Source organism: Pongo pygmaeus, chromosome 4 (genome assembly GCF_028885625.2).
Source record: "Pongo pygmaeus isolate AG05252 chromosome 4, NHGRI_mPonPyg2-v2.0_pri, whole genome shotgun sequence".
Classification (NCBI taxonomy): Eukaryota; Metazoa; Chordata; class Mammalia; order Primates; family Hominidae; genus Pongo; species Pongo pygmaeus.
In genome coordinates this window covers 100,845,777-100,989,955 of record NC_072377.2, presented here as the reverse complement: position 1 = coordinate 100,989,955, position 144,179 = coordinate 100,845,777, and the positions used below count along the sequence as shown (strand labels likewise).

The following is a 144,179-nucleotide window of genomic DNA, read 5'->3' as shown; positions in this document are numbered from 1 at the left end:
GGGAAAGGAAATGGCTTCCTTCTGGCTGCGTGGCCTGGCCAGAGGCCTCAGGAGCTCAGATTACCTGGATCACTCGAGAGGCTGGCACCGGAGAGCAGCCCGGATCAACATCATTAAGGCACGGGTTTCAGCAACACAAGCATCACTCAGAGGAACCAAGGCAGAGCAAATTTTTTCCTCTGCAAATCTCTGTAGCTCTTGGGGACCTTTACACTCCAACATATTATGAGGTGAAAATCCTGTGGACATTTGGGCTGTACAGAGAAATGATCAGTATTTGGTATTCACAGTACAGATGTGTGTGTGGAGTGGGGCAGAGGAGGGAAGGCAAGAATCTAATCCAGTGTGCACATTATGTCTAGTTTATCACCAGGATTGCCTTGTTGTGATAACAGGGAGCCTGGCTCTCCCTGCTGTGGGAGCATCAATTGAACCCACAGACTTTCCTCCCTCTGTACTTAGCTGACATTTTAACCCTAGATCTCTAGAGAAATGGCAGCATTTATTAGAAACCAGATAGTCAGATATTTTTATGCCCTACACAAAAAATCTTTGCCCCAATTTACTAAATTACTTTAAGTTTCTATATGAATAACATGTTTGTTATTATATAACATATATTATATTATATCATAGACATATAACACATTCATATGTTATATAATATATATAACATAGCCATATAATAACATGTATCTTAAGCCGTCTAGTCTAGGGGTCTCAAACTGTTAGCCCACAGGCCATGTTCTGCCTGCAGGAAGTTAGATTTGGCCTGCACAGTGCTTTCAAAAAGAAAAAACTGAGCCAACATCTAGAAATCAAGAGACGATACATTTTTGAAAATGGGGATATCAGAAATGTTTGTTTTAAACCAGAACATTGCACAAGACTTCCCAGGAAGAAACTGAACTCCAGAATTGCTATTGCCTGTATGTTTGGAGGAATGGCAGGGAGAAGGGGAGGAAAGTTCTCCAGGAACCAAGGCCCCAGCATGCCCTGTGACTCTCCTCCTGAGGCTGAGCAGCCTTGGGCATTTATCACGGCACTGGAGCTCTAGATTTTTATGATGTGGAAATGTTTCCCCATGTCTCTGCCATAGATAGAAAGAAAAGTGGAAAAGATCATATTCCCTTTTTTATATCAAGCCTGCTTCACTCATTTAAGATATCTGCCTGGTCTTGTTTGGAGTTTGTCACCCAGAAAAACTGAGAACAGTTATTTTAATGGAAAATCTGCAAGGACCTGCTCATACCCAGGGCCAGGCGTGAGCACCACTGTAAGGAGGTGACTGTGTGTCACTGTAAGGCCTGCCACCTGTCCCCACCTGTGCTTCTGCCGGTGCCCCCACCTGGAGGATCTTGGCCACGTGTAGAGAGGTGGTGGTTGAGGTTCTAGACCAGCATTTTTCATGGACCACAAAGAGTCGTGAAATAGTTGAATGGATCGTGATCAGCTTTTTTTTTTTTTGAACAGAAAAATATCAGAATTCATCAGACTTAGTAAGGGTGTTAAGGTATTGTGAATTTCTTGTTTTACATACACACATGTGTACTGGGTAGCTGTATAATGCTCCTATAAGTCATGGGAAAAGCTTGAATAATCTTGCTATAGATCAATGGTTCCAGATCTTCCACGAGCCCATGACACCTTGGTGTCTGTGAAAGTCATGAATCTGAGAATCTCTTTCAGGCTTTCTAAATATCTTATTGGGTTTTATGGACTAGATATGCCATCAAAACACCCACAAAAAGTCATAAAACGAAGTGGATACTTTAAAAAAAATTTTTAAATTCATTATGAGCTGCAAGAAAGTAAGGAATATCTCCAGATGCTAAACAGCAGGTGAAAACAGGAATCCAGAGAGGTGAAGGGATGATAAGGACAAGCTGCCTCTGTGTCTGCAATCCCAGGTCTCCTGACTCTTCTGTTAGCTACTCAGGCCTCAAGCCACCTATACCAGGGGTCTGACAGGAGATGCTCACCTAAAGCCAAGACTTCAATGACTAAAATCTCAGTGAAAGGATAAATGAAAGAGGCCATAGACAGAAGACAGCAAAGAAACTTCCAAAACCTTTGCACTGAGTGAATGGAAAAAAATATCCCTGAGACTCTGAAACCACAAAGTGGCCTTCCTTCGGGTTTACAGAACAAATTCATATTTTCATTGAGAATTAATTTTAGAATGAACTCAGGCTAATGGAGGGCCCAAGCACCTTGCAGAAGAAATCACTAATCCTCTTTGGGAGTGAACTTTCACCTGGACCTTCCTTCTCAAACACGCATGGAATATTTACAAAAATTAATGTATTCTCAGCTATAGATAAAAGTCAACAAGTGTCAGAGAGCTGGCATTACACAGATTATATTCTCTGACTACCAAGCAATTAAATGAGAAATTAATAACAGAATTAAAATAACCTGGATCAGGAGAAAGATGGTAAATAGGAGACAGGGCTAACATGTAGGGAGATGTAAGATTGCCCTGAGTTGGCCAGGGTAAGTATTCTGGTTTCTCAGGTGATGGGTGGGGCCATAAAGTTCCCAAAAGTTTCTATCTTTTGTGTTCAGCTACCAGGGTCGGTAGAGAACAAATATCAGGTTGGGACAGGGTTACATGGGTCTGGGATTAGACCGTCCTTGGGTGGGGATTGCCATGGCAGCTGTGTGGGATGGGGGGTGGTTCTCAGGCCAATGGTGTTGTGTTGCAGAGGGGATTATGGAAGCTGGAAGGTGCTAGGCCCTGTGTAGTAGTGCATAGAATTCTAGCTTTTTTCCTCTTTTCTCTGTATATTGGGCTCAAGAGAGTACGCTGTGTCTCTATGTGAATATGGACAGTTGGCATTTACCAACATGTATCTGTCTACTTTCTTTTGTTTAAAAAAAAATAAAAAACTTTAAAAAATGGGGTTATAGAAGGTCAGCAAAGGGTGGGTTTGAGATGTTTGGGTGGCTAAGTGGGCATTTTGACAACATGGCTGCCTCTTCTGTGTCATATAGTTTGCCAGGGAAGTAGGGGATAGCCAGTAGTGAAAGGCCTCATCCAGCTGTCATGCTGTTGGTGAGTCTGGTCTTCTCCTTTAGCATGTTTAATTGTGATACTTGACAGACATCCTTGCAGTTTAAGATGATACTTTTAAAATAAATTCTCTCCTAATGATGACTTGAGCCCTGCCACTCAATGGGAGAATCAGCAGAACCTGTAGGATCTCATTTGGAATTGACATTCTCTATTGTAATTTTGTTCCTGTTCATTTTTAAATTTTCTTTTTATTTCACTGGAAAGGATAGATGATGCTCAGTTTTAAACATTAAAAGTGTACAAATTGCTTTGTTACAATACTAAATGTGTACACAAAGGATTTGATGCTTTCCTCTCAGCATAGGTATGCTTACTATGACCTTCCAAGTTTGACTTGTATAACATCACTGTCAAACTTTGTCACCCTAACTTCGTATTTTTTGATAAGCACTTTGCAGGATGACCTCAGGGCTATGTGGATTGAGTAATGGGATTTGAATCAATATATTAATATCTCCATAGCTGGAAAATGTGGGTACAATTTGCCATTGGTTTCTGAAAGTATTCATATCATTTGGAATACCAGATTGCTCAATACTTTCTGAGTATGTTGCGCCCTTGATTTTTATCTCCAAGTGGCAGTTTTTAAAATTGGCCTCTTACCAGGATATAAAATAATAGTGCCTGCCACCACTATCCAACAGACCTGGTGCTCTAATGCCAAGTTATACATGAGACAGTTGCTGGCATGTCTTCATTGGCTATATAAAATGTGGCCAAGAATATAGGTTCTCAGAGTAAGAAGTCTGTGATGGTTAGCAGTAACTGTCCCTGCTCTCTGGTATAAAGCTCTCAAGTGTCATTATGTGAATCTGGGTGGAATAATGGACCCAGCTCTGTCTGCTCAATGCCATTGTGCAAAGAGGCACCCTAATGCATAAGCTTTTTAATGCTGTAAAATATAGTAGCTGAAATTAAGTGCCACTTTTTCAGAGATAAATTAATGGACAGTCTGGTGAAATGCAAAAGCTTTTTGATGTATAAAACTTGATAAATGGAACTATTCCATCAACAGGCAAAAGTGTAACAACCTATCTAGATGGATAGCATGTAATTTCTGCACAGGCCAATGTTTAGTAAATACATCACTGTATACCAATCAGGAATCTTGCTCCAATGAAAGAACATAAAGATTAAAAAAATGTACTTAACAGATATTTACAGAACATTTTATCCAATAACTGAAGAATACACATTCTTCTCATCAGCACATGGAACATTCTCCAAGATAGACCATATGATAGATCACAAGACAAGTCTCAATAAATTTAAGAAAGTCAAAATTATATCAAGTATTTTCCCAAACCACAGTGGAATAAAACTGGAAATTAACTCCAAAAGGAACCCAGAAAACTATATAAATACATGGAAATGAAATAATCTGCTCTTGAATGATCTTTGGGCCAACAATGAAATCAAGATGGAAATTTAAAAATTATTTGAACTGAACAATGTAACACAACTTATTGAAACCTATGGGATACAGCAAAAGTGGTGCTAAGAGGAAATTTCATAGCATTAAATGCCTACATGAAAATGCCTGAAAGAGCAAAAACAGACAATCTATCTCAAGGAACTAGAGAAGCAAGAACAAACCAAGCCCAAACCTAGCAGAAGAAAAGAAATAACGAAGATTAGAGTAGAACTAAATGAAATTGAAACAAAAAATACAAAAGATAAATGAAACAACAGGCTGGTTCTTTGAAAAGATAAACAAAATTGATAGACCATTAGCAAGATTAACCAAGAAGAGAGAAGATCCAAATAAGCTCAATTAGAAATGAAATGGGAGATATTACAACCAATACCACAGAAACATAAAAGATCATTCAAAGCTACTATTAAAACCTTTATGTGCACAAACTAGAAAATCTAGAGGAGATGGACAAATTCCTGGAAATATACAACCCTCTTAGATTAAACCAGGAAGAAATAGAAACATTGAACAAACCAGTAACAAGCAGTGAGATTGAAACAGTAATTTAAAAATTGCCAAGAAAAAAAAGTCCAGGGCCAGATGGATTCACAGCTGAATTCTATCAGACATTCAAAGAGGAATTTGTACCAATCCTACTTAAACTATTCCAAAAGACAAGGAGGGAACCCTCCCTAAATCATTCCATGAAATCAGTATCACCCTAATACCAAAACTAGGAAAGAACATAACAAAAAACAGAAAACTACAGACCAATATCCCTGATGAACACAGATGCAAAAATCCTCAACAAAATACTAGCTAACTGAATCTAACAGCATTTCCAAAAGATAATACTTCATGATCAAGATAATACATCATGATTAATTGATCATACATCAATTCATGCCAGGGATGCAGGGATGGTTTAACATATGCAAGTCAATAAATGTGATACATCACATAAACATAATTAAAAACAATGATCATATGATCATCTCAATAGATGCAGAAAAGTTATTTGACAAAACCCAGCATCCCTTTATTGTTAAAACCCTCAGCAAAATTGGCATAGAAGGGAAATACCTCAAGGTAATAAAAGCCATCTACGACAAACCCACAGCCAACATTATACTGAAAAGGGAAAAGTTAAAAGCATTCCCTCTGAGAACTGGAACAAGACAAGGATGCCCACTTTCACCACTTCTATTCAACATAGTGCTGGAAGTCCTAGCCAAAGCAATCATATAAGAGAAAGAAATAAAGGGCATCCAAATCGGTAAAGAGGAAATCAAACTCTTGCTGTTCATCAATGATATGATTGTATACCTAGAAAACCCTAAAGACTCATCCACAAAGCTCCTAGATTTGATAAATGAATTCAGTAAAGTTTCATGATACAAGTAATCAATATATTACACACAAATCAGTGGCACTGCTATACACCAACAATGACCCAGCTGATAATCGAATCAAGAACTAAATCCCTTTTACAACAGCTGCAAAAAAAATGAAATACTTAGAATATACATAACCAAGGAGGTAAAAGATCTCTACAAGGAAAACTACAAAACACTGCTGAAAGAAATCATAAATGACACAAACAAATGGAAACACATCCCATACTCATGGATGGGTAGAATCAATATTGGGAAAACGACGATGCTGCTGAACGCAATCTACAGATTCAATGCAATTCTCATCAAAATACCATCACCATTCTTCACAGAACTAGAAAAAAATTCTAAAATTTATATGGAACAAAAAATAGCCTGTATAGCCAAAGCAAGACTAAGCCAAAAGAACAAATCTGAAGGCATCACATTACTCAACTTCAAACTATACTACAAGCTTATAGTTACCAAAACAGCATGGTACTGGCATGAAAATAAGCATGTAGACCAATGGAACAGAATAGAGAACCTAGAAATAAAGCCAGATACTTCCAGCTAACTGATCTTTGACAAAACAAACAAAAACATAAAGTGGGGAAAAGACACCTTATTCAACAAATGGTGCTGTGGTAATTGGCAAGCCACATGTAGAAGAATGAAACTGGATCCTCATCTCTCATCTTACAAAAATAAACTCAAGATGGACCAAAGACTTAAATCTAAGACCTGAAACCATAAAAATTCTGGAAGATAAGATCAGAAAAACACTTCTAGATGTTGGCTTAAGCAAAGAGTTCATGACCAAGAACTCAAAAGCAAATGCAACAAAAACAAAAATAAGTAGATAGGACCTAATTAAACTAAAAAGCTTACACACAGCAGAAGAAAAAAATCAGCGTAGTGAACAGACAACCAACAGAGTGGGAGAAAAATATTCTTAAACTACATATCTAACAAAGGACTAATATCCAGAATCTAGAAGGAACTCAAACAATCAGCAAGAAAAAAAAATAATTCCATCAAAAAGTGGGCTAAGGACATGAATAGACAATTCTCGAAGAAGATATACAAATCACCAACAAACATAAAAACAAGCTCAGCATCACTAATTATCAGGGAAATGAAAATTAAAACCACAATAAGGTACCACTTTACTCCTGCAAGAATGGCCATAATTTAAAATTAAAGAAATATAGATGTTGGCATGGATGTGGAGAAAAGGGAGCACCCTTACACTTCTGGTGGAAATGTAAACTAGTACAATCACTATGGAAAACAGTGTGGAGATTCCTTAAAGAACCAAAAGTAGAACTACCATTTGATCCAGCAATCCCACTACTGGTTATGTACCCAGAGGAAAAGAAGTCATTATATGAAAAAGACCCTTGCACATGCATGTTTATAGCAGCACAGTTCACAATTGCAAAAATATGGAACCAGCTTAAATGCCCCTCAACCAATGAGTGGATAAAGAAAATGTGGTATATTTCCACCATGGAATACTATTCAGTCATAAAAAGGAATGAAAGAATAGCATTCACAGCAACCTGGATGGAATTGGAATTCTAAGTGACAACTCAGGAATAGAAAACGAAACATCACATGTTCTCATTTATAAATGGGAGCTAAGCTATGAAGACACAAAGGCATCAGAATGATATAACGGACTTTGGGGACTTGGGGAGAAGTGTGGGAGGGGTGTGAGGGATAAAAGACTACATGCAGTGTATACTGCTCGAATGATGGGTGTATCAAAATCTCAGAAATCACCACTAAAGAACTTATCCATGTAACCAAAAACCACCTGTTCCCCCAAAACTATTGCAATAAAATAATGACAGTGGGGGCATATAAACAGGACTCTCAGTGAACAAGGAGAGAGAAATAGAGAAGGAAAGATAAACAAGGATGAAGAGTGAACTCTGAGACAGAAGGTCAGAAAGACAAAATGTGCCCATGAGAGCCATAGAGGATGGATTGCCAGAGACCAGGACAGGCTGACTAAATACCTTATGTCTGGTGTCCCTGCGTCATTGCCTGGGGGTAGATAAGTACTGCATTAAAGCCCACACATCACCAGGACATCTTGGAAAACTTTCCTGTCTTAGCTCAGGGAAGTCCCTGTGATAGGAGACAAAACACCCCAGACAGCAACTACAAACTTAGTTTCTTGCCCTTAGGTCAGCAACTTAGCTGCTCTTGCCTCAGTTTTCCCAGCAGGAAAGTGGGTACTATTCTTACTTTAGTGGCATATTAAGATCATACTGAGTTAAGGTGGGTACATGAAAAAAAATGTAAATATCTCATACTTGTAGAAATTTTTCTTTTAAATAACTCAGAGACCATAGAGGAAATAATAATGGAAATCAGAACATACTTAGACAGAACAGTAACAAGAAACTATACCAAAACTCAAGGAATACATAGTCCCTTGTTTAAGTTTCATCAATTATGCCAAATTAACAGATTGGTTTATTTGTTTGTTTGTTCAGTTTGATTCTTTTTCTTGAAACATAATAGCTAATAGATACACTACTCTTTTTAGCTCTTTTTAGGGAAGGTTTATCAAAAGTGAATTAATCACATTTCAGTGATGTCCTTTGTAAAGGAATCAATTATGTTTCCTTGAAAAATTTTTAATTTGTCAACAGACTTTCACATAGTAGCAACCATCAGTTAGTTTAGAGGAGAGACTAAATATGAGAGCAGAAGACAGACAATAAATATATGAGCAAAAGGGGTAATATCAGTTTTCTGGTTATTTTTGACACGGGCAGCCCTTTAAAAATCTCACTTACTTCTTCTCTATCTTCCGTAGACCTATACTCTATTGTACTATACATTTATTGCTCCTGGCTCAGATTACCTATTTTACCCAGATCAAATTAATATAAACAAGCCAGGACAAAGAAGTCTGGCACACAGAAGTTAGGGATGTGTGGATGGGATTAAGACTAGAATTCTTACTAAATGAGTAAATTGCATTCCAACATTTTATAACCAAATCTTTTAATATAGATGTTTGCAAGGGATGGAATGTATAAAACAATAAAGGGGTCTCTGGCACGGAAATCTTGGAGTCACTGTTCTAGACTCTTCTTTCTTGTTGGTAATTAAAAAAATATTTTTTTCCCTTAGAGAATCTGCTTTTAAATAGTAATGAACTAATTTGATAAGATAATGTGTACTAAGTCACAGAAGTATTCTTCCTGGTTAAATGTACTTATATGTGTTTGTAAATATTACTTTCGGGAGTCAATGCTTTCATCTAAAGACATGTCTGTAAGGGCAGGAAACTCAGGCACTTGGCAAAAATATTTGGGGACAGTTATAAGCCAATGGTTACCTGCAGAGTACCCCCACCACAGAAACTCCAGCGTCATCCCTTTGTCAGCCTATCCAGTTGACTCTTTACTGAAGCCACTTATGTCATCATTTTGAAGAATGGCTTAATTATTTATATATATGCACATTATCCGCCAAATCCCCAATCAACCTGAGAAATAGTTAAGTTTTTTACTACTTACTTAGTCCAAATCCACTGCTTCACAATCCTTTTCCCAGATTTCAGTCCCAGACCCCAGAGTCAGGTTTAATCTTACTTATTTACTTTCCCTATCTCCGCCTTCTCCGAAATTCTCAGACATGGACCCAAACTCCTGCTCTTCCTACAAGCCCTACCGGCTACCTTGGCCCACTCCAAGTCCTAAGGCAATTCACCTCAAACCTCTGGTGACAGTTAGAATTTTCTTCCAAATTCAGGTGCTTTTTGCATGATTTGAGAGGTTTGTGAAAATCCAAACCTAGAGTCTCCTTCTTTGCCCAATGCATTAAGGCCTGAAGCTCCCCACAGCCATCCCTGAATAGATGCTCTCCCTACCTCATCTGCCCAACTTGGCCAGGTCACAGTTTGGTTTCTGCCATAGCAAGTTAGTTTGTGTCATGGGATCTGCCCCTAAGTTTCATCCAATCCCTTCCCCACGCATGACCAAACGTGCCTCTTATTTTGTCTTGCTCAGTCCATTTCCTTGGCCCTGGAGTTCTGCCTGCTACCTCCTCCAACACCTGAGGTCATGATATGAATGACTGGGTCTCCTGAATATGAGTAGCCTACACACCTGACACCCACCTGGACCCTTGACATAGTCCCACTTCTGACTGGAGGCCTCCAGAATTGTGCTTCTGATTAGGTTGTCTTTGAACTTTGCCTTGGTTTCCCAGCTTCCTCCTTAAATGCAGCTCTGCAGGATTATCCTCCACCTCTTCCACCTGAAGTCTTAAGCCACATCCTGGTTCCATTCTCTTTCTTCTCTTTCTCCTGTTCTTGGAAACAACCCACAATGCCCTGCATTGAAGGAAAACCAAAATATGGTTTAAATGCTGTATGCACTTCCACAGAAGGAAAATGCCAGACATCTGTTTTGCCTCTTTTACTGGCTGTGAAATGATGCTCTGTATTTCATGGTTCTCCTAACTAAGAACTGTTCCAAAGTGTCTAGGAGACAACCTACAAGTTTTTGACTTTTTTTTAGCCGTATGCTTTATATTCCTTTCTCCTGGATTTTCCCAGGTTGGGCTGTGTGTCTCCATGGTTGACCTGTCATGCACACAGACTGAGAAAAGGGAGATATTTAACAATGAATTATAAGAACTATTTGAAAGATCTGCTTGTCTTCATTTGGTTTCTCACTAAATGCTCCCATTCATGGGTGCAGTAAATGTTCATTCTGAAATTCTCAAAAAGAGCAAAACAAAGTCAATTAGCTCTTCTAATATAGATGGAAAACTACTGTAGATAATAAAAGAACGAACCATAAGAAGCACAGTGCTGAAAGCCAAGCACAGTAGTGCACGTCTGTAGTCTGTTACTCGGGAGGCTGAGGCAGGAGGATCACTTGAACCCAGGAGTTCAAGGCTGTAGTGCACTATGATTGCACCTGTGAATAGCCACTGCACTCCAGCCTGGGTGACACAGTGAGACTCTATCTCTTAAAAAAAACAGAGAGAGAAAAAAAATTTCTAGGATTATGAGAATCATGTCACTGCACAAAGCACATTGGAATAACAATGAAAATAATAGCAGAAGGTCCAGGACATTCTGCTACATGTCCTTTGCTGTGGCCCTATGAGATGGGTACTTTATAGCTGAGGAACTTTAACCACTACACCCCACCATCTGTCCTATGGCCCTAAGTTTTTGTTTTAATTTTTAATTTTCTGTTAATAGAGCTCAGTGAAAAGAATCAAAAGCCAAAACCAGCCAACAAAAGGCATGAGTGTTGTAGAAAAAGTGGAGAAAACTCAAAGGTTTCACCCATTTGTACCTTACTGTGATCTTGGATCTTCTCCCTTAAGACTTCTTGGTTACATTTTTCACAGTGAACTTTTCCAAATGCTTCAGTTGAAAGTGATACTTCAGAGCCACGCAGCTGACAAAATCAATCTCACAGCGTTCCCAGTTACAGGATTGAAGAGCCCACGTTCTTGCTCAATGAAGTATTGGATTTAGATCCTGTTGATGACAAAAACGGAAAACATGAGTCCTTTGAGGAAGCTCTAGTTCCTCATAGTTAACTAAAATAAAGATATTATTTCTAGTGTGCTCATTTGTGCTCCCTCACATTAGTGTTTTCTAAGAAACATATCCCTCACTAAAATCATGTACAACATCGTGAAAGTATCCATGTAGATCAGCTGCTTGTAACTTGGGTCTATAAACATTAGAGAGGCTGGAAAACCCCTAAAAACAAATGCAAAATTGTGTAAGTATATATATGCATTTTTCCAAAAAGAGTTTCAAATAGATCTATGATCTAAGACATGCTAAAAACTACTGATTTTGGTATTTCCTGTATTCATGAGACTCTCTGAAAGCCATGGATTCCTCCAGTTTTTACCATCCAGTGAATTCTCATATTTGAGAAAATTATCATGAATGACGATTTCTGTATTTTGAATCATTCTCTGGATTTTTCAAAATGTAAAAGAGAAAGAAAGTAAGAACCAGAAGTTTATACCAAGAGACATGGTCTAGAAGAGGTTGTTGGTTCTTCTCATCTCCAGCTGACTGCTTCTGAAACTGTGTATTTATTTTTTGTTGTTGTCATGCAGCTCTGCTTGCATTTGTAATAACTTATCTGAAGCCTAGAGCTCCTTCCTCAGAGTTAAGGATTAAGGGATTTGTAGTTAGCAGTTTTGTAGCAACTGATTAGATCCAACTTTTCTAACTGCACCAAAAAGTGTGCATTAATTTTGCATTTGCTGCTGTAACAAATTACCATAAATTTAGTGGCCTAAACACACAAAATCATTATCTTATAGTTCTGTAGGTCAGAAGTCTGCCATGGATCTTACTGGGCTAAAATCAAGGACTTGTGCTGTGTATCTTTCTGTAGGTGCTGGATAGGACCCCTTCCCCGATTTTTCTCTCTTCTAGAGGCTGCTGCATTCCTTGGCTAGTGGTCCCCTTCCTCCATCTTCCAAGCCAGCAAAAGCTCTTGAAGTCCTGCTCAGGTTGCATCACTCTGATCTTTTCTACCTCCATCTTCCACTTTCAAGGACCCTTGTGACTCACTGGGCCCAACTGAATAATCTATGATAATCTCCCTGTTTTATCTGCAAACTTAATTCTCTTTTGCCATGTCAGGTAGCAAATTAATAGGTTCCAGGGATTAGGACATGGACATCTTTGAGGGAGGAGGGATTATTTTGCCTACCACATTGTAATTCTAAACAATCAGAAATAGAAATGAATCCAAGATGTGTCTGACTAAAATAGAAGAAAGGCAAACTGTTTCTACTCTCTGAGAATGCTTCTGTGTGTAATTGGTTTTGGAGTCTTTGTCAAACAAATTTAGAGCTGCTAGATAATCTCACTAAGGACATGCACTCTTCACTGAGGTGTAGTAAGTTTTCCAACTACAGGCCCTGTCACATCAGAAAGACGTGAAATCAAGCTAGTGGGTTGTGACCATGCCTAAAAGTGTCTGCTTAATCCTCCTGTTCCCAGCCATTAAGATCATGTATATCACTGTTCCCGAACTGGATCCCACAGGAGGACACAGGTTGACACATGCCATAAACAAGAGTTCTTTATGCACTGATTCAAAGAGTCATGGGATTTTTAAGCTGAAATATCCTCCTCTGGCCTTCTTTCCTATCTCCTTCATCATTTTAACAGATAAGTATTTAGGCACAAGCATTTTTGTTTGTAAGGAATAGGAGCCCATTGAATGGAAAAATGGGTTTTATGGGAAGAGTTCCAGGAATCCTGAAAAATTCAAGAATAGGAAGTATACCTAGGCCTCAAGGCCATTCCTGTTCCTACCAAATTGCCTGGCACAAGTGAATACTCAATAAGCTTTGGTCCAATAAATGGAGGAATGGGTGGGCAAATGAAGGAAGAGAAAATAATCGGGAATCAAGGTAGATGCTCTCACTAACTCTAGATTTGGCTCATAATCTTACATCTCTGCTTATATGTGCCTGCTTCGCTTGTCTATTTCTGCATGGTTGTATGTAGCTACTCACAATGGTGCCTTTGTAGGATGACCAACCATTCAGTTTGCCTGGGACTGAGAGGAGTTCCTGGAATGCAGGACTTTCAGTGGTAAAACTAGGAAAGTCTCAGACAATCCAGCATTGCCTCACCCTAGCACAGCCTCAGAGGGCACCTAACAAGTCAGCTTCATAAATCCAGCCCCTGTAGCACCTTTGAATTAATGCATCAAGTCCCTCCATAAGCCAATGTCATGACATTTGCAAAATTTATTGGCTCAGCCCAAACTGTGATATGTTTCCCCTGCACCAGGTTTTCATCCCTGGTTCAGTCACATAACCCATCCACAATTCTATGTACCAAGTTCTCTATGTACCAAAGGGGTGTTGAGGCAATGTTTGGCATGTAGACCTAGTACATCATTCAGAGGTTTCCAGCAAAAGCATGCTGTCCATGATCAGGATGGCAGGGCAAAGGAATGAGGAGAATGTTGAGATTGTTAGATTTTCTCAGTGAGATCTCTCTCCTTCCTTTCCTTCTTCCTCCTTTGTTTGTCTCCCTTCATTACTGATTCACTTTTCTATGTATTTGATGACAACATGCAACAGGTATTTCTATTCTAGTGCAGCAGTGGTTCATGGACCTCTGGAGGTAGCCAAGACTCTTTCAGAGAGAAGCTGGGCTCAAAACTATTTTCCTAGCAATATTAAGACACTATTTGTCTTTTTAATGACTCTATTGACATTTGTACTGATCGTGAAAAAGTAATGATGTGTAAAACTGCTAGTGCCTTAGAATGAATGAAGACAGTGGCAAAAACTACACTAATAGTCATTTCATTCTCCATCAACATGTGGCAGTAACGCTCAACAAACACCCTTTCTTCTCCTCCCAGAGGCTTTAGAACTGAGTAAGCTCAAGTAAGGTCAAATAAGGACAGCACTATAGAATGGTGTCTTGCAAGGAACCACCAGATGGGTCCAATCATGACAATTCTGTTTTCTCCAGTACCAGGAATGCAGGCTATTATTTTTCAAGACTGCTACTGAGCTGGGTCGCAGGGAGTGGGTCTAGGGTAAGTTAAAATGCCACAAAGCTCATCATTCTGAGATTCTACTGTTTCTCTTAACACTCCCTGTGTTGCTGCAAGCCTTTGGTTAATTTCTAGATTTCTGGAAAAAATGGTTCTCACAATTTTTGCCAGATTTTTCCTTGCTTTTTTATGGAAGAGTGAACTTTCAGAGATTCTTACTCTGCCATTCTCACCGACATCACTCTGTAATTACATTTTGAATATTTTCTATAGTGAAATTTGAAAGATAATAAATGTTTGTTTATTGATCATGAACTTTCCTTTTTCTTTTTTTTTGAGATGGAGTTTCGCTTTTGTTGCCCAGGCTGGAGTGCAATGGTGTGATCTCGGTTCATTATTATCCCTGCCTCCTGGGTTCAACCTATTCTCCTGCCTCAGCCTTCCGAGTAGCTGGGATTACAGGCATCTGCCACCACGCTCAGCTAATTTTTTGTATTTTTAGTAGAGACGGGGTTTCACAATGTTGGCCAGGCTGTTCTTGAACTCCTGACCTCAGGTGATCCGCCCGCCTCAGCCTCCCAAAGTGCTGGGATTACAGGCGTCGGCCACCACGCTCGGCCCTCCTTTTTCTTAAATTATGAAAGCAGAACATACTAGCTATAAACAGTTCAAATAATACAAAATGTTTAAAGTGTTAAGTCCCTTGCTTTGTTTACCTTCTTTACCCTGTGCCTTAATGCTTCCTTCATCCTACTATATCTAACAAATTATGGAGCACCTACTACATGTAGATTGAGGTGGGCAAGTCATTGACTTAGTACCTTGTTTACGTAAAACTGAGTTCTGTTACTGTTTGCTGGACTGAAAAAGCTTCCCTGGTAGATGGTTGAACCATATTACAGCTTCTGCATTTATGAGAGGAATTCTATAAAGCCCAATGGCCAGAGAAGATGTTCAAATTCAGGGTCTTCGTAAGTGAGAGAAATACACCAGACAGGAGTTTCTTTTCAGTAAGAAGAGTTTTACTACTAAGTGCAGTGGCAGAAGCAGGGTCACAATTCCCAAAGCAGGGGTGAGTTTGTCATTCTTGTCTGCATTTTGTGTTGTACTTAGAATGTGCTCTGGCTGCCTGAGCAGTCCTGACTACTGAAGAGCAAAGTAGATCTTTCCTTATGGTCTGTGTTGATTGAAAAAGGGGTGCCACATATACTATTTGGCTAAATTTCTTAAACATGTCTTTTAAATATTCCTTTCCTCCTCTGTCTATCCAGCAGCTCCTGAAATATCTGTCCCTATTCTTTCCCTCTCTTCCCACATTCACATACACACACAAAACCATCTATCTATCTATCTATCTATCTATCTATCTATCTATCTATCTATCTATCCATCCATTCCATTCCCTTAATCAACCTGCTTTCCTCTACCCCATCCCAGCCACTGGCTGACCTGCATAAAGTATCTCCTCTTACCCCCAGGGATGCTTCCTCTCCCCCAAAATGGTCTGCACAGTTGGGCCATTAGTATGTATGCAGCATCACCAAGCTTGGAATTCTAAGACATGAAACGCCTGTTTTAAATGTCATCACCCTGAACAAACACTTGTGGAGACAAGAGCTGCAGAAAATCCCACAGGGAATATTTGCCAAACTGCCTTCTCCACAAAGTCCAGTGCCTAATACTCTCAAATACTCATCCCTCTTATTAGGTGAGTCTGGTCTGAAATGCACATTCTATGTTTTTCTGCCAGTTACTTGCAAAACTGGTCTAGAAAGGAGTGAAATAGGAAATGTTCCCAGAGCAGTTATAAGGCTGAGGCTGAGCTGCAGTTCTCTTTTGTACACTAGGGTAATGCCACTCAGAATTACTTTTCATGGCAAACCAACAGTCTACTCACCTTTGAGGACCAGCACTTCTCTGCCTTCCCTGCTAGTACCCTTGTCTCACAGACCCTAGGGAAGATTCCTTGCCTACAGGGACCTGGGATAGTGTTTTCACCCCTGATATAGGGTGGCTTCCAACCAAGCCTGCACTGCCTCCTCCTGGAAGGCATTCGGCTGCCCTGGGAAAGCACCACCTTCCACAGCTCCTGTTGGAGCCAGTCTTAAAACAGCTCAACTTCTTTCCTGGTCATCCTGGCCAGTGGAAATTTCTAGGCTATCTAAATCAGACAACAGATCAGCTCAGCCACTTTACAGGACCTTTACAGGAAGGTGCAGGATACCCTTTAGAGTTAACCATTTCTTTCAAACTACAAAGGGAAAAACTTTCATTTTAGGCTACTTCACTTGAAACTATACTTTTTTAAAGCACCCTTTCACAAGAAGCATATTTCCCAGGATTTCTTCAATTTCATCTGAATTTCTCCTCTTTTCTGTGTGAGTCTGGAAGTTTCCATGAGCGCTGTGTGGACTCTAAGCCGTCTGAGGAAAGACAAGGCTCCCCAGCTGTTCCTGGTCACTCCTGGTGAGCACTGGGCAAGGATAGAAGCCACCAGAGTTCCCCCCAACCAGCCCACACTAGTCCAGCTGAAACTGCAGCAGCCCATGCACATTCTAAAAGACTTGAGCAGACTGCTCTTAAGGCAAGGACCCTGGAGAGGTCAAAGATCAGAATTCCTGCTCTGATTACTGAGGCTAGAGGGCAGTCATTGAAATAATTGAGGAGGGTGCCTGTCATGTAGAAGCCAATCAGACAAACAGTGACATTTCCTGTGTGGCACATTTAATTGATTATGCTCTGGAACTTCACCTAGGGGCTTTCCACTCCAGGCAGCCAGACCCTCCTTTTATTGAAGTTTAGGTGTTAAGTCAAGACTCCCTGCATTACAAGTCTGTCTTGAAACACTCTCTTTATTCTTACTTAGCCACACAGAGGAACTCAGACAAGAAAGCACTCTTGCAACTCAGGTTGAGGAGAGCCAAGCTCATTTATTGCTAGTTAGAATTTAGGAGAAACCTGGAGTGAAACCGAAACAGGCAATTAATTTCCCACCTCCTGTCATTCACTTGGAACACCCGCAGGAATGTATACCTGTGTGGTTACTCAGTGCGGATCAAAAGCGCCTCTAGTTCCCAATCAGCGACACAGGGCATTCAACGTGGTACTTAAGCAGTGGTGAGAGGTCTCCACTTCTCACATTCCTCTGCACACTCCAACGAACAGAGGGAGATTCCTAACTGAGGAATGCATGTCCCCCAGACCTGCCCCACTCAAGATGGTGTGCTGCCATTGAAACAGGCTGCAACACCACCAGTTTCACAGCTTGAAACCTCCCCTGGCAACACCCTTCACTTCTGTTCCACATGAACCCCAATGCCCTTGACTGTCTACCACCCACCACGCAGGCCGTGTTTATAAAACCCAGGTGGCAATTTCCCGGCCTGAGCCAGCTATTCACACTAGAGTCAAGTCTCGGGTACCCACCAAGCTCAGGGCCTGATGCATAGTGGACAGATCACAATATTTGTTGAATAAATCATCCATAAAAAATATTTTAAAAGTATGCCTTGGCTTTCCTCTTCCACCAGTTCAATTTATGGCTGCTTTCTGTCACCCCAAGTCCGGATGGGGTCAGATATAAGCCAATTTTCTATTAGTCTGGAAAAACATAGTTAGGAAGAAAAATCTGTTGCCAATCTACAGAGGCAGATAAAGATTTCTAAGAACATTTGTTTGAAATAAATAGTTGATAAACTGCTTGCTTGTGGGAAGGGGTAAGACTCCAGGGAGCATGTCCAAATAGCAAAAGGCCTCCAAACCTTCGGGCCAGCTGCTCACTACAGGCCATTAGTTTTGTGGAGCTTTTGATGTGCTTGGCCAAACATGTCTGGATGTAGATGCTGAGACACTGGGATGTCTAGGGGCAAGAGTGACAGGTCACCAAGGCCTGGGTGTGTGTGTATGTGTAATTTGGGTGAGGAGCACATAAAAAGATCCCCCAGAAATGGCAACGTAAAGGAGAGGCTCTGGAGAACAGAAATACAAATGAGGATGACACTGTTATGGCATGTGAGAGTAACTTCCCTTGTAGACTGTCCTCTGGGTACTATCTTGGAGAAAACCTATATTGCTCGGCAATGTTTTGGCTTTAGTGCATTTTGTGGAAAGGAATCTTGAAGAGGTGCTAAGTTCCAAGTCTAGGTTTGCTCAAGGCAAAAAAGAGACTACAGACATGCATGCAGGGCTGAAGAGGGCCAACTGCATTCAGGTTATGCCTCCTCCATAAAGCAAGTGAAATCAACGGTTTTAAAATTGTTTAATATTGCCTCTTTTCCCATGCCTGTAGACTTCCTTAAGTTCCCGTCCTGGCAACAGAAGGGGGTCTGTTGAAAAATAGGAAAGACGCTGGGTGTGATGGCTCAGGCCTGTAATCCCAGCACTTTGGGAGGCTGAGGTGGGAGGATCACTTGAGTTCAGGAGTTCAAGACCAGCCTGGGCAGCATAGAGAGACCAGTCTTTATACAAAATTTTAAAAAGTTAGCCAGGCATGGTAGCACACACCTGTGGTCCCAGCTACTCGGAAGGCTGAGATGGGAGAATAGTTTGAGCCCAGGAGGTTGAGACTGCAGTGAGCCATTATCGTGCCATTGCACTCCAGCCTGGGTGACAGAGTGAGACCCTATTTTTTTTTTTTTTTTTAGAAAAAGGAAAAGAACAAGAAAAATAGGAAAAGATGTCAGTCTGCTCTCAAAGTCTAGGATTCTGTGGCTGAGGACAGAAGGCCCATCTCGGGCTGATTTCAAACTACAGTCATGCGTTGCTTGCTGATTTCATCATGGTGCAAGCAACACAAATCTTGATGGTTTAGCCTACTACACACCTAGGCTATATGGTATAGCTTATTGCTTCGCTCCTAGGCTAAAAACCTGTATAGCATGTGACTGTACTGAATACCATAGGCAACTATAACACAACGGTATTTGTGCATCTAAATACATCTAAACATAGAAAAGGTACAGTAAAAACAGTGTAAAAAAAGATTTTTAAAATGGCGCAGCTGTGCAGAACACTTACCATGCATGGAGCTTGCAGGACTCGAAGTTGCTCTGGGTGAGTCAGTGAGTGAATGTAAAGGCCTAGGACATTACTGTACCCTACTGTAGGCTTTATAAACACTGTACACTTAGGCTACACTAAGCCTATAAAAGAATTTTTCTTTCTTCAATAATAAATTAACCTTAGCTTGATGTAAACTTTGTAATCATTTAAAATGTTTTGATTCATTTGTAATAACACAGTTTAAACACAAACTACAGCTGTACAAAATAATTTTCTTTATATCGTATTCTATAAGTTTTATATTTAAAATTTAAAATTTATTTTTAAACTTTTTTTGTTAAAAACTAAGACAAAACCAAACACATTAGCCTAGGCCTATACGGGGTCAGGATCATCAAGACGTCACAAAGCAATGGGTATTTTTCAGCTCCATTATAGTCTTATGGGACCATCATTGTGGCACATGACTGTACTTTAGGAAAATGGTTCATTTTCACCTTCTACCTGTAGTCAGTGAAGCTTAATGTTTATGTTCTTTTTATCCAGCTCATCAACCATTATGGCAGTTGTTACTTTACCAATGCTAACAACCCTTCCTCCTTCCTGAGATTCCCTTTGGTGGTGAGAGAGTGTCTGAACCTTCTGACATTAGTATCTTCTACCTGAGCGAGATTACTTCAATGTAATTCACTTCATTTAAACATTAAAAAAAAGCTACTCTTTTGAGATCATGTTATTTGAACCATTCACAGCATCATTAAATGTAAAAGTGAAAACATTAGGATAGTTTAATTTAGCTCTGCACTCAACATTAATGAAACACCTCTTTCAACAGCAAATTTGAATACTCTCTTCTCCAAAGAAGCAGTATCCCGCAAGCAATTGCACATCATTTGTCTCAAAAATGATGCATATAAACTGTGTCTAATCTAAAAACATATACAAATTTAACATACAATGTTATATCATGTGGGATTTTAGCTCAAGCATAACTTCTAATGCCCTTAATCTGTAAAAGGAGGAAATTTAGACTAGGTCATGTGGAAGTTTTCCTTCTAGCACTAATAATCCCAGGTCCTAAAGTATTTGGCCAATTTCTCTACATCATGCCATCTAATGCATAAGTTGCAAACAATTTTTTTCTAGCTAGAATGGAGACGTAGGCATGCTTGATTCATTTGCATGCTTAGGCAAATAAACTGAGAGAAGGAAAGGAGTTTTGTGGAGCACCTATGAAGCACCAGGTGTATTTTCCTATATACCTGTTCTTCATGTTATTACTGCAAAGTAGATATGCTTTGCAGATTAGTCAAGAGTCAGGATTTTGTTTTGTATCACTTTTAACTAACCAAATTCAGTGCCAGCCAGAATTAACTTCAGTTGTAAAACCTATGTAACTGCACGTTTTTTCTAATATAATGCCTCTCAAAATCTCTGCATATTTAAGGCTTAAATAAAAAGCATATTAGACTAAAATTATTTTTGTAATTTCCTAACTGGCAAGTTATATACCTTATTCAATTTTAAAAACTCATATCCATCTGTAGCTGAAGATATTAATATCCATACACCTCATTAAGCAGCTGAGAGTTTTAACAATGACAGTTGATAATTACTCTGCCTGGGCCCGGCAATATACTAAACAATTTATAGGTTATTTTATTTAACGCTAACAACCCTGCAAGGTAGGTAGGTAGGCAGTATCTCGGTTTTATAAATGGAGGAAACTGAGGCAAACAGGAATTAGTAACAACTCTCTAAGTGGAAAATGATTGAACCAGAAATCAATTCTAGTTCTGATTGATACCAGCCTAATAGCCTTTCAAGTATTTAAATTTCTTGAAATTGTTACCTTTTGTTATGTGATAATAGCAATATTCCAACAATTTTGCTGAAGTTAAAAATTACAGAGATCTTTGAGAAAAAAAAAAATGAAGACATAAACAGCCACTAAACCCATAGGGCAGCCCATGTTCAATCCTACATGTAGGACCCAAAGATCTTTTCAGCTGCATTCACATAGAAGAGCAACAGCATCAGAAACTGCTGAACAAAAGAACTTCCAATTTCCCACATTTGGTTTGTACACAAATGACACTTTAATAAGCAACACACTGACAGCCCTAAATTGTCTTTCCTATGCTGAAGTGGTCTCTTGTATGTCCCCTGACTTCCTTTCAAACTATTACCTCCTGGTGCTGCCTGCTGGTCAACAGTTCAACTCTGATGACTGCTATTTTATTATCACATTAGGTTCTTCTTTTATAAACACAAATGGGAATAGGAAAGCAAGAATCAAACTTATTTTGTGTAAGCCAAGGTCCTGATTATTCAGCTCAGCCAACAACAGAAATTATAGGGGTACCCAAAGTGCATTTCAACTCAACTGGACTTTGGCCAGTTGACTGGAGGTCATCCATGAAGAGAAATAATAAAAGTAAACAAGCACAGAGCATTGGGAACATATCAATTATGGATCTAGAAGGTGGGTGAAATTAACGACTTAAAAGTATGTTTTTGCCCTCTAGCAGAAAACCACCTCTTTAAGCATGTAAGTCAACTGTTCAACTTGCACACAAGTTTTAGTAAACACCAGAGCCTTTGTGTGTGTGTTGGCGGTGGGAGGTCGGGGGGCTTTATGTAAGAACAGAAGAAGCAAAAAGAAGATATAACTGAATCATTCTTCTGTACCATGGGTTCTAAAAATAATTTAGAAAAATAGGTTATTGTTACTCTCCATCCAAAAAGTCTATCAGAATCTAAGTGTTCTTTACATTTATAATGGGTTTTAGTTCAATTGTTTACTGCTGGTATCTGTGAATTTAAAAGCATAAAAAATTTAACCAGAAGCTTTTGATCAAAATCTTCACAATTTTAAGAACATTTCCCCTATATATTAGTAATGATCACTATAAGAGATTTTAAAAGGGCATGCATCAAGGTTTTGTGTCCTCAGAATTAGGATTTTGGGTATGGGAGTTAAGACTTACTTTGCCTTCAAACGCCCACCTAACAATTACTGTAAAAGAATACTTATTCTAGTTCATATATCTGGAAGCCTAAGAAATTCTCAATTCTTCCTCAAGGCTACTCATGCAGACAGAACCAAGAAACTCCTTTTATAGACCTGACCAGGAATGTAACCGTGGCAGTGTGCCTCTAAAAAGGTGCACTCATACTCCTACTTATATGTGAATCAATGCAAGGGGTATTTCCCTGATAACATCCAATGTCTCACCTTCAAAGTAAGACAGTGTTCCTTGGTTTCACTGGCATACGACATATATGACATTTCTCACACTGATTTAGGTACTGTATGACTACTGCATCAGTTGGCTACTTAGGTGACCTGAGTGTTTACAAGAACTGCTTTAGTCCAAAAAGTAAATAATGGTCCTGATGGAGCTCCCGTGACTGTTACTTAGTTCTCCGCCCTATGCATCCACTCAAAGTTTTAACCAACCTCAGGGGACATTTGGCAATGTCTGGAGGAGAGGTTTTAGTTGTCACAACTGGAGACAAGAGTTGCTATTGGCAACTAGTTGCAATTGGCATGGGAGGGATGCTGCTAAATGTCCTATGATACACAGAACAGCCTCCACAACAAAGAATTAGCCACCTACGAATGTCAAATGTCAACTGAGGTATATGCAATAAAGATACTGGATACTGGTGAAATAAAAAACCAACCACAGAAGACAATGAGTACAGGAGCTGCCCTGGTAGAGGTCATAACCTAAGAAGAGATACCACTTTATATATACATTAATCCAAAGAGTCCACACAATATTTGTATTTAAATACTTTTATTTTCATTTCACAAAAAAAGCAACAGTGTTTGCAGTTACACATGCCTTTCAGTCAGTGCTGGTCATATGCAAAACAAGTTATCAGAAATATAAAGAAAAATAAGCCTTTTCCCTTTACAAGTGAAACAACACAATTTGCATATACAATATTATATATACATATTTTCAAAATCTTTCATGAAAGACAGATTATGATACAAATTTAGAATTCCACCCACAAGCTCAGACTCAAGGAATTGAAGATCTCTATAGGTGTTTAAATATAAAAATGTAATACCTTTACAAGTTTCCAAGTAACTACTTTCCAAAGTATTTGAAAGAGGCTATTCTTCACAGCAACATGGAACACTTGGCTTTAATCAAGACAGCTGTAAAACTAAGTTTTGTCTCAATGTGAGTTTGTTGATTAATGCAAATGCTCCAATTATGCCGTAATTCTCATTTTATATACACATACATACACAGTGTATTATTGTACTGATGGTTTACACAGTCCAATTTCTGGAGCATTTCCTTCAGCTAAGCCATGACCTTTACTTCCTTTGAAGTATTTTAAATTAAGAACTGTTCAGAAATATCACTAATGACTACCATGACTAACTCCGAAAAGGTGTCCTTTTTTTCTTTTATTTATGATCAAATGTAAATGTGTCATGAATAAACTTATTTTTTTCTATGGCAGCAGGTATAAGTAATAGCAAAGTATAGGCTACTTTTTCAACACTAGAACCTGAGAGTTTGATATACAGTATATAACATTTCTTTGCAAATTTTCTAGGAGTTCTATCACTCAATGTTTCCAAAATAGTAATATGGCAAATCTTCAGCATGGAGTAGTAGTATCAGAAATGGGAAAACAAACAATGCTAAGAGGCCTGAAGGAAGGGAGGAGAGCAGAGAGGGAGGGAGGGACTATGTGTGCCCATGCATTTTCTCTGATGCAGACAAATGTGGAGTTTTAACATTTACCATATGGTAGATGAGGAGACAGTGTGATATAAGAATGCTTAAAGTGAACATACAGGTCTGGATACATGATATGCACACAAAATACAAGGCTAATGAGGCAGCAATGCCTTAAATTTGTGAATGCCAGTGAAGAAAACACCTAACAGTATAGGCACTAAAGACAAAATGGAAAGCACACAATGGAGAACGGAGGAGAAAAATGCAGTCACACAAAAGACCTCTGGGTAGGAAAGGGCCAACTTGTCTTGCCACATGTTGGGGATGAAAGGTAGAAAATTCCTTTTGGATTTAGTTTTGGGACTCATGTTCTATTCATCAGAGCCATGTCAATAACTTGAAAGGGTCATTCCAAGACACAATTTCTACCAGGTACACAAGCTATGCAATTGATGGAATCGTAATAGACTTCTATAAATGAACCAGAAGTCCAGGCCTCAAAAAGAAGCTACTCTTAAGGGTTTGGAAATGCGTTCTAGACAGCACTCTTATTGGCTTATCAGCTTCGCCGGTTTACCAGTTACTAAAAGATATATGAGCAATGAAGTTTAAACACACCTTTATTCAATACTGTCCTCTTGCCTTTCTAGAATTTACAAAAGCACAGGTCCCTTTTCACTACCTCATTCAATTTGAATCAACATAAGAAATGCTGGATCTAATTCACTTTCACAACTCAACCATAGCCAAGTGTCTTCTCCTGTCTTATCTGCTGCACACCTGTTGCCATTAGTTACATTACTACACTGCTACACCTTCCAGCCAGATGGCAGGGATTTAGTAGGTCTTTATTTTTGTTAGGTACAGTCAGACCCCTTGCAAGGGACTAAGTGTTAAAGGAAAATAATGGCGGAAAAAAGAAGCAAATGATATATGTGCATCTATATACTTGCATCCTTAATGGAATAGATCCTAGAGAATGAAATAAAATAACCACAAAATAACTATACTAGCTACTGCTAAGTGAGGAAATATGTAGGAAAAGAAGAAGTGAGCTGTCATATTATGAAACTCAACTTTCATTAGGTCCCTACATAGCCATGCAAAAGACTACAAAATGAAATAAAGATATGAAAACATATTAAGAATATTCCCCTACCAAAAATAGAAATCTCTCCAAAACAGACAAGTAAGTAAACAACACACAACTATTCTACTTGCTATTGCCGACACAGGCAATAAGGAAAGGGGAGGATGGGAGATTTGTCATACACTGATCCTCGATTTTCATTAGGTACCTATATATCCACGCCAAGGACTAGGTACAAAACCAATAACATGAAACATTTATATACATCTTTAAAAAGTATAGGCACTGTCCTTTACCCCTGACTATTACCCACCCAAAGAACCCCTCCCCGTAAAAAAAAAAAAATCAAACCATAAAAAACCGAAGATATGAAACTATTGCCCCTGCAGGCAATGAGGGAAGGGAAACAGAGGAGAGTTATCATACGTCTGGACCTCCATGTTTCATTATGTACATCCATGTCCCAGAAGAGGACTGGGTACCACATTATATAACACACAGAATGTAGCAAATATTTATATACATTAAAATGTGTGTGTATAGTATAGAAATATGTGTGTTCTTGTGTGTGTATACACACACTTACACACCCAGACACCCCCAAAAGAAACCAAACACCTATTCTACCATTGCCCCCTAGGCAATGAGGGATGGGGAGTATGGGATATTTTTCATAGAGTCAATCTCAACTTTATTACTATTAAGTACCTAAGTGGTCATACAAAGGACCAGATTCAAAATGAAATTAACACCAAAAAGGAGCAAAACATTTATATACATTAAAAAAATTATATATCTTGCCTTTTCCTCTCAACAATCCCACTCCTCATTAAAACCCTCAAAAGCAAAAAACCAAAACCCAAGCCCTGTAGTGCTCACATACTACTTGCTTGTGTACACAGGCTCTGAGGAAGGGAAAGAATATTTACCACACTCTCGGGTCTGGGTCCCTCATTACATTTGATTCCTACAACTCCAAACAAAAAACTGTGTTGAGAGTGAAAGAACAATAACTAGCAAACTTTTATATACATTAAAAAAAAGACAAACCCAGAAATTCCCCACCTCCCCTACCAAAAAAAAAAAAAAAAAAAATCCCTTAAACAACTACTCTACTGGCCATTGCCGAGACAGGCAATAAGGGAAGGGGAGAAGGGGAGATTTTTTCATAGAATGAACCTCAATTTTCATTACGTACCTAAGTATCCATGGAAAGGCCTTGGCACACAATGAAGTATCAGGAAAAACGAGCAAGAACATTTATATACATTTCTAAAAGTGCACACCCCATCCTCCTGGAGATAGGCAGATGGAGTAAAAAAGAAAAACCATCTATACTACTCTATAATTATTGCCTACAGAGGCAATAAGGAAAGGGGAAAAGAGGAGATTTTCATACATCCGGACCTCCACGTTTCATTAGGTACCCGTAAGTCCAAGCAATGGACTGGGTACAGCATGAAATAATACAATATAGTAATGAAAAGTATATATACATTTTTAAAAAGTACATATTCTGCCTTAGACCCCTCCCACCCCTCAAAACTTCAAAAAATCCAAGCTACTTTAAAATCATTGCCCATATACAAGAAAAGGGTAAAGGGAGAAGAGATTGTTATACATCCATAACTCCATGGCTCATTAGGAACCTACACATCCAAGTGAAGGACCGGGTACCCAATGAAACACTATAATAAAGAAGTAAAAATATGTACATACATATACAAAAGTATATACCCCAATACCCACAGAAGAATCCCTGAAGCTAATCAACTACTCTCTTAGACACCTGCCCACACAGACAATAAGGGAAGGGGAGAAGAGGAGAGTTGCTACAGGCTGAAACTCAATTTTCTTCATATATCCATGTAAAGGACAAGGTAAGAAAGGTAGTGACAGAAAAGTAGCAAAAACATTTATATACATGTTTAAAGTATACACTCTTACCCTGAAACCATTTTCTCTCTCCTAGCAAAAAATCTTCAATAAACCCAAACTACCCTTAAGTATTGCCCACATGTGCAATAAGGGAAAGGGAAAAGAGGAGACTGTTATACATCCGGAACTCCATGGTTCATTAGGTACCTTTCAGTCTGGGCACCCAATTAATTAATACAATGTAGTAGTAAAAACATATATATACATTAAGTGCATTTTCCTACCTTCCCCGTCCCTCCCCATCACCTCGAATACTCCACTTGACAACTACTCTGTTAGCTACTGCCCAGCAGTCAATAAGGGATGAGGAGAATGGGAGACTGTTATACATCAAGATCTTCACATTTCATTGGTACTTTCACATCCATGAGAAGGACACAGTGTGAACTAAATTAGTAATACAATGTAGTAGCAAGTTTATTTATATACATTAAGTACATACTCCACTCTCTCCCACACCCCAAAACAAAACAAACTACTCTATTAGCTATTGCCTAAATAGGCAGTAAGGAAAAGGGAAAAGAGGAGATTTGTCATACTCTGAACCTCAATTTTCATTAAGTATATATGCATCCATACAAGGAAACAAGTATAAAATGAAGTATAAAAAGGTGGCACAATATTTATACACACTTGAAAGAATAATATACAACCCCAGCCCTCAAGACTAGATCAAAACAACAGCAACTAGGACTACTTTGTCAGTTATCGTCTATGTGAACAATAAGGAGAAACGCAAAGGGGACATCTGTCATGCTTTTGGACCACCATGTTTTATCTACACGTCCACAAAATGGATGAATGAAATACAAAATGAAATAACACAAAATAGCAAAAACATCTGTACACACTTTTAAAAGAACATACCTTGCTCTCCTCTCAACATCACCACCTTCTTCCAAAGAAGGAAACCAAGTAACTAGTCTGTAGCTACTGCCCATACAGGTAAAATGGGAAGGGTAGATGAAATTTTCATAGGATGATATATCACTCTTCATCAGGAAAAAAATATACAAAATGAAATAATATAAAAACTATCAAAAACATGTATGTACATTTTTAAAGTATATACTCCCAAAAAAACCACTGAAAAAAAATCGATCAACTTTTCTATTAGCTGTCACCCACGCAGGCAATAAGGTTAAGGGAGGAGATTTACCATACTTTTGGACCTCTACTTTTCATGTGGTACTTAATTGGCAAAGCAGGGAATGGAGCACAAAATAAAAGAATGCAAAAACAAGCAAATATATATATAACTTAGTTTTTAAAAATACAAATGGGGTGAAGGGGGAAGGAAGCTCTTTAAAAAGAGATTTAATTCCAATAAATACAAAAGTAACAATGGCAAAGGTGAGAAGAAAAGCTATGTCATATCCATGGCCTCAGTTTTTAGAGAGGCCTAAGTAACAAAATCCAGATCTAGTTTTGCAGCCCAGGAAGTGCTGTCCTTGGAGGTGGCTCATCTCAGATGTATTTGCCTTCCCTGAAGCCCCATGAAACATGGGGATTATGTGAATGTTTAGCAATCTGATGGCAGATTATGGTTTCAGGTACTTTGGTTTGAATAGACTCTTCTTAAAATCCACCTCAACAAACTGTCAGTAATCCAACAAAATCAACACTTAACTCTTTTTTGTTGTTGTTTTTTGAGACGGTCTCGCTTTGTCACCCAGGCTGGAGTGCAGTGGCACAACCTTGGCTGACTGCAACCTCCACCTCCTGGGTTCAAGTGATTCTCGTGCCTCCCAAGTAGCTGGGATTACAGGTTTGCACCACCATGCCCAGCTAATTTTTATATTTTTAGTAGAGATGGGGTTTTGCCATGTTGGCCAAGCTGGTTTAGAATTCCTGGCCTCAAATGGTCTGCCCACCCTGGCATTCCAAAATGCTGGGATTACAGGCATAAGCCACCGTGCCCAGCCAACACTTAACTGATTTCTTATTTCCTACTAGAAAGGATTCTGTTTGGTACCCTATAATACTGATGCAGCTTGATTTGCTCTCTATACCCAGGAGTCTTCTGACGACAACTCTTGTGTTCCTATGGTGGCTAATGTCCCATAAAATGGAAACACATATGGCAAGGAAAATTAAAGTAGAACCTGTGATAGTAAGAAAGTTCATGAACGCTGAAACAATGACAACAAAATTTCATTTAAAGAGACTTAAATAAAACAAGATGGAGGAAGGCCCAAGCTTATGGTGAAGCTGATACTACTTGCAGTTTAATATATCTAACCGTTTTATATTAACAGAACAAACTGGACTCATCTAATTCCTACATTCATAACTTTTTTAGATCTCCAAAGCATAAACATTTCTTCCACAACTCAAGATTTCCAATTCTTTTTTAATAATCTAGTATGATGACCCTTTTATATTCAAGTAGATCTCTCTGCAATGAGAACACTTGTTCAACAAGTACTTGTGTCATGAATCTGTGTGCTTAAATAAAAGAAGCATACTGTGACTTCTGTGCTTCAGTCTGAGTTTTCAGAAATGCACTGGCTAAGACAATGTTTTGAGAAGATAAAACTTTGAAAGCTACCATTATACCTATTACACTACAAGTTCTACCTCTCATTTAACCTTACATTCCTGACGTAGTTTTTAGAAGTCCTATATAGATGGGTTAGTTCAACATTAAAATTATGGAATTCTGTGGGAAAAACTGAGGCAAGGCCTACTAAAACTACAAATAATTAAGGTAAGGGCAACAACAACAAAAAAACTACAACTATTATGGATCTGGTATTATGGGAATGAACAGCCTTTGAGTAATAAAGATAGCAATGGATCATGAGTTATCTCTTTTTCAGGACAAGTTTTGATAAAGTTTTACTCATAACAATACCCCCCCACACTACACACACACACACACACACACACACACACACACACACACACAGAGAGAGAGAGAAAGTGAGAGAAATGATATAATTCAAGACAAGATTTGCCATATGCAGAGTTAACTAACATATATTATAGGAGCGATGTCAAGAAGCACAGGTAAAACTGAAGAATCTTAACTGATTTTGAGAAGTTACAAAATTTAAATTTTGTATCAAAATGGAATTTAGTACATGGTAAAAAACCAGCAACGACAACAAAACTCTCAAAAGTTTAGTATTTTTCCCTCACTCTAAAAATATAAAAACACATTAACTTTCACTATCAACTAAATTATTATTCATTTAACCAAAGCACAAGAATAAAGACTTACAATCACCTCAGTTGAATAAGACATACTTAGATGATTCTGTGATTCTCAGGATATAATATTTTCTACTCTAAAACAGATAAATTTTAGAAAAGACTAAATTGGGGAAAACACACTAGGATTAAAGACAACTATTTTTTTAGCCCACCAGCCTTTTAAATTTTATTATATAAAAATATTTTCATAAAATAAAATATAATTTTATTCACAATTCCATACATTCTAACTTTATACCTGCTGAATAAAAAAAGGGTGACCTTTCCCACTGTCTGACTCTGTGGAGTGTTTTAAGTGCTCACAAATGAGTAACTACTCTTTTTATGTACATAGAAACTGTTTTCAAACAAAATATAAAGTTCTCAAGAATTATTAGGAAGAAAGCTTTTCTCCTAAGAATCAAAGAAACACAACAATCTAGGTATAAGTCTGCATAGCTCAAAAATTTAAGTACAGTATTTCTCTTTCAGAAGGAGTAAAATGCCATACAGTTTCGGACATCCTCCCTCATTTTTCTTTCTTTCCTTCTTTGACCACTCCTTTTATGTTAGTTTGGACACACAAAAAAAGAAAAACTACAATTTTTAACTAAACAGAAGCACTATTTTTGATAGTGAAAAAAATTCAAAGCCCACCATACTAAACACGAATTCAAGTTACTCCTATCCCACATTCTCTTTGTTCCTTTAAGGTACTATGGTGAACTTCAAATATTTTTTTTTCAATTTCTCAAAGGCTCTGTTTTAAAATATGCTTCTAATATGCTACACTATCATATAAAATGAAAATTCACACATGGGTATGATTCAGAGAGAAAGTTTCTATGATCTATGATGCCAAAAGGCAACTTAAATTGCATTCTTAGTAACAGTGATAAAAGTCACAATGAAAACCACTGGTGTTACCAAAATGCTTGCCACGAATGTAGAAATACTAACCTAAAGTATATCTACGGCAGGGAGTGATAAAGGTGTACAGATTTGGGGACTATCACCATTTATGAATAAAATAATTATAATTAAAGCTAACTCAGTTTGGAACAGTTTCCTATGGTAATGCTATAAAAGATGACAAAGAGTCTTAAATATTCAAAAAATTTAACCTTTTGGCCTTGTTTAGCTTTTCAATACAACAAAAATTTTAAAAATCTGTAGCACCTGGCTATTCTGCAGGAAAAAAACACAATAGTTACAGACATTATTTAAACTTTTTTTCAGAAAACTAAAGAATTAATCAAAACCCCAAATCAAAGTAGATCTGCACACCTGAGGTCAGTTCTTACAGTGCATGCTTTATTGTCTTCGTTACCATATTCTTCAGAGCTAACTTTGTACCACATTCCAATACCATCTATCAATAAGAAGCAACAGACGACTGACAAACCAGCGGCCTGCAGTGATGGCGGCTCTTAGGGTAGAGCTTTCCTTGTTTTACTGTGTCAGTAACTTTCTAGATACTGAGGAATAGAACAGAATTCCAAAACAGGGTTTTTTTCCCTATCTGTGTATCTTCAAAGTAGAAAAATTACTAATTGTTTTTGTAGATGGTTGGCATTTAGGTGAATATAATTTTGTAATAAATAACTACATACTGCCCAAAGACACTTCAGAAAAGATGGATGAAAAATACAGTCAGGCCCTGAGCTAACTAGAACTCCAAAGAGTGCAAACAACTCGGCAGCGATCCTGGCTTTACCTTGGCTTTTGCAAAAGCAGCAGAGCCCAAGCTTACAAGCTCTCTGAATGGGCAACAAAATGAGGTGCGGTTGTGCATGCTACAGCCACCATGTGAGACTTCTGAGGTTCTTCTCCATCCACTGGATATTCAACTGAATGACTTCCAAAGCCTCCTGGACACAACGAAGCCGGAAGGTTGCCTCTGACTGATTTTCAAAGAATGCCTGAACCTGTAAGTTTCACACAGAAGAATTTCAAAAGAAGAAAAGGACAATAAACCTCAGGTAACTCCAGCTTTTAAAATAAGCTTTAACTTAGTGATGGCTGTGCTGCTATCTTGAAAGCAGTAGAAAGAAGTACTTTAATATTCAAGGTATCTACATGGAGTTCCCAATCAAGTATGGTGATATCTGAAACGATTTTAAAAAGGAAATCTTTTTACTCCCACACAGATACATTTTTCTAAATTAAAATGGAACCAAGGAGATGTTTAAGTAACAATAAATAAAGTAGAGTCCAAAGGCTTGGTGCTATGAATTCACCCCAAGAATGCAATTCTTCCAAACAATTTTATGACCACTTAAATTATCTGTATTAGGGAGACAAGGGAAGAGAATGGAATCAGAATTTTTCCTCATTATCATATATGCCACCCTCTAGAAGTAATCACAATGCAGAATCATTAGTACTGATTAAGGAAGACAGAGACAAGAGAAGAAATTAGCATGAAAATCCACCATCTCACTAAAACTGAGCAGCCTGGTCGGGGTGTGCGGAGAGTTGCCCAGTCTCTGTATTAGCATTTTATAAAACCAACCTCAGATAAATGTGTCTTTGTTGAAAACAGGTAAGTTGATCCAGCAACAATATTTTGTATGGTATAGGACCCCAGATGGAACCTGAAGAAACACAAAAACAAGAGCAAAAAAATTAGGCAGCTGCTGGTAAAGCGTTGTTCCTGAGTGCAAGGAAAAGTCTTTAATGCCAAAGGCAGAGTGGAATCCTCCTCCCGGAACCGCAACTGAGGAAACCGGGGTAGCCCTATGCATACTTATTGCTGGTGGGAAGGAAAGGTGGGCAGAAAAAGGGAAGAGTTCAGAACATGCAGACAATTAATCCACTTAATATTGTCAAAGATCACACTGTACACCCAGAAATGCCGTTATTGATTTAAAAGAGAGAAAGAAGCAAAAAACCTACATCTGCATCTAGCTGAATGTGAGTTCTTAACTGATGCCTTGGTAATGCAGAGGTATTTTTTTTTTTTTTTTTTTTTTGAGACAGAGTCTCACCCTGTTGCCTAGGCTGGAGTGCAGTGGCACAATCTCCGTTCACTGCAAGCTCTGCCTCCCGGATTCACACCATTCTCTTGCCTCAGCCTCCCAAGTAGCTGGGACTACAGGCACCCGCCACCACACCCATCTAATTCTTTGTATTTTTAGTGGAAATGGGGTTTCACCGTGTTAGCCAGGATGGTCTCGATCTCCTGACCTCGTGATCTGCCCATCTCGGCCTCCCAAAGTGCTGGGATTACAGGCGTGAGCCATCGTGCCCGGCCATGCAGAGGTATTTTTCAATATGCATAGCTAAATGGTTGCTATGAAATAGTCCGTAGCCACGCTGAGCTAAGTAACCTTGTGCCAAGCAAGGCTAGGCTTAATTAGAACTTAGATGGAATGCTACTATTAAATGATTCATGCTATGGAATTACGTTAACAAATGTGAAAATTTCCGGATGTTTCAGTTAAACTGTCACGGAAGTATTTTTCCTCTCACAGCAAATCCTAACTTCTGTGAGCCAAAACACTGGGAGCTTTTTTCAAATGCACAACTTGAGAATACTAAAAGTTAATAATTCTCTGAGAAACTTACTTCTGTACAAGCTTATTCCAGTTCTCTTTGACAAAATCCCATGCCAGTAAGTGTCCCGGAAAATGTCGACTCACTGTTCTAATGATAAAAGACAGCTTCTGTGTTCGGAAGTTATCTCCATTCAGGCTACTTTTCATTAACCTGAAGAGCAAAGCAGATTTAGCCTCCAAAATTATTATTCATGAAGAAGTGATGACTGAACTTAAATTAAAATTAGTATGGTTTCCTAATTAAAGCCGTGTAGCAAAACGAGAAATAACTGTTGCGTTAGTCTACGGTTGATCTATAGATTGAAAATGTCATTTTTTTTAATGAAGAAAGAATTCACCAATGAAATAGGCATTTACCTATATTGTCACATGACAATAAATAGTTTTTAAATAGTAAACACATTTAGGAAATAAGTTCTGGTAGAATTTATTACAATTCGGGAGGTGGGTATTTTTTTCTGGTAAAAACCTTATTTGATTTGAATGGGCAGGTTAATTATATTACTATTCTTAAAAAAAAAACTAGGCCATTTGAATTATTTGAAAATTAGGATACATTTCAGAATATACTGTTATTAATGTAGCAAACATTTACTGACACTATGTACTAAATAATGTTCTAAGTCCTTGACACAACAATGCTATAAAGTAGGTATTTATTAATACTACCTAACTCAATTTTATAGTTGAAGAAACTGAGGTTATCTAATTGACCCACAGTCACACAGTAATAAATACCAAAGCCTGACATCTGAACAAAAGCAGTTCTCATCTACTATGCTATACTATCTGTTTATAGTGAGAAACCACCTCCCACTCCAAGACTGTGGCAGTATTTTTAGGAGGGAAAAAACCAAAAGCCCAACAAAACGTGATGGGTTAAATAAATTATGATAGAGCCATACTACAGAATATTATGAACCCATAAAAACACTTTAGTTTTTTTTTATATAAAGCAGGCTTCATGAAGTGACATGGAAAATCTCATAGACTGATCATTCACTAAAAAGATTGTCACAAAACACGGAGTATGGTATAAACCTAATATGGTTTTTAAAATGCAGTTAAATATGTAGGTATGTATGTATGTATGTACATACATATGTACAAATATCCATTCCCACAGATGAATACAAAGACCAGGACTGACACTGTTGTTAACAGAGAAAACGAGAATGGAAGTGAAGGATCATGAGAAATGCTTTCATATTTTACTCTATATTCTTAGGTACTGTTTGAATACTTTATCATGGGCATTCTTAGTGTATTACTAGCATAGTTTATAAACAATGATTTTTCTCTATTTGCTTAAGTCAGAGGCTGGCTAATACTTTAAAGAAAATGACTATTTATAGTGTATCTTTTGGTAAGTGGGTCTGGACAGGTACTGAGGACATCTCAGGGACACTATTAAGATTTATCTGAGCAAAATCATACAACAGAAGTAATGAGACACAGAAGCCTCCTTCTATCCTCAGTGCGACTTCTAACATCTGTGCTCTCTACATCAGATACCTCCATATTCCTCTTGGCTATGTAGAGCTCCTCTACCCCACCACTGCCTGTTCTTCCTGTCAGGAGGCCCTACTTACTGCCCTACCTTCATCCACATGACACTCCTACTTCTGGGCCTTCATCACTACATATTAAAAAGGAAAAGTCTGACAAATAAATTCATTTGAACGTAGAACCAAGAAGGTTTAATATGTGATTTTTTTTTTCTGAAATGTCTACATTTTTAAAATGACAGCTTGCACAAAGCAATGCCTTGGTCTCAAAATATGGACTACCAATTGTGGTGTATAAGACAACATTCCAAGGGGAGAAGACTTTTTGAGCAAGGAGTAGGAGGGGGCTGTGACTCCTGACATCTTGTAATCCCTTTTGGGCAAAGGATTTTCTGCTTGTCCATAAAGATAAAGCCCAGCACCTGTAGTCTCCTCACCACACTTTCCAACTTAAGCCTGGCCTGTAACAGAAGGGAGGAAAAGAGATCCCCTCAAAAATGAGCTCCTGCCCAAGAGCACGGTGTTTGTATTCTTTTGGTTTCTGTATATCATATTCCTCGGTGGTTTCATACCAGTAAAGCTTCCGCACATCCTCTGAGCTGGCAAGTGCTTCTAGTATTTTGTTCTTCTCTGCTTCAGAGCCTATAGAAATGTATTTGCCCAAAAGGAATGACCAGCCTTTGTCAGTTTTTGCTCCAACTTTGAACACAGTTGTCATGACATCAGTAGGCAGGCTGTAAGAGAGGTGGTCAAACATGAGAATAACAAGAAAATATTCTGAATACAAAGGTGAAGAGTTGGCTGTGGTGGAGTTTCTGGTGTGAGGGTTGGTAATAATAACAAGTTTGAGTACACAATTTAGGGTTGAGAAAAAGTTTAATTCAGTGACTGCTATCTTCCTAGTAGTGCGACTATGGATACATCAGTTCAATTTAATATTCACAGAGTACTCACAAAGAACCAGGCAGGCGACTGGCTGGACACTAGGGAGCAGAAAAGGAATGAGAGCCTCTGTCCTCTGAGAGCTCACAGGCTACTACGAAGTATAGAGCAATAAATATATGCATTACAATTCAGTGTGATAAGTTTCATGGTAGAAATATAGCAGTAAATGGGGTGCAGGGAGAAAAACACAGTCTACTGCCTTTATTAAGATCTCAGAGCTGGGAAAGACCTCAAAACGTTATCCAAATCCTCCACCCCAACTCTTCATCTGATGCTTGAATCTTCTTCTCCATAAAGCACAGTAAGGAGCTGGAGAGAACTAATTACCCCCAAAAGCTTTTCTGTTAACTGCTAACTCTACCTGCTATGTTTTATTTCTAAATTAAGAGACTTGTTTATCACCTCACACCCATTAGGATGGCTGCTATCAAAAACCCAGAAAATGGCAAGTGTTGGCAAGGATGTAGAGAAATTGGAATGATTGTGCACTGTTGTTGGGAATATAAAATGGTGCAGCTGCTGTAGAAAACAATATGGTAGTTCCTCAAAAAATGAAAATTAGAATTACCATATGATCCAGCAATACTACTTCTGGGTGTATTTCCAAAAGAATTGAAAGCAGGGTCTCTAGGAGATATTTGCACACCAGTGTTCATGGCATTATTATTCACAATAGCTAAAAGGTACAAGCAGCACAAAGGTCTATCCATGAATGAATGGATAAACAAAATGTGGTATATACATACAATGGAAAATTATTCAGCCTTTAAAAAGAAAGAAATTTTAGCCAGGTGTGGTGGCTCACGCCTGTAATCCCAGCACTTTGGGAGTCCTAGGCGGGCAGATTTTCTGAGGTCAGGAGTTCAAGACCAGCCTGGCTAACATGGTGAAACCCCGTCTCTACTAAATATACAAAAATTAGCCAGGTGTGGTGGCAGATGCCTGTAATCCCAGCTACTCCGGAGACTGGGGCAGGAGAATCCCTGGAACCCGAGAGGTGGAGGTTGCAATGAGCTGAGATCACGCCACTGCACTCCAGCCTGGGTGACAGAGCAAGACTCCATCTCCAAAAAAAAAGAAAAGAAAGAAAGAAAGAAATTTTAATGCATGCTATAACATGGAAGAACCTTGAAGACACTATGGTAAATGAAATGAGCCAGTCACAAAAAAGCAAATTCTATATGACTTTACTTATATGAGATATACAGTGTAGTCAAACTCACAAAAACAGGAAGTAGAATAGTGGTTACCAGGGGCTGGTAGGGAGAGGGAGTGAGGAATTATTCAATGGGTACAGAGTTTCAGTTTTGCAAGATGTAAAAGTTCTGAAAATAAGTACACAAGAATATACTTAACACTACTGAACTGTACAGTAAAAAATGGTTAAGATAGTAAATTTTATGTTATGTGTATTTTACCACAATTTTTTAAAGTCTTGTTTGAGAATGCAGATACATAGAGTTCACCTACACTGACACTCAGTTTTATAACATTTATGATCCAGGATGAGAATACCTTGGATTCTGTATATGATGTGAGATAAAGAAAAAGAAGATAATTCATCTGAGTAGAGGTATACTTCACCTTTGAGTTCCATTGGATGCCATCCAGTCATCAAACAGTTTCATGGCAGTAGTAGAGCAGTTCCCCAGGTTGTGGATGCAAGCAAACTCTAGCAAGGCTGACCGAAGCTCTCGCATAGATGGAGTGCCCTCATCAGTCCAAGTTTGTTGTTGAATTTGGTTTTGAAGTAATTTAAATACCCTGGTCTAGAGAGACAAAATAGATTATAAGGGCTTCATAATAATTAGGACAATCAGAAAAAAAATAGGACAATTACAGCCAGGCGCAGTGTCTCATGCCTGTAATCCCAGCACATTGGGAGGCTGAGGCGGGCAGATCACCTGAGGTCAGGAGTTTGAGACCATCCTGGCCAACACAGTGAAACATTTGTAGAAAATACAAAAATTAGCCAGGCATGATGGTAGTGCCTGTAATCCCAGCTACTCAGGAGGCTGAGGCAGGAGAAACACTTGAACCCAGGAGGTGGAGGTTGCAGTGAGCTGAGATAGCATCAGTGCATGCCAGCCTGGGCAACAGATCAAGACTCCGCCTCAAAAAAAAAAAAAAAAACAGGACAATTAGATCTCTTTTCCCCAACATTTATCCAATGAGGAAAAAAAAGGCACAGATATTACTCATTAAATATCAACTGACATATGAAGCCCACATACAGCTGGGATGAAACCATTCAATAATAAAGGCTATGCATAAGGCTGCTATAGCTAAGGGGGACTTTTAGTGATGTTAACTCAGAAAAAAATTAATGACTTTTGTGCAGTAGGGAACCTTTATGCTGCATATACTCAGCTAGAAGTTATTTTCCTGCCAAAAAGTATCACTTATAACCACTGCTGGAAGGAAGTCAGGACTTCCTGACCTTGTGACTTTACAATCTATAAACCTATAAAGCAATGAAAGAAAAATAAACTTCTTTACTGATAGTTAATGTTTAAATGTTTCTCAATCCAATATTAAAGGTATATTTAACATTATCAACTAGTTTGATGTTATAACAAATTAACCAAATTAGCAAGAAAATGAGGCCTGCAGGGAAGAATAGTTGTTTATAGTTTATTTTTTCTCCTAAGTTTTTATTTAAAGAACTTTCAAACCTACAAAAAAAGATAGTACAACACCCATACACCGTTCATCTAGATTCACCAGTTTTTAACACTCTGACACTTGTTTTGTTTTCAAGTGTGTATAACACACACACACATTTGTTTTTTCTTGTTTTAGCTGAACAATATGAAAGTGATATACAGATATGATATTTCATTTATAAATACTTTGGCATGCAACTCACAGATACAGAACATTCTCTTACAGAACCATAATACTTTATCACACTTAAGAAAACTAATAGTTATTCATTAATATCATCCAATCTAGTCCATTGGTATTGGCTGTCATTGCTAAACGTATACTTGCGGTATTAAGGTACTAACAGACGCCTTTTTCATCTCTCTCCAAAATAAAAACACCAAAGCTGTTAATACCACGTTGAAGTATTTCCATTCTGCAAGTTGTGCATGGCAGGTGGGGGTGAGGGCACATGATATTTTAAAAAGCATCATATGCAATATGCTTTTATGAATACCACTAGAAGGAACAAAAATTCTGATATAAAAAATGTTTTTAGGTATCTTTTTTTTTTGAGATGGAGTCTTGCTCAGTTGCCCAGGCTGGAATGCAGTGGCGTGATCTCGGCTCACTGCAAGCTCTGCCTCCCGGGTTCACGCCATTCTCCTGCTTCAGCCTCCCGAGTAGCTGGGACTACAGGCGCCCGCCACCACATCCGGCTAATTTTTTTTTATTTTTAGTAGAGACGGGGTTTCACCATGTTAGCCAGGATGGTCTCGATCTCCTGACCTCGTGATCCACCTGCCTCAGCCTCCCAAAGTGCTGGGATTACAGGCGTGAGCCACCACACCTGGCCGTTTTTAGGTATTCTTTAGAAAACCTTCATGGCTACATAAGAAGGACCAAAAAGAAAAAAATTCAACAGATACCCCCTCTGAAGGAATCAGCACAGGAGGATTTCTTCCTGCTGGTACTTCTTTACCTCCACCACCATCGTGGCATCTCATCTCAAGTAATCATGTACCACAGATGACCACAAGCAAAACCCTTAACTTGAGAAGTTTAGCTCAAGTTCTTCACAGAACATTGCTTTCTTCCTTTCTTTTAGGTATTGACAGTGAGTACCACTGAATACCACTGTCAATACCTAAAATGAATCCTATTTGGAAATTTTTAAACTATTAAGACCATTATCCTAGCAATGACTTACTGTAAATAAGCATCCTGAGGAGTTGAATATGAGAATGGAAAAAAAAAATCTGCAAGGAAAAGAACTCAAGGTTTGTATAACATGTCAACTCGCTTGTGTTTGTTTCAAAAGCAATGAAACACAGAACAGACACCTTGTGGAATGTGTAAGTGGTAAAGCTTTTGAGTCATTGGGAGGACATGAAGTGGAAAAATACTTGCTATGCTGACAATGCAAGGAACGGACAAGCAATGCAGGGGATCCCACTTGACACACCTGACTGCATTGCTACATGGTGTCTTCACTGGCCTTACCTTCTCAATAGCATTATGATAGAAAACCATCCCAAATTACTGGAGAACAAAAGAAATTTATTTAAATCCTACTCATAACTGTCAAATAGGAACAAATGAAGAATGTGAGAAAAAAAATCACATGCTTGAAATTCTATTTTAAAAAAATCAGTGAAGAACAATGGCAATACTCATTGAGAGTTTACTAAAACACAAAGGCAGCAATGGAAAGAATGGCACTTGAAGTCTTGGAAGCAAAGGAAATCTGACACTTGAAGATGGCTGTGGCTAATTCCTGAGCAGTTACACCACCGAATTACAGGGAGCAATTTTACTAGTTAGTCTTCATACGAAATCATTAAGGCAAGTTCTCAAAATAGTTGTTTAAATGTATTTCAAATTATAACATAATAAAGTAAAACATTTTAAGAAAGAATAATTATATGATTAGAAAAATCCTGTTATAAAATATCATTTTTATAAGTAATCCAGGTTCATTTTTAATATTAATTAATATTAATGAAGCACAGCATGTGCTTCAAATTACCTTTCCCTTTTAGAAATAAAATGGTATGTTTTTCTAAGGATCCAAATTAATTTTTTTGAAATTTAAGCTCTTTCAACAATAGAATGCAACTCTATGATTTTACAAAGTGAAATGGCAAGTGGAGAGAGGAAATAAATTGATGGGTTATACAAGCTACAAACACTGGATTTGTAATAAAATGCAACAACAACAATATAAAATTATTTTAAAAATAAAACAGACAGGGAAAGATGCTAGCACTTATGTTGTATATTACATTTTGATTTACTGCTTTAATTTTACACTGATATGCCCAGGGAGTTCTTTCCTGGGTCAATTGAGTTTCTTAAAAGTGAAATGTCAGTTTTTATTGCAAAAGGTTTATCCCACCAATGCCTCATATGTAAAAGAATGACAGATTTGTAAGTGATAAAACAGGAATATGGCTAGGATCAGATGTTAACATCAGATGTGAACAATTTAACACAATTGAAATGTGCCTCCAGACCCTACCCATCACAACACCACAGCATCACAAAATGCAGCATATGTCATGTGCAGCCTACATAATAAAATGACCAATAAATGTACATAATGCTTTGGTTCCAATGATATAGAAGTTAATTAGAAATCAGTCTTAGACAGTAATACATTTGAACATCATATCCAAGGATTCATAAATGTCTCCTATCCCAATTCCTAACTGTAGAATTCAGATTTCCTAGTTTGAGAGTATTGATGCTACCAGAATTTTCACCCTAATATTAGAATAAGAATGTTAAAGTGACACGTTCTCCCTCTTGGTGAACTAAAGTTAACTAGGCTTTTAGCTAACCATGTGAAGACACACAGCAGTAAAAGGGCGTCCAATCTTGGAAACACATACTAAGTTTTCTGCCCTTGCTCTCTATCCATCAGTCCCCTAGATCCCTCCTTGAAGTATGTTCCTAATAAACACATATCGGCCCAGAAAGCAGGAAATCATCTGGGATGAAGATGCAGTTCAAAGAAGAGGTAAGTATCAAGTGCTTCCTGAGCACTAAGCTATAAACAGAGTTAACAGAGAGGCAAGGAGAAGACTGACTTCTGCCATTATGAAGTTTAACTGAGCAGCTTCAGAGTTGGGAGATATTCTGTCTCCTCACAGGGTATATTCAGAACCAACACTGCCCTTTAATAGTGAAAAAAATGGAGTGATATGCGCTAATCTTATTTATTGCTACCTGTACTAGGTTGAATAGTATCCCCTCAAATTTTGTGTCTGCCTGGGACCTATGAATATGACCTCATTTAGGAATAGGGTCTTTGCAGGCACAATCAAGTTAAGATGAGGTCATACTGAATTATGGTGGGCCTTAATCTAAGAATGGGGCAATTTGGGCACAGAAACACAGGGAGAACACTGTGTTGACAGAGACAAAGGCCATGGTTAGGCACCTACATGCCCAGGAATACCAAGGATTGCTGGCAATCACTTGAAGTTAGGAGAGGGGAATGGAACAGATTCTTCCTCAGAAGGAGCAAACCTTACTCTGCCAATATCTTGATTTTGGCCTTCTAGCTTCCACAACTATGAGAGAATAAATTTCTGTTATTTTAAGACATCAAGTTTGCAATAATTTGTTTTGATAGCCCTAGAAAATTAATATACTACCCCAAATGGTGTTGATATTATACTAATTACCTCAAACATAATTCTATGCAATAAAATATACTGGTCCTGGGGATAACTGGATATCCATACTGAAAAGAATGAATCTTGGTGTCTACCTTACAACACCATCCACAAAAATCAATTCCAGATGGATCATAGATCTAAATGTAAAGGATAAAATAATAAAGTTTTCAGAAGAGAACACAGAATATCTAGCGGTAGGAAAAGATTTCATAAGCTAGATTACATTAAAATTTAAAACTCATATTAATAAAAAATCATTAAGAGAGTAAAAAAAGCAAGATGGAGTGGGAGAAGATATTTGCAAATATACATGACCAACAAAAGATTCATATCTAGGATATATACAGAACTCTTACAAATCAACAAGAAAAAGGCAGGCAATTTAATAGAAAAATAAGCAAAAGATGGGCATTTCACAAAAGAACATCTAATGGTCAATACATATATCAAAAAGAAAATCATCTTCACATCAGTAGAAAAATGTAAATTCAAGTAAAAATTGCAGTACCACTATGCACCTATCCACATGGCTAAAATAAAAAAGATTTAGTGTGAATGATAATTATCAGCAAAGATATAGAGCACCTAGAATTCTCATATACTGCTAAGTGTCAATTGGTACAACTTTGAAGAACTATTTGATAGTACAGTATTAACTATGCATGTGTTATGACTCAATAATCCCATTTCCAGACATATATCCCATAGAAATGCATAAAGACATTCATCGAAGACATCATAGCAGTGCTATTCATGATAGCTCCAAACTACAAATAAAGCAAATGTCTATCAGCAATAGCTGAACTGGTTAACTAATGGCCAATCTCTTTACTATACTAACACTAGAAAGTCAATACTGGATTCTAAGTTTGCCCTAGAGAGATGAGTAAGCTATTTGCATACTTCTTGGAAAGGCACATAAATATTGTTTTAAAAAGTCATTATTAGCATTTTAGATATAAAAAAAATCTCTTAAGTTGACAATTTCATTTTTAGGAGAACAACTAGATGTGGGCCAGTCACTTGAAACCTTAAATGTATGATCTGCAAGCTTTTCAAAAGAATATGACAAGAAGAAAGCTTTAATTTTTCTAAAGGTATCCTGGAAAGACGACGTTGCTAGGACACAAATTAATTTTACAAATAGCAATATAACATAAAGAGAAGTCTTTGGAGTGAAATTTATCTGGGTTTGAATCTCAGCTTTATCACTTACTAGGTAAGTGACTTTAAAGAAGCTATTCTGTCTCCTCGTTTATTTAATGGGGGTAGAAATATCTACCTTGGCACTGTGTGATAATTAAATGAGGTAATCTACATTAAGCACTAAGCACAGTGTGTAAAAGCACTCAAATGCACTTGTTTCTGGTGTGTTTCAATCATTTATTCACTCAACATTTACCGAGTGTCACTACAGGCCAAGTCATGTTCCAGGCACTGGTTTTTATTAAGGCTGCTAGCTGAAAGCCTTATGAAATAGAAAATGATAAAAATCTTAACCATTAGAAGAGACCTCAGAGAATCAACTAACTTAAGCATCTTGCTTATGGATAGGGATGGGGTAACTCCTTTGGGGTCAGATCTGAAACTTTTGGGGGAGAAAAGCTTTTCAAGCTCCATATGGCCACTCTGCCCTGCGTTCCCTCCACTCACTGAGAATCATGCAGGTGATGAGAGAACTGTTCATAGGAGATGCAGGGTAAGGCAATAACAGAGGCAGAAAGAAGGTTGTATACATATGTAACAAACCTACACATTGTGCACATGTACTCTAGAACTTAAAGTATAATTTTAAAAAAATGTTAAAAAAATGATTTAATCCAACCCCTTCCTTTTACCAGTGAGAATACCAAAACCCCAAAAGACTTATTCTAATTCTTCGTCTAATACTGTCTTCCTTTCCCTGAAAGCTGCCTTTTGCCTGGGTCCGTGGGAAATCTCACTAGTTTGTAAAGCAAACTCTGTTGTCAAAATGCGCTGATTCAGAGAATTAGATAAAAACAAATAATTTTTCACTCTCTTCCAAGCTTTTAAAGTCTCAGTCAACAGTTTAATATTAAAAGTATCCAAAATAACAACTGTTAAGATCAGGCAGTTGATATTAAGAAAGGTAAAATGGTCTCTAATACTAAGACTCCTTTAGTGCTTTGCAAAGAAACATATCCACCAGCATCATTATCCTTTAGATAGTTATCAGTAAGAACTCTTAAACAGAATATTCTCAATACAAACATAACTGTCATTTTATAATGACCACTAGAAAATTAATGGGGAGATCTACTTTGCAAAACGGCCTATTTCAAACATTCATCATGTAAAAATAAAACAGGATCTGAATAGAGAAATATTATTCTCATGTGACCTCATTTTGACAGTGGTGTCAAATGTCTGTATTTTGATATTCAAACAAGACCATATCATACTAAGCCTTTATCAGCTCTTCATCATAAGCAACATCTTGATTTTAAGTAAAGATTTCACAAGCAGGAAAGTGAAGAAAATGGAATTTCACTGGTTGCTTTTTCAGCCTATTACTGGCTGAAAATGGAACCGTGAATAACAGTATTGAAGATAAACAGCAAGAAGCTGGCAAAAAGGCAGACTTACCACCAGTCTTGAGGCCAGATCCATGTATCCCAGTTTTTCAAGGAGGTTATAGATGAGGTCTGTCTGAAACAGGGCTTCAGTGATGGGTGCAGTATGGTTCTCATTTCCAAGATAATTAATCAAATCAAAGGCCCTCTTGAGAGGTACCTTGCCTAGGCTGAAGGATAAAAGAACAGGAAAAGTGAATATGCAGAGACACACAGAAGAACTCTATGCATGCTAAGAGAGAAACTTAGGGTTAGATGGTGAGTCTTGAAGACCAAAAATGTAAACTTACAGTGGCATTCTGTAAAGTTAAGCTAAATATGATTATCTCTGATTAAGTTCATGTGGCCCAAGATTAAAGGGGCATTTCAAGAGAAAGACAAACAATAGCTCATTTTTTTTTAAATTCCTAAGTCTCCTGTAAATTGCTACTAACTCAGCAAAAGTGTAATATCTTGGGTTAGAAAAGATGAATAGTACTAATTTTATTTATTAATTAGTTATATTTGCCAGGAAAGAGAGTATAGCATAGAAAGTATCTGATTTTTTTTTAAATTTTATTTGTTGGTTTAATGGGAATTTGTTTTTCAAACTTGTTATGACAAGGTCTACTGTGAATTTACAGTGAGTACATTTTTAAAATTAACCATTTTATAGAAAACATAGCAGTAATGGCTAGGATGACATAAGAAGGGCACTTCATAAAAAACGAGACAAAATGGAAATGTCCAGGGAGGTGAGAAGGAACACTTCAGTGACCTCAAGTGTTCCTGTGTTTTTAAGCCTATCATCAATCTAAATTGGTAATATTCTATTCAGAGAATATGTTTACATGAGGTCACCGTCATCCTTGGCTTTGGGATTCTATAATGCATGAGGTGGTTGGGGAGGCAAGCAGTACAAATAAGGTGGCTCCAGCCATCAGAGATGTCCCTCAAAACCAATGCATAAGCACTAAGCTTCATGCTTAAACCAACTGCTGTTTGAAAATAATTATCTTATCAAATAAAATAGAGCTTGAACTCCTGTATCAGTTTAGTCAACAAAATACGTATCCTGTTTTTGATATCTAGTCTTGAATTATTATTAAAACCTGTTTCATTTAACTGTTCAGTATGTTTGTAGCTAATGTTTTATAAAGTCCCTGGAGGCAAAGAACACATCTTATATTTTCCCAATCCTCCAAAATGAATTGTACCAACCAATACATGCTAGTTCTTTCAAACTGTTTTTCATATATGTTCTTTACCTCAATGACACTTGTTTAAAAAAAGAAAAAACCTCAAACTAAGTATACTCTACCCTGCAAGTTCAAAGATGTTGTTGATAAGGTTGGCTCGGTCTTTGTCACTCAGAACATAAGGATTTATTTTCAACTGATGGATTAGTGCTTCCCAATCATCATCTGCATAGTGTACAATATAATAACCATTCATGTTTATATTCACTTTGACCCACAGCACTTCTTCTGTAAGATTGATGACACCTAATGGAAACCAAAAAATGAGAGATTGAGAGAGAAGACAATTGGACAAGAAAAAAAAATTATGAGTGCTTTGTTTTTAAGTTAGTTTATTTTTATATTTAATAATCATTCTAGTAAGAAAAAAATGCCTGTCTCCAAGTACAGTTATTTTCACGTTAGTGAAGGTCAAGACATTCATTTAACAATTATTTACTTACTGTGCAATATTGGCTGTAAGCTAGGCGCTGGAAATCAAATGGTGAATAAGATATGTCTCTGCTTTTAGAGATCTCACAGTCTAAAGTAAACAGGCAAGTACAATATCATACAAGCGCTATTGACAGATAAAGAAAAGACAGCATTCAACGAATGCACATACAAAAAATGCTTCACTCTCCCAGGGAAAGTTAGGAGCGATTTCTTGGAAGAAATGACATCTAAGTTGTCATTCTTCTAAGAGACCTCAAAATATTTAGGTGTTGGCCAAGTGAAGAAGATATAGTAGGGAACCCTAGTGCTCAAGGCCCAGAGAGAAAGTATACATGTTATCCATGCACTGAACTGGCTCCCAAGTTCATTATGGCTAGAGGAAAGAGGGAGGGAGAAAGTAAAGGTGCAGGATGAGGCAGCAGGGGAAGACAGTGAGAGAGCTGTGTAAAATGTGTCCCATTTTGGCCTCTGTCTTTTGTCATGTTAGCAATGGAAGAACAAACAAAGCCATTTAGAAAAGTCACATTATTTAAAGCTAGCAAAATAAACATTAGGGAAGGCTTAAGATTGCATAAGGGACAAATAAGAAGTAATAGGGTTAAAATAATAGGAAAGGATAGGCACTTTTGGGGTCTCTACTATAAATGCTGAGAGAACTGTTAGAAATTTCCATGGAATTATGTCAACTAATGTACCAATAATGAAGCGCTGAGAGTTAACTGACCACAAAATATATGTATGAATTTTTAAAATCCTTAAAACTGCTAATGAGGAAATGTCTTTTAAAGTTGGCAACAAGGATGCAGACTTAATTTTCATAGGAGTATGCTTCTAAGCATCTTGAGGTTTACTATTATTTAATAGAATATAAGCTACATAAGCTTACTATTTTGCTTACTGCTAACGCCTCAGCCCCTATAACAATGACCTAGCAGGTACTCAACAAATACCGTTGAATTAGTCAGGGAATGAATAAATAATGACTATGTCACAATAAATAGTTTTAAATCAAGTGTAGATAAAGGTTTGTAGATATTTATTATATAATTTTTACCCCCTTTTAAAGTAACAAATACTTAAAAATTTTTTTAATTGTAAGAAAAAGAAGAGTAAAGAATAATCTAAAGTCAGACAATGATACCATTTTGGAATGCACTTCTTGCCAAGTTTTTGTCTTATACTTGTTTTTAATATTTTATACAGCAGATCTATATGCATTTATTTTATCCTTTTTCACCCGTCAGACCCCCCCCACCACATTTTTCCATTGTCTTCATAAGCAGTGTTCAAATATCTGCATAATATTTCAAGTTTATCCAATCTATTTTGAACAATTTAGGCTGTTTTAAAATGTTCACTATCATTATAATTCTGTAGTGAAACTTTTTTATATAAAATGCTTTATAAATATGTTTTCAACCTAAAGATTATATATTAGTACCTGAAGCCTTAGCTTAGGTACTAAAGATTATATATCAGTACCTGAAACATTACGATTTATCAACTTCAAAAACATGAATTATTCAAATGTATCAGATGCCCTTAATATCTTTGTTATTCCAATTATATTGATACTGCAAAAGATGTTTAAGATGAAAAAGACATTCTGATCATGTCTTAACAGGACATAATAAGCTAAGCAGTCTTTCTTACTAAAAAAAGTCCATACTTATTTCTGTTATATTGCTGATACAGCAACAGATGGGAAAGATCAGTTAAATAAGGTTTATTCCTTTTTCGAGGGCAGAATGCAGTTTTAAGGGATACTTGTGATGGCAGCAGTGGCTGCTCCAAGTTGGAGCCATTTTTAGCAAACCTATGACTAAGGAAATTAACTTTATCATTAGCTAATCCAAAAATATCAACACTCTCCAGGTCACCAAACACTATATCCTATGGAGCTTTTATCAAGAAAGAACCCTGGGGCTGGGCATGGTAGCTCACACCTGTAATCCCAGCACTCTGAGAGACCAAGGCAGGAGGATCACTTGAGCCCAGGAGTTTGAGAGAAGCCTGGACAACATAGTGAGACATCATCTTTACAAAAAATAAAAATTAGCCAGCATGGTGACACATGTCTGCAGTCCCAGCTACTCAGGAGGCTGAGGCAGGAGTATCACTTGAGGTCAAGTATCACTAGGTCAAGGCTGCAGTGAGCTATGATTGTGCCACTGTACCTTAGCCTGGGTGACAGAGCAGGACCCTGTCTCTAATAAAAACAAAGGTAAAGAAAATAAACAAACAACCCCAGGAAGAAGGGCTACAGAGACCCAAATCTCCCTTGCCCATAAAAGGAGACAAGAAATGATGGCTATGACAATTGTTCCACTAGATGGATGCAGAAAACATTGAAATACACACGGAATATCTTGGTTGATAAGCAGCTTGCCATGTTGTAAACCTAGCCAAGCCCAGATGGTAAAGAGGAGGGACACAGCTGGGAATATACTTGAAATTATTACTGTCATCGAGATGACACAACATAAAGCCGTATAGCCAACAGCACAAAGATAGACAGAGTTATCATTTAAAGAATCAACATTATTAGTCTCCTTCAGTTCTTCTGAATGATCCAGAATGGTGGACCTTAAAACCACAGGTATTTAAAAAGAATAGCTTTGCACACAAGGGAAGTAACTACATCCTGCAGCTCAAATGTGGATGAGGCTACTCTCATATGTTTTTAATTTACTATAATCATTAACAGATTAACACTTCAATTTTCAGTCTATAGAGTAGCAAAAAAGAGTGAGCAACTGCAATATTAAATGGCAGAAGCCCAGATGAAGTAATCTAACAGTGATTTTTAAAAACCATTTGTCAATGAGCTACAAAAATCAACTACTGTTTTACAAAAAAATTAAAGTTCTGAAACTAAAAAACATGTTTTTACTACAAAGTTACAAAATTTCCTGTACAGTTTGCTCCAGAGGGCTAGCATCATACATGCTATTGAACTTTATCACTCCTGTTCAAAAGCATTCCCTTCTCTAATACCCCTTTCTTTCTCCTTTACTTTATTAGGGGAAAAAAAGGCAAGAGCAGAGAATGGCACATGATAAATATTTTAATTACTATATGCCCTTCCTTCTTTCATCCTAATTACCTTTTCTTCCAATGACATATCTTTAACTTTCACAGCAGTATTTCTGATAGTGATATCCATTTGGAAACATGAATGTTTTGCATTAGATTTAATATGAAAATCTGCTATAGTTAAAGATCTTAGGTCTGAGTAAAATGTGGATAAGAAAGAGAGAGAGAGAGGGAGGAAGAAAGGGAAGAGGGAAACTTTTAAAAATATAATTTCCTCAATATGTAAACTGGAAAAATGGCCCCATCAGCATTTCTTGTGCACAATAAATATTAATTGTTCAAAATTCATGTATGTGAGAAAAGGAGACAAATACACTGACCAAACATAACTCCTATATACAACTGAACTAATGAACTAACCCAACAACCCTTGAATTAGAACACGTGAAAATATATTTTAAAAAAGAAAGAAAATATATTAAAGATTTGACCAACCATCAAGCATCAAAATAATACACTATACTAAAGTATTACAGCATAAAAGAAGCCTGAAGTCACCCTCTCTGCTACCTTTCTTTTGAGAATAGAAAAGATAAAAATGCAGTTAAATTAAGAGTAATTCTCATTGGAGCATTAGGAACCAAGAAGGCTCAGCTGTCCTCAGGGTCAAACGTAAGGACAGAAGTTTTCATGTGGACTCTCTAAACCTGAAATGGCAGGAATTAAAATAGCAGCAGCAGCAAGGGAAATAACACAGTTGAGAAGAGGAAGTAACAGACACTACTTTCATCATGTATTGGCCCAGTTCCAGCTCTAGATTAAATCAATTATATTCTAGTGAATTTTGTATATTCCTCTTTACTAAGAAGAGGAAGAGAAAAAGAAAACATCATTTTATCAGGCTTTGCATGTTCTTTTCCTAGAAATTTTTATAGTGAGACTGGAGTCACTTCATTATGGACTAAAATTTACTAATTCGTTAAGTTTTTGAGTGCCTACTGAGTGCTAAAAGTGATTTACAGTGATTCATATAGCCATGATCACTACTGTCAATGGGGGAAATACCTAATATGAGGATAGATACGAGTGAACAGTACTTACAGTATATTATGAGTGGAGAAGTAGAGAATGTTAATAAAAAACCTAAGTAGGGCATCTAAACTGTCTTCAGGGAAGGAAAGGTTTCCTGGAGCAAGCAATGGCTGAGCTAAGATCTGAAGAATAAACAGGAGTAGGCCAAGGGAGTGAGGAGGCAAGGGTGTTCTTTAAGGAGAGAAAATAGCATATGCAAAGACCTAAAGAGGCAGTATGGCACGTTTGAGTTGCTGATAGAATTTCTGTGCGGCAAAAGCAGAGAATGCCAGGTAAGGGCCTAGAAGGCTAAAGCAGTAAAATATGAGCTAGTCTATGGGGTTAAACTCTCAAAAAGAGCTTAACAAGCTCAGAAGTAAACTCAGGAAAAGAGTAAAGAGGAGGCTGGGCACGGTGGCTCACGCTTGTAATCCCAGCACTTTGGGAGGCCGAGGCAGGTGGATCACGAGGTCAGGAGATCGAGACCATGGTGAAACCCCATCTCTACTAAAAATATAAAAAATTAGCCGGGCGTGGTGGTGGGCACCTGTAGTCCCAGCTACTCAGAAGGCTGAGGCAGAAGAATGACTTGAACCCGGGAGGCGGAGCTTGCAGTGAGCTGAGATCGCGCCACTGCACTCCAGCCTGAGCGACAGAGCGAGACTCCGTCTCACAAAAAAAAAAAAAAAAAAAGAGTAAAGAGGAGCCAGGTGCGGTGGCTCATGCCTGTAATCCCAACACTTTGGGAAGCCAAAGCAGGAGGATCACTTGAGGCCAGGGGTTTGAGACCAGCCTGGGCAACATAGTGAGGCCCTGTGTCTACAAAAAATACAAAAATTAAGCCAAGCATGGTGATACATGCCTGTGGTCCTAACTTCTTGGCAGGCTGAGGGAGGAGGATTGCTTGAACCCAGGGGTTTGAGGCTGCAGTGGGCTATGATATTGTCACTGCACTCCAGCCTGGGCAAGAGAGCAAGACTCCAACTCAAAAAAAAAAAAAAAAAAAAACAAGAAAAAACAAACAAACAAAAATCAACCAACCAAACAAAAAAAACAGATAATAAAAGCAGATTTCTTATTGCCCAATTATTTCTAATAGCACTAAAAATTAATATACTATCAGAAAGTTTGCAAAATTTCCTTATTAGTTTCTTGCGAATACTCCAGCCATGTTTTGGCTGTGCTTCAGGATATAGGGAGATGGGGTTATTTGTTCTCTCTTGGGTCAGAGACTATCCCTTTAGGGCTCATTCAAAGTTAGTTTTGTTTACTCAAAGACAGTAGCAATTCCTTGTACTTCCAGCTATGCTATCAAAGATATGATGACATTACCAACTACCACTAGGATTTTAAATAATTAGATTGTTGCTGCTTTAACACTCCACTATGGTAAAACTGCAATGAAACTGGCATATTCATGTATTTCAGGTGGCATTATCGACTGTAACTACACAATAAAAAGGACGATTTAGTTATATGTACCAAATCACAAAAGGTACTGCAGTCTTCATTTTTGAAAAGCATTCCTTAAAAAATTTCATATAATGGAAAAACCTTTAAGATTTGAAATATTTAATTAAGGCAATATTTTATAACAACAAATGGTGAATCAAGTAGGTTAAGTCAATTACTATATATGTTAAGTTAAAAAAGGCAAGACACAGAAATCATATATACATAATGATTTTGACTAAGTACAAATATTTATTTAAAATGACTATAAACAAATAATCATAAGAATAGTTTTGATAGGGTAATAAGATTTGCTCTCCATCTTCCAGGTTTTATGTAATACAGATATATTATATTAAAGATTTACTTTTTCAATAACGTTAGTGATAGTTAACATTAATACAGCACATAATACGTGCCAGGCATTGTTCTAGGTGCTTCATATAAATGAACTCATTTAATCCGCACCACAACTACATAAAGTAAGTATAATTACTATCTCTTTTGTACAGCTGAGGGAATGAGGCTCACATAACTCGCCTAAAATCATATAAGTGATCAATGGTACTGCTAAGAATTGAACCTGGCAGTCTCCAAAGTCTCATTCCCTGACCACTAAGCTACACTCACCCCTCAAAAATATAGGCTTTGACACCAGATCCAAATTCAAATGAGAAATTTTCCCTTTTCATCAATCCAAAGCATCACTAACAGGTCCTACAGAACCCAAGAGCCTTGTGTTTCTTTAGGATGTAAATTAAAAGGAAGATATGTGGTGTGACATTCATAGTAGTATTTAACAAATGGCCCAAAACTATATTTCAATTGCTTTTTATATTGTAGGTCAGCATACACCATGTTTATATTTTACTATTCCCCTCCCCCTTGCTATCATAGTTTCTTGCCCCATTTTCTTGTTCCCCAAAACATATACTATGTCGGCAGGGCATATAGCAATAACTATTTACTCTAAATCCGATCATGAATAAACCTCAATTATACACACAAATCATTTAGGGTGTATCTTATTAAAATGCAGTTGCCTCAGCCCAACCCTAGACAGTAGACAGCAGAGGATACTTTAAGAAACTCCTCTTATTTTGTAACAAAATATTAATCTTGGGTACAAAAACATGGCATTCGCTATTTTCTTTCAGGAATGCCAGTACATTCTCTGCAAACTTTTGTACCTTATTTCACATGGCTAAAAGCCAGTTTTGTGCATGATATACAGAATCAATCTCACAATAGTCACATCTTGTATATGTAACTCATAAAACCAGTTTAGAGAGTGTGCACACTGGAAAGTGTAATCTTATATATGCACTCTGATCAGATTTTTAAAATTATGCCATTTCCAATCAGAACTGTCATTATAGTCAAACCTGATTTCTTATCCAGTAATGATACCGATTGATATTTTGAATAATTTCTTCCTTCAGTGACATAGGATAGTGGAATATGCCACAGGTAGCTGTAAAGACAAAATATTGGAAAATTACTATTCTTTCAGTTAGTTACATATGATTTGTTGTTTTTTTTTTTTTTTTAAAATTTGGTAGGAAGGTTAACTTTGTTAAGCTATTCCTAGGAAGGGATAATCTTGTTAGGTTTCACAAGAACTTATGATTATAAAACACTTAAAAATATTTCCACCTGAGGGTGCAAAAGAGATGGCATGAAAAGAAAGAGGGCATGTACCTTGTATCTGAAGGCTGAATTTCAGGCTTCATATTTAAAAAGAATCTCTCTTGTTGTATAAAAAGTTCCTTTCCTTTCTTTTGAACAGTCACTAAAGGAAATCCTTTCTGCAGGGTCCAGGTTTTCATCATTCTCTTTACATCTAGTGTTTGGTTTGTGACCTATAAAATATATATATATATATATATATATATATATATATATATATACACACACACACATATATATAAAACTCTTTTTCCTTAAAAATAAAAATTGGTTTAAAAAATTTTACATTTTAATTTATCTGTACCCTTCCCTCTTTTCCTACCATCTATAAAGACTACATTTAATGTTAATATAAAAAAGAAACATGAATGTTGAGTTTACACTTCTAATCTAGGTAAATGAGCAACTGCTAAAAGGAATGTAACCTGGAACAGAGCTAAGTGATAGCTAAGGGAGTGAGGGAGGCACTAGGTTGAGAAGTGGCACATATATCAACCAACTAAGAGTTCGTTAAAATCCCTAAATTCATCAAGATTAAAATCCCTAAGAAGGTATAAGTATTCTTTCAAATCACAATACTAACATCTAGAAGATATGAATAATGATATACAGTCTAGAATCAGAAACATTGCTACTCAATCCTGTGAAGCACCTGAGTCTGGGTTTCTCTTTATGCTCCTACCCTCCACCTCCATAATGATAGTCTCTTAGGACCTAATACTGTGGGAGTGCCAGGGAGCAGCGGCAGCAGAAGAGTGACATATGAACAGGTCAGTTGCCTTAAGTCTTTCTAGAAAACAGTGGTAAACTACTTTGGTGGTCACAGTCCTTCTTTCCCAGAAAATATATGAAGTTATCTATAAAATCTAGAACCTAGTGTCAGAGCTTTGCAGACCCTCTAAGGCCCAAAGCCCCTAAGACATCTAGTATCAATAAACTAAGAAGCAATTTTTGAACAACAGTCTCTTTAAAGGTGGGTTAAACTCAGGATTCAAATTATTTTTCTAGATTATATATGAATTTGAATTGTAAGCAACAAAGTCATGATGTACCTAAATTGATAAAATCACTCTACTATGGCAGGCCTCACCTCAATCACCATATGCCCATTTATTTAAAGCACAAAAGGATGGAGCAAATCTTCCCATTTTAATTAATCTTATATTTATCATGGCTCTGACCTATTTATTTCTGAACCACAGGATTAGAAGAAAATAAGCTTGCTTAAAACCAAGGTGCTTTTGGGTGTCGAAGCAGTATTGAAGTGAAGAGGCCAATGCATAATTTGATGTAGGTGCTGAAAAACCTGAGGATACTGTTAGAAACTAGTTTGGCATAGAAAAACACCATGATGCAAAAGTTGCAGTCAATGAGAAAGGCAGAAATATGTTCTAAATGCCCACAGATAAGACAGTAAGTATAAAGTAAACAATGTGGCTTTCAATTGAAATGCTACTATACGATCAGAGGAAAAAAACAATGATTTGGGAACAACTGTTAGGTAATAAGTTCTCAAAGAGAATTCAGAGAGTAGGGAAGGTATATCTTCTGGGCAAAAGACTAACAGCTAGAAAGTATCAGGATTCAGATGAGGCAAAGAAGCAGTAAGAGTGTATGAGAAAGATCCAGAGCAGGGGTTCCTAACCTAGAGTCAATTAAACTTTGAAACTGTGTGTGATGTTCTGCACATATGTGGTTTTTCTGAGTAATATGGCCGGAACTTTCATCAAATTTCCAAATAAGTCTGTGATCTTTCTTTCTTTTTTTTTTTTTGAGACACAGTCTGGCTCTGTCACCTAGGCTGGAGTGCAGTGGTGCAGTCTCGGCTCACTGCAACCTCTGCTTACCAGATTCAAACGATTCTCCTGCCTCAGCCTCCCAAGTAGCTGAGACTACAGGCATGTGCCACCACGTTGGCTAATTTTTGTACTTTTAGTGGAGACGGGGTTTCACCATATTGGCCAGGCTGGTCTCGAACTCCTGATCTCATGATCTGCCCCCCCTTGGCCTCCAAAAGTGCTTGGATTACAGGCGTGAGCCACCACGCCCAGTCAAATCTGTGATCTTTCAAAGTATTATGACCCATCAATCTAAATCAGGGTAACAAACACAAATGCTTATAAGGGTTTTGCAGTCAGTATACACGCATGAAGCAGCCCGGGTTCATGTGCTGCTTTGAAGTATAACTTCTACATAATTACACTGCTTGCTAGAATATTTCCAGCAATGACAAAATTCCAACAGCAAAATCATCCAAGGGTAATATGCAGTCATCATCTACTGTGATGTATCATCTACTCTGGAGGAACAGTCACAAAGGCAAGAGATTCATAGAGCAGAGTACAGAATCGTTCAAAAGAGGCAGAAAAACTAAAAAAGGGTAAGGATAGGAAAAGAGATTTCTGGGAAAAAAGTCAAATAATGAAAATATAGTAATATTCATTAATACGGAGAAGACAACTTTCCTACAAAAATAGGAATAGAAGTTAAGGTACAGGAAAAAAACCCCCAAAAAACTGGCTACCCAAGCCCACACACGTCTTTTCCAACAACTAAGAACAGCACTCCCACTTCTTGACATAAAATTTAGTGCTCCATTCATAAATATTTATATAGCAAGCTCCATCCCCCCTTTCTTAAATAACTATGCTTTGTACCACAGATTAACTTACACACATGCTAAAAAGTATAAATAGACGAACTCCTCTCTTTTTACAGTAAGAGCTAAATAAATTACCCAGGTCACTTACCTCATTAAAACTATCCCACAGATCATCACTTTGAATTGATGCATAGCTGTGATTATGCAGGTAAAGGATAACAGCATGTTGAAACACGTCTTCACTAAGGTAAGTTTTCAGCATCAACAGGAGAGAAGCTCCCTATTGAAAAAAAAAAGTGAGGAAAAAGAAAGAAAATAATAGAATACTACAGATTATCAAATTGGGAATCTAAAATTCGAACTATAGTCATTCTAAAAATTTACTTTCATATGTAGAACTTAGTTATAATATACTGCTACTTAGTCTCATATAACTAGATGTGGACAGTGTTCAACTGTCTTAAAATTATTTTAAAGGATTTGAAAAAGAATTAATGAGTAGATTCCCATGTGCACTATTCTAACCATGAGTCATTCTGTGTGGTCTATTGGTATACTCACTGTTTCAGTGTTAGTGTTGAAAAGCTAAGTATTTATAAAAACATTTTAATAGAAAAACATGCCAAATTTTCTGTGGCACCCACACCTCCATCCCCAGTGCTTAAATCACCCATTGAATTCATGAGCACACACTGCTGGAGACACAATAAATTGACAAGGCTCTCAAAAGTCTCCCTGCTAGGAAGGTCATTAATTTCTTATTTTAGTATATTGTGTTGTGAAGTAACCAGAATCTCTCTTCTTCCTGCAGAGTCACTTCAAATGCTTGGAACTAACAAATGTATAGGGCAGTGAGCATAATATTAAGGCCACGCTATATCTATTGATGTACATGTCATCATTCCCAATCCTGAAATAAGCACCACCTCCTCTGTGAAGCCCTTCCCGGTTTGAAATAGAAATCACATTTCTCCATCTTCAATATAATTTATATGGCATCCTGTATCTGTTACACATTTATTTCCTCATCTATGCTATAAGCTAACTGAGAGGAAAAAGTGAAAACTCAACTCCAATGACAAAAACAATGCCCACTACATAGTAGGCACTCTAGTAGTTTTTGAATGAATTTCACTTTTGATAAAAATGGAGTAATGTCAAGATTATTGTACACATAACTAAATTATTACCTATTACTCTCATTTCTATATCACACTTCATAGCTATTACTTGTTCAATAAATTTAAGTACTCACTGTTGTCCCCAACAGTCCTTTCTCTTCTGCATCACCAACTTTTCCCTTCATACTGTAACACGCCCATTAACAAAACAAAAACGATGTAACATTCCTAATTTTAAACAAATAAAAGACTCTCTACCTTTCCCTAACTTCACCCTCCTCGTTACCATGCTGTTTTTTTGTTCCCCCATTGTAGTAAAACTCCTCAAAAGAGTTGTCCTCAATTTGCCATCTCCATTTGCTCTCTTTCCATTTTCTCTTGAGCCATCTTCTAATCATCACTCTACTGTATTTATTTATTTATTTATTTTGAGACGAAGTCTCACTCTTGTCACCCACGCTGGAGTGCAATGGTGCGACCTCCACTCACTACAACCTCCATCTCCTGGGTTCAAGCGATTCTTCTGCTTCAGCCTCCTGAGTAGCTGGGATTACAGGCACCACCACCACGCCCAGCTAATTTTTGTATTTTTAGTAGAGACGGGGTTTCACCATGTTGGACAGACTGTTCTTGAACTCCTGACCTCAGGTGATCCACCCACCTCGGCCTCCCAAAGTGCTGGGATTACAGGCATGAGCTACCATGCCCGGCCGGAAGTATTTTTATCAAGGTCACCGGTAAACTTCCTGGTGCCATACAAATGTGAATTCTCAGGCTCATCTTATCAACCTATTGATAGCATTTGATATAAATGATCACCTGCTCCTCCTTGAGAGCTGCAGTACACTACTCTTGATTCTCTCCCTATTCACTGGCCATCCTTCTCAGTCTCTTCTACTGAATCCTCCTCATCTTCCAATGAGGAAAGTGTGTCCTCGCATCTGATCTTTGGACCCCTTTTCTCTATCTAAATTTCCTTCCTAGTTGATCTCCCAACTCCAAGGTTTCCAAATGATCCCCTGATTTATATATCTAATCAGACTTCTTCCCCCTTGAATTTCAGACCCATATCCAACTGCCTGTGTGGTATCTCCATTTGGATATCTAATCAATATCTCATACTCACTCAGAAATGGAAGTTTCTTCCCCCTTCTTTCCCTAAACCTACTTCTAAAGCAGTCTTCTCCATTTCAGCAAATGGCAACTCCATTTTTCCAGTTGTTCAGGTAAAAATCTTAAAGTTGCCCTGACCCCTCTCTTGTATTTCATATCTAATCCATGAACAAATTCTACTGGATCAATCTTTAAAATACACTCCAAGTCCAGTTGTATCTCCATCACCTTCACAACTTCCACCCTTGTCCAGGCTACCATTATCTCGCCACCCATCTATTACAATAACTTCCTAACTAGTCCTCTTTACTCCATGTACTGTTGAAGACTAGAGTGATCTTTTACAAAATAAGCCATATCATGTTACTTCCCTGATCAAATTGCTTTTCATTTCACTGAGAATAAAATTAAGGTCCTTACTATGGCTTAGCAGACCCTATAATAATCTGGTCTCTTACAGTCCCTCTAACTTCATCTACTACTTTCTCCTCTGCTTACTCTACTTCAGATAACACTGGATCCTTGCTGGTGCTTGAACATGCAAAGCAACCTTTTATCTCAATCTCGTATCTCTCTCAATCTCATATCTCATGTGGGGGTCCCCAAGACCAGTTCCAGGTTTGATGATGCACTAGAAGGATTCACAGAACTCAGCATATAGTCATACTCACTGCTATGATTTATTACGGTGAAAAGATATGAAGTAAAATCAGCTAAGAAAAAAGATGCATGGGGCAAAGTCCAGAGGAAACCAGGCACAAACTTCCAAGTCCTCTCCCAATGAAGTCATGCAGGATGCACTTAATTCCTCCAGAAAGTTGTGACAGCATGTGTGAAATACCATCTACCAGGGATGATCATTAGAGATTCAGCACCCAGGCTGTTTACTGTGGGCTAGTCACGAAGGTACCTTCTGCCTAGCACGTACCAAAACTCCAGACACCCAGAAGGAAATCACATTTTCAGCATAAACTACATTGTTCAGGCACAGTGAGCCACTCTTATCATGCAATAGTGGGAACTTTCCCAAAACCCAAGTTCCCACATGCCACCCAAGGGCCAACCTTGCAAGCAGGTCTTTCAAAGAATAGCAGTCTCAGGCCTCCTACATTAATCTTCTTTTCTGCACACAAGCACTATACATTGGTTATTTCCTCTGCCTGGAATATTCTTCCCCAAGAAAACCACATTCTTCATGCCTTAGGTGGTGTTCAAATGTCACCATACAGGAGGGCTTCTCAACCACATTATATTATAAACGCCATTTCCTTTGTCATTCTCATTTCCCTTATCATGCTTTATTTTCATATTAGCACTTATTACTTAACACAATACCTACTTATTCATTCATTTGTATACAGTCAGTCTCTACCTTTGACCCCTGAAATGGAAACTTCACAAAAGAGACAAAGTCCACCTTCTCCCCTGATATAACCCCAGCACCTAGAACAATGGCTAGTATATGGTTAGTACTTGTAAGATTTGCTAAATGAATGAATTTTTGCAAGGCAACCTGCATCAGAATTAGGCTTGATGATTATAAAGACCAAACAGAATATGTCTGCTAAACATATTTCCCTGCTGGTGCTTACCTTCTTGCACACAATACTGATAAGTTATCCAGTATCCCACTTCTCTTAATTACACAGAATATTTTTGCCAAATTCCCAATTCTGAAACAAGTAGTTGCCATGTTGACAGGGGTTGACTATGATATGGAAATTACATGTTAAGAAGACACTGAATTCTGGGTTTAGAGGGTTTGGGTCAGTGGCAGACAGAGCTCTGTTATGACTCTGTTCTGTTATTATATACTGAACTTAGAGCATTTTAAGCAGGTTTTCAAATCCTGAAATAACTGCTCTAAGTTTGGTATAATAACAGAACCTCAAGTTTTAAATTTTCTTTATTGACAGGTCCACTACGGTCTTCAAAAATCACACCAGTAGCTCTAATTGGAATGGATTTAATATAGCTAACTGAACTTCTGATTTTCTTGTTTGTTAATAGTACCTGTACAATAATTCTTCTTGTCAGTCAGGTTTGAACCTGAAAAACATTTCTGCCTCTTTCTTTACTGGGCTTACCCTGTCACTAATACTTTAAGTACTTTCCCTGCCCAGTATTTTTTATACCCATTGTTTTCTTTCCACCCTTACCAGCACTCCTTATTTCAAACTTTTACCATTTCATGCCTGGACTTTAGCAGCAATTTCCTGACTTTACGTTTCTCCCCACTTAAATCTACTTTGTAAACTGAAACCAATTTACTTTTCCTAAATAGTAACTTTAATCAAGTCATTCCTCTGTTCAAAAGTCTTTTCAAGCTTCCTATTGGATAGGAAAAAATAATTCCTTATGGTATCCAGAGCCTTCTACAACTGGACCCCACTCAACTTTCTCTTCTTTTCCCTCTTCACGTGTGGCTTCCACTGCGGTCAAACACTGACTCTCTGAAAAAACATCACTTGCCCATTAGTACTTCATTTTCTTTGCAGACTTCATTGTTCCATTCCTGCCCTACCCTATACTTCACATTCCTCTTTACCTATATTTTAATTATTTAAGCCAACTCAATTCCCATTTACCTCCCAAAAGTTTCTCTTCATTATCCTAGGCAAAAATTCTGTCCCACTCAGCACATACTACCTCTCTTATTGCTCCACAAGTACCAACCACCTGAACTTTCAGCTACTTGATGACATAGACTGTATCTCACACATTTTGTGTATTTTCTTCTCTATCTTGTCTGACAGCCATAACATTCATCCCTCCTCACAACATAAATGTGAATGACACTGTTATTGCTATTCTTCCATTCTCTGACCTATGGTGATCCGAATGGGGTTTAACATTCTGCCTTTTCTTTACCTTGAAACGCAGGGCGTGTGTTTCAAATTCTAAAATCTAATCTTCAATTCTTAAAATCTCTTTTTGCTTACTTGTTTTGGCAATCCTGACTTGACAGCATACCTCAATTCTGAGTAACACAGCCAAGAGCTTGTTTAGGACCTTCCCTGAACATATTCTACCTGTAGATCTGGAGAGTAAACTGACTTTAAAAGATGCATCGCTACAAGATCTGGTTAATTGTCTGGAATACTAGTCATACAACTTAAATGAGAGTCAGAGAAAGAAAAAAACCCACAAAAAAGTTATGACCAAGATTTATGCAGAAGCAAACATTTTATAGTTTACCATTAATACCTGAAAAAAATTTAATCTTTAAAATAATCTAAATCACACAGCTTGCTCACATACGAAATTTCAAACCCACTCCAGCTACCTTTTTGTTCACAGCAATACCTTAAAATAGGAAAGAGAATCAAACATTTCTTCAATTTGTACTGAAGACTGAACAGATGATGATATTGGATGAGATGAATTTAAGGAATCTTTCTTCATGGTTTTAAATCGAGCATCTAAGAAATCTTCATACTGTTAAAAAATGAAAAGATTAGAATATCACAAGTAGTATCAAATGCAAAAGTATAGTAAATTATTTATATGAATTAGACTAGTGTGCAAGATTATTAGGAAAAAATGACCAGCATCACTAAACTTCAGGATATATAAGCTTTCAAAAATGTAGGAAGATTGTAAACTTCATGAATATTCCTTAAATTTAAAGATACAATTATAACCTGGCCACATTAAAATTAGCATTTCCTAAACAACAGCATATGGAAAAATTAAGAATCTATTACCAAAGTAAACAAATGCCAACTCTGGGTATCCAAGATGAATATTCTAAAAAGGTTAGCATATATTTTTTAAATGAAACCTGAAATTTAAAAAAAGAAAGAACAAAAACTGGTCCTTATGCTGATTTCTTATATATAGTCTAGAATTTCTACTAAGAAAATATACATTTCCCTTACCTGAGGTCGGTTTCAAATAAAATGTAACTCTTAAATAATTCTTTAAGAGCTCAGCAGATGAGCTCCCCTAGAACATGTATTAGACCTTTTTACACATTCTGGGCACCACCAAGTGGTCAAACTGTGTATCTCATTACTTAAGTAGTATACATGGATTTAGAATATCTTTCTTAGTATTCTAGCTACCACTTGATATTAATTAATATCAATTAATTTCCCCTACCACTTGAAATTTTTCAACAAGCCCTGTCTAAAATTTCAAATCAAAAGCTCTTAAGAGTACTTCTGTTTTAAAAGCCCTCTTGGATTATAACATCAGGAAGTTTAATAGAAAGTCAAAAAATTTGGGGGTTGGAAGGTATCTTTACACTTTCCCACCTATTGTTTGAATTATCTTGACAATATCTGTCATATCATGGCCTACTGTGTTTGTATATCCCTAAGTACTGAAAATATTTCCCAAGAGTCTAATACCATAGTGACACCACTATTATACTTCTCTGTACTGAAACGGTATTCCTTGTCTTTGGAAAAAGGCATAAAATGTGGTTTGTACCTTAAAAAGGGCAAATTATTTATTTGTACCAAGCTATATATCACTATTACAAGAATGTACACAGTGATAATAGAGAAACAGTATTGCTATAAAATGTTTTAATTTTTTATCTAATTTTTACACAGGATAAAAAAGTTTAAATTTTACACAGGATAAAAAAATTTAAATTAGACTTTGCAACTTTAAATTCCTGCAAGCAGAAGAACTATAGCTGTTTAAAAGAAAATGTTGCAAAACAATTTAAAATGTTCATCTTAATGACAAAAATATAAAATAATCTTATATAATTTCAGTTTTCAATGAAACATCAATAAATAATAGCATCACTTTCATTGTCAAATATCAAAAGGTATAGATATCAATAACCAAAGTCAAGTTTGGCATACCTTCCTAGAAACATTTTCATTACTCCAGATGCATAGAAAATACATGAAAATGTGATTTGACTATTTTCCCTCCTAGCATTCACAGCAGGCCAAAGAAACCCTGTACTTACACTAGAAAGCTCTTTGAATATTTTTTCCAAAGAGAAATACTCCATGAAAGTGGCAAAACCTTCATTTAGCCATAGATCATTCCACCACTTCATTGTTACCAGATTGCCAAACCACTGGGGGAGAGAAAACAATTAACCCACAGGATATTTACAGCCTCAGGAATTTTTTAAATAATTGGCTGAAGTGTCATATTAATTATCTATAACCTGATTACAATATCTTAAAGATATACTGATATTATAGTTAAAACAAACTATATTCAAATTAATTTAGAACTTACAAAAGTTGTATAAATTTACTTTAAAATAAAATAAAAATTTTAATCTTTTACCTTAACTGAATGGGAATGGGAAACAAGCAAGAAAGCTTATTAGCATATTTGTCAATGTAACAAACATGCAATATAGCATGAATATAGGGAAATAAAAACTTTTTCTGGCCACCTCATAAAGTGAGATTTCCAAGATAATGACATTTTTTCTACCTTCTAATATCAAGTTGGTAAGATTATTTTCCATTGTATCTACAACCACCCATGACAACTAAAAAGTCTCTATGTGAGAGATTTTCCTGTAATCAGAAAGCCTATACTTTGTTTCTCCTCAGTTGCCCAAATTGAAGACAGTATTTGCATGATTCAAAACAGAATTCAAACAACATTCCTTAAGACTTAAGTTGACATATACAGGCTGGGCATCGTGGCTTACACCTGTAATCCCAGTGCTTCGGGAGGGCAAGGCAGGAGGATTGCTTAAGGCCAGGAGTTCAAGCCAGCATGGGCAACATAGCGAGACTCTGTCTCTACAAAAAAATTAAGCCAGGCATGGTGATGCATGCCTGTGGTCCTAGCTACTTGGGAGGATGAGGCAGGAGGATCAGTTGAGCCTAAGAGTTCAAAATTGCAGTGAGCTATGATCATGCCACTGCATTCCAGCCTGGGTGACAGAGTGAGATCTTGTTTCTTTTAAAAAAAAAAAAAAAAAAGATGGCATATATAAACAAATGAAGTCAGAAAAATCTTTAAATATTTTCTTCTATGAGGTAATAAGAAGAAAAGAAGAAGGAAAAAAATAATAGGAGATTCTCCTTAAAAAATGTATCTAAAAAAATCCTTGAAATGAAAAGTAGTTGTAAGATATGTAATTTGGTCAGTGTGGTCTTGGGCTTATCTCAAATCAGCAGCGAAAGGACGAGGTTACTGCATAAAACAAAACCTTTGAGAATTACAATAACATTTTTCTAAGATATTATTTTAAAACCTGTTTCAGAGGAAGATGATTTCTAAGTCCTAAAGAGGAAATAACAGAGAAATACTCCCAAATGGTGATGGGTGGCTTCAGAAATAACAGACCTAGAGGAGATCCCCCAAAAGACATCTTATCTATATGACCTATTTTTTTTTGAGATGGAGTTTCACTCTGTCGTCAGGCGGGAGTGCACTGGTGCAACCTCAGCTCACTGCAACATCAACCTCCTGGGTTCAAGTGATTCTTTTGCCTCAGCCTCCCAAGTAACTAGGATTACAGGCATGCACCACCACATTTTTGTATTTTTAATAGAGACGGGGTTTCACCATGTTGGCCAGGATGGTCTTGATCTCCTGACCTTGTGATACACCTGCCTCCACCTCCCAAAGTGCTGGGATTACAGGCGTGAGCCACTGCATCTGGCCCATGACCTATTTTTAAAGCAAATGAGAATGTGCTCATATGCCAGCTTGCCATGAAGTCTTCACAAAGGCTAGATTCATATAAGGTGTTTGATGTAGAAAATAAGCTGACCAGAATACATCCTATTCCTATCCTGCCACTGTCATGACATCACCCAAACCATACCCAATGCTAGTTAAGCACCTCATCCAGGGCAAAATACAGACAAGGTGTTAGGGAAGAATGGGGGTGTTATGTACCCATATAATTTTCTTTCTTTCTCTCCATGTCATACAAACAGTGCCTTTGCCATTTCCTCAGAAACCCCCTCTCCAAAATTAACAGAGAACCCCATTCCGGCAGGAGACAAAAAAAAAAAAAAAAAAAAAATCCAGCCCTGACAGCTACAGTTTGAGTTGTCGAAGGGTGCAACTTAGGGAAAGAGATTCTTCCCCACAAAGTTATACCGGGCAATGGGCATTTGTCATAGGGGATGCAGCTGTGTATTACTGAGGGGGAAAAAGAGATCTTGAAGAGATAGTGGCTCTTCGCGGCCCAGTGCTGCCACTTATTAGCTGTATGACTTACGGCAAGCCATTTATTTAAACTGAGTCTCAGTTTTCACATCTGTAAAATGTGATTAATACCCACCTTAGAGAAGTTGTGAAGTAAGACAGATGTGAAAATGCTTTAACCTGTAAAGTCAAACATCTGATAGCATTTTCATTTGAAAATGAAGTTTGTGTTTAAAAAGCATCTTTCTATTATAAAAGAAGGCAATACTTAAAAAAAAAAAGAATTATTAGCATCTAAATGCTAATAATAACTCCAGGACATGAAGTAGACCACAGGTGTGACATATAACAGCCTTGGTTGCTAATACCTGGTGGGCCAGCTCATGAGCAATGATTTTAGTCACCAGTTTTCTATCCGCCACTGAAGAAGTGTTATTGTCATACAGAAGCGTCTCCTCTCGGAAGGTGAGCAAACCCCAATTTTCCATTGCTCCTGCTTCAAAGTCAGGAATAGCCACCAAATCTGGACATAACAGGAAATAAGTGATCAACTTTCCCTCATCTTAGGCATTTTCTACTCAAAGTATTTTATTCAATGGTTTATCACTGTGAAAGTAATGAATTCTTTTTATACTTCCAATAAATGGAATCTTCCTTATTCTAGCTCTGTATGCTCTCTACCCACATGTCAGCTGAGGAAGACCTGTTCAAACTCTTTTAGAGTCACTGTTCCACTGTCCCTTAGTGAAGAAAGAGATGCCTAATTCCTTTACAATCAATCAGCTTCCCAGAGCAAGAAGGACAAAGTTCACGGCCAATACTCTACTCTCTAGGACTAGCTCCATGTTGAACAGTACTGAAATGTTCTTGCTTTCCTGAGCTCCCATTACTCAGTTTTTATTATTTAAATCGGGTATTTCTTGGAAGTTAGAATTAGTCAAATTGCAGACTAAGCCATAAACAAATTCCCACTTATACAGCACTTTTTTAGCAGCCCTATAAACTTAAGTGTTTTAAGCTCCAACTTCAGATATATTCATGAAATCTAAATAATCTTAACAAATACAAACCATTTTTAAAGCACTAATAATGGTTTTTGGTTTTCTCTGCAAACAACTTGGGCAGAACCTCTTTCTAAAAAACATTCACAAAATAAATCTAGGTTCTAATTATAACAAAAATCAGAGACACTATTTGATTCTTACCCAATTTCTTAAGTGGGTACTGAATTTCGAAGTAGTTTTGATAAAACTCAAGAAGCTTCACAGTTGTCTCCAAGGCATAGCGAACTTGACCAATCTTTTCTGGTACAGCATATATAGAAACCTAAAGGAAAACATTATGTATGATGTAAGGACAGGTACGATTAAAATGGCATGATACTCAACTAGCACTGTCAAGACCAGCATATCTGAAAATTCTACAGAATTGTATGAGATCCTTCTGGATAGAAACACTTGCTTATGGTTACTTTAGCCCCAACAGAGTTTAGCAAGTCCCTTCCACACATACAACATTGTTGAAAGACTTACTGATTCCAACCCCGCCCCACCCCCCCGCCCCGCTTTTTTTTTTAAGCTAGCAACATCCAAAATAACTACTTTAGGTCATCTTATAGCAACTTATAAGTATTTGCCTATTTAATTTTACGATACTCTTCTCTTCGTCTCCCATTACCTGTAGCTGCCCTTCCTTAGTTATGAGGTAAAAAGATTGAGAGTTATTTGAAAGACAAAACTAAATTTTCATCCTTTCAGGACCTCACCATGCCTGGCATCTAGCAGGCACTCAACACTGAGGAGTCACATCTTATGATGGAGTTAGTTCTAAAGTTAACATGTAAGGCATAAATTGCATATTTGTTGAAATTATCCTAGAAAAACCAATTATAGACCAACATATTCTCTTCCAGTAAGTATGGCACAGCCAGTTTTTCTTCCAATGCTGCGGACAGCTAACTTTTTTTTCAGTTGTTGGCTTGTTTTTAAGGATCATGTTGTAAAAATAAATATAGAGAGAAACACTTGTTTTATGAGTTGTACACAGAAATAAAACCAACTAAGGGAACAACAGGTTCATGTCTCCCACTGCCTATTCACTCCCGGGTACATACTAAGAGACAAAGCAGATGGAATCATCCTTATTATTAAATTGCAATTCTTGCTCCCTCTCTCTTTTTTTGGCTAAATGAATAAATTAAACATATATGATGTGACAAACTATAAACACCTTATTCAGTAAGTATCAAAAGGCAAGTGCTAAACAGCCATGTTCAAAGCAATGGGTTTTACAAAACAATATTTATTCTTTTCAAATTGATTTTAAAAAGCCCTCTATACTCACCTGGAAAAGTGGGATGTAGATTAGACACAGCAGAAAATAAAAACCTCAAAATGAAGATCTCAACAGGCGGAAAATGTAAACTTTTTGAACAATTCATAATTTGGAAAAAGCACATTGGTGAACTCTAACCCCAATTTTAGTTTCTCATTAAATGATTTAAAAACTGTCAACAATTTCTCAAAGCAAACAAAAACATAAAGTGGGGAAAGGACACCTTATTCAACAATCAGCAGAGTGAACAGACAACCCACAAAGTGGGAGAAAATCTTCACAATCTATACATCTGACAAAGGCTAATATCTAGAATCTAAAAGGAACTCAAACAAATCAGCAAGAAAATAAAACAATCCCATCAAAAAGTAGGCTAAGGACATGAAAAGACAATTCTCCAAAGAAGAGATATAAATAGACAAGAAACATTTGGAAAAATGCTCAACATCACTAATGATCAGGGAAATGCAAATCAAAACCACAAAGCGATACCACCTTACTCCTGGCAAGAATGGCCATAATAAAAAAAATTAGAAAATAATAGATGTTAGCATAGATGTGGTGAAAAAGGAACACCTTTACACTGCTGGTGGGAATGTAAACTAGTACAACCACTATAGAAAACAGTGTGGAGATTCCTTCAAGAACTAAAAGTAGAGGAATCATTTGATTTGTCAATCCCACTACTGGGATTGATCAATGAATGGATAAATAAATTGTGATATATATACATACCATGGAATACTACTCAGCCATAGAAAGGAATGAAATAATGGCAATCGCAGCAACCTGGATAGAATTGGGGACCATTATTCTAAGTAAAGTAACTCAGGAATGGAAAACCAGACATTGTATGTATGTTCTCACTCATAAGTGGGAGCTAAGCTATGAGGATGCAAAGGCATAAGAATGATACAATGGACTTTGGGAACATGGAGGAAAGGGTAGGAGGGGAGTGAGGGATAAAAGATTACACATTGGGTGCCGTGTACACTGCTTGGGTGATGGGTGCACCAAAATCTCAGAAATCACCACTAAAGAACTTATCCATGTAACCAAACACCACCTGTTCCCCAAAAACCTATTAAAATAAAGCAAAAAACTGTCAACAATTTCTAAGAGGTCAAATAGGTTTCAACCATATTGTCTTTATGTGAGGCTTTAGTCTATAGAACATATGCATTAATCATAGAAATATGGAGGTGGCATAAAAATTAAGCAATATAGAATGTTTAAGTAAATGAACAAAAAATGAAATATATAGGCTCTGTATTTACAGTGCTGGGGTTCAAATCTCTGCTATCTGTATGACCTTGAGCAGGCTAGTTAACCTTACTTTCCTTATCCACAAAATGGGGATAAAAGTGGCTCCTACCCTCACAGAGTTGCTGTGAGGATTAACTAAGCTAATACATGTATAGAACTTAGATTAGTGCATGACACAATGTCTAAGTGTTCAATAAATGGTAGTTATTATTGTTATTACAAGTAGATTCCCATTGGAATTGAGGCAAAATATGTGTGAACAGAATATTTGTGGTTACTGTCACTGGAAGAATTATATGTATAGAACTGGAGTTAACCAATTAAAAATATGTTACTTTCTAAAGTAACAAGGGAAGAAATTTATTCTCCCATATTATGTAGCCAACCGTACTTCATTAGCCCAGCCTTCTAACAACTGAAGCCCTTGATACAGGACTGTGACCACAACTTACTGAATTCAGTCACCGCCTACAAGCTGATCCTACTTACTGCATTTCCTGCATCTTTCCCCTACAGAAGTCAGTTTTAATATACACACACACACGCATGCACACCTGACATACAATTTTTAAATCTTCAGCTATCATTATAAATAATTGTATCAAGATCAACAGAATTTAAGACAAGTCTTTATTAGCTGTACCTATTCTTTCCATACAAACATATCTTGTGTTACAGTTGCCTCAATCATCTAGAAGATGGTATCCCAATAGAAACATCACCCATACCTCCAGATTACTCCTAAAACATTCTTCTGCCACACACACCATTTGGAAACTCCCATCACTGAGCACCTTTCCTTAGAGGACAAGTCAGGAGAAAAAGTTCACATGAAACTGAACTTTGACCAAAGGGTCCACTTATTCCCATCTCTGGAATACAATGATTAGGAAAAAATGTAGTTTAATACTTTCTCTTCCTTTCTACTTCTTTTTCTTTTCCTTAAAAGAACATCTGTAATGAGTTCTTACGAGAGATAAATAATCTGATCATTATAATTATTATCAAGCTTTTCTAAGAGCAACAGATGCAGTAAGAAATAGAGACAGCAATCTAGCTCAGCAAAGAAAGTCTTGAACAGCATTCTGGACTTGGTAAGAGTACTCTAAACATTGTTAAATAAAAGTCAATTGGCACTCAGGCCTTAAAACTTACAACCTGAAACTTTTCTTGCCAGATCTCTTTGAAAGATCTTATAGGAGATTTCTAAAAACACAACTAGAAAGATCCCTGATCAGCTCTCAAAGAAGAAGGTTAACATTGAGCAATAACAGATTTAACTTATTTGTTTCTTAATTTAATAAAAACAAAAACTAATTAACAAAAGCAAAAATAGAACAAAACCTCATACCCTCAAAAAGGAGTATAATATGGTCTGCAAAATTTATAAAGGCAGAAAATATTAGAAGCTTCAATACTAAATTTTCTGAGAAACACCAGTCTTCCTCAACAGATAACTGGACACACATAAAAGCAGAAATTTCACCCCTCTCCCCCGCAAAAACAGTTAGGTCTATCCAGAATAACTGATTAGATGGCTTTAGGAGAATGATATAAATTGTGTACAATGTTCCGGGCTGGTGGAAGATAGTTGAGGTAGAAATGTTTTTAACGGAAATTTGGAACAAAGTCATGTAGTCATGTTTCTGACTAAACATGAATAAATTAAAATTACAACTTCACATGGATGATACTGGTGAAGTTATATTTCTATTTGAATGCTCAATGTCAGATGTGGTGTCCACACCTGACTAACCATGGCTAGATTCTGATTCTACATGTTATGGCTGTGTACAGTAAAAACAAAAGCAGGCAGTGGCAAACAAAAGCAGGCAGTGTATTTCACAACTGGCCTAGAATTGTCTAGGTAATTCTGGTATTTCTGAAGGCAGGGGGAAGTTTATGGAATGAAGAATGAACAGAAATGATGAAATACATGTTCCTCTTTTTTAGTTCTTTGACAACAATGCAGTATTTAACACTGAACAGGACACATGTAATAATCTATAGTCAACTTTGAAATTTTTAGTTGGTGAGTAATATTGACTTTAGTAAGTAAAGCTCTATTGCCTTATTTCTGAATATAGCCTTATTTCTGAACCGACCCGTCAAATATTACAAAATAGAAGCCATCCTAGAGATTTTAGCATAACAAAATCTATCAACATATCAAAAAGTCTAATCCTTTGTTAGACTTCAAGTTTTAAATTTCTGGTCACCATACCTAACATAAACAACAGAAGTTACTTAGGTCATTTGGTGTAGGCAGCAGCATATTGTGGTGGGCAAAACAATCTTGACTATCACTTACTGATTATGTAATCTTAGGTCAATTACTTAAATCCTTTGAGACACTGTTTCCTCATCAGCAATGTGGGTCTAATGTGTATCTTCCCTTTATTTGGCTTATAAAATGAAAAAATGTTTATAAATGAGTGCCTAGAACAGCTGCCAGCACAGAGTATAACTCCATGCATGTCACATTCCTCCCCATCTCCTGATAAAAAGGAAAGAAATTAATAAAACTGTTATTTGTATAATGTTAATATTTTCAAAACATTTACTTCTGGGTATTAAAAATAATGTAGATTATATTCACTCACATGCAAGGATTTTATAATATATTTACATATGGTAAAAAGGAAGTGTGCACTTTATCCATGTGTATGTGCATATGTGTATGTGTGTATATATGTTTGTGTATGTGTGTGTATATATATAGTATGTGTGTATATATATTATATATTATATAATATATACATATATAATATATAATATATGCATATATTATATAATATATAATATATAATATATACATATAATATATAATATATAATATATACATATAATATATAATATATAATATATACATATAATATATTATATATAAATTATATAATATATAACATATAATATGTAATATATACACATATTATATATAATTATATATACATATATACACATGTATTATATATTATATATTATATACTATATTATATTATATATTATATATTACATTATATATTATATATTACATATAATATTTATATAATATACATTATATAAATATAATATATAATATATAAATTATATAATATATAATATATTATATAATATATAAATTATATAATATATAATATAATATATAAATTATATAATATATAATATAATATATAATATATAAATTATATAATATATAATATAATATATAATATATAAATTATATAATATATAATATATTATATATATAAATTATATAATATATAATATAAAATTTATATATTATAATATATAAATTATATATTATACATTATATAATAAATTATATATTATACATTATATAATAAATTATATATTATATAATAAATTATATATTATATATTATATAATAAATTATATATTATATATAATATATCTTATATAATATATACTATATAAGCTATATTATTGTATATTAAGTAAGAAATAGAGACAGCAATCTAGCTCAGCAAAGAAAGTCTTGAACAGCATTCTGGACTAGGTAAGAGTACTCTAAACATTGTTAAATAAAAGTCAATCGGCACTCAGGCCTTAAAACTTACAACCTGAAACTTTTCTTGCCAGATCTCTTTCGAAGATCTTATAGGAGATTTCTAAAAACACAACTAGAAAGATCCCTGATCAGCTCTCAAAGAAGGAGGTTAACATTGAGCAATAACAGATTTAAGATTTGCTCTATTTCTTAATATATAATAATATATAATATATAATATATATAAATTATATATTATATATATTAATTATATATACACATTATATATTATATATTATATTATGATATATAATATATTATATAATGATATATTATTATATAAGATATTATTATATAATATAATATATTATATTATACATTATATAATATATTATAATATATAATATATGATAATATAATATAATATATAATATATAATATATGATAATATAATATAATATATAATATATAATATATGATAATATAATATAATATATTATATATTATATTATAATATATTATATATTATATTATAATATATAATATATTATATTATATTATCATATATTATACATTATAATATAATATATAATATATAATGTGTATATATAATTAATATTATATATAATAATTTATATATAATATATTATATATTATTATATATTAAGAAATAGAGCAAATCTTTTCTTATTAGATAATATAATATATAATATAATATAATATATTATATAATATATTATATTACTATATATTATATATTATATCTTATATATAATATAATATAATATATTATTATATCTTATATATATAATATAATATATTATTATATCTTATATATTATATGATATATTATATGATATAATATTATATATTATTATATATTATATAATATTATATAATATAATATAATATATTATATAATATATTATATAATATTATATAATATTATATAATATATTATATAATATAATATTATATAATATATTATATAATATATAATATTATATAATATATAATATAATATAGAATATTATATAATATATAATATAATATAGAATATTATATAATATATAATATAATATAATATAGAATATTATATAATATATAATATAATATATAATATTATATAATATATAATATAATATATAATATTATATAATATATAATATAATATATAATATTATATAATATATAATATAATATATAATATATAATATATAATATAATATATCATATCATATATAATATATAATATAATATATCATATCATATATAATATATAATATATCATATATAATATATATTATTATATATACACACACATACACACACACACACACACATATATATATACCGAGAAAGGATGAGAGCAGTCTACTTAAGGGCCCATAGCTAATAAGCTGTCTAGGAGGGATTTTAACCCAATTAGACTCCAGAGTCTATGTTTAACCATGTTGTTTCCTAATACAGGTAAATAAAAAGCAAAAAACAAAATATAGTCACCTAAAACTTCTCTATCTCTTCCTCTTTCCACACACATACACACAAGCATGCACATGCACACACACATATGAGAATGCAGTATGTATGTGGGCAATGAATAATTCAGCTTGCCTAGATGAAAGAATTCATAATGAGGCAATTAGAAATACAGCTGAATTTGCCAGAAGTATGGTTTAAACCTGTAATCCCAGCACTTTGGGAGGGTGAGGCAGGAGGATTGCTTGAGCCCAGGAGTTCAAGCTGGCCTGAGCAACATAGCAAGATGTCTCTACAAAAAATTAAAAAACAAAACAAAACACCTAGCCAAGTATGGTGGCAGGTGCCTGTCTGTAGTCCCAATGACTTGGGAGAGAATCACTTGAGCCCAGAACTTTAATGTACGGTAAGCTATGATTGCACCATGTACTCCAGCCTGGGGTGGCAGAGTGAGACCCTGTCACTAAAAAAATTTTTAAAAAAGATCCCAGCACTTTGGGAGGCCGAGGCGGGTGGATCACGAGGTCAGGAGTTAGAGACCAGACAGGCCAAATAGTGAAACCTCATCTCTACTAAAAATACAAAAAATTAGCCAGGCGTGGTGGAGGGCATCTGTAATCCCAGCTGCTCAGGAGGCTGAGGCAGGAGAATTGCTTGAACCTGGGAGGCAGAGGTTGCGGTGAACCGAAATTGTGCCATTTGTACTCCACCCCAGGCGACAGTGCGAGACTCTGTCTCAAAAAAAAAAAAAGAAAAGAAAAAGAAAAAAGAAAGATCAGTGTGCAGATGAGTGGAAAAAATAAATTTTAAACAAGAAAATAAATATTGCTGAATTTATAAGGAAGGCCTTGAGTATCAAATGATGAATCTGAATGTAATCCTACAGGCAGTGTGAAGCAAACACAGCAGATGAGAGAAAGAGGGAAAAAGGAAGAGAGAGAGTGAAGAGGAAGGAAGAAAAGAAGGGGGGAAAATGCCAAGACTGCATACATTTTGGGATACATAAAAAGTGCTGGGGGTTTTATATCAATGAGTATGAAGAACTACAAAAAAGAGATAATTAAAGTGCTATGAAAGAGCAGAGAGGGAATGATTAATTCCAGCTGGGGAAAGAAAGAAATGCTTCGTGGAGAAGGTAGTATTCAGCTGAGTCTTGAAGCAGCAGCAAACCTGGCTCTTTTAGATTGGGCTTCTTAGGCTTTATCAAGGCTGCAAACTCTAAATCAAAGGCTAAATATGTAGTGCAACACCTGAAGTGGAATTAACTGAATTATTTCAGATTTAAGTCAGTCATAATATCCTTTTGAAAGGATTCTGAAAAATCCTTGACATAAAGTCTTTCAATCCAAAGGTGAGTGGACCATTATTTAGCACTTAATATTACAGTCTACACTTACCATTAAAAACTTAGTTTACTTTTTGAGTAGCGTCATTAAAGGCATACAGTATTATTGATGATAAATCACCAGAGAATCCTTATCTCTGTCGTTATCTCTGAGAGGTATGGGATAGACATGATAGTCTTTTCTAATAGGAAACATATACCCTTTTGAAGTAGCAAAATGATAAGATCCAAGTATCCTGTGATTAATATAAAGCTCTTTAGTCTAGAAAGGAAACCCAAAACTAGCAGTATATTCCCTGGTAGAGCTCAAAAATATGAAAACAGAAACTAAGACATTCTATCATATTTCTATCATCAAGAATAATTGTTTTTAGTTTAATAAATACGATAGAATGCCTTTTCTCCTTCTATGTTGTCAGTATTTGAAAAAATTAACTTTATTAGGTTTCTACTGTGAAATCAAAGTATTAAATCCATCAAATAATCATTTACAGACAGGTACAAATAGCAAAGAAAAACAGAAGAGTCTAATTTTGGCAAAATACAGATAAACCAGACCCTTAACTAAATAAACAATCTTATTCATTAGGACGAGCAATCTCATCAGGATTTGCTTTGAAAAAAGGGAGGTCTCATCTGATTTTTACAACCTAGAGCTATCGAATATGTAGCCACTAGTCACATGAACACTGCTGAACACTTGAAATATGGTTAGTGAGACTGAGGAAGTGAATTTTAAATTGTATTTAATTTTAATTTATTTAAATCTAAATATTCCCCTTAAGGCTAGTGGCTATCACTCAGTTCTAAAAGCTTTAGTATACATATAGTGTCTTACTAAAATTCTCTTTAAAAGTAAAATTTTTTAAAACTTGAAAATTATTGACTTTCAGCTATTAAATTAGTAACAGTAAATAACAGCTAAGCAAAAAAGTAGCATTTCTGGTATAAAATGTCAGAGTGTGATCTAAAAGCTTATTTATTTCATACAGCAAATACCAGGAATCGTTAAAGCAAGAGTTCCTCTGAACCTCTTGTGACACAGGCTTTCAGACAATTACCACATCAACATACCAGGGTTCCATTTATGTCCTGACTCAGGTTCTTCATCTCTCCCACAATGAAAGCAACCAAGTAAGTGCTCATCTTCACACTCTCATAAAACTCATCCTGAACAAGTCCATCTTCTAGAATGACTGATGACTTCTACAAGCAAAGGGGAAAAGACAGTTCTGTAACTATAGGAATAAATGGCAATAACAAACAAACAAAGAAACTGAAAATTCAAATAGGAAATAAGTGGTAAAGATGCTAGCATATTATAACCTCTCAGTATGAATTTCTGCAAAGAGCATGGCTCTTAGTCTCAGTCTGTTGTACCATCCTTCATCCTGAGGACATATGGAGCACAGTGCAAATCCTCAAGGAGTTTTTAGTCCCAAAGATGACCAAATAAATGTTAAGTTAAAGATAGTCACGGTGGTTCTGCTTCTCCCATTAGAACACCTCCAAAACCAAAATCCTTCCTTATGACCTGGGATTGCTCCACTCTACTGCTACAAACACATCCACAGAAGAACGAGCTCTAGCTGCGACATCCCTTCAAATGATCTGAAATGGCTTCATGGGGTGCCATGTTGAGGATCCCCAAGAAAGCTTAGTGGGAACAAAGTCAGTAGTTAAGTCATTAGAGAAGTCTGCAGCAGACACAAAATGAGGGAATGTAGGCAACCTTATAGAATTTTCCAACCACAAATTAAAGTAGGCATCTGCCTCTTTAGAGAAAGATGAAGGTGAAGAGTATGGCTGAGTGTGGAGAGTAAGCTGGTGCAGTGCTGTCTTGTTACAGATTATGCTCTCTGCTGCCTACAGGATTGGCTCCATAGCCTGCTGGGTATGGCTGCTGCTCCTCTCCCTTAGCCACATGGGTCCAGGAGGCTCCTATTAAGCTGCACAGTCCCTCAGGTGTCTAAGACCAAAAAAAAAAAAAGGACCCCCTACTTTCCAGGTTTTGTTTGGCATAAAAACAATTATTGGTTTCACCCTCACTGCATCCCACACAGAGCTAACATCTAAGAAAGAGGCTCCTGTTCTAGTTGTCAATCTCCATATTATAACAATATTGGTTTTTCATTTACCAATAAAATACCAAAAACAGTTATTATTCAACACTCTCAAATAACAGTTTAGAATAGCAAATTCATCCTGTCTCAGAAAATATTCCTCTAATCTTGTGCTAGTTCATTGTATTAATATTTGCACAACTTAATATACAATGCACACTCACATTTCCTATCCACACATTCCAAGTCCAGCGGGTCTTTCTCTTTCCTCAAGTCCTCCTCAAGGTGACCTCCCAACTGATGCCAACATATTTTAATTTTTATTTAAGTATTTTAAGGAAGAATATTAATGTATATGATTTTAATCATTCTCAACTGTAGTCTGGCCAAGAGGAATTTAAGTGTTCTTAAAGAAAGAGATCCATTCAAAGATTTTTACATTCAAGGAACAGAACAGTACCTTAGGCATATTTGATAAAGTGGTGTATTGCTCATCCCTTATGATCCTGATGATAAAAGTGGCTTTAAATGCTGGTTCATCAAAACAAGGAAAAGCAGATCTTGCTGCCAGGGGTTCAAACTGAGTTGCTGCAAAGTACCTAAAACAAACACAAATTCAATCCAGTAGTTACTGAGCACCTACTGTACAAGGCACCCTGCCAAGTATACTAAGATAAATGTGTTACAATCCTAGTCATTAAAGGATCTGCAATAAACTGGGAAAGGCAGAGGTTTATACAATGAACAGAAACTTAACGTCAGGCTGTAAATCACGTCTTAACAATGAAAATAAAGCAGTGGGAACAAAGGGAAGGAAACAAATTCTGACTAGAGGTTGAAGATATTATAAGGAAACGTGTAGAAAACCTGAAGAGGGCCTAAAAAGATGAGTATTTGAAAAGGTGAAGAAGGGAAGAAAGTATACTCTGGCAAGAGTGGGTAACACAAGTGTGGCAAGCCAGATCTCACTAACGCAGGCCTCCATAACAACTGTTTCAGTACTGGCTGAGTGGTTAAGTTAAATATTAAAAGCCAGTGCCCTTATACAAACGCTGGAATTTAACAAAAGCCCACCAAGAGTTTTGCCTGGGTCTTAAAGCATGACAAAATAATGAAGGAATTCTTAACAGGACCCATTTAGGATTAAATAAGTTTTCTTGGAGGGTCTGAAGAAACTCCCCAGGCCTCCACAAACAATTACTGGAGGTCTGAAGGAACTCCCCAAACCTCCGTGATTTAGCAGGAGACAACATAAGGGTAATCACCCCAGCACCTGGACCCATTTAGATTAAGTAAATTTACTGAGGCTCAAGAGGAAGGTCTTCAAGACTCAGACCTTATTTATGGATTAAAAGAAGTTAATCACTTACGTCTTTAGAGAAATGCACACTTACACGTAAACATATAGTTTAGAAGGTATGTAAGCTCTGGAAAACTTTGTAACTTTGAGTTGGTCCGGCAATAATTTCCAGGCCTTTTCCCTATATAATTGGTTATAGAAATAAAAAGTCTCTTCCCAGTTCATCTGCATCTCGTTTTGGGGAAGCAAAAAATAGCAGCCTGACTCTCAGTTTGGTCCGGGAACACAAATGAACAGAGCAGTGCATGTGCAGAAACTGAGGGTGGCTGTCCAGTGTGGCTGGAGATGAAGCCACAAAGGTAAGCTGCAACTGACCACTGAGGTCTTAAAAAGGTTTCTGATGGAAGATTATTAAGAAGGGTGGTTATTAATTGCTGAGAATTATCTGTACAGACTCTGGCTTCACGATACCAAACCTCAAATTCACAGCTTGCATTTTCATGAAGACTGAAAAAATTAGGTGTCCTGTAGTATTCTGGTTTCCTACACTCCTCAGAGATTAAAAAAAATTTCCTCCTCTTTCTATAGCACACCAGCAACAGTTGAGAATACGACACATAGAAAAATCCTCAATTACAGTCCAGGCCAGATGGCTCACGCCTGTAATCCCAGCACTTTGGGAGGCCAAGATGGGCGGATCACTTGAGATCAGGAGTTTGAGACCAGCCTGGCCAACATGGTGAAACCTCATCTCTACTTAAAAATATAAAAATTAGCCAGGCATGGTGGCACATGCCTGTAATCCCAGCTACTCAGGAGACAGAGGCAAGAGAATCGCTTGCACCTGGGAGGCAGAGGCTGCAGTCAGCCAAGATTGCACCACTGCACTCCAACCTGGGCGACAGAGTAAGATGCTGTGTCAAGAAAAAAAAAAAAAGAAAAGTCCTCGATTACAGGTTGGTGGAAAAGCATAAAAAGAAACAAGAAGAAATGCAGATTTTCAGTTAAGTAAAAGAATAACTACATCTGAACTTGGGAGATCATCCCAACGTGGCTATAATCACGGCAAATATGGCCCTGGTGTGCATATTTCAGGTACCAATCAATATAGCACATACACAACCACCACTTTGGAGGTGGTAGCCTCTCTCATTTTAGGCTTAGTTTCCACTACTAGGAGATAAGGAGAAAAGAAAGAGTATGAGATTTGGAGTCAGAAGACCCAGACTCTATAATTTACTAACCACATGACTTTGGGCAAATCAGTAACCTACATCTCATACATCTCAATGTCCTTACATCTCATACATCTCAATGTCCTTATTAGTTAAATTAGGACTGAGATAGAATCCACTGCCAAACACCAGGGTTTTTGTTAGAATCAAATAAAACTATTTATAACAAAAACGACTTGTATACCATATGGTCCTAAATATTAGGATTTTTGTTAGAATCAAATAAAACTATTTATAATAAAAACTACTTGTATATCATATGGTCCTAAATAGATATTTATTACGAATGCAAGATAGTCCTAACTTCTTCCACACTTAAAATTCGTGTACTTTTTTTGTTTTGTATTCTTTTGTTTTTGCTTTTTTTCTGTTAAGGATGTGTGCCCAAATAACTGTTGCTATTGGATTGGGTAAACTGCAAGAAAGGTAGCAATCAACATACATGAAACAATTTACACATATTATGTTTCTAACATTTCATTTCTTCAACCCATCCCCAACATTCTTATCTAGTTAACAGAAGATTTTGGAAGAGAAGCATAAGGGACCAGGGAATAAAGTTTGATGTTATCCCTACTATTCATACAAGAGAGACCCACCACTTGTGGATAAAAATTAGATCATAACACACTAAGGCAAATAAAACCTTAAACCGTTGTTAAGAGAGCCAATCATAACTATCTCACATAAAAATCCCTTTGAGAAGGCTGCTGCTTGATAATACTTATAACCTGTTCTATCTATGCTGAATAACTTGAAGCTTATTCTTTCACTGGAGGGTATATTTCCTTTCCGAAATACTAAAGTTGAACACTTTATCAAGTAGTGTTCAAGACAATTACAAATTAACTGGGGATAAGAGAATTTTAAGCACTGGAGATAACAATGTACAAAGGAAAGCAAGTATGAACTAGAGAGGCAGTGCACCATGGTGGTGAAGAATGTGGCTTCTGTAGTTAAAATGACCTTGGGTTTGAGTTCTCCCTCTGCTATCTGCTTGCCATGAGATGCTGGATAAGTTACTTTATGTGCCTCTGCTCCCTTAGCTGTAAAATGAATATAATGTTAACACCTATCTCTTAGTGAGTTTGACAGAATAAAAGACTAAACATGTAAGAGGCTTGGAACACTTTCCAGCCCTTCAGTTCCAGGTGAATACCGGCTATTATTATCATCAGAAAGTTCACCATGGCAGGTGACAACTATGAGAAAGAAAAAACAAGGGCCAGATCAAAAATGGTCTTCAATTAAATTCTGTTAGAAATGAGGAAATGCTTTCTCTTGTGGGCATTTAGTGCTATAAATTTCCCTCTACACACTGCCTTGAATGTGTCCCAGAGATTCTGGTATGTTGTGTCTTTGTTCTCGTTGGTTTCAAAGAACATTTTTATTTCTGCCTTCATTTCGCTATGTATCCAGTAGTCATTCAGGAGCAGGTTGTTCAGTTTCCATGTAGTTGGCGGTTTTGAGTGAGATTCTTAATCCTGAGTTCTAGTTTGATTGCACTGTGGTCTGAGAGACAGTTTGTTATAATTTATTTCTGTTCTTTTACATTTACTGAGGAGAGCTTTACTTCCAACTATGTGGTCAATTTTGGAATAGGTGTGGCGTGGTGCTGAAAAAAATGTATATTCTGTTGATTTGGGGTGGAGAGTTCTGTAGATGTCTATTAGGTCCGCTTGGTGCAGAGCTGAGTTCAATTCCTGGGTATCCTTGTTAACTTTCTGTCTCGTTGATCTGTCTAATGTTGACAGTGGGGTGTTGAAGTCTCCCATTATTATTCTGTGGGAGTCTAAGTCTCTTTGTAGGTCACTCAGGACTTGCTTTACGAATCTGGGTGCTCCTGTATTGGGTGCATATACATTGAGGATAGTTAGCTCTTCTTGTTGAACTGATCCCTTTACCATTATGTAATGGCCTTCTTTGTCTCTTTTGATCTTTGTTGGTTTAAAGTCTGTTTTATCAGAGACTAGGATTGCAACCCCTGCCTTTTTTTGTTTTCCATTTGCTTGGTAGATCTTCCTCCATCCTTTTATTTTGAGCCTATGTGTGTCTCTGCACGTGAGATGGGTTTCCTGAATACAGCACACTGATGGATCTTGACTCTTTAACCAATTTGCCAGTCTGTGTCTTTTAATCGGAGCATTTAGTCCATTTACATTTAAAGTTAATATTGTTATGTGTGAATTTGATCGTTATGATGTTAGCTGGTTATTTTGCTCGTTAGTTGATGCAGTTTCTTCCTAGTCTCGATGGTCTTTACATTTTGGCATGATTTTGCAGTGGCTGGTACCGGTTGTGCCTTTCCATGTTTAGCGCTTCCTTCAGGAGCTCTTTTAGGGTAGGCCTGGTGGTGACAAAATCTCTTAGCATTTGCTTGTCTGTAAAGTATTTTATTTCTCCTTCACTTATGAAGCTTAGTTTGGCTGGATATGAAATTCTGGGTTGAAAATTCTTTTCTTTAAGAATGTTGAATATTGGCCCCCACTCTCTTCTGGCTTGTAGAGTTTCTGCCGAGAGATCCGCTGTTAGTCTGATGGGCTTCCTTTTGTGGGTAACCCGACATTTCTCTCTGGCTGCCCTTAACATTTTTTCCTTCATTGCAACTTTGGTGAATCTGACAATTATGTGTCTTGGAGTTGCTCTTCTTGAGGAGTATCTTTGTGGCGTTCTCTGTATTTCCTGAATTTGAATGTTGGCCTGACTTGCTAGATTGGGGAAGTTCTCCTGGATAATATCCTGCAGAGTGTTTTCCAACTTGGTTCCATTCTCCCCGTCACTTTCAGGTACACCGATCAGACGCAGATTTGGTCTTTTCACGTAGTCCCATATTTCTTGGAGGCTTTGTTCGTTTCTTTTTATTCTTTTTTCTCTAAACTTCCATTCTCACTTCATTTCATTCATTTTATCTTCCATCACTGATACCCTTTCTTCCAGTCGATCGCATCGGCTCCTGAGGCTTCTGCATTCTTCACGTAGTTCTCGAGCCTTGGCTTTCAGCTCCATCAGCTCCTTTAAGGACTTCTCTGTATTGGTTATTCTAGTTATACATTCGTCTAAATTTTTTTTCAAAGTTTTCAACTTCTTTGCCTTTGGTTTGAATTTCCTCCTGTAGCTCGGAGTAGTTTGAAGATCAAAATTGACACCCTAACACCACAATTAAAAGAACTAGAAAAGCAAGAGCAAACACATTCAAAAGCTAGCAGAAGGCAAGAAATAACTAAAATCAGAGCAGAACTGAAGGAAATAGAGACACAAAAAACCCTTCAAAAAATTAATGAATCCAGGATCTTGGTTTTTTGAAAGGATCAACAAAATTGATAGACCGCTAGCAAGACTAATAAAGAAACAAAGAGAGAAGAATCTAATAGATGCAATAAAAAATGATAAAGGGGATATCACCACCGATCCCACAGAAATACAAACTACCATCAGAGAATACTACAAACACCTCTACGCAAATAAACTAGAAAACCCAGAAGAAATGGATAAATTCCTCGACACATACACTCTGCCAAGACCAAACCAGGAAGAAGTTGAATCTCTGAATAGACCAATAACAGGAGCTCAAATTGTGGCAATAATCAATAGCTTACCAACCAAAAAGAGTCCAGGACCAGATGGATTCACAGCCGAATTCTACCAGAGGTACAAGGAGGAACTGGTATCATTCCTTCTGAAACTATTCCAATCAATAGAAAAAGAGGGAATCCTCCCTAACTCATTTTATGAGGCCAGCATCATCCTGATACCAAAGCCGGGCAGAGACACAACCAAAAAAGAGAATTTTAGACCAATATCCTTGATGAACATTGATGCAAAAATCCTCAATAAAATACGGGCAAACCGAATCCAGCAGCACATCAAAAAGCTTATCCACCATGATCAAGTGGGCTTCATTCATCCCTGGGATGCAAGGCTGGTTCAACATACACAAATCAATAAATGTAATCCAGCATATAAACAGAACCAATGACAAAAACCACATGATTATCTCAACAGATGCAGAAAAGGCCTTTGACAAAATTTAACAACGCTTCATGCTAAAAACTCTCAATAAATTAGGTATTGATGGGACATATCTCAAAATAATAAGAGCTATCTATGACAAACCCACAGCCAATATCATACTGAACAGGCAAAAACTGGAAGCATTCCCTTTGAAAACTGGCACAAGAGAGGGATGCCCTCTCTCACCACTCCTATTCAACATAGTGTTGGAAGTTCTGGCCAGGGCAATCAGGCAGGAGAAGGAAATAAAGGGTATTCAATTAGGAAAAGAGGAAGTCAAATTGTCCCTGTTTGCAGATGACGTGATTGTATATCTACAAAACCCCATCGTCTCAGCCCAAAATCTCCTTAAGCTGATAAGCAACTTCAGCAAAGTCTCAGGATACAAAATCAATGTACAAAAATCACAAGCATTCTTATACACCAATAACAGACAAACAGAGAGCCAAATCGTTAGTGAACTCCCATTCACAATTGCTTCAAAGAGAATAAAATACCTAGGAATCCAACTTACAAGGGATGTGAAGGACCTCTTCAAGGAGAACTACAAACCACTGCTCAATGAAATAAAAGAGGATACAAACAAATGGAAGAACATTCCATGCTCATGGGTAGGAAGAATCAATATCATGAAAATGGCCATACTGCCCAAGGTAATTTATAGATTCAATGCCATCCCCATCAAGCTACCAATGACTTTCTTCACAGAATTGGAAAAAAACTACTTTAAAGTTCATATGGAACCAAAAAAGAGCCCACATCGCCAAGTCAATCCTAAGCCAAAAGAACAAAGCTGGAGGCATCACGCTAGCTGACTTCAAACTATACTACAAGGCTACAGTAACCAAAACAGCATGGTACTGGTACCAAAACAGAGATATAGATCAATGGAACAGAACAGAGCCCTCAGAAATAACGCCACATATCTACAACTATCTGATCTTTAACAAACCTGAGAAAAACAAGCAATGGGGAAAGGATTCCCTATTTAATAAATGGTGCTGGGAAAACTGGCTAGCCATATGTAGAAAGCTGAAACTGGATCCCTTCCTTACACTCTATACAAAAATTAATTCAAGATGGATTAAAGACTTAAACATTAGACCTAAAACCATAAAAACCCTAGAAGAAAACCTAGGCATTACTATTCAGGACACCGGCATGGGCAAGGACTTCATGTCTAAAACACCAAAAGCAATGGCAACAAAAGCCAAAATTGACAAATGGGATCTAATTAAACTAAAGACCTTCTGCACAGCAAAAGAAACTACCATCAGAGTGAACAGGCAACCTACAAAATGGGAGAAAATTTTCACAACCTACTCATCTGACAAAGGGCTAATATCCAGAATCTACAATGAACTCCAACAAATTTACAAGAAAAAAACAAACAACCCCATCAAAAAGTGGGCAAAGGATATGAACAGACACTTCTCAGAAGAAGACATTTATGCAGCCAAAAGACACATGAAAAATGCTCATCATCACTGGCCATCAGAGAAATGCAAATCAAAACCACAATGAGATACCATCTCACACCAGTTAGAATGGCAATCATTAAAAAGTCAGGAAACAACAGGTGCTGGAGAGGATGTGGAGAAATAGGAACACTTTTACACTGTTGGTGGGACTGTAAACTAGTTCAACCATTGTGGAAGTCAGTGTGGCGATTCCTTAGGCATCTAGAACTAGAAATACCATTTGACCCAGCCATCCCATTACTGGGTATATACCCAAAGGACTATAAATCATGCTGCTATAAAGACACATGCACACGTATGTTTATTGCGGCACTATTCGCAATAGCAAATACTTGGAACCAACCCAAATGTCCAACAATGATAGACTGGATTAAGAAAATTTGGCATATATACACCATGGAATACTATGCAGCCATAAAAAATGATGAGTTCATGTCCTTTGTAGGGACATAGATGAAATTAGAAATCATCATTCTCAGTAAACTATCTTAAGGACAAAAAACCAAACACCACATGTTCTCACTCATAGATGGGAATTGAACAATGAGAACACATGGACACAGGAAGGGGAACATCACACTTTGGGGACTGTTGTGGGGTGGGGGAAGGGGGAGGGATAGCATTAGGAGATATACCTAATGCTAAATGATGAGTTAATGGGTGCAGCACACCAGCATGGCACATGTATACATATGTAACTAACCTGCACATTGTGCACATGTACTCTAAAACTTAAAGTATAATAATAATAATAATAAAAAAAACAGGAAAAAGAAAGAAAAAAGAAATGAGGAACTGCTGAAACACATCCCTATCCTGAATTTGTTTACTAGTTCTTAGTATCAGTTTGTTATCTAGGACTTTAAGCCTATCATAAACGACTTCGAGATTTAACTCCAAGGTTACTGACTGTCTCTGTCTCTTAGATCACATGGGTAAAGGTACAGTTCCCTTACAACAAGCAGTGTCTACGCAAGGTGTCTGATGTTTACATACAATGGTTTTCCAATCAACAAGAAATATGTTCTTAGTATGCAAACAGACTTTTAGGACATGTGCCCTAGCCGTCTCTTCCCATCAGAATATTGACCCTGGAATCCTTGTACTCGTTAACTATTTAATGGGAGGAATAAATGTAGCAGAGTAAGGTGATTTTTGGTACGGCCACTTGTTGACTCTTGCCATGGGCTGGATTGAGTTGTGGAAAATGTCAGAAAAATGAAATATGTTTCTTTAAAATTAAGAAATAGAGTATTATAAAACAGTATTTTACAACCTATTAAAATAAATTAGTTCATGAAACTCTGCTATTCAAAACAAAATAAAAGTATAAGTAAAATGAATCCCCCAAGTGATAGTATATCTTGATTCCAGGTAAATGTTTAGATTATTTATACCTTTCAAGATGTCTGAAAACTATAATTCAAAGCAATTTTTTTGTCTTTCTCTTTTAATTTTGCTTAGTTCTATTACAGAAGCTTTTATACATTTTTCTTCTCTGAGGTATGATTAGAATACATATTTCTACTGGTAGATAAAGTAATTAAGGGATGTATTTCTTGTTTTTACATATAGCTTACATTTCTTGGGGATAATAGGCATTATAGAAGAAGAACTAAAGGCAAGAACTTTCAAGTTCCCATTGCAATTATACATTTGTGTTCAATGCCAGATCTCATGCAAGAATTGAAAGGCAGGGCCAGTATGCCATTTATTTTAAAAGTATTACATAGAGGGAAAATAAAATAAAAATTATTTATCTGAATAGAATTATGGATCTTGCTTGGTCTCTTTTGCCATTTAAGAAGGATCAAAAAGTTTCCTTTAGATGTAGAATACTCATTTCTAACTATTTCTCTTAATATGTCAACATACATTAGCCAAATGGTCAGCATCAGTAATTCACATACTGTTTTACAGAGTAATATGAGAGAATGCTCCAATTGCATAAAGCAGATGTCGTGAGGATTTTGTGCACAAGACAACTGATATCACTGCTACTTAAGAATAACCTCCATACTGTGTGAACTCCATCTTCCCAGAATTTCAAACTACATGCTATGAATGCTAAGATTAAAGTACTAAATATATAGTCCAAATAGGGAGCTGAATAATTTTATATTTTGTCTCACCTTTTTTTCTGAACCAAATTAAGTCTCTCCTAGACCTTAAAAAAAATTTCCACCAGAAATCCAAAACAGACTGGCATTTTAAAAAATAATAAACCAGTAAAGATTAAGGCTATTAAAAATGATATATGTAAGCACACCACACTTCACACTTCTTCATGCCCTCTTTCTATATTTCACTAAGTACCTCCTAAAAGTTCTGCACATTAGGAAAATAGGTCTTAAAGAATAACTCATACTCCTCTTTACTCCGCTTCCCAAGAGACTTCATGAGGTGACAGAAAACCAGATTCACCTTAAAAATGTGAAAAACTCAACAAGTTTTTCTGGATATAATCTTTATCCATCCTTTTCCACTAGCACACCCCTATCTCCACCCCACCATGATATATGCTCAAGGCTTTGACTAAGAGAGATAATATATTCTTCTAAATCACCATTCCACTATTTTGTATATAACTTCCTAAATTAAAAAAAATCACAATTCGTGTTTCTGGTGTGGACAAAGGGATCTACACTGCAGAAGTTATCAGAGCGTAAAACCAGAATCATTTAAGAGGGCTACATACTTTTTCTCATTACTTTCATCTGTGTAGGAGAAGCCATAAAACCCAAAGTAAGATCTAGACATATTTGCCGAGTACTCTATCTTCAACGTGTAATTGTGCCCTGCTAGAAGGGCTTCGGGGGCAACAATGGCGATCTGTCCATGATATGCATATTCCAGGATCTCAACTTGTTTTTCTTGGCTTGAAACTGCTGACATAAAGGTCACTCTTGAAATATTATGACCTGTGCTATGAAGAATGATATTCCATGTGACCTGAAGAGCCTGAACTGAAATTGTCACAGAACCCCTGAATGTCATCGAGGTTAGGTTCGGGTGTAGGTTGAGTTCATAGTGTAGTGGCACAATGGCAGTGGGAAGCCTGATCTGTGCCCATGGAAACAATTTCCCATTTGTTGCAAATGGCTGAATTAGTCCAATTGACTGGTTTTTTTTATGGCAGCCTTCTTTGGTAAAGGTACATCTGGGCAGTAAGTAAATCACCATGATTACAGAAACAGCAACCACAATGACAAAAGCACAGACCACCATGGTCCTTGCAGAGGGTACTGAACAAGCCCCATCTGGGCTCTGCCTGTAACCAGTTGCACTGTTCCGAAGGCCTGAGCTTCTATTCATGAAGGACATGCCCAGCAGCTTTGCTGATGACTCATAATCCTCTTCATCCTCCTCCATCTCATGTTCACCAAGACCCCGCACCAGCAGTCGGGAACCCCGGGGCTCATATTCCACCTCATCAGGCTCTAGAGGATGTAAACAAGGCTCTTTGGCTAAATCCACCACATCTGGTTCTTCCTCAAACATGCTGTTTTCAATCATATTCCTGGGGAGCTGAAGCCGATCTAACAAACCAAATATAAAAACAAAGCACAGAGTTAGAAAAAAAAAGCTCATAATATTAATAACATGTCTTCTAGCTAGACCACATTTAAACTAAGAATTTTTTTAAGTCACTAAGACTTATTTCCATCTCAGAGCTACTGAATTAAATAAGATGTTTATACCATTATTGAGTCATCCATTAAAAACTAAAACATAAATAAAAGTATACCACAGTTATGAAATAAGAAAGCTAAATAAACAGGCTATTATATTTTTAAAAAGTTAGCTGAGATAATATACTAATTTCCTTAATATACTCCTGCCCCACAACCTGGGACCCTGCCCTGGGCTTGAGAGGGCCCTGTTTTGGCATTCCTCTGACTATGTCTGTCCCCACCAGGCGAGGAGTCAGTAGGATCAAAGGGATGTGCCCACCTACAGTCCACGGTTCCCCTTCTAGGGTTTGGGCACTGCAATCCCAGAATTTCTGTCCAACAGGCCTCAAACCTGCTTCCAAGGTATTTGTGTGTCTCATCCCTGAGTCTCATTCTCTCTAGGGAGCACCATAAGCTGGTATGCCCATTTCTAAGATTGAGTGTGGCTAAGCAACAGGATGGGTTATTGTTTTCCCCTGAAAGAGGAATGTTTCTGTCCCACAGCAAATGGGAAGCACAAATTATATAGGAAATTTCCATAAGCAAGAAATAATTTTTAAAAAGACCAAAAGACAATAAAAGTCAGATAAAATTATAATTCAATCTGTTTTTCATGCTTCCACGGCTTTCAGAAGTACAACATATTTCCATGGGAAACAACCATACTGCACACCATGAGTGTTAGTGGATCTCAGTGGGAGCTTTTACAAACTACAACAAACCACATCTTCGGATTTGCCAAAATCACTGAGAAAAAAGACTCTAGAAGTAGAAGGGTGGATAATCCCCCATATATCAGTATTTCCTAGGATTAGATCGTTCAATGTTTTTTATTTAAAATTAATACAATTTTAGTTTCTAAGGGATCTCAAAAGTTATCAAATTGAAACCTCCAATAATCTTCCCTACAAGGCACTTTATACATATCATTTCTAACCCTTACAACAATCCTATAAAATGGCAAGTATTCTATTTTAGACATGAGAAAATAGAAAAAGAGAAATAGATTAATTCGTCTTCATAAAGTCACACAGCTATTTAGTCATAAAACTGATATTAAAGCCCAGGTCTAAAAATTTGATTCAAAAGTTTATGCTCTTTTCATTATATTGCATCCCTCTACTCAAACTAATTCAATAAAAGAAGAGAGCCCTGAATTATTTATTTTATACCTGGCAATGAAGTTGCTAAGAGTATTATTTCACCATCAGGAGAGCAAACCTTACAAAAAACTACTGAATATCTAGCTTAAGATAAATGCTATGTATTTTGTGCTATTCAACAAACACTGTAATGGTGGAAACTCTTCATCCGTAAAACGTATTATTGATAAATATTAGGATAAAATTTGCAGTTTTGCTGCTCAGTGTGGCTTGTGACCCTGCAGCAATTGCATCACATTGCAGCTTGTTAGAAATGCAGCCTCTGAAGTCTCCACCTAGAATACGAATTTTAACAAATCCTCGGGTGCTTCACATGCACTTAAGTTTGAGAGGCACTGGTATAAGCATATTCCATGGTCAGATCCCAGCCAGCACTAACCATACCATTCCTGAGTATGCTCTGGCCATCCCAAACTGCATACTATTTTGAGCACAGGCCAGGCAACTATTCCATGCTATCCTCCATGTGTCTTTTTTTCTTTTCTGTTCCCTCTGCCTGCAGTGTCATAATCTCCCTTTCCCGTGCCCATCCACCTGGTATTCCATACCTCAGCTTAACTTGCTACAACACAAATTAAGAAAAGGTATCTTTTTTTGTTTTTCCTTTGTCTTTATTACCTTTAAAAAATAAACTTTCTTTTCATTTCACTTCACCCATTTCTGCTTTGGGGAGCATATGGACCTTTTCCTGACTCCTCTCCAACCTGAACTGTGTACGAGTTATGCTACTTTAAAATTTTTATTTGAATAAAACTTCTAATTATTTTCTAGGTATGAGTTTAGCAATCTGCCATCTATCCATCTACTATGAAAGAAGAAGGGTTCTAACACACTGCTTTTGGGAATATAATCTCCTAAACTTCCTATAGTGCCCCAATTTCTTGTAAAAAAAAAAAAAAGTATGTTTTGTTTTGATAGTTAATAGTGTTTGGGGTCATACACTTCATTAACAGAGCAAATATTGCTGTATTCAATTTTTTAAAATTGCTTTTAAAACTCTTCATGATTAGAAAGTTTCTGTAGTAGTTTTTTGGTGCCTGGCACACTGCTGTAGACTAGCTTAATTTTTTTTTTAATTTAAAAATGTCTAAAAAGGCCTTTTTTGACTTTTCTACCACACATGGGAAGATTATGCTCTCAGGCATTTGCCCCATGTGTTTTGTTCTGTGTCAGGCCTAATGCAGACAACAATGGGTTCTGCACAGTATGGTTTTATTTACTATATTTCTGAACTAACTCCAGGTACAATCTCAGCTTAATATTTAGAGCATTCCCATCTCTCAATTCTGTCCCCTTAGAACTTTGTTGCTGTGTTTTTTTATTCTTCTGTCATGCCATTTAAAGCCAAGCGATATTCTACAGTTTGACCATTTGGCATCTCCTGTCTGCATGTCATTAATTTCAAATCTTCTGACAAGGGCTTAGTCAGATGCCTGCCTAAATCCAAATAACTTGCTTTTATTATTTCACTCCCAGTCAGAATAATACCAACGTAGAATTTTAATCTTTCAGAAATGGAGATCACATCAACCCATTTGCTATATTTCACTGTGCAATATAGAAGCACAGTTTTTTTTTTCGGTATGCACAATCATATCAAGTTAAATATATCAAATCAGGGAAAATCACTTTTATTACAGGTATCCCATGAAGATACATGAAGGTACTTCAAGCCTATTAAAGAAAATGTTGATTTGATTCTTGTCAGTATACTTTGATTTTGGCATTAAATTGTAACGTAACACATGATTACCCCTTGCTCGTTGGGATTTATTCCTACTGAAAGAAGGGATCCTAAAGAAACAGGGAATTTTCTAAAACCTCTTAAATTCACATATATAAGCTATCTATAAGCCAAAGCAAAGAACCTTCTAGCTGAAATGTTTCAGTTTTAAATAACATAGGCCCATGTGGTTATAATCTAAGAGAACTGAAGACATTTCTTTTCATCAGATTCTGTGAACTAGCACTCCTCAATGTTGTTTGTGGACCAGTGCCAATGTGCAAAAGTGTGACCCATCTGGGACAGGATATACATAGACTATTAGTACCCAAAAACTTTTAGACAATTTGACAGAGTAAGTTTTATGTGTGTTGAATTTAATAATGTTTAAAACTGAGTTATTTTTGTATGTCTTTTTTCATTTCATTTTTCTAATTAATTTTATACGCTACAAAATTTCTGCAACAGATTAAAAATTAAAAAAACAGAAACAATAAACCCTGGTTCTTCAGCTCAGATAATGTGAGAAGCAGTGAGTTAGACTGTCACTATAATGGCAATAACAGTCAAGATAAAGTTCTTAACTATGTCAGTAGCAGTGGAATAAAGAGGAGGGTATGATTACAAGTCACGTCAAAAAGGTAGATGCACAAGAACTGACACTCCCTTGGGCTAGATGGACCTGCAGGGTAGGAGACACAGAAAAGTCTATGTCAATTCCCTTTACATTCCAACTTGTATAACTGAAAAGAAGGAATGTCACTCACTGAGATTGAGAATATAGTCTTTCACATTTTCTAATTTTTTTTGAGGCAAGGAAGGAGAACAGGATTATGAGATGGCATTCAGTGTAGGATATAATCTGTCAGATAACCAGGTGGAGATGTTTGATTAATAGAGTTAAAGGCCTGATTTTAGGTAGATGTTAAAATCCTGGCTTTTCCACTGATCTCAAACAGGTTACCTTTCTTAGCCTCAATTTCCTCACCTGTAAATGTGGGAAACAGTGCTATTTTGTAGAATTGTTAAAAGGATTACGTTATGTGGGTTTAGAGCTCAAGAGAGTGATCTGGGTGGAATATTCAGGTTTCCGAATGACCTGTGTAGATATGGTCATTAAAACCATGCAGATAAATGAGACTATCGAAAGGGAGACTCAGGGAGGATCAGCATTTAAGAGCTGGGTGGCCAGAGGAAGAAGGTCAGCAAAGGAGAAGAAGAAATGGACTAAAGGTAGGAAAATCAGAGGAGTGGCATCCCAGAAACCAAAAGCAGGATTTCATAAAGACGAAAGTGGCCAGCATTAAATATTTTAGAAAGGTCAAGTAAAATGAGGCCTAGAGAGGCCCTTACATTTGGTAACCAGGGAACCAGTGACTTTAATAGTGAGAGTAGAAGCCTGATTCCAGGGGCCCAAAGAAGAAATGGAAAGTTAACAAAAGAAAACAAGGACTGCAGACTATTCTTTGAAGGTATGTAGTTGTTTATCAAGGAAAAAACATAGGGATAAACTAAAGGAAAATGTGGTATAGACAAAACTTAAATCCTTTTGTTTTTCATTCGTCTGTGTTTAAGATGGGAACAACTCGGGCATGTATTTCTGCAGGAAAGGAACAGTAAAGAAAAACAAAATGTGGAGGTGGAGGAGTAGGGGAGGGAAAATGCTGGCATAGCATCCAGAGGGACAGGGAGAGTGTACAAGAAACCCAATATGATGGGAGCTAGGTGCTCTCCCTCCAAGCCTGGAGGACAGGAGGTGAAGACAGAGAAGAGGCATGTGCATGAGCACAAAACAGCAGAGAGCCTTCATGTTCTCTATGACAAGTGCAAGCAAGGACATCTGCCTAGAGCTAAAGGCAAGTTGTTGGGAAGGCATAGGGGCTTGAGCAGAATGAGGGACAGGTGCCATGGGAGAGGGCCAAGGAGTGGTGACCCCAAGACAAGCATGACTGAGAAGGTCAGAAACCCCAGTGGAATTTGTCATACCACAAATCTCTAAAAAACATCTTCAGCAGTTCTTACCAGCCCAGGTCTATAAGAAGAGAAGTGTTATGTGTATTTTACCACAATAAAAGTTAAATAAAATGTTTATAAAAGGTAGAGAAAGCAGATTGTCAGGCAGGGTTAAACATATAGGGAGGATGTGGTGAGAAGGCAAATGTACAGTGCATAGAGGCTGCTGGCAAGAGAGCAAGTCATCAACTGAGGGATACAATTTAGAAGACAGGACAAAAAGTGAAGCCATGGCAAACAACATTAACAGCAACTTGAACTAAAAGAAGCAAACTTCTCACAGACTTTAAAAGGATTAAAGCTTTAAGCTGCCATCACATTTTCTGATAAAATGTAACAGGATGTACAGTTGTCCCTAGGCATCTGTGGGGGACTCATTCCAGGGCTCCCTGTGAAACCAAAATCCAGAAATGCTCAAGTCCCTTCTACAGAATGCTGTAATATTTGCATCTAATCTTTGCATATCCTCCCACATACTTTAAATCATCTCTAGACTACTTATAATATCCAATCCATTGTAAATGCTATATAAATAGTTGTTATACTGTATTTTTTAGGGAATAGTAACAAGGAAAAAAAGTCTAATATTCTTCTGAGGCCCCTATGACATATTTATATAGAACTATAAGCTCCAAGTATGGGACAGCACTTAAAATATTTTCTAGATAAATTTCCCAAGTGATGACTAAGTATCACATAAAGTAACTATTTCCCTAATGAGAATACTCTTCTATCAAAAAAAATTCTATTTTTTTTAAGTTTAGGCTTAAAAAGCAAGAAAAACACTAGAATTTAGAACCAAAAAAACGTGATTTTTTTCTGGGTAGGTCCACATGGACGAAACACTACCCAACCCCCGCTAAACCCATACTCAAAGAAAATCTCTTCCTGTTAATTACAGTGCTCATGAGAAGTTACAAGTTTAGGTGTATCTTATCTCACCAGAATCTGAAGGGCAGTCATTAACAGCAAACAAGTTTTGAAGATGTATCTAAGTCGTCCCTTTTCCTGACACCTGTTTGTGTAACATCTCAATGTATAAGCAGTGGCATAAAATACAAACACGGAAAGTCTCGCATGCATTACTACCTTTACCCCTAGTATATTGTGCTTTTTCACAACACCTTTAATTTTCCAGTTCAGAGGCCCAGGGTCATGACATTGGAGCAAGATCCAAGTAAGGTCTTTCTTCTGCTGCCCCTCACCCTGACTTTGTCTCCCTTGTGAAGAGAAAAGTAAATGGATGACTGAGGGTGGGAGGCGAGAAGATCAGAGAGCAATGATTCAGTCCATGAGCATACTGGGAGAGACTTCAACTTTCAATAAAACAGAGTAATTGGTACCAGATTATCATTCCTCTCATAAACAACTATTAAACTAGACAAAATGATACACCTGTTTGCACGTACTAGCTAACAGAGTGTGACCTCTGAGTGAAGGACAGGTGAGCCCACAATCACTCTGGTTCTCTGGGGACAATTTCTCAACTGTAGTCCAGCAAGCTAGGGTCTAAGCAGAGCAGCGCTGGTGAAGGGGGGCACGTGCAGAGGGGAGTCACAGAAGTTTGCACAAGGTTTTCTGAGAGTCCTTAGCCAATTCAGGACATGAGGCGTAGAAGAAAGTGGCTGCAATAAGGTTAAGACAGAACAGAAATACTAGAGGTCAAGCAGTGCAGGGAAGTAGTGGCAGGTCAACCCAGCCAGAGCAAAGAGAACTCATAACACCCTAGGCATCAGCTTGAAACACTAGAAAGGCCTCAGTGTAGAAGCAAAAGTGGTACCCTAGAATAAGGCCTACTCTAGATCCATACTAACAAAGCCTAAAACCAAGCCCTAATAAATTCCACAGGGGAAAAAGTATTTAAGGATGAGTCTCACTAAGTTAGAGAAGCCTGAGAAACACCTTAGGCTTTCCACAGGTCTGCCTTAAAAATAAGCATACACAAGGTGATCAGCCAGTAACTAAGCTGTCTACAGAGACAGAGAGAGAAAAATCAACATTTTACAGAGTTTTTTTTTTTTAATTCAGCATCTCTACCATGTGCCATTGACACTATTCAATATGTAATAAAAAATTACTAGACATTTAATGAAACAAGAAAACGTGAACCCTAAGTAAACAAAATCATTAGAAAGCAATCTTAAGGTGGTCCAGATATTGCACTGCATTTAGTGAGTCTTTAGAGTAGCTATTATAAATAAAAAAGAATCCCTGAAGAAGACGTGGTTTATTATTTTTCAATTGTATCCCCATCATTAAGCAGGAAGATGTATTTTAAAAAGGAAAAAATGAGAATATGTGAATAGATGAGACTCTCAGCGGGGAAAGCAAGACTAAAAAAGAACTAAATGGGAGGGAAAAAAGAAAATTCTAGGAGAAAAAGGTTCAATAAATAAAATGAAAAAGTTACTAAATGGACTTCATGGCAGATTGGAGACAGCAGAAGACAGAGTCCATAAACTTGACAGATCATTAGAAATTACCAATTTGAAGAACAATGAGACAAAGGATTGAAGAAAAGTAAACACAGCATCAGGGATCTGGGGGACAGTATCAGACAGTCTAACATGTATCTAACAGGAGCCACAGAAGAAGAGTGTGAGAATGCGGCACAAGAAAATATCTGAAGAAATAATAGTTAAAATTTTATTAACTATTATAAACACCACTTACCAGATCCAAAATGTTCAGCAAACCCCCAAAAAGATAAATACACACACACACACACACAAATAATACTGTCTTAAGCACATCATGGTCAAAACTGCTTAAAACTAAAGATAAAAAGAAAACCTTTAAGAGAACCTGGAAACAATGCTACATACAGATGAACAACAGTACATACACTAACTTCTCATGTCAACGGTGGAGGCCTGAAGATGATAGAGCATTTTTAAAGAGTTGGAAGACAAAGAAAATTCTCAACTCAACTTTGCACATACAGTGAAAATATGCTTCAAAATCAAGAGTAAAAGACATTTTCAGATAAATGACAGCTTACAGAATTCATTTAGAACACATTTTCCTCAAGTAGATGTATACTACAAGAAATTTTAAAGGAGGTTCTTCAGGATGAAGGGAACTACTACCAGATGGAAAGTCAGATCTTCAGGAAGGAGAGAATACCAGAAATAATACATGTTAAAATAAAAGGTGTACATTCTTTATTCTTCTTATAATTTCCTTAAAAGACTATCTTTAAAAACTGTATGCTTAAAACCAAAAAATAAAAGATACAACAAAAGCACAAAGAATACAGAAGTTGAGTAAGAGAAATTAAGCAGAAAGGAAGAAGGGTTAGGTATAGAACGTGAAATGGTACAATACTGACTATACACAGACTTAATGATGCATATTATTAATCCTAGAAGAAACACTGAAAAAGTGATTTTAAAAAGATGCATAGTTAAGAATCCAATAGAGAAAATAAAATGAAATACTAAAATTGCCCACTTAATCAAAAAAAAATGAATAAAGGAGAAACAGAGAAACAAAAACAAAAGGAACAAATGAAAACAGTGGCAACATGGTAGACTTAAACCTGACCTATGCATTAACCGTAAATGGATTAAACATTATAACAGAGACTGTCACAATGGGGAAAAAACAGCAAGAAACAACTATATACACTGTCTTTAAGAGATGCATTTTAAATTTAGACACAAACAGATTAACAAAGTAGAAGAATATTTTATAATGATAAAAGGAGAAATTCAGCAGGATATCAATCTTAAATATGTATACCTAATAACAGTGTTTCAAAAAGAAGTTTTTTATGAAGAATAGAACAAACAAAAACATCCACAACCATATCCTTTCTCTTCATAATTGATAGAACAAACAGACAACAAATAAGTAAGGTCACGGAAGATCGGAATAATACTATTAACTAATTTGACCTGACATTCACAGAACATAAAATCAAACAACTGCAGAAATACATATGAAACATTCACCAAGATGAAATAAAGCAAAATAAAATAAAATAAATCACAATCAACTTCAAAAGATTGAAATACGCTTTTTAGAGACTTTGTTCTCTAAACACAATGGAAACAATTAAAAAATCAATTAGTAAATTAGGTAAACAATCCCTATTTGGAAAATAAAAACAAAAGACTTTAAATAATCCATAAGTCAAAGAAGAAACCACAAGGAATATATAAAATATTTGAAATAAATAATAATAAAAACATAATATATCAAAATTCAAGAAAATTTATTGCTTTAAATGCCTATATTGGGAAAAGGTTTAAAAATAATGACATTTCCACCCTAAGAACCTAGAAAATACCAAATTAAACCTAAGTAGAAAAAATAATTTAAAAAAAGGGCAAAAATCAACAAAATAGAAACCAGATAAACAACTGAAAAATAATGCAAAAAATGCTGCTAGAGGGCAGGAAAGTAGTGTGGGCGGCTCTAACTCATATTCTCCTAGAAACTGGCCCAAAAATCCACACATACCATGTCCTGGTGCATCTCCAAAACCAATTTTTCACTTCTCAAAAGTCTAGTTAGGTACTAGACTTTTGCCTAGTCTAAAGGGACAAATCAGAACTGGGTCACAGGCTAGAGACAGAGATCTTTTAACAAGCCCAGCCGTCTTACATCTGTCCCTCTTTCAAGAATATCTGGCAAACACAAAATTATTTAGCCAGTAATAATACCAGTTATGCCCAAATTTAGAAAATACAGTATGTTCTCCCTCTCCTTTCAAGTAAAAAGCTAGGGAAATTTTCTTTGTAAATCCAAATATTTAAAATGAACTACAGAACTACTATTTAAAGGAAACTTCTTATGAGCTCATCAAAAGTTAAAAAAAAAAAAAAAAGCAAGCATTCTTAAGCAAAAAACGACTTAACATCCATTTTTGTATTTGGATTTCTGTATTTCTTTCTTAAAAAGGGAAACTCCTTTTAAGTGTCCACTTAAAATTTTAACTGAGTTTTTCTGGATAGGAAAAAAAGCCCTCATTTTGAAGTATCTGATTTAAAATTCTTACTTCATTTGAGGTAATCACAATTCTGAGGCTCATTTTGCATAACTATAACCATTCTGCAGTCGTTCAGGTCACAGCTATGTGAAACAAATCTCCACAGCTAGCATCTTTGTTCTAAATCTAAGAGACCCAGTGGCCCTATATATAAACAAACTAAATTGGTCCTCAGCTCTCAGCCATGCTTCCACAAATCCCTAAAGCACATACAACCACGCACAGTGCCTGCTCTGCCTCTGACCAGTATGTGAGACCATACACATGTTACAAACATCTTGGTTTCTCTCAAGCACGCACAGCAGCTACAGCCACTTCACTGTCTCCTTATCCCATCCTCTTCTCTGCAGCCCATAGGCTTTTCTTTCTCCCTCTTTATTTATTATACCAGTCCAATGTAATCTTTTCAAATTCCTAGTTTCTTTCACCTTTAAAAAAACCAATCCAACTATTATTGGAACAAATGTCTTACTCTGACCAATTTTCCTACTCTCCCTAAAATAGTACGCCATACATAGTAAGATGTACAAATGTTCTCTTAAGACAAAAAGGTTATAAGAACTGCAATAAAGAAATGCTTAAATGGGCCCTGAAAAAAATAACCCAGAAGACTTCCACAAATATTATTATATTCAGTTTCCCCCCAGGGTAAGTCCCTGGACAATCAAAGAAAAACAACTTGATTTATAGTAAACGACACTATCTAATAATCATTCTAAAAGTAATCCTGCCAACTTGGGGGATTATCCAGTACTGGCTTGCTTCTTGGTAGCCACTGTACATAGAGTTTTGTTTATAATTAGACTGTGTAGTGTTAATTATGCTGGTTGCCCTGCCAGTATTCTACAGAGGCTACAGAAGGAGATCAAAACAATCATTCCAGAATTATGAGTCACTTCACTCTCTCCACACTACACACCACTGGCAGCCTCTCAACCCTGGAAAAAGGAAATTATGCACACTATTTGCCTATACAGTCTTTCACATTTAGGATGAAATATTGAGTTCCAAAACCTGCTCTACATTTACTTTTCTAGAATAACGGATACATTTCAATCCTGGTAACTTTTTGCTGTTCAAGAATTAGAAGTTGAGGAAAGAAGGTTTAGAAAACTCTCAAGGCCCAGATTATGCTGTAGAAAAAAAGAATTTCTGCATAAGTAAACTGCAATTATAAATTCTGCTTCAAATATGAATAATTCCTCCAAGGAGAGGTTCATAACCTCATTCATCTTTGTATTCCTGGTGCCTAGCAGGGAAGAAACCTGCCATAAATGTTGAAATGAAAGTAGCAATAATCTAATACATTAAAATGAAGTATAAACGAAAATCACCTCCATGTCCATGCATAAACTCCTCAAGGGCTGAACCCAGGTTTACTGGAGGCTTGGAATAAGATAAAATTCATACACTGTCTATAAGGTTAACAAGGTCCTTCTAATACCTGCTGTGGGGCTGGATCTTAAATCAGGAGGACTTAGTAGTACTTCAGTGACTATGGGATCTGAGTCACTGCCTTTCAGTTCTACTAGGCACTGATTCTTGAGAACACTTACTACTTCTCTTTTTTCCTCATAGCTGGTGATAATTCAAGTCAATTATGGTTTAGAAGACATAAAATATAGTGAAGAGGCCAGGCACAGTGGTTCATACCTGTAATCTCAGCACTTTGGGAGGCTGAGGCAGGAGGATCACTTGAGGCCAAGAGTTTAAGACCACTCTGGACAACACAGTGAGACCCAGCTTCTACCAAAAAAAATAATAATAATAATAGCCAGGCTACAAATTGTAGCTGTCATCCAGTACGTTGAGTTTTATTGTGTAAATGCAGTATAGTACATGAACATGGCCTTTAGAGACACTTAATTCTTAGGGATGTTTTGGGAGCAGTTATAGTGTTTTTATATCAAGGCAGCCATTTGACAAATGTCTTAGAAGTCAGATGACTTAAAATGTAAAACCTGTGTGTCAAAATCTCTGTGAAACAGATAATATCTAAAGTTCCACTATACCTGAGGGTTCTCCAGGGACATTGCTCCAGCTGACCCTAAAAGACGTCAAGAGGCCAGAGTTGTTGCTTACGTAAGTAATTTGGTATTTTTGGTGTTAAAGGCAAAACAAGGTTTCCGGACTTTTCATATTTTAAGAATTTACCTACTAATGTGTGCTGCAAATGACAATGAAACATCATTTTTAGGGCATGAGGGGGAAATTATGCTAATGAATCTTGAAGAGAAAGACTAGTGTGCTTTGCTGAAAAGTTAAAGACACGTTTATTGTCTTATGATTTTGAAGCTTCTACCCTATTTAATATAATAGCAATGAGCTCTTTATTAATAAAGCACTTCATAGTTTGCAAAGTGTTGTGACCCACTTATCTTATTTGACTCCTATGATAATATAAGTAGACAGGGCAGTTATTATCCCCATTTCACCTTTGAGAAAACTGAGATTCCAACATATACTAAGTGGTAAAGCCAGGACTCCATCACTGGTAGGGCCAGGTTTCTCTTCACTACACACACACACACACACACACACACACACACACACACACACACACACACACACAAATATATGTAAGACAAAGTCTCACTCTGTCACCCAGGCTGGAGTGCAATGGCACAATTATAGCTCACTGCAACTTCAAACTCCCAGGCTCAAGCATTCCTCCCACCTCGTCCTCCTGACTAGGTGGGACTACAGGCATGTGCCACCATACCAAGCTAATTTTTAAAAAATTTTTTGTAGAGATAAGGTCTCACTATGTTGCCCAGGCTGGTATTAAACTCCTCGTCTCATGCAATCCTCCCACTTCTGCCTCCCAAAGTGCTTGAATTACAGGTGTGAGCCACCACACTTGGCCTCCATCACTTTCAAATTCTCTACTGCGTTATATTTATGAAGTCTAATTGCAGCTGTGCAGTTCTATAGTCCTATAAGCAAAAAATCAACATTACAGTGCTAAAGAAAAGAAGCAGAAAAGATGAGCCACTTCTGGTTTAATTTTGCACATTGTTTTAAATATCTATCAAGGAGAACATTTTAGTTGAAAAGGAGAAATTCCACTACAGAATGCCAATGACCAAGGACAATTGCAAACAGAAACAAAAACTGTAGCACATAAAGAATTCTGCTGTGAAAAAGATCAAGGACAGGACCAAATAAATAACTATAATATAATACAAATCTTAATCATAAAATCTTAAACCTAAAAAAATTTTTAAAATGAGGAAGAAGTCATTGCCTTCAGTAAAAGAAGAAAAATGACTATCACAACAAACAAGGTAGAAATTCTTTTAACCCATGTTGACTTAACAAACCTCCAAATTAACCAATGTCTTCCAATCTCTCTGTAAGACATTTTCAGATGCTAAGTGCTCAATGAATGCCCACAACTAAAGGGCTACTCTCCAGAAGGTCCAGGCACATATGCTCTCACCAGAGGCACTCTACTCTAAGAATTAGTTGTTTGTTCTCAAGCTGATTTATGTTAAACTTGTAATTATGGTTTTATAATAATTAAATATTGTGTCATTAAATGAAAAATATAAAAATTGTTTTTATGAAAACTGAGTTATGTATCAGAAAGATCCTACAAAAATGAGTCCTCAAAATAACACTGCTGCCAAATTAGGTATGGGCAAGAAAAACCTAATACCTTGGGGTTGGGGGTTGGGGTTGGGAGGCAGAATTCTAGGATTTTTGCACCCAGTCTTCAAAATGCCTGCATTCTCAATCTACTTTTTGTTTTTTTAAGGACCTGGAAATTACAGATGAATGAAAGGCAACACATATCCACATGTAAAAAGAAAGATGAAGAACTCTAATTAGTGGACCCAAATGCAAAATGAAAGCTTTTGGTCACTAAGAAAATGTTAGCTACAGACAACCTACCACTGTACTATCGAATGCTAGATCTTACTCCTAACTTTATTTTCATACCCATTAACAATAATTTACTGTACAGTGCAAAATAGATAGAAGAATTGGAATGTTCCCAACATAAAGAAAAGATAAATGTTTGAGGTGATGAATATTCCAACTGCCCTGATTTGATCATTACACACTGTATGCATGTATCAAAATGTCACATCAGTTCTAAAAATATGTATAACTATTATGTATCAACAAAAAACTGCAACACCAGAAAAACAAGAAAATATTAGCAACTAAGTTTATACATTTTGATTTGTAAATGAAATGCTAAAGAAATATATTTTTCTTAATGGTTGCTATTTCAAATTAGCTTTCAGAAATTTCCCTTTCACATGATCTCAAACATAATGAATTCAGCTCTGCAACATTATACTCACTAATAAGTTTAAACCAGAGAATTCTTAAAATCATGCCTCATCAATACATATCAAAAGTCCAAAATACTTATTTGACCAAGTAACTTCATAGTAGGATTTTTTCCTTGGAGTAACTGCCAGAGATATACATATAAGAATGTTTACAGCAGTGTAGTTTACATAGCAAAAAAGGAGAAAAACCTAAAACAACAAGGGATAGGTATATTCATACTGAATAAGATATTATGCAGACAAAAAATTATTTACACCTATTTTAAACATAGAAAAGCATTCAAAATATAAAGAGAGAAAAGCAGGTTATAGACGTTTAAATAAATATCCAGTTGGATACACGGAAAATAAGAAGGTTAACTGGTTATTTCTGAGAGGTGAAGTTGTGGGTATGTTGGGTATTTATATTATCTGTATTTTATTTTTATATTAAAAAATAGAAATAAACCTCTCAAACATGTACAGATCATGTTTTCATCTGCCAAAATCTTAATAAATTAACAAAAAACTATCAATGCTATTAGGATGTTTTAGAATTGATCCACAACAGTGAAATCAGGAAACAAGGATATTAGGATACAATCTGCTATTAAAAGTCAGACACAGAAAGACAAATACCACATGATCTCACTCAAATGTAGAATCTCAAAAAAAAAAAAAAAAAAGTTGATATCAATCATAGAAGAGCAGAGAGTAGAACAGTAGTTACCAGAGACTGGGGAGGGGACAAAGGAGAAGATGGGAAGAGGTTGCTCAAAGGATAAAAAGTTACAATTAGATAAGTGAAGAGATTCTGGTGTTCTATTGCACAGCAGGGTGACTGTTTAACAGTAAAATATTGCATATTACAAAACGGCTAGAATAGAAACTTTTGAATGTTCTCACTGCAAGCAAATGATAAACGCATGGGTGATCAATATACTACCTTACTGGATCATTATTATATAGCACAGATATGTATCAAAACATGGAATTATACCCCATAAATATGTACAATTATAATGTGTCAATTTAAAAAATTAATAAGCAAAACATTCTTTTTTAAAAAGGAATTTGCTATTAATCTCCAATTATTAGGTGAAGTTTCTATAGCCACTGAATCCAGCCTTGTAACTTGCTTTAATCAATGGAATGCAGCAGAAATGACACTGTGGAATGTCCAATCCTAGGCTTTAAGAGGCCTTGTAGCTTTCAACATTTATCTTTTAATATCGGAGAGCCCCATGGAGAAGAAATCTAAGCTAGGCTCCCTGGGGACGAGGAACCACATGGAAAGCCAAACCCAGTCAAAAGCCACCATCAACTGGCAGATATGAGTGAAACTATCTTAGACCATCCGGCTCCAAGTCAAGCTGCCAGATGATGGCTGCTACAAGAGTGACCTCAGGCAAGATCAGCAGAGGAAACACCCAGCAGAATCTAATCCAAACTGTTGACCTAAAAAATCATGAGCAAAGAAAATGGTTGTTGCCTTAAGCCATTAAGTTTTATGATGTGCTATGCAGTAATAGAGGATCATTTCATTCATAAATTGATCACTACACTATTATCACAATTAATGTTTTGGTATACTATTCTTAGACTAATTTATCCCCTAAGACAAAACTGAAATTATATGCTACATACTAGTTTTATGATTCCGTGGCATCTTTGAAACGGGAACACATGCAGTGTCTCATGATTACTTCAAATTTCAACTCAGAAACATAAGGAAAGAATGAAACACTTGGTATTCAGAACATTTTGTATTCTTTATATAAAAACTCCTCCCTCTGTGCAGCTGTGAACTTTTTCTCTTAAGCCCAAAGGCCTTGTTATACGTGACTTCATAGGAAGCTCTGCCTGGGGTCCTAGCACAGGACCAGGTTAGACACTGAAAAAGTAAAACCAAGTTCATCATCGTCACTACCACCACTGACAATGTTGATAAAAGCCAACATTCACTGAGGGCAAATCATATGCTAATACCCAGCTAAGCAATAAAGAGACAGCACAGCAGAGTAATTAAGAATATCTCTGGAAGTTGGTCCCAGTGCAGTGGTATTTACAACTAATGGATCACAACCAGTTACAGGCTTATTTGTTCCTTCTCCACCCTCATTGCTTCACTTGACTAGCCTGGAAAAAAAAAAAGAAAGAAAAAAAGAAAAAAGAAAAGAAAAAGAAAAAAGGGTATCTCTGGAACCAGACTGCTCTGTCACTTCCTGTGTAGCCTTAAGCAAGTTACTTCATCTTTCCAAGCTCAGTTTGCTCATTTATAAGATGAGGATAATAATATATTATATTATATTAATATATTAATTATTATATTAATAATTAATATAATTAATATTAATATAATTTATATTAATAATAATATAATTAATATTAATATAATTTATATTAATAATAATATAATTAATATTAATATAATTTATATTAATAATAATATAATTAATATTAATATAATTTATATTAATAATAATATAATTAATATTAATATAATTTATATTAATAATTAATATAATTAATATTGATATAATTTATATTAATAATTAATATTAATTAATATATTATTATATATTATATTATATTATATTATAATAATATATTATAATATATAATAGGAATATCAATATAATAGGAATATCAAATATAATATATATTTGATATATATTATAATATATTATATTATATATATGATTGATATAATATATATTATAATATATATATTATAATAGGAATGTCAAATCAAGTCCCTAATTCCAACTAAACACTTCATGTCTACATAGCCTCTGGAGAAGGCTGGGGGGTCACAGAGCCACCTCTACATCACAACTAAAGAGTTGCATGGAGGTTTAGGATAGTACCACAAATTCTAGAGATAAACACAACTCCAACAATTATAGAAATGTGTAGAAACACATTGACACTGTGGTTTCTACAACTCTCTCAGCCAGGTACTTAGTAGGTATTCAAAAAAGGTTGGCTGACGTCTCAACTAAATTCACTGTATTACTACTTCATCATGGGCAGTAAACCAGGCTTTCCCCTCTCCCCTTTCTCTCATTAAAATTATGAAATTATCCAAATACAGTCAGTCTGTATCTACAGGTTCCAGATCTATAGACTGAATGGCAGATTTAAAAAAATTGAAACAATCAAAAATAATAATATAATACAGTATAATTTACATAGCATTTACATTGTATTATGTTTTATAAGTAATCTAAAGATAATTTAAGGTAAATGGGATGATGCATGTAAACTGGTTATATGCAAATATACAGGGATTGAACATTGGTGGATTTTGGTAGCAGGGAGGGGATCCTGGAACCAATCCTCAGAGGATACTGAGGGATGAATGTACAACACAGTGCCCATGCTACTGATACTTTGTTTTGCTATTTTTAAAAACCAGAAGCTTTTTTTAAAAATAGCTACTGCTATTTTAAAAAACTGTAAGCTTTTTAAAGAGAATCTCTAATCCTATTACATTTATAAATAAAACAATTAGCTTCTGTCCAAAGATACTCAGCTAGTTAGTAAAAATGACAGGAACCAAGCAGATTTTTTTTTTAATTTTTAAGTTTTAACTTCTCTACAGGAAGACAGAAGTGAAACAATAAGTGAGTTTAACCCACAGAACTGCTCAGCTAACTTTAGTTCTACCCAAATTCTGTCTGGTGATTTCGAAAATAACCGCTTTCCCATACTTACAGGAAATGGTTAAGCAACCTCAGAAAGTCATTTGTTTTTGCATGGTAGACAGTTTTTTTTTTTTTTTTTTTGAAAGGTGAATCCTTTTCAAATAATAGGACAAGCATTCATCAACTGAAGCAAGTCTACAACATGGTACAAGTTATTACTTTATTCTAGATATTATTTTTCCTTTACAGGAATAAAAAGAACATAATATTTAAATGAACTTTCACATTTATAATAAAATGAATTCTAAAAACTTTAAGACCAAACCAGAACAACAAAAATCATTAGAGAACAGACAAGCTGATGGTTCAAGACCAAGCAACATGGTTTCGTCTTGGTCTCAAAAAAGAGACCAGACATGATTGTGGAAAAAAAACATATTTTTTGAGAAATTTCTCATGTTATACTATAGTTGATTTTTTTCAGAAAAAAACTATCTACTGTCTCTTTTTTTCACTATAGCACTATTTGATTCTTAGAACAGTAAAACATGGTATTTGAGATGAGAGACTGTATAATTTCTAATAGAAAAGTTTTCTGCCTAGGTGATAAAACTTTACTAATTTTTAAAATTTGGTTTTTGGTACAAATAATTCTAACATATTTTACTATTTTCCCGTCTTCTTACAAACACTAGTCTGAAGAGATTTATGGTCATCATAAAAGGAAAAGTAACTGACTACACTATACTTGTTGGGACACAGAACTGTATCCTGGCTGAAAAGGTAGAGAATGAAACCCGCCAACCCACACCCTAGAATGTGACCAATTTGTCTAAAATGCATTTCAATTAACAACTGAAGATTTAAAGCAATTCATATTGCATGTGTTGCTTTAAGTTTTAGATTTCTACAATGAACCAAGTTTTGCTGCAGTTAGTTACTCCAGCTACGTTTCAGTGGACTTGTTAGCGTAACTGAAGTTCAATTTTAATTATGATTCATATATTAGTCAGTAAACATTTCTTCTACTTAAAAATATTTATTTAATAAAGTCAATTGTAAAATCTGTGAATTAAGATAAATTTTGGCCAGGCGCGGTGGCTCACGCCTGTAATCTCAGCACTTTGGGAGGCCAAGGCAGGTGGATCACCTGAGGTCAGGAGTTCGACACCAGCCTGGCCAACATGGTGAAACCCCATCTCTACTAAAAAACAAAAATTAGCCAGGTGTGGTGGTACATGCCTGTAATCACAGCTACTCGGGAGGCTGAGGCAAGAGAATCACTTGAACCCAGGAGGCAGAGGTTGTGGTGAGCCAAGATCACACCATTGCACTCCAGCCTGGGCAACAGAGTAAGACTTCGTCTCAAAAAAAAAAAAAAAAAAAAAAGATACATTTTTAAAGTAGTTGGCTGAATTTAAAATGTGTTGAAATATACATGTGAATATTATTTAGTAATATTACTCACATTAGAGCCATGAATAAGACTTATAATTTGAAATGCACAAGAAATTTTCATAATCAAAAATTTTAGATCTTCCCAAGTTTAGAAAATCCTCGGATACTCAACTTTGGTCAGATATGGAGAATTAGCTATAGAGGATGGACTTAGCTAAATCAAATTTTAAAAATCTAAAACTAAAATCATATTAAATGAATCATATCTACTAAAATGTCACTTAAGTCTTCAAAAGTTGTTTTAAAAATCACCATCTAATATAAATGGCTAAAAGCTTCATAAAAAGTAAAAATAAGAAAGATTTCGGCAAATTATTAAATTAGATAAACATAATTACATGGATATTTAGGTAAACTGACCAAGGATCACATTTTGGTGTATCATGAGCCATGTCAAAATAATCCCATTCCTATCTCTTCCTCAACTCTACCCACAAAAGACTATAACAAAATACAGAGGTAGTTACATTAACTATAAATTAATTAAAATTTCAGAGTAAAATCAGCCTTACAGAAACTATTCTGGGACATATTATTTGTTCCAACATTACTTCTACATACAGCAGCCACTTGTCTACTTCATCAGCTCAACATATTAATCATTACTCTCCACATCCTCTGTAAATAAGATTAACTGGTATGGTCAACAGACTAATCCTCCCCCAACCCCCAAAATGTCCATGTCCTAATCCCTAGGGACATGGTTACAGACCTTGAGATGGAAAGATTATCGAGGACGGCCCAATACAATCACAGCGGTCCTTAAAAGGCAGAAGAGGTTGGGAGGCCAAGGTGAGTGGATCATGAAGTCAAGAGATCAAGACCATCCTGGCCAACACAGTGAAACCTCGTCTCTATTAAAAATACAAAAATTAGCTGGGCATGGTAGCCGGTGCCTGTAATCCCTACTCAGAAGGCTGAGGCAGGAGAATCGCTTGAACCTAGGAGGCAGATATTGCAGTGAGCCGAGATCGTGCCAGTGAACTCCAGCCTGGTGAAAGCAAAAGAGGCTATCAGAGTGAAATAATGAAAAAGGACATGACTTGCCTTTGGTAGCTTTGAAGATGAAGGAGCAGGGCCAGGAGCCAAGGAATGTAGACAACCTCCAAAAGCCAAAAAAGTGAAGGAAATGGATCCTGCCCAGAGCCTACAGAAAGGAACACACAGCCCTGCCAACTCCTTCGTTGTAGCCCAATGAGATCCATATCAGGCTTCTGACCTGCATAACTTTAAGATAAAGTTGTACTATATTGCTTAAGTTTGTGGTAATTTGTTATGGTGGCAACAGAAAACTAATACAACTAGTCCCCACAACATGCCTGACATTCATGGCTGTATGGCTCCACTTCTGTACTAAGTGGAGTTAGGAGCTTGCCCAAGGTCAGCTGTGGCATTTCGAGTTATGCTTGGTATAGCTATTAGGTAATTCAATTAACTTGCAAAATAGATGAAGAAAGCAATTCTGAGAAGATCAGCTGAAATCACTGGAAAAACTCAAAAAGGCAAGCCACTAAAATTGTTGTTGAATTAGGTAGGAGACAACTCTAAAAGACTGGGAAAAAAAACTGAAAGTCTAGACAAATTTTGCATTCGGACCGCTTCACAGGTGTCCACATTTTCATTTCACTTTATAATAGGTTACAGGGTCAAAAACTTGCGGAAGCAAAACACACGGGGGTGAGTTTCTGTTTTAATATTGTTCCATTTCCTTTCTCTACTTTGCCCTGAGGGCAGGCTTTGGTCACAGAGTGGTGTGGAAATGCCAACAGGTAAAATTCCAATGAGTCCCATATTTCTATCCAGAGAAACCAGAAGTAGACCCTGTAGGCTATACAGCATGGGGGAAATCCCAGAGGGGAGAGAATCAGAAAAGAGGATCCCTTAAATCTGTGCATGAACCTGCAAAAGTTACGGAATAATCACTGAGCTACATATGTGCAGAACAGACTCAAACCAATATAGCAAAGTCTATTAGTTTCTATTGCTGCTATAACAAATTAACCTCAAACTTGACAGCTTAAAACAACACAAATTATCTTAAGATTTTGGAGGTCAGAAGTCTACAATGGGTCTCACTGGGCTAAAATCAAGATAGCAACAGTGCTGTATTCCTTCTGGAAGTTCTGGAGAGAATCCGTTTCTTTCTGTTTTTCAACTTCTAGAAACTGCTTACATTCCTTAGCTTGGGCCCCCCTCCCATCATCAAAGCCACAACTGCAGGCGGAATCTTTCTCACACTTTGTCACTCTGATATTGACTCTTCTGCCTCACTTTCTCACTTTTAAAAACCTTATGACTACACTGGGCCCAACTAGATAATCCAGGATAACCTCTTTATTTTAAGGTCAGCTGATTAGCAACGGCAACTCTAACTGCAACTTAACTCCTCTCCATTATGTAACCTAAAATATTACCAAGGCTTCAGGGATTAGGAAATGGACATCTTTGGAGACCATTATTCTGCCTACCATACAAAGGCTAGGAGAACTAAAATAATATTGGAGCCACTGGCCACAGATGGTGAAACAGAACTAAGGTCTGAACCTGAGCAGGGTGATCGCCAGCCAAAACAAAAATATCAACATTCTTCAGAGGATAAAAGAGTCTACACAATATAACACCCATAATGTCCAGGATGCAAGCCACAACTACTTGAAATACAAAGGACCAAGAAAATGTGAACAACTCTCAATGGAAAACGCAATCACCAGATGATGGAATTATCGAATACTTTAAAGCTGTTATTATAATTATGCTCCACGAGGTAAAGAAGAACATATTGAAATAAACAACAAAGTAAAAATTCTCAGCAGAGAAATAGAAACTATAAAAAGTACCAAAATAAAATTTTTAAACAGCCAACAAAAATTCTTAAAAGAAAAATTCACCAAATGGCCTGAAGAGCAGAATGGTGATAACAGAGAAAAGTCAGTGAACTTAAAGATTAACAGAAATGATTCAATTTGAGGAACACAGAGAAAAGAAAGATTGAGGAAAAAATAAACAGTGCCTCAAGGACACGTAGGGCAATATCAAAAGGACTAAAACGTATGTAGTCGGAGTCCCAGAATGACTGGAGAAAAATACTGGGGCAGAAAAATTATCTGAAGAAACAATCACCCCAAACTTCACAAATATGGTAAAAGACATCAATGTACCAATTCAAGAAGGAATAAACTCATAGAAAACCAAGACACAAAATGCTGCAAACCAAAAGTAAAGAAATACTCAAAATCAGCTAGGAAAAAAATTCAACATATTACATACAGGATAACAATTCACATTACCATGGATTTCTTTGAGATGGAGTCTCACGCAGTCGCCCAGGCTGGAGTGAAGTGGCATAATTTCTGCTCACTGCAACCTCCCCCTCCAGGGCTCAAGTGATTCTCCTGCCTCAGCCTCCGGAGTTGGTGCGACTACAGGTGCGCGCTACCACGTGTGGCTAATTTTTTGTATTTTTGGTAGAGACAGGGTTTCACCATGTTGGCCAGGCTGGTACCATGGATTTCTTAATTAAAAAAAAAAACTCTGGAAACTAGAAAATGATAGAGCAACATCTTTAGTGTTTTTATATAGAGAGAACTATTAGATACATTTGTGTAATATATATATATGTATATATCTTTGTATAAGCATGTATCCAGAATATTTGAAGTATTCTTACCACTCACTAAGATGACAAATAATCCAATGTAAATGAATGGGCAAAAGAGTTAAACAGCCATTTCACAGAAGGTGAATTAATGGCCAAAAAATCCACTTCTCCTTGTCCCTACACAAAGATAGTCAACATCAGAAGTCATCAGGGAAATTCAAATAAAAACCCAAGGTAACCACATCTACTGGATTGGCTAAAATTAAAAAGATTATTTTACTAAATTAATCAGCACTCTCATATACCACTGATGGAAATGTGAAATGGCATAAACAGTTTGAAAGATAGTTTAGCAGTTTCTTAAAAAGTTAAAACTTACAGTACCAGATGACCCAGCCAATCGACTTACAGGAATTTACCCCAGAGAAACAAAACTGAATGTCTATATAAAGACATACTAGAGTGTTCATAGCAGCTTTATTTGTAAGAGCCCCAAGCTGAAAACAAATGTCCATCAACTGGTGACTTAGTGAATAAACAATTATGGTAGATCTGTACAGTGGAATATTATTCACCAATTTTTTTTCTTTTTCTTTTTTGAGACGGAGTCTCACTCTGGTGCCAAGCCAGGCTGGAGTGCAGTGGCACAATCTCGGCTCACTGCAACCTCTGCCTCCTGGGTTCAAGTGATTCTCCTGCCTCAGCCTCCCAAGTAGCTGGGACTACAGGCGCGCATCACCACATCCAGCTAATTTTTGTATTTTTAGTAGACATGGGCTATCGCCTTGTTGGCCAGGCTGGTCTCTAACAACTGGCCTCAAGTGATCTGCCCACTCTGGCCTCCCAAAGCGCTGAGTTTACAGGCATGAGCCACTGCATCCAGCCCTATTCACCAATTTTTAAAAAAGAAACCAGTATGCTGAGTCAAAGAAGTCAGGCCAAAAAAGAGCACTGTATGATTCCATTTACATAAAATTATATAAAATCTATGTAATTCAATTTATATACAATTCTAGAAAATGTAAACTTACCTATAATATCAGAAAGCGTATCAGTGGTTGCCAAAATATGGGTATGAAAAGAGGGATAGAAGGGTTATTTTTTGTTTTGCTTTAAGTTTTAAAAACATAATTGCAGGCCGGGCACGGTGGCTCACGCCTGTAATCCCAGCACTTTGGGAGGCCGAGGCAGGCGGATCACGAGGTCAGGAGATCGAGACCATCCTGGCTAACACGGTGAAACCCCGTCTCTACTAAAAATACAAAAAATTAGCCACGCGTGGTAGCGCGCGCCTGTAGTCGCACCAACTCCGGAATATGCAACACTTCAGCACTCTGATTTTAATTATACAAAGGCCAATTTGAGAAGCTTATTCATTTGAACAATTATTGCACATTCTCATATGCCAGATTCCAGGTTTCTGCTCCACAAATTCTGTCCACTCACACAAAGGAACCATACAAGGTCTTCTGTGTAAAAGTATTTCTGATACTTAACTATAAACACCAGCAGAGTGAAGGGCTAAATTTCTATAATGTCAGTAAGTATTTCAAGGTATTCTGAATAAATGGATTAGAATGGGTAGGTATATCATCTACGTTCATATTAATAGAATTCTAGCTCAGGCCAGCTGACCTTATAATTCCATTTCAGGATGTACATATTTACATCTGATCACAGATTACCATATGTCTTATTTTAGAAGGAAAGAAAAGGAAGATAGTTTTAGGGTTGTTATTGATAACTTAAACTTGGAACTTTATAGTCTCAATTATCTCTATTTTAGCATGCCATAACCCAATACTAATGTCTACAGAGAATCTTGAGACCACTGACAACGCTGCTGTGGACAGATTAATACAGAATATACACTAGCAATGATTTTATTTATTCTGCAATGTACCTAGTAATCAAAGGCTTGGTGAGCATTCCTTAACCTCAAGGATAAAAGCAAGCACAAACTGACGAACACCAGTTAGAAACTGCTATGGGTTCAGAATCAGAAATAACCTTTGCATTATGCCAACACAAACATTTCTTATATTAACCTCTATCAACACATCTGGAGTAAAAAACAAAACTTGAATTAGTATACATAAACTAAGACATAGATTTGTTTGCTTCTTAGAAATTAATATTTTAATTGAAAAAGAAAATACCAAGATACAAATGGACAAGAGAAAACTTTCAGATGAAAAGCCAAGATAACACATGAAAATCCTAGAAATGAGAGAACCACACATTTTTATATATGGCAACATATTATTTGGCCACATATTATGTTCATATAAGGGAAGCCAACATGCAGGGAGTAAATGTCCTTTTGTACGTCATTGTATTCTACGGGATAAACAGGACTTTAAATGGCCTCAGGGATGTCTGGGTTTCTGAGAAACGCGGGAGAAGGAGGGTAGAGGTAGCAATTATTAATGGAAAAAGAATTAGTAACTCAGTTTTAAGCAAGTCTTAGGTGCTAATCAAACTCCTCTATTAATTTGCTCTAAGAAAAGGACACGATAAAAGACTCCAACCATTTTGTGATTATACCTGTCTCTGTGTCTATACCTTACTTTCACACTAACAAAATGCTAATCAGGAATGCGAGGGTCAAGCTCTCTTTCATAAAACCCGGTGTGTGTGAACACCTAGATGAAAATCAGTGTGTAGCTTACCGGAAGTACCTTCCTTTCCCCACTGCCAGCCAAATGGAAATTACATTATAGCAAGCTAATTACAGATTAACCATCTGTTCCAGGTATAGTCAAACCCCACGGGCTGGTCCCAGGCTGACCTGGTTAGGCCCAGGGCAAAGCTAGAGAAAGCAGATCAATCCTAGTCATTCCTGGCCCCAGAAAGCCCAGAAAAAGAGGGCTGATTCTAGTCCTCTTAAAGGTCTAGATCATTCTATGGCAGGGCAGGTATGAAACAAAGGGTTTTGTATCATCTGGGATTCCTGGGTCCAGAGATCAAGAAAAGTAGGAGAAAAAAAAAGTAAATGAACTTAGCCAAGTAGGTCTTTAATTCATTAAAACTAAGATTAGTTTAAGAGATCATGAAAGGGCTGAGAAATTAAATGATGTGTCTCCATTATGTTTTCGTTGAAGGGCTGGGGTGTTGGGAAAGGGGCAGCTTGTTGAAAACCCTTTGGATATAAACAAAAAAAAGGGGATAAAAATCAATGATTTTTAAACGCAATAGTTTAAGAAAAATCTGTCTCTCTCTACTTTAGCACTATCTAGGGCTGAAATAAATGACGGTAGAATCCGCACATAACCAAGGCATCTGATAATGTGGCCAGTCAAATATGCCTGGCCAGAACATTCCCCTCCTGTGACCTAGATCTATCTTAAGAAACTTGCCGCCCAATTCCAACAGCTCCACTTTCTACCTTCTGTGGACTCCCAAACTATTCCTCTCCAGTTCCTGAAAAACGCAAGATTAATGTTCTCAAGATGTGATATGGGTACACCTAGAAATCCCTGATACCCTTGCAGGAGGCCTTCAGAGTCAAAACTATTTCATCATTATATGCTATATGCCATATGCCATTTTCACTCCACTTCTCTCATAAGTGTACAGCAGAGTTTTCCACAGGCTACATGACTTGTGCTATTACAACTGACTGAATGCAGAAGCAAATCTGAAAATCCAGTTGTATTCTATTAAGCCAAACATCCAAAAGATTTGCAAAAATGAAAAATAATGCATCTCACTAATCCTTTTGTTTTGGAAAATAATAATTCTTTTTTAAAAATTGTATTTAATATGTAAAAGGTTTTTATTGTTATTAAATAAATTAATATTTTTAAAATGTTAGTGTTAATTTTTAAATATCTAGAGAAATAACTCACGCAAACAAAAGCTCTTAGGGGTCTTCGATAACAAAAATTTTAAGAGTGTAAAGGAGATTCTAAAACCAAAATGTTTGAGAAGCATAACTCTGCCTTCAAAGATAAACTACTCCCAAACTCTCCAGACATCTTGATCCAAACATGCAAGTTTAGTATAGTAAAAGCATATAGAGTAAATACACAAAGTAAATAAATACAGAAAGTCTGGATTGCTTCAGTGCAGGACAAAAATGGGACAAGGGATTTTTGGATCATCCTGAATTACTGTGCCCAGAAAAAAAAAAATTGAACTTAACTATATATGCTTCTTTTAACATCCTCAGGCAGGAATGTAAACTCCAAAAACTTATTCCTGTGGAAAAGTAATTTTCTTTATCCTGAGGTTTACAGAAAGAAACTGTCTAAAGTGAAGACTCCTATGATACAGAGTTGTATCCCCCATCCCGCCCCCCACACCCTGCAAATTCATATATTAAAGCACTAACCCCCGGCCGGGTGCGGTGGCTCACGCCTGTAATCCCAGCAGTTTGGGAGGCCGAGGCAGGTGGATCACGAGGTCAGGAGATCGAGACCATCCTGGCTAACACAGTGAAACCCCGTCTCTACTAAAAAATACAAAAAATTAGCCAGGCGTGGTGCGGGCGCTTGTGGTCCCAGCTACTCGGGAGGCTGAGGCAGGAGAATGGTGTGAACCCGGGAGGTGGAGCTTGCAGGGAGCCGAGATCTCACCACTGGACTCCAGCCTGGGTGGCAAAGTGAGACTCTGTCCCCCCCCCCCCAAAAAAAAAAGCACTAACCCCCAGTGTGATTGCATTTGGAGACAGGGCATTTAAGAAGGTAATTAAGGTTAAATTCGGTCATAAGGGTAGAGCCCTAATCCAATAGGATTGCTGTCCCTTGAAAAAGAGAAAGAAACAGCAAAGCTCGCTCTCTCCACATCTGCACAGAACAAAGACCATGTGAGGACACAGCAAGAAGGTAGCATTCTGCAAGTGAGAAAGAGTGCCCTCAGCAGAAACTAACTATGGTGGCCCCTTGATCTTGGACTAGTAGCCTCCAGAACTGTAAGTAAATAAACATCTGTTGTCGAAGCCATCCAGTCTGTATTACTTCATTCTAACAGCCAGAGCAGACTACTACACTGCCTATACTATGTTCCCATATAATTACTCTATAAATATACTAAGGAGTAGGGAGAAATGGAGATTTTCTTAAGGGGGAAGGAAGTAGTGAATCAACGTATTCATAGTACCACACACCATAATTTAAGTTGTGTGGCCATTAATGAGTTGTTTGGGTTTGTTTTCCTCAAAATGTCATTTGATTTTTAACCTTTGATTAACATCAGTACAGAAACATCCACTTTTTTCCCTCCTGGATAGTGTCAGGTCTAAAATTCATGCTTTCATACCTCAGCTCATACTGCAACTAATTCATAACACTAGTTATTAATATTTTGTTATGTCAACTAATAGAGAGTTCTGCCTTTCAGTGGCTTTGCCCAGTTGACAACCATGACACAGCTTAACCTTTACTCTTCCCATAAGGCTACATGAAAGCTTGTGTGTGACCCATTCATTGCCTTCTCACCACCTCTGTGGTATATTAGGAAATTCCTTTTTAAAAGTTGAATTTAATTGGCTTGGGAATTGTTTTCGTGGCTCTCTAATGAAGGGCAAAGTGCCCCAATATAGGTTCGCCAGAAGTCCTTGCAGCACTGTAGGAAGAGAAATTGATTTAATTGCACCACTTAGGTCTCAAACGCACAGCAGCTCTCTAGCTATGAAATAAGAAGATGAAAGAAGAAAGGAGGTAAATGTTGGTTCACTCTTTAATGTTGATTTTGAAAATGCTTCAGAGTAAGAGACTCCTTCCCTCCACATCATTTTCCTTTCCCTCTAACACTGAGAGGGTTTCCTATTTAGCACTGTCTTCTCTGTACAAAGCATAGGGTTTGAAATACTGCAAGTACTCAATAAATTCATTTTAGTGGAAAGGGAAGCTGAATGAACACTAATAAGAATGTTTCAAAAAATGATTTGGAATTACTCTATTTGCTATGGAAAAGTTTATAGAAAAAGGAAAGGTGAGGGGGAGGATGGAGAAGGAAAGGAGGGAGGGAGGAAAGGAGGATGGAAGGATAGACAGACTGACCTCTAATTTAAGAGTCCAAACAAAACTGTTAAGTGTTTGTTTTGGAGTTGTTTGAAGTAATATTACTTTCAGATAACATTTATTAAGCATCTAATATGTGTGCAACAAAACACTATGTTAGATGCCAACCATAGTAGCAAATATAAAAGAACTGTTTTTGTCTGCTATCTGTAATTAATGTTTTTCGGCTGAACAAATAGAACCTATCTGTATGAATAATGAGGTGCTGCATATTGCATTTTCTTGAAGGCACCATGAAAGTATACCTGGGCCAGAATTAAGTTGGATGTAGGAATGTACAGTTCCTCTACTCTTTAGGCTAGTGGCTCCCAACCTTTTTGGCAGCAGGGACTGGTTTTGTGGAAGACAATTTTTCCACAGACAGGGGTGTGGGGGAAGTGATGGAGGCAAGAGCATGAAGGGATGATAGTTTTGGGATGAAACTGTAACACCTCAGATCATCAGGCATTAGATTCCCATAAGGAGCCTGCAACCTAGATCCCTCCCCAGTGCAGTTCACAATAGGGTTCATGCTCCTATGGGAATCTAATGCCACCCTGATCTGACAGGAGAGGCGCTCAGGCGGTAATGCTCACTTGCCCACTGCTCACCTCCTGCTGTGAAGCCCAGTTCCTAGCACTGGTCCTTGACATGCAAGTTGGGGACCCCTGCTTCAGGCAACACTTCCATGAAAGTGTTGCAAATTCATAATTGTTAATAAATACGAAACGGAAAGAATCCTCCTATAATGGCCTCAAGCCCTTAGTAAAGAATTAGGATCCAAGAAATACCATTAGTTCCCAGCTTTTCAAAATCTCACTATGGCTGGAATATGCCCGAACCACCATGTATCTTAGACCACTGCTAATTTCAAAAAAGTTTTAAGTTTTGAATGTACATTTTAGGTTTTTAACTAAAGATATTAAGATATTCTGGTAATATCCTTAAGAATCAGAGAGCTAGTGAATAAAGAGCCAGGATTTGAATATGGCTGTCTGAACTTTTCACTTCACTATTATACTATACTATACAGTAGTCAACAAAATAAGGTAGATTTATAAATAGATCTCCAAAATGGAAAAAAAGAAAAAAAGGTACAAAACCAAATGTATCTGCAGTAAAAGATGTGGGACTGGGCCTATAATTCTCAAAGTATGATGGTTTTTGGAGAGGATGCTAGTCTGTATGTTTATATCAATAATCTTTTCGAGAAATAATTCCACAAGAATGTAAGCTCCTCAAAATCAGGGACCATACTACATTAATATTTGTAAATTTAAGAACAAAGCTTATAACAAGGTAGCACACAGTAAAGGAATATTTTAATGCATTTAATGTATTTATTTGGGAGGGCATCTTTTTGAAAATAGAATAGTTTTTTAAAAAGATACACGGGCACAAGTCAAAACCAAAACAAATAAAAATACTTATTAATGGAAGCAGTTTAAAACAGAATGCAAGAAGAATCTGGGCTGGACGTGGTGGCTCACACCTGTAATCCCAACACTTTGGGAGGCCGAGAAAGGCAGATCACCTGAGGTCAGGAGTTCGAGACCTGCCAGGCCAATAGGGTGAAATCCTGTCTCCACTAAAAATACAAAAATTAGCCGGACATGGTGGTGCATGCCTGTAATCCCAGCTACTCGGGAGGCTGAGGCAGGAGAATCGCTGGAACCCGGGAGGCAGAGGTTGCAGTGAGCCGAGATTGCGCCACTGCACTCCAGCCTGGGAGACAGAGCAAGACTCCGCCTCAAAAAAAAAAAAAAGAGGACTTTGTATTAAAATGTTTACACGATGCTTCTTCCTGGATCACCACTGCCCCTTCCCCAATAAAAGAAGAATGAAGCATGGTGACCTGAAAAATGATTTATGCTTTGCTTTATTTTCTGTCTAGGTGATAAAAATAAGAGATGAAGAACAAATTACTAACATAATGTAAAAAGGAAAAAATTCACAAAGAAAAAAATGGGAAAATCAGAAAAATAGAAAAATTAGGTAGATTTGAATCCCATTATTCTCTGGTTTCAATAAAACAGAATTAAACCCAAAGCACTCATCTCCCAAGATTTTTTTTGTACATTATATTCTCTCTATATGTAATATTTCTGTATTTAGTTTTCTGGTTGCTATCTGCAGTGGAATATACAACTAATATAAAATATTTATAATAATGTACAAAGTTCTAATAATAACCACGGAGTTCTACTGAACAACTAGGCATTCAAAAACGTTGTCAATGCCACAGAGAGTCAAACACATTGTCGATTCTACAGAGGAAGCCCTGTAGTTAAAAATCTGTCTAAAGGACATCTCAAAAGCATCAAATTACCAAGTACAACACGATACTCCATGAACTAAAAAACAGACAAATAGCACGGGAATAAATACTGAGAGCATTTGGTTGCTTTATCCTTGTATTAATCATATGACCATGCCTAAAATTCACATAAAGATATGCTCTTTTAGTCACTTAAAAGACAGCCAATAACCCTGTTGAGGGAAAAATCAAATTATTTTAGCTCCAATTTTCAATTTTCTTTTTCTTTTCCTAGGTTAAATTATTTACATTTATATTTATACAAACTTGTCCCCCCAATCAAATTAACAAAAAATCCTTACATTCCAAAGTATTTCTTAAATCTTTCCTCACAATATAGGTGCCAGTCTTTAACAATGCTTAGGACCCCTGTTAGATTTAGCAATATAAAGTAATTTACATTGTCAATGATGCCTAAATATTTATGCTCATTAATCTCTCAAGCAAATCTGCATAGCTGCAAATACTTTCACAAGATCTAAAGATAAAAAGTTTACTTTTAAATTCCATCAATTGGATATACTATAGTCTTAAAAGAACATCTTAACCTATAATTCCTTATTTAAAATGAAAAATTACATTAGACATAATGAGTATCTGTGAGTTATTTAACAAAGAATGCATATCACTGAATGGGATCTGCAAAGGAAATTTATAAGAACTTTTCAATGTATACAGAAAACTTGTGAGTTAAACAAGAAATCTCAGTTGGTGAATACATTTATTTGCCAGATCTCAGAAGGATCTGAACAAAAAATTACCTTGCAGATAATTTTTTGTAATACTTTTCCATGTGACTCATTGGATTGATAAAACACCAGGTATACAAGTCTTCAGTCTTTATAGTAACAACTTTGTCATCAATTTACAACTGACTGAGGGCCAGTTTGCTTATCATCAACCAACTTAAAAAATTAGTTATGGATTAGTCAAAAGGCTGGGATTGTAACTGCATTTTTTCTACTAATAGTCATCGTCATTCGATGATGTGCCAAGACAAGATTCTATGCATAAATTCTTCAAGTCTTTATGGCAATAATATTTCCTGAATTGGTGATTAATTAAAACAGAACTATGTACCCAATTGCAATGAACAACTGGACTTGAACAAAGCTAGCCACGCTTTAGTGAACATATACTTATGTCCATCTAATTCGACATGCTCTATTATCTAATCCCCAAGTCACACTAGACCCTCTTTTCTATATTCAATTATTTTTCTGTGTGCTTCCTACAAGTGGAATGTTACCAAGCCTCTCAGTATCCTGTACTGATGCAGATGGAAGTGAGGCTGCTGCTTTAAAGAGCAATGCATTTCTTATTCCCACTAATACCCAATACTCTATTGTTCAGTTTGAGTTATCTTCATAATGTAGCTACCCAATCTAGATACTAAGGCGCTGAGCCTCTAGTTTAAAAAACAGAGAAAGTACTAATAAGAGGGGGCCAGCCCAAACTCCTGCAGGTGATCTTGATAAATCTGGACACACTAGTTCCTCTCACCAAGACTCAAGTGTCATGGCAGCCTCCCTTATTTCATCATTGAGGCCCTTCCGACAATTATAGGACAAGCAGACACCAGACATGTATTACATTCTTTCTGTCTTCAAATCACTTTACCAATACCAACTTAAAAAGATATTTAAACATCTCCTTCTGATTGAGCTCTCAAGATTGAGTTCTCCTCAATCATTCCCACTAATCTCTATACATGTTTCCTCTAAAGAGGATCTTGGAATGATTTTGTAAACCAAAAATAAAATTCTAGGCCCCTCAACTTACCGAATGGACCCTTTTGACTGAATGGCCAAGGGCATTCCAAAGTAAACATGAAAAACTAGCTCAGACTATGATGGGAAGCGGGGGTCAGACACACCTCATTATACTCTCCTCCCTTGGGAATTCTGGCACAACTGACCAGCATTAATATTAAAACAGAGATCTTAAGACTGACAAAACACTCTTTGTAGCAGTAAAATACGAAACTCTAAACTGACTCTAGTATAACATCACACAACAGATAGCAGGCTGTGAAAGAAATAAAGGTATTTTACCCCAAAATATATTTCTTAGACCTATTTTGAAATGGCCCTGCAAAGCTGTCTCTTGTGTGGAACATTCTGTAGAAAAAGACCTTTCTGATCTCTTTTTTTTTTTTTTTTTTTTTTCTGAGATAGGGTCTCACTCTCTTGCCCAGGCTGCAGTGCAGTGGCATGACCACAGCTCACTTCCACTTTGCCCAGGCTCAAGTGATCCTTCCACCTCAGCCTCTCAAGCAGCTGGGACCACAGGTGCATACCATCACACCTGGCTAATTTTTTTTTTAATTTTTAGTTTTTTTGTAGAGAGGCTCTCACTATGTCGCCCAGGCTGTTCTTGAACTGCTGGCCTCACACAATCTTCCTGCCTTGGCCTCCCAAAGTGCTAGGATTACAGGTGTGAGCCACTGCAGTGCCCCAGGTCTTTTTTTGATCCAGGAGAGATTTAACTAAGAGTCTGGCACCTTTTAGGTTCTGATAAGAGATAATAACCATCTATTCTCTTAAAGCCTGCTACCTGGAGGCTTCGTCTACATAATAAGAACCTTGGTCTCCACGACCCCTTACCTTATCTTAACCCAGACACTCCTTTCTATGGATTCCAGTTCTTTAGATAATAACTTAATTCTTTCGACCAATTGCCAATCAGAAAATCTTTGAATGTGGCCAGATGTGTGGCTCATGCCTGTAATCCCACCACTTTGGGAGGCTGAGGTGGGTGATGACTTGAGGCCAGGAGTTCAAGACCAGCCTGAGCAATATGGCGAAATCTCATCTCTACTGAAAAAACACAAAAATTAGCTGGGTGTGGTGGCAACATGCCTATAATTCCAGCTACTCAGGAGGCTGAGGCACAAGAATTGCTTGAACCTGGGCGGCGGAGTTTGCAGTGAGCTGAGATTGCACCACTGCACTCCAGTCTGGGTGACAGAATGAGACTCTGTCTCAAAAAAAAAAAAAAGCAAAAATAAGAAAAAGAAAAAAGAAAATCTTTGAATCCACCTATGAACTGGAATAGAAGTCCTCACTTTGAGTTATCCCACCTTTCCAGACTGAGCCAATGTACACTTTACATGTATTGATTGTTGTCTGCCTATAACTTCTGTCTCCCTAAAATGTATAAAGAAACCAAGCTGTAACCCAACCATGTTGGGCACATGTTCTCAGGACTTCTTGAGACTGTGCTTTGGGCCTTGGTCACACATTATTTATCTCAGAATAAGCCTCTTTAAAGATTTTACTGTTTGACTCTTTTCATTGACAATGAAATATTTCATTGACAATGTAATGATGTTTCATTGATGAATATACTAACAACTGTTTCAAATTTGACAAAATAACAGTTTCAGCTGTGAGAAATACTATGGCTTAAGCCTCCTTCCTTACCAGAAATTTCCTCTATGGCACTGAATGACACCTGAGGCAGTTGTCTGGGAAATGCTCCCACATAGCACTGGTCATCACTTGCTGCAAGAGGAAAGGAGCACACCCAACCCATAGAGGCATCCTTTTCTCACTGCACTCCTCATTCTTCTGTTCCCTCAGTTGAAGAAGCCTTCTTTAACTTCCTTCACCCCAGATCATTGGCTGGAGAAGACTCTGAGCCCCACAACCCAGAGAAATTCAGACAACTGATTCAAGTTCTGGTTCAGTGACTACATTTTTGAAATATGTGGAAGGCCCAGGAGTACCTTCATTAAGCAATATGTACTAGAAGAAAAAGAATTTCAAAAAGTCTCCTACAATTGAACTTGATCCTCCATTGTTTTTTGAAACTCCCTTGGAAGCTTGAATTTTCCTTATTTGGCAAATGACCTGGTTTCCTCCTCATTTACATGTTAACGATGGAATTTTAAAAAAATTAATTGGTTCATTGTTCTATCATAAGCACCAGTAGAAAAGTGAAGCAAAGCCAGGCTATAAAGAATAGTGGGCTGGCCACAGGGCCGCACTGGCTCACACCTATAGTCCCAGCACTTGGGGAGGTCAAGACAGGCGGATCGTTGGAGCCCAGGAGTTCGAGACCAGCCTGGCCAACATGGCAAAACTCAATCTCTACAAAAAATACAAAAATTAGTCAGGCATGGTGGTGTGCACCTGTGGTCCCAGTTACTCAGGAGGCTGAGGCAGGATAATCATTGAGCCTGAGAAGTCAAGGCTGCAGTGCTGTGACTGTGCCACTGCACTCCAGCCAAGCAAGACCCTGTTCCCACCCCTCCCAAAAAAAAGAACAGTAAATGACTGCTACCATGGTAGTCCCAAAAGGTAGATAGCTCTCTATAGTTTTTCTTTTCTTTTTTTTTTTAAACAACTGGTAATCATTTATTAAAATAGTTGACTTAAGCATCTGCAATGGTGACCTCAACCTCAACTCCTGGCTCAATAATGATGGAAGCAATCTGCTTAACAATCTCAGAAAGACTGTGCAAGTCAATGAGTCACTTGTGGATTCTCATCTGGAAACAATACCATGTCTCAGAACCTTCATAAGAAGTTTTTCTTGTAATGTTTCTCAAAGTCTTGGTAGGCATTCAAACTGGTCCTATCACTTTAGATTCTTTTCCTTTGCTCCATCGATCAACTCGGCACACACCTTCTCCAAGGATTTTACATTGCCGCTCGTTAGAGTGATTCTTTTTATTTACTTATCTTTTTATTATACTATAAGTTCTAGAGTACATCTGCACAACATACAGGTTTGTTACATATGTATACATGTGCCATGTTGGTGTGCTGCACCCATTAAGTCATCATTTACACTAGGTATATCTCCTAATGCTATCCCTCCCCCCTCCCCCCACTCCACCACAGGCCCCAGTGTGTGGTGTTCCCCACCCTGTGTCCAAGTGTTCTCATATATATATATATTTTTTTTTTTGAGAGGGAGTCTCGCTCTGTCCCAGGCTGCAGTGCAGTGGCATGATCTCGGCTCACTGCAACCTCCGCCTCCTGGGTCCAAGTGATTCTTGTGCCTCAGGCTCCCGAGTAGCTGGGATTACAGGCACGTGCCAACATACCCAGCTAATTTTTGTATTTTTAGTAGAGACGGGGTTTCACCATGTTGGCCAGGCTGGCCTCAAACTCCTGACCTCAGGTGATCCGCCTGCCTCAGCCTCCCAAAGTGCTGGGAGTATAGGTGTGAGCCACCGCGCTGAGCCTAGAGTGATTCTAATTCGGTGAATTGCCACCTCTGGCTTCATGGGTGTTTTTCTGTATCTCCTAACCAACCTGTTTTTTGGTGAGAGCGAGCGGCGGTGAGTCAGGAGCAAGAGCAGGCTTACCACAGCTCCACACCATGTTGTTTATCAAAGAGCTATATTTTTTCTTTAAATCTAAAACATTCAGGCAAGTGAACAGTCCCAACTTATGAGTGACTGAATTTTCTGACTATAAAAAAGACAGTATGCTTAAATTTCTGGCAAATGTTTTCTATCTCTTGCCAAGGCTCCCAAATGCCAATCTTAACTCATTTGTCCCCTGAGCCCCCAATTCCATTAATCCAACCAGACCTACCTACCTGTCCCCTTCCAACCTAGACTCTGTCTTCAACCTCATACAACAGTGTCCTGCTCTCCAACTGAAGCTCATTTCTGAACCAAAGACTTGCAAGGATCAAGGCATGACCATTTTTAAAATCTCTGCCTATGAGCTTCTTCCTTTACCCCCAATCTCCACATTTCTTTCATCTTCATCATTCATTCTCCTCTTCCAATTTTCTCTAAACATCTTTGTAAAATGCAAAGTCCTTCAGGTGCTGCTAGGACAATCACAAATGAATTACAACAAAGGATGAGGTTACAAGGGAATCCTGTCCACCCTTCCATGGACACAGAGAACTCCTGATGTTCCATTTACTGTACAGAAACACCAAGGCAATAAGCAACCCTCTCTACAACGGCCAGATGTAGATCTAGGTCAAGATCTAGATATAAAAAGAACTGTACCACCACAACGGCTCCAAAATGTCCTTCCATTCTCAATCCTGGCTTCTTGCAAACTTTCAGAAAAGTTGCTGAAATTTATCTAGGGATTCAAATTAAAAAAATAAATAAATAAAAGACTGTGTCTTTCTGGTTGCTCCAATTATACTATGGAAAGGCCTAGTAGTATCAGCTCAACTCCAGCCCCCTACAGTAGGGTTGCCCAACCCCAAGGCCACAGACCAGTACCAGTGTGTGGCCTGTTAGGAACCAGGCCACACAGCAGGAGTGAGCAGCGGGCAAACAAGTGAAGCTTCACCTCTACAGTCAGTCCCCATCGTTAGCATTACCACCTGAGCTCCACCTCCTGTCAGATCAGTGGGGGCATTAGATTCTCATAGGAGCACGAACCCTATTGTGAACTGCACATGCGAGGGATCTAGGTTGTGTGCTCCTTATGAGAATCTAATGCCTGATGATCTGTCACTGTCTCCCACCACCCCTAGATGGGACTGTCTACTTGTAAGAAAACAAGCTCAGGGCTCCCACTGATTCTACATTATGGTGAGTTGTATAATTATTTCATTGTATATTACAATGCAATAATAATAGAAATAAAGTGCACAATAAATGTAATGCACTTGAGTCATCCCCAAACCTTCTCCTCTTTAGAATATATCACAAACTAGAAAGTATACATACATCTCCCGGACCATGGTCCCTGGTCCCGAAAAGTTTGGGGACTGCTGCCTTACAGTTTTCAAGACATGAGGTGACTAATTGACAAAACATAGCTGCACTGACCTCACCTCAACTGCCAAGAACCACAGGCCTCATCTAGGTCCATCCCAATGTCTGGGGTAATCTTGGCTAAACTCTTTCAAATCTCAATTTCCTAATGTTTTCATAGAGAGGGTTAACACTGCTGTTTCCTAATAGGAGTATTACATTAAATTAGCAGACATGCAAACTTGTGGAAACAGTTATGAACAGGTTTCTGTACATTTATTTCAGAATTAGAATACTGTCTTAGACAAAACTTTATTGCTTTTTTATTTCTTCTGTGTTTCCATATTTTCATATTAGCATGACAACAAAACTAGGTTCTTCTATTCATTTCTCTTATTAACGTAAGCATTATCTGATGACGAGGTTGTGGGGTTTTTTTTTCTTTTTTAATGTAACTGTGGCTAGCAGAAAATCTACTTGTAAGTGGGCATTCAAAAGATGGCTGCATGACTGAATTACTGAGCAGAAAATTACCACTTATTTTCTATATAATTTCCTTATAACCAAACTCTCTGGTTATCTATCTTTCAGGCTGAGTTCTCCAGGATAACCTACAGATAAACGATAATCACTGGTTATAAGAGTTTCTAAAATATGCTGTTTTTATGCATGTATCAAGACACTTTGGAAACTGGCAAGTAATAGCAAAGAACTTTTCTACCACTAGTTTCCAGTTAAAAACTGGGCTGTTTCTAGCTATAGCTTTAACCCTAGATTGTTAGTGATGCTAACACTTAATTCCTAGTAGTCTTATTTCCCCCAAATAAAATAAAAAACTTAAGACAGAAAGATAAAAACAGGATTTAACTTATATTCCATCACACAGAGAAACTATGAGCTCCTACTTCTTAAGGGTTGTCTTTCAATGTGGAATTTTATCATAGAGCAAAAGAAAAATAAAAACAAAATGTGGTATGCTCACATTTTTGAGAAGTGATGCTAAAAAGTTTTTTTAAAAAAGACTCGCATATCTATAGAACAATTGTTATGTGTAAGATTAAAAGATGGAATCACAATTTTATACTGTGTTACAAGCCACAAATATCTCATTTGTTGCCCAGACTTCCCATTTTTGAAGTTGAAAAATACTTTCAACTGGATACCAATCTGAACATGAAAACAAAAATAATTTTTTAAGACAGTTAAGTCCTCCTTGTTTGATTATGCGCCACACTGTGGTAATAAAAGTGATTCATAGGACCTACATTCATATGAAAAAAAAACAAGCTATTTAAATTATGTTTTCAGTTCTGGGACCTCAAAATACCAAAATACCAACCTTTAAATATACTTTAGAATATATCACAAACTAGAAAGTACATATACTTTCAGCTGGGCACAGTGGCTCATGCCTGTAATCCCAGTACTTTGGGAGGCTAAGGTGAGCAGATCACTTAAGGTCAGGAGTTCACCTGGCCAACATGGCGAAACCTCATTTCTACTAGAAATACAAAAATTCGTTGGGCATGGTGGCGGGCGCCTGTAATCCCAGCTACTCAGGAGGCTGAGGCAGGAGGATCGCTTGAACCCGGGAGGCAGAGGTTGCAGTGAGCTGAGATTGTGCCACTGCACTCCAGCCTGGGCAACAGAGTGAGACTGTGTCTCCAAAAAAAAAAAGAAAGTATACATACTTTCTAGTATGTATTTCATATATAATCAGACCTCCTCAATCAGATTCTGAGGGTGAACCTTAGCATTTGCATTTCTTAAGATGAATTTAAGTTTTTACAAAATATACCAACCCTGCATGCAAATGAAGACAAAAATCTGGATAAACATCAATTATTTAATCTAATATCTCTATCAAAAAAAGCAGATAGTTGCCTTCAATTTTTTTTTGTAATATACAAATCACTATTACCTAACAGTTTTACCTCTACCTGCCTAACAAGACATAATCATTATTGCCAAAACAATCTTAAGTACTGGTCCAGCATATCTCTCTTCATAAAAAAAGCCACCAAAGATCCAAACCCAGACCAGATGTCCAGACTTCAGCATAATAGCAATCCCTCCCAAGGACAAAGCCAAAAATAGATCCTGAGCTAAATGGGAATTCCTAGCACTAAGATCCATCCTTATAAGCCCTTTCCGGGTATATGCATTTTAAATGGGTTGCAGAAGTATGTTACCTGAACAGGTTAACATAGGATATTCATCAAATGAACCAATTATCAACAGGTAGAGAGCAGGGCCCAACAAAAACAGGTCATACTAGTGGCAACTTTGGACAGTAAACAGGGAAACTACAAAAAAAAGTACTGGAATAGATGAGTATTGAAGGCTAGAGTGACAAGATATAAACTAAATTCACTTCCTTTACAAATGCATAGGTCAGTAGATGGAACCACTGACAAGATTTTAACTAAAAGATATGTGGTCCTAAATTACTGAAACTGTTTTTTGTTAAGCTCACACACCTCTCTACATATATAGGGATACATGAAAAAGTGTAAGTGGGAAAGATTCCATTAAAAGAGGATGAACGTATAATAAAATCCAATACCAGGCTTGATAAATCTTGCAATCATAAATTCTATGGATAATGAAATACTCTGCATCATCACACCCAGACCAATGGGAGCATTATACATGCATTATTTTTTGTACTCAAAAGGATGAAGTATATAACTGTCTACTGTACCATGTCATTTGAAAACACTAGAAAATTCTACAGCAATCCTTCAAAAGTTTTCAAATAAATACCCTGTCCATCTTAAACCTGAAAAGCACTTCAAATTGCTAACATTTAATTTCTTGTTGACTGTAGATATTGTCGTTTCTGTTTTCCTTGTGAAAGGATGCTAAATAAGGCTCCAAGGAGTGATTGCTACATTAACCAAAATTATGCACTGCCAAGCTGTCTCCAGCATCAACTCTGAAAGATAGGAAAGAATCAGAAATCCAATTTCCTACATGAAAGTTGAAGCATTGCTTCTTTTTTTGTTCTCTTCTGTGGGATTTTTCCATTGTCCTCCCAAATGTGACAGTTTGCAAATACCCACATCTAGAAGCAATCTAGAAGCATATTCTATAAGAGAAAAGACATCAATTTTAAAACTTGAGAAAGTACTTTAATTCTGTAGGCAAAGGTTCAGCAAATCAGCTAGCACTAATCTTGACCAAATGGGTGAGTCAGCCTCATCACAGAGATTTTTTTTTTTTATTTAGATGAAATTTCACATTTAAAAACATGGTAACTCCAAGCATTCTACCAAAAACAAAGAATAAACATTGGAATAGTCACTTACAAGGACTTAACTTGTATTAAACATATTTTACACTAAAGTACTAGATGTAGGTCTCTAGTTTATTTTAGCTCAAACCTTCCTTAATTCTTCGAGTAACTTCACCAGACTATTCTTTAAGTCTTAGTAATTACAAATAGAACCTGAATGAGAAAGAAAATTCAGAATTAAAGTTGTTATCAGTAAGCCTAATTAAACAGTGCAGACAGAAAGATGGCAGTAGAATAAAGCATTCTACATTAGGAGAAGGGATAACATAATCAGTAGTTCGCAGCCCCATGAATAAAGCACAGCACACAACAAAGTCTGGGTGAGATTTGGGATGCAGTGGACAATATCTGTCTGCTCTTGAGTGGTAACTAACAAACTAAACAGGGATATAGACTGTGGCCCCTATTAATGTGATACTGTACCTGAAGTAACCAACCACACTCAGGAAAACATGTCAACCAGAGAGTGAATCCTCTTTTAGTGAGTCGTCTCCCTTACTGGCAGTTTTCCTACTTTCTATCTTAAAAGGGAATCCACACACTCAACACCGCAAAACGGTAAGACATCTCACCCCTATATTGTGGCTCTGGCACTTCTGGTCCACACAAAAGCCACGGTTCTAACTAGGGTGGGATTTATGCTCCCCGTTCAGTGAAGGGCTGTGGCTGTTTGCAGGGTGCAGGCTCCCTGCGTTGACTCTCGCCTCCTGTCACACAGTGGTATCACCACCGTGATAGACCCGTGACATTAACAAGTCTTTGACTGAAAAACTGATGTGATCTGCAGCCAGTGAGGGGATGCGTGGTGGCCCTGCCGAGTGCCTCGGCAGGGTCAGGAGGGTGGCACTGCGGACAGGCACCTCCGCGGCCCCGAGCGAGGTGAGCAAGCCTTTCCTGAAGTTTCCCTTCCTTCCACAACATTAACCTGCCAAGCCTCCCACCCCCACCCCGCCCTATTAGGAAAAGTCACGCCGGCAGCTCACTGAAGGGCAGGGGGACAGCTCCTGGCGCCCCACAAAAGTTGGGCTCGGCAGCTGCCACAACTTAACGCTCCTACAGGAGAGTCGGCCCGACACCGCCTCCTCCGGGGGCAAACCTGAGCTGCCAACTTTCCCACTGCCCACTCCTCTGCGCACAGCAGCCCAAACTTTGCTGTTTGCCCACCGGCCGCACCCCGGGCGAGCGGCGGCGGCGCTGACCTTCAAGCCAGCCCCGGGTCCCGCACTGGCCGCCGCCCGCCCCCCGAACCTCCCTGCCTCCCCCAGATCCCCTCTCCCTGCCTCCCTCAGCCCTCGTGGGAAGCCCGCGGTGTGAGGGGAGACGGCTGCAGCCCGACCCCGCGTGTCACGACTGCCCACGACCCTCAGGGCTCCGGAGAGCCCGGGTCCCGGCGCCTGGGCCGCCCACTCACCATTGGTGAAGGGCTCCATTTTCCCCCCGCCGCGGCTCCTTACAGCCGGAGCGCCCGAGCTTCCTACTCCGAGAGCTGAGGCGGCCCAGCCGACTGAGCATGCCCAACGCGGCCTCCAAGGGCTGCCAGGGAGGTGCCGCGAGGGGCGGCGCCGCTCCGCCGCTCGGTGGCTCCGCCGTTCCGGGTTTTCGTGGCGGCTGCAGAAAGAGCGAGGGAAGCAAGAGGGAAAAGCACAGTCAAACCCCCGGCTGCTCCGCGGACAGGCGAGGTGGGAGCGGGTTCGCGCTGGGGGCGGGGCCTAGGCGGGGCCGGGAAAGCCCAGCCCCTGCCTGAAGTGGACCCAGCTGCGGCGTTCTTCCCGGCCGGGAACCGTGTTCAGTCACTCAACAAATGTGGATCCCTACTGCGACCCGCCCGATCCTGGACGCCGAGACACCCTCACTGCGCCAGAAAAACATGGTCCCAGTCCCAGGAGCGGACATTCCAGAAACAGACCATAAATAAACACAGAAGACACACGAGTGTAAAGTCAGTGCCCCGCTGCGCATTAAATCGGGGTGATGTGATGGCGAGTGAGTGGGTAGTTAATTCGGATGGCTTGGTGAGACGAGGCCTCGCTGAGCAGGTGCCACTGAAGCCGAGGTCTGAAGGCAGAGCAGGAACCTGCGGGCGAAGGTCGCTATCCGAACCGCGAATCGCCGGTTTCCCTGGGGAGGTTGGCCGCGGAGGGATCACTGCTCGAAGAACCGAGGGAGCGGGCGCTGTAGGTGTTTTCGGCAGAGATGCCCGCCCGCATCAGAGTGCCCCAGGAGGGCGGTGAGGAGGAGACGGAAGAGAGGGCGGGGACCCCGCAGGGCTGAGGGCGCCCTGGGGTCCAGTCCCGGGGCTGGCGGCTGCGGGCGCGGCCTCTAGGTGCGGGCGGATAACAAAACCCGGCGCCGGATCGTCCGGCCCGGGTCGCGGGCGCCGCAGGATGTGGGCAGAAGGCCCGCCTGTTCCGAGCCTTAAATCAACACCTGCGGTTCCCGGGGGTGCCACCACTGGGGCCCGCAGCAAGGCTCCGCGGCGCTAGGCCCGAGAAACCGAAACTCCCCTAGTCGCCCCTGCCCCGCAGCACTCGCGCCATTGCCTCCAGCCCCGAGCCACCATTGTTTCCAGTGCCAAATCGGGCAGCCCCGCTAGCCTCCGAGGCCGAACCGCCAGGGGCCCCGTAAGCCCTGAGGAGGCTCGTCGGGGACCGCTTCCTTCTTCTCCTCTCGGTGTGCGCATCGCCACCACCCTCGCTGCAGAGGCCGCCGCCCTCCCAGCGCGCCATCACCGCCTCCTCTGCCTCTTCCCCTCCCTCAGCCCCGGCCCCTGCATTGACTTGGCTCGAGCTGCGCCTCACTGCGCCTGCCAACTGTCACACGCTCCGAGGCTTTCAACAGCGGGGCGCCAGGGACAAACAAGCCGCGGCAAGCGCAAACAGCCTGCTCAAACAGGGACGGCCAGGGTGTTGTTTGACCAGCACTGGAATTGGAAACTAGGTTTCGAAGAAGTCAAATCGAAGTACAATATTGTATTTTAAACTGTCTGTTATTATTACATCCCTCACAATCCACGCTCTACTTGAAACTTCCAGTGGATACCAACTGCACTTAGAATAAAAAATGAAACTCCTTGCCTAACTCTGGGACCTCATCAGCACATACTCACCATGTTTTGATCACAAAGGCCTTCATGCTGTTCCCGGAAGTCGCCAAGTTCCATCCATCATTGTTAATCATTCCTTTTTCTTGCTCCTCGCACAAGAACTGTTTCTTCTGCTTAGTGCTTTGCCTACTGATTCCATCTTGTCATTTAAGTCTCAACTCAAATGTCACCTCTGCGAAGAACCCTTGACTGACCATACATCTAAAATAGCCACAAACACTCTATAAAGACTTGGCCTTGCTTTATTTCCTTCTCAGCACTCATCACCGTCTGAAACAATGTTTTGGATTTGTTGCTTATTATCAGTCTCCCTCTCAAGAATGCAAGCTTTGTGAGGGAAGGGTCGTAATCTTTTTTAAGGCTGTATCCCCAATGCTTGGGTAAGTATACAATAAATAATTTTTGCATGAATAAGTGAAGGACATAGTGGTGTTTAGAGTTCGCTTCCACTGCTACAAACCCTTCCAGTTAATGACTCCATACTGAATGATGTGTTTGATAGTACAGAGAAGGTGTCTGTATCGTATGATACCTCAGAGCTGCTATCTCCCTAATGTGTGAAAGGTAATCAGAACCCTTAGGCTGGCCCCTTGTACTGGCATTTTAGAACCAAAAATAGTGAACCACAGGAGCTGATGTATCCCAGTTCAGATATTATATAGTATACGCAGAGCTAGATTTTGTTAACATACTTCACACATTGTATTGCTTAAATAAGATGCTCTTCTCTACATTTTAGGTCATGTCATGTTCCTTTGAAGTTACTTTTGCAGCCAAACTACTTAGTATAGGAGATATTTAAACACCGCAGCTTGTTAAATCGCCTCACTTCACATCACCTGTAACCTACAGTCTATCATGCTTTTAAGTGTGAAACATGTTACCTTGTGTTTTGTTTTACATATTCCAACTCTGCAGAGACATGTGGTAAAAAATGCACTAGCGAATATAAGTGGATCATTATGTCTTTTTGAGATTTCTTTGACAAAGAGACAAATGATTTCTTTGCCAACCTCTTGCCTCCCACGCCTCCCATTCCTTCACACACACAAAGACATGAAGGACCATTTAAAGACATGTAAAAATACAAAAAATAAAATTAGCCGGGCGTGGTGGCACACACCTGTAATCCCAGCTATTCCGGAGGGTGAGGCATGAGAAGCTGAGGCATGAGAATCACTTGAACCCGGGAGGTGGAGGTTGCAATGAACCGAGATCACACCACTGCAATCCAGCCTGGGCGACAGAGCAAGACTCCATCTCAAAAAAAAAAAAAAAAAAAAAAAAAAAAAGACATGGTTTTGTATAGGAAGTAAAAATAGTAAACAAACCAAAATGTTTCAGAATCCTACCTAGGAGCAAAAGAATAATAATGAAGTTTGTTTTGTTTCATTGGATACTGTTTTACATTTGACTTCATAGAGCCTTTTTGAGGGAACATGATATCACAATTTCACAACCAAAACCCATTATGTTTTTATCTTTAACACCCGCCTATCCTCCCACACAGAACTTCCTCTTTAGTTTAAGAATATGACAGTTTAAGTTATTATGAAGTTACTATTCATTATCAAAGGAGATAATGTGACATTATCTACTATACCCATCTACTGTCTTCAGAATCATTGCTCTCTACCATTTAGCACTTGAAAACCATTAATTTGGAGAGTTAATTATAATACATAATAAATGACATGACAGGAAAACATATAAGCCCCCTGAAAAACAAATTGCATTTGTTTAAAGAACTGACAAACTTGACAATCAATGAATATAGGAATATTTTTATCAAAATAAAACACTTGGTATTCCATAGATCAGCAAATCCGAGCCTCACATTGGAACAGATAAGGAGGGAGCTACTGTCTAGAGAGGGTACAATATGTACACACAATCCACGAGCAGACATGGACTGGAACTCAGGCCATCTGTGTTCTACACCAGTGCTTCAGAGTTTTCTGATGCCTCCCGGTTTCCACAAGCAAATTGGGGTCAATGACAAAAATCCATGAAAAGACTATGGAATAGAGAGAAATACAGCTAATTTCATCTATTAGAAGTCTATTCCATTAACCATTTAATTAAGATTCCAACTTAATTAGTTGATATTCCATCCCTATGGAATTTGGATTCAGCCCTACTAAGTGATCTTTCTAATTATTTTGAAATAAGCAACAACAATACATTAATTCATTGAACACATTTGAAAATGTTATTTGTTCAGCACTCTTGAATAAATGGAGGAAGCTGCTTCCCGCCAGGGCAAGGCTGACCATCGTGAGGTTTCCGGCCACCCTAAGGACCGAAGGAGTCAATACCTCATTGCCTTTGTAACCCATTTGTAGCACACATACACTGCATTAATTAGTAATGTTTGAAGTTATATCAAATCAAGAAATGTTTAGAGCACAGAAGAAAGCAGAATAATTATCTAATAAAGTTCAAGTAGAGCTTAGGCATTAGCAAAAAAACGCAGCCAAATAAAGTGAAAGGTTATTATTTGGAAAGAACAGTGATATACTAGTTCAGATTCCTTGGGCTACAAAAGACAAAACTCTGAGTAAAACTAGTTTAAATGATACAGACATTTATCATGTCATATAACAAGTCCAGTGATAAGACAATCTTCAATTACAGCTCACCAACCTCATCAAGAGCCCAATTTCTCTCGCTCCACTCTTCAGTCCTCTATATGAGCAATTCCCCAAAGCCCAGACTACCATATGGTCAAAAGTTGGCTGCAGCAGGGGAGGAAGAAGGAACTTACTCTTCCGTGTCTCTTTCTTGAGAGCAGGGGAAACCCTTCTCAGAAATTCCCCATTAGAATTCTCCTTAGGTCTCATTTACCAAAACTATATTTTGTACATTTATAGACCAATCACTGGAAATGAAAATGAGGTTACAATTGAGACAGAGTAGAAATGGGGCTTAGCTTCACCTCACCCCCACTAGAGCATTCTTTCATGCACCCCCACCGAGCACAAAACCTACACTACTACCTCACTCATGCCTTAATGTTTAAACCATGCCTTTTACTTAAAGAATTCCAGGAATTAGGCTGGGCACAATGGCTCACATCTGCAGTTCCAGCACTTTGGGAGGCCAAGGCGGGAGGATTGCTTGGGCCCAGAAGTTCAAGACCAGCATGTACCCCACAGCAAGACCTCATTTCTACAAAAAATTGAAAAATTAGCCAAGCGTGGTGGTCTGTGCCTGTGGTCCCAGCTACTCAGGAGGCTGAGGTGGGAGGATTGCTTGAGCCTGGAAGAAGGTGGAGGCTGCAGCAAGCCAAGAGCACACCACTGCACTCCAGCCTGGGCAACAGAGTGAGATCCTATCTGAAAAAAAAAAAAAAAAGAATTCCCAGAACTGGCCTTAGGAGATGACCAAGGTTGTGGAGTGTCCTAGGTAGGGAAGGAATGCTGAACAATTGATTTACAGCCTTGTTGCCTCTGGCTGCCCATTACTCAAGATAACCATACTAACCAGGTAATGCTGACCTGCATAGCCTACACATGATATGCTTTGCCCAGTCCAGCCTGCATATCCTACCCCTGATGTCAATTCCCGCATTTTGCCTAATAAAAAACCACTACTAGTTATTTTTGGGGAGTCAGTCAGGGAATTCTCTCTTTTGTGCTACCTCCCTTATGTCCGAGCATAAGCTCCAATGAAGTCTTGTCTAGGGAAACTGTTTTGGCCTCATGTCAATCTCTATTGCATTGACAGCCCAAGAACCGGTGGTCAGTAACACTATGACTAGTTTCTTAGACAAAGTACAGCCTAAATCTCCTGAGTTTAGGATCACCTTCCTTGTTTCATATGGGAGGAGAGGGGTATTTGAACAAAACCATTTTCCATTCAGAAAGGAAAAGGGGAGTGTCAACTGAGGAATGATGAGGTTCACAAATTTGGAAAGTTATTTCTCATAAAGGGTTGCAGCCTGTAGGGTGGCCATGCTGACAGGCTGACCCCACAGCCAGAAGCCAGAAACAGACACTCTGAGGGAGGGGCAAAGAGAACAGGAATTTATGCTGAGCAGGGTGGCCAAATATACATACATATTCAATAAGCTATAGGAGGAGTCATGAATATTTATCAAAGGATAAATGTGTGCATACGCAATGGAGCTTCATGCCCCTTCATGGGTCCCATGTACAAAAAATGGCAGTGTTAGCATGATCCGAGGGTGGAGTTTTCAGTCCTCTGACATCAAAAGGGGAAGCAGAGGACATGAAAACTCTTACTGTGCATTCTCTAGAGATGGACCAGAACCACTCCATGTGGTGATCTCTTATCAGGCAAAAAACTAGAGGCAGTATCAGGTGGTTGGTTGATATTAGTGGTGGAATCTTTCAAAAGGGCTGGTTTCTGTTTAGCCCTTAGGGAAGAAAGGCTAATCCTGAATATTGAGGAAGGGGTATAATAAGGCTTGTTTGACCCTGGCATCCTGTCATGAATGAGAATTTGGTTTTCAAGGTTACCCTGGGGTCCCCTTGGCCAAGGCATGGTCTGTTCAGTCACTTGGGAGGCTTAGAATTTTATTTTTAGTTTACAGGAGTTAAGCAACCAAAATGTTAGGCAGGCAACCTAAATGTCCACTAAAGGTTATAAACACTGACATATTTTAATAATACCTTGATATTAATTTTTTAAAACCCTAAGGCACTTATGTAGGAAAAGTAAAGATGGAGCCATTAAATACAATGTAATTTTTTATATAATTGATTAATATAATTAGGATTACAAACCCAGAAGTGGTATATTATTGTAAATGAAAAGAGTCAAACTCTGTAAAATATTTGAAGAGATTTATTCTGAGCTAAATGTGAGTGGCCGTCACCCATTACAGAGGACCAGGAGATCCTGAGAACATATGCCAAGCATGCCTGTAGTCCCAGCTACTCAGGAGGCTGAGGCAAGAGAATCACTTAACTGAGGAGGCAGAGGGTGCAGTGAGCCAAGATCATGCCACTACACTCCAGCCAGGGTGCACTACACTTCAGCCTAGGTGACAGAGTGAAGCCCAGTCTCAAGAAAAAAGAAGGGAAGGGAAGGGAAGAGAAGGGAGGGGAGGGGAGGGGAGGGGGAGGGGGAGGGGGAGGGAGGGAAGGAAGGAAGGAGAAAGAAAAGTAGATCTAACTTATTTTGGGCATGTGTATTAGTTTACTAGTGTTAGCAATGGCAAATCCGTTGGGTCTGCAGAAACTCTATTTTTGCCTTCTTGGAGGAAAGAATTCTGCTGAGGGGCATAAGGCAGAGAGACTGAGGCAACTTTGAGAGCGGGAGTGAAAGTTTATCAAAAAGTTATGGAGCAGGAATGAAAGGAAGTAAAGTGCACTTGCAAGAGGGCCAAGTGAGTGACCTGAGAGTTCCAAGTGCACTGTTTGGCCCTTGACTTGGGGTTTTACACATTGGCATGGTGCCAGGATTTCTGTGTCTCCTCCCTTGGTTTTTCCCTTGTGGTGGGCTGACTGCATGTGCAGTGACCTGCCAGCACTAGGGAGCGATCACTTTACTGAAGTTGTACACATGTTCACTTGAGGTGTTTTCCCCTTACCAGTTGAGCAATCCTAGAGGAAGGCCATATACCTGTTGTATGCCATTTTGCCTCTTAGTGCACATGCTTGAGCCCTCTTACCCAACTCCTGAGATCTTACTGAGAAGCTGCTGATCACCAGCTTCTGTTGTTTTCTATCTGTTGGGAGATTGCCTTTCTCTGACGCTGGCTGCAACCAGTTACTATTTTAGAGAGACAGTATAACAATTGCCTCTCTAAAATAGTAGACATCTCTTGCTCATGTCTGCCTGGCTACCTATTCTAACAGTAGGGCTATTGTAAAACCTAGTGCATTCTGAATGACTTAAACAACAGAAATTTATTATCTCATAGTTCCGGAAGATAGAAGTCCAATATCAAGGTGTTGGTAGGACCATACTCCCCCTAAAGGCACTAGGGAAGGATCTGTTCTAGGCCTATCTCCTAGGTTCTAATAGTCCCTAGGCTTGTGGCAGGTAACTCCAGTGTTCACATGACATTCTTCCTGTGTGCATACCTGTGTCCAAACTTCCTCTTTTAATAAGGACACTAGTCATATTAAATTGGAAGCCCACCCTACTCCAGTATAACCTTATCTTAACTAATACATCTGCAACAACCCTATTGCAAATAAGGTCACATTCTGAAATACTGGGGATTATAAATTTAACAGATAAATTTTGGAGGACACTATTCAACTCATAACAACTTCATTGTAATGGAAATAAGATTGAAGATAAGTACCAAGAAAGTATGCTTCAAAGGATAGCATCAAGAAATGAAAAGATAGCCAGGCATGGTGGTTCATGTCTATAATCCCAGCACTTTGAGAGGCTGAGGTGGGTGGATCACTTGAGGCCAGAAGTTCGAGACCAGCTTAGCTAAAAATACAAAATACAAGAAATTAGCTGTGTGTGGTGGTGTGTGTCTGTAATCCCAGCTACTCAATAGGCTGAGGCATGAGAATCACTTGAACCTGGGAAGCAGAGGTTGCAGTGAGCAGAGATCACGCCACTGCACTCCAGCCTGGGCAACAGAGCAATACTCTGTCTCAAAGAAAGAAAGAAAGAAATGAAAAGACAACTCACAGAATGGGAGAAAATACTTACAAACCAAGGGACTTCACGAGGGACTTGTATCTAGCATATATAAAGAATTTTAAAATTTAATGATAAAAGATAAATAATCCAATTAAAAGTAGGCAAAGGACTGTAATCCCAGCACTTTGGGAGGCCAAGACAGGCAGATCACGAGGTCAGGGGATCGAGACCATCCTGGCTAACACGGTGAAACCCTGTCTCCACTAAAAATACAGAAAATTAGCCAGGCGCCGTGGTGGGCGCCTGTAGTCCCAGCTACTCGGGAGGCTGAGGCAGGAGAATGGCGTGAACCCGGGAGGCGGAGCTTGCAGTGAGCTAAGATTGCACCACTGCACTCCAGCCTGGGCTACTGAGCGAGACTCTGTCTCAAAAAAAAAAAAAAAAAAAAAAGTAGGCATAGGATCTGAATATCATTTCTCCAAAGAAGATATACAAATGGCCAATGAGACACGAAAAGATGTTCAGTGTCATTAGTCATCAGGGAAAAGCAAATCAAATCCAAAATAAGCCACCATTTCACATCTACTAGGATAGCTACAATAAAAAAGCCAGATAATAGTAAATACTGGCAAAAATGTAGAGAAATTATAAGCCACATACACTGCTGATGGGAATGTAAAATGGTGTAGCTGCTTTCAAAAATAATCTGGCAGCTCCCCAAAAGGTTAAGCAAGAGTTACCATGTGATCCAGCAATTTCATTCCTAGATATATACCCAAAGGACCGGAAAACTTATGCATTCAAAAACTTGTACATAGACTGGATGTGGTGGCTCACACCTGTAATCCCAGCACTGTGGCAGGCCGAGGTGGATGGATCACTTGAGTTCATGAGTTCAAGACCAGCCTGGGCAACCTGGTGAAACCCCGTCTCTATGAAAAATAAAAAAATTAGCCAGGCATGGTGGTGCATGCCTGTAGTCCCAGCTACTTGTGGGGCTGAGGCGGGAGGTTCGCTTGAGCCTGGGAGATCGAGGCTGCAGCTAGCTGAGATTGCACCAGTGCACTCCAGCCTGAGCAACAGAGTAAGACCCTGTCTTGAAAAAAACAAACAAAAAAAATGGTACATGAATGTTCATAGCTGCATTATTCACAATAGCCAAAAAGTATAAACAACACAAATGTCCATTAACTGATGAATGGATAAATAGAATGTGAAACATTTGTATGTATAATAGAATATTATTCAACAATGAAAAGAAAGTACTGACATATGTTAAAACATAGATGAACCTTTTAAAAATTATGTTAGGTGAAAGAAACCAGTTACAGAAGAACATATATTGTTATTATTCCACTTATTTGAAATGTATTATATCATTCCATCTATATGAAATGTCCAGACTAGGCAAATCTATAGAAACAGAAAGTAGATTAGTGATTTCCTTAGACTGAAGGGAGGCAAGAATGGGAAGTGTCTGCTAATAGGTATAGGGTTTTTTGTTAGGGTGATGAAAACATTCGAAATTGATCATTTTGCTAGGCACTCAACCCTGTGACTATACTAAAAACCATTGAATTATAACTTTAAATGGATGAATTTTATGCCATGTAAATTATATCTCAATAAAACTGATATATATGAAAGACTGGAGGTTATAATTTTTAGAAACCATAATAACAATGCTTGATTAAAATGAAACAGTAATGGCTGGGCATGGTGGCTCAAGCCTGTAATCCCAGCACTTTGGGAGGCCGAGGTGGACAGATCACGAGGTCAGGAGGTTGAGACCATTTTGGCTAACACGGTGAAACCCCGTCTCTACTAAAAATACAAAAAATTAGCCGGGTGTTGTGGCATGCACCTGTAGTCCCAGCTACTTGGGAGGCTGAGGCAGGAGAATCGCTTGAACCTGGGAGGCGGAGGTTGCAGTGAGCTGAGATCACGCCACTGCAGCCTGGGCGACAGAGCGAGACTCCGTCTCAAAAAAAAAAAGCAAATTATATTGTGAGTATCTCCATTCACCATTGCTCAAGCAAGTTTGTTTTCCCCCATCTGGTTGCTACTATTTAAAAAGGTATAGATTTCATTCAATTAAACACTAACCTATTTAGAAACAGAAATGCTATAGAAAATTCTACAGGTATAGATATATCATTTCCGTTTTTTTTCCAAATGGAACCCTAAGCCTACTAGAAATGTTTAGAAAGAAATCTTCACTCTGGAAGTCCAAACTGTGGTGACTGTTAAATTTCTTGAAGGAGCTTGTTAACAAAACAGATTTCTGGGCATTGTCCCCCGAAATTTCAATTCAGTTGGTCTGAGATATTGCCTAAAATCTGCATATTTATCAAGTGATTGTGACACAGGTGGTCCTCAGATAATCCTGCACTGAAGGAATTCTGGGGTAAATAAGGAGCAGTATGTTTAGTAGAAACTGCACTACATTTACTACAGGGTAAATGAAGGGCAGCCCAGGACTGAGGTGAGAACCTGGGCCCTGGAGGTAGACTCTAAGGGTTCAAATTCTGCCTCTGCCACTTCCTACCTCTGTGCCTGGGGCAAGTTCCCTGAGCTTCACTTTCTCCTTTGTAAAATGAGGACAAGTACCCTCACAGAGTTAGTGTAAGGATGAGACAAATTCACATAATTATAGAACAGAGACTAGCACAAAGTAAGCACTGAAGATGTATTTGCTGTTACTATTGTATGTGAATTATAAAATTTAAATACCATGTAGATCACTTGCAAAGAAGTTTAGACTTGTCATAGCAAATACCAATTTCATAGACAATTTGCTAGACTTGTCATAGCAAATACCAATTTCTATAATGGTAACATATTCCAATCTGATCATTTAAAATAATGATGTGCTGGCAAACCAAGTTTTCGGTGTTGAGTTGGCATCTAAGCCCTAGGTTGGATGGGGCCTACCTAGGCCAGGAAGTGACTAGGATGATGGGCCTGGCTATATAGCCATAAAAAGCAATCACAGGCTTTCTTCTATAAAAGTCAGAAGATAGAAAAAACATTTTTTGAAATGATCTGGGCCAGGCGCAGTGGCTCATGCCTGTAATCCCAGCACTTTGAGAGGCCGAGGTGGGTGGATCACCTGAGGTCAGGAGTTCAAGGCCAGCTTGGCCAACATGGTGAAATCCCATCACTACTAAAAATACAAAAATTAGCCTGGCATGGTAGCAGGTGCCTGTAGTCCCAGCTACTCGGGAGGCTGAGGCTGGAGAATCACCTGAACCGGGGAGGCAGAGGTTGCAGTAAGCCGAGATCACGCCATTGCATCACACCCAGCCTGGGCAACAGCAAGACTACATCTCAAAAAAAAAAAAAAAAAAATCTGTTAGCCCGAATTGTTATTGACTTGCTCTTTCTAGAGAGATGTTTATACTCTTGAATATTCTAATTCAGTTTTCCTTTTCGTTTGTTTCTTACAG

At 37.6% G+C, this 144,179-nt stretch overlaps 1 protein-coding gene across 2 annotated transcripts; it reads right to left on the bottom strand.

Annotated features, from left to right (window-relative positions):
* Positions 1–23,208: 23,208 nt before the first annotated feature.
* LNPEP (leucyl and cystinyl aminopeptidase) lies at positions 23,209–136,846 on the bottom strand. Of its 2 annotated transcripts, none has more exons than XM_054487770.2 (18): positions 136,798–136,846; positions 88,878–89,718; positions 78,613–78,751; positions 77,164–77,295; positions 67,360–67,480; positions 66,523–66,677; positions 63,990–64,103; positions 62,363–62,494; positions 56,971–57,102; positions 54,233–54,393; positions 53,917–54,005; positions 46,600–46,783; positions 45,313–45,469; positions 37,958–38,142; positions 36,001–36,162; positions 33,931–34,071; positions 32,876–32,957; positions 23,209–32,288 (listed from the first exon to the last, which is right to left on the bottom strand). In XM_054487770.2, the coding sequence occupies exons 2-18, from the start codon at positions 89,693–89,695 to the stop codon at positions 32,157–32,159; spliced, it is 3,036 nt and encodes a 1,011-aa protein (XP_054343745.1). In that variant the 5' UTR covers positions 89,696–89,718; positions 136,798–136,846; the 3' UTR covers positions 23,209–32,156. The 2 variants fall into 2 exon arrangements, with proteins under 2 accessions (XP_054343745.1, XP_054343744.1); XM_054487769.2 differs by lacking the exon at positions 136,798–136,846 and adding an exon at positions 132,460–134,567.
* Positions 136,847–144,179: the final 7,333 nt, after the last annotated feature.

What these genes read in the sequence shown, in the direction of transcription:
- LNPEP (XM_054487769.2), bottom strand. An exon ending in GCATCCAATGGAACTCAAAG is followed by an intron (nt 36,163 to 37,957) that starts GTGAAGTATACC and finishes CCTCTCTTACAG; the next exon opens with CCTGCCTACTGATGTCATGA. An exon ending in GATGTGCGGAAGCTTTACTG is followed by an intron (nt 34,072 to 36,000) that starts GTATGAAACCAC and finishes TTTGCTCTTCAG; the next exon opens with GTTAATGAAAAGTAGCCTGA.